We start from the raw sequence: 144,179 nt of genomic DNA, 5'->3' as shown, positions 1-144,179 counted from the left end.
ACAATAGCTAAAATAAATGTTATTAAATAGTATTAACAGTAAAATAGACACTGAAGAAGATAAGATCAATGAACTTGAAGATATAGCAAAAGAAACTATCCAAAATCAAGCACAGAGAGAAAAACACTGAAAAACAATGAGCAGAAGCCTACTGCACCAAGGGGCAACATCCAGTCATCTAACAGATGTGTAGTGAGAAGCCCAGCAAAAAGGTGGGGGTTGCAGGAAAATATTCTAGTTAGTGATATAATTTTCTAAATTTGATAAAATGTGGAAGCTACAGATCCAAAAACCTCAGTCACTCCCAATAAGAATGAATACAAAGAAAACACAAGACTTATAATGAAAATAATTAAAACCAGTGATAAGAAAAAATCTTAAAAGTAACAAAAAATAGCTACAGAAAGCATAATTTAAACACACACAAAAAAGTAAATTGGGCTTTACAATAAAAAATTCTGTACTTTGACAGACTCCATGAAGAAAATGAGAAGTGAGCCTCAGACTGAAAGAAAATATCCAATACAATATACCTGACAGTGGACTGGCACCTAGAATATACACAAACAACTTTTACAACTCAGTAATAGGACAACTCAATTTCTCTTAATGGGAAAAATATTTGGACAAATTTTATAAAATAAAATATGCACATTTCCAATAAGTACCAGAAAATATGCTTAACTTCGTGCTAATTATACACATGCAAATCAAAACAGCGAGATGCTACTATATGCCCTCTAAATGGCTTAAATTAAAATGGCTGACAATACCAAGCGTTGATGAGAATATGGAGTAAGTAGAAGCTAATATATTACTGGTATTAAGTGCACCAGGTGCTTTGGAAATCATTTGACAGTTTCGTATAAAGGTAAACATGTGAGACCAGAGGGGGAGCCAGAGCTGTCACAGCGTATCACCTTAGCTGCGCTGGCCTCTTATTCCTTAAAGACCCTTGTTTCTCTATAATTTCAAATTCGTCTGGAAGCTGCCTTCCAAAGAGAGCCTGTGAGGAAACTGGTTTTGGGAAAGCTGAAACCTGGAGGCAGTCCTTTGTTCAGGGCCCTTTGGGAACTGCATGCTTATTCTCTGGTGTGAATGAGAATACCCACTGCCCATGTCTGTAAACACCCGGAAGCATGTGAGTTTTCCCTGAATGGTGACTCAAGCCACGCCATGGGACACTCTCCCCGTTGTAGGGACAGCATCTCCAGCACCCCCCAGAGCCCTGCCTGAGACCCAGGGGCCAAGGAAGCCTGGTGGTTCTTGTTCCATGGAGTCCAGGACCTTGGCTTTTTCAGGCAGCACCTGGTGTGCCAGACATGAGTGTGGCCGTGTGGGCTCTTCCTGACACCCTTCCACCTCCATACAGCTTCTCCTGGTGTCTACTCTTCATTTTTACAATGAACATTTGTTACTGTTTTTTTACAGTGCTAAAATACCAGAAAATTTACCCTCTTCACCACTGTAAGTGTGTGGTTCAGTAGCATAAAGTACAGTCATCATTGTATAACCATCACCACCATCCAACCACAGAATTCTCTAGTCTTCTCAAACTCTGTCCCCATCATAAACACCAACTCCCTGCTGCCCCCTCCCTGACAACCACCATTCCACTTTCTATCCCTATCAGTTTGCTGGCCCAGAATATCTCATGTAGGGTGATCACACAGTATCTGTCCTTCTGTAACTGGCTTATTTGACTCCGCATAATGCCCTCCAAGTTCACCCACGCTGTAGCCTTTTTAAGGCTGTCCATTGTATGGATAGACCAGCTTGTTGCTTGTGTTTGTTTATCTGTGCCTCAATGGACACTTGAGCTGTGTTACTTTTTTAAAATTTAATCTTTTTTATTATTGTTCTATTACAGTTGTCCCCATTTCCCCACATTACTCTCTACTTTTTTAATAAATAAAATTATTTTTATTTTGAAAACAACATTACCTGAAGCTCGTCTCTCCGAGGCTCCTTTTGGACTGATCGTGATTCAGGTCAAGTGTTGGCTCTAAAATGCTCTGGATCCTCAGGCCAGTGCCAGGATGGTCAAGATGACACCACTATCCACCCCGGGAGAGCATGGAGAGTGAATCTGCGCCAGCAATATGCAACTCTGGAAAGTGAGCTTCGGCCCCTCTCTCATGTGCTCATGTATCTCCACCCCTGGACTGTGGGCTGTGCCTGTATCTCCATCCACCGACTCTCCATAATAGTGTCTTCCTCCAGGGTGAAAACACAGCCTTTTGTTCAAAGGCAGGAAAGCTGTGAAAGCTATGTTTAATGCTTTTCTTTTTTTCATCATTCTTTCTCAACTTGTCATATTTTTATTTGCTATTTACCATTGCTCTAAGAAAATCTAAATATTTCAATTATGAGCATGAATTTTACCATTCATCTTTATATTATGCAATGCAGTTTTTTAAAAAGATTTAATTTTTTTGCTTTTACAGAGAGGGGAAGAGAGGGAGAGAAACATCAATGTGATTGAGTCTCGGTCTCCCCCAACTGGACACCTGCCGCAACCCAGGCATGTACCTTGACTGGGAATAGAACCAGCAACCTCAAATCCAACCAGCAACCTCTCAGTTCGCAGGCCAGAACTCAACCCACTGAGCCACACCAGCCAGGGCACAATGCAGTTTTAAATGCAAATATCAGAGCATTTAATTTGTATACAGAATCACTGAAATGACACAATTGTTTGCTGGCTCCACCTGGATAATGCCTCTAGAAGGTGGGGAGGCGGGGGCGGGCAGAGGGGCAACCACATGCTGCACCGTCCCATCGGACTTTGCACACACAAATGGGGAGACAGATTTATTGAGGATGTGGAGATGACAGCTCCAGCTGGGGCCTTGCCGCTTGAGTCCAGGCTCAGTGATGCTGCCACTAGTGGGTGGCCAGGCCTCATGCAGACGGGTCCTCCTCTGCTGTACTGCTTGCCTGGTGGCCTCTGCCCAACAGCAGGGGTCTTGCCCTTGACCCAGACCTCTCTCCCAGAACTCATCCAGACCCCCTTTGGCATCCCAAGGGGAGCCTGGGTTCGGTCAGCTGAACCAGGTGGGGGTCACTACCTCTCCCAGCTCTGTGCTCCTCCATCTGCACATAAGGCTCCAGGGCCATTGGCCTGCATGGCTCCTTCCTCTGCCAAGCATTAGACCACAGGGAGCACCCTCGAGTCTTTGTGATCCACGGGGAAATGCAAGTGCCAAGCAAGATTGGTTGAGCCCTGGCTCTAGTCAGTCCAAGTTCCCTTTCATCCGTGACTGCCCTGTGTGTGTCCTATGCTTCCTATATTTATCCTCTGCCTCCTTCCAAAAAAGGAATTGAGGCAGCTGCTTGCCCTGAGTACCTGGAACCACCCCAGAACCGTCTTCTAACTCAAAGTTTTAACAGTAATCTCTCCAAAAATATTGCAAAAGGGAAATTGCTTTCTATACAATGTCAATACTGGTAAAAACCTCTCTGTTTGCATTGATAGGTATAGAAACTGCAGCTAACCATTTGGTAGGATCTACAGTGAAACTACCTTGGTAGCTTATAGAGCACCTCCGACCTCTAACATTTTTCCTATTTTTATATCCAGAAGTTCACTTTCACTTTAATTTGTTTTCTTTTTGTGTTTATATATTTTAAATTTTACATTGCGTTTGTTAGGTGGAGTGAGATAGTGAACAAACTCTGACCCGAGGGATTCCAGCGCTGCTGCTCCCTGGATGCCCCCCACCCCTCGCCCCAGCAATACTTGGGAGTGCCATGTCATCGCAGTGACCCGCCCCCTACCCCGCAGACAGCTGGACTCTGAAGGGACATGCTTAGCCCTCAAACGCTCACAGTGCCATCAAATAAACAGACGTTTCTCTGCGCTGCTGTGAGGGAGGGTGGGGCAGCCATCACGCCACCCCTCTTCTCCCCCGCCCCCTCCCGGGCGGGCACGGGGAGTGACGGCGCACACCTGCAGGGCTGTTTGAGGAGAGGCAGAGCAACTCAACACCCTGCCCGGGGGGTTTCACAGGGTCACAGGTGCACCTGGCTGTGTGGGGCGCTAACTGAATCGGGGGGCTTGGGTGCATGATGTGGAGCTTGCATTTTCTTTACCATTATGTAGTCACAATAACAAGAATACTGATTTTGCACAAAACTTCCAAATGAAACCTTTTCAAAAGATCTTACTGGGAAACTTACTTGAGAAAACGTAACCTCTGTATATCAGGATTTATCCTTGAAATGGCCACACGTCATTCATTCTCAAGGCTCTCTTACAATGCATTTTCAACTCTTTTTTTTTTTAAAGATTTTATTTATTTATTTTCAGAGAGGGGGAAGGGAGGAAGAAAGAGACATCAATGTGTGGTTGCCTCTCGTGCGCCCCCTACTGGAGACAATTGAACGGGTGGCTCTGGTTCGCAGGCCGGTACTCATCCACTGAGCCACATCAGCCAGGGCGCATTTTCAACTCTTGAAACCCTTTTGCAGTGAGAAAGTGCACCAAGAGAGACAAAAAGAATTTAGAGCCACTTTTACAACCATTTAAAAGTAAAAAGTTGGGATTTTTTCCTAAGGTTTTTGTACCTTCCTAACTTTTCCTGTAATGTGGACATTTATTTTTAATTTTTAAAAAATTGTATTGTAGTAAGAACACTTACCATGAGATCTATCCTCTCAACAGATTTGAAGTGCATGGTATAGTATTGTCATCTACATGCACGACATGTGGAGAAACTGGAGCCCTGTATACAGTTGGTAGAAATGCAAACTGTTGGCATTTCTTATGATCATTAGAATGGATTTGAAAACCAAACTTTTTCTCAGCATGGAAGGCATCATTTGCAATGTGCCTGTGCATTTTAAACAGCCGCTGGCTGGAGTACTCAAGGGGCCGTCGGCTGCAAAAGGAAGGGGTGGATGCGAAGGTACTACCTGGCCTCCTGCTCCTCCCACGGCTCACTGGGCACCTGGCCCAAGGGCTCCTGGACGCCCCGCGGCCCTTCTCCCACGCTCTGGCCAGGCGCCAGGTGAGCAGTAGCCCCTGGGCTGTGCTGCTCATAGGAGGACTGACAGAGCCACTGTCACTCAGCTACCCACTTCCGGCCAGGCCGGGTCCCCACCAGACCCACCTGCCAGGGCGCTGGCAGTCCTCATCGGGCACCTGTCCCTATACAAAGGCAGACAGACTCTGGGACCAGACACAGGGGGTGGTGATGGCTGAAGAGGCCCTAGACATGCACGTAAAATACCGTGATCCTAAGTGAGACAGCTGTCAGCATAAAACACCAGGTTTCCAGGACTTCGAATGAAAACGACATGAACTGTCTCATTGATAATTTTATGTTGATTCCACGTTGAAATGGTATCATAGCTGTGGTGTTTAAATAAAATATTTTATTAGAGTTAGTTTTACCTGTTTCTTTTTCCTCCCTAAGGCCACTAGGAAATTTAAAATTACCTGAGGGGTGCACGTTCTGTCTACATCCACTCACCTGGACAGCGAGGACAAGGGCTGATTGGCAGGCTGACTGTTGATTAAAGGCTGCAGCCACCTCAGGCGGCCCTGGGCAATACGCCAGGTGCACTCAGGTAACTGTGTCTGAGCCAGGTGACAGGGGAACATCCCCTGGAGCCCTTCAGGGTGGAAACTGAGGTGGTGTCAGATGGCTGAGGTTGACACAATATCAGAAAAGCTCCTTATGAGCTGAAGAGACTGCATGTGGAGAGATTTAACTCAAAGAGGTTGCAGGTAAGTTTCTGCACTGAGCTGCCCCCAACTGCACACACGTGGGTAAAAGAAGTGTGCCTCCTGCTGTCAGATAAGACGAGGGGGTTCTTACTCTGCAGGAGGAAGGTCATTCAGAATCCAGAGTCCACTAATCTTGGCAGTAACTGAAATTTAATTTTTGCTATCCATCCATTCACAAGAGCACTAATTGCAAAGTGCCCGCTGTGTGCCTGGGATTCAGGAGTGACTGCGCAGGGTCCTGGCACATGCACAGACACAGTAAATGGGAGAGGTAGGAAGGGGACCAAGAGGGGTGTGGGGTGCAGGGGCATTTTCAGGGGTGGTGCCTGAAGGCAGGGAAGAGTTGCGGGACCTGCTGGGGCCAGGGCTGTGCTGGGAGGACCGAGGGAGGAGCAGGACCACGGTCCGAGATGAGGTGGGGGAGGGGCCAGCGACCCGGGTACCAGGCTGTCAAGAACCTTCAAGACACCCTAAGAACTTTGGGTTCAGTCTAAGAGTTATAGAGTGATGTGGCTGATTCATATTCTGAAGAAAACAATCTCTCTGGCTGCCCTGGGGACGCGGGGAGTAGAGTGGCACAGTGAGAGGGGCTGGGTTCGGGCAGAGCTGCAGGAGGCGGGGACCACCTGTGCTGCTCCTGCCAGGTCAGCCCATGTCTGGGCATTGGCCCAGGGCATCCTGTGCAGAACACAGGGAGCTCGTCAGCATGCGGGTTTTGACCTGGTCTGTCTCTGACCTGGGCCGGTTTACCCCTCCTTAGGCACCCAGGAATGTCATTTGACCATGAAAAGGATGAAATCTTGCCATTTGCAACAGGGCTGGACCTAAAGGGTATTACACTACCTGAAATAAGTCAACACAAAAAGACAAATGCTATACGGTTTCACTTATATGAAGAATCTAAACAAATAAATAGATAAATGAACAAAAAAAATAAAACAGAAACAGACACACAGAAACAGAGACCAAAGGGATGGTTAACAGAAGAGAGGGCCTGGGGGATGGGTGAAAAGGGGAAGGGAAATATAGTCAATAATATTGTGATAAGTTTGCGCAGGGACAGGTAATTACTAGAATTAGTAAGGTGATCACATTGTAAGGTTTAAAAGTCAAATCACTACAGCGGACATCTGAAACTAATATAATATTGAATACCAACAATACTTTACAAAGGAAAGAAAGAAGTACGGAAATGGGGACAGTTCAAGGGCAGGAGACCAAACTGAGACGGTGGGAGGAACCAGGAGGCAGAGACGAGGCAGTGCTCAGGGAGAGGGGAAGTCCCAGCTCTGTGGTGTCCTCTGCCTTTGAGCTGCTCAAAAGTGGAAGGAGCAGCGGGGCGTGAGCTGAGAGGCCCAGGCTGGCCCCTAGGGACCCTTTTGGACCCTCAAAGTCAATATTTCTGAGAAGAGGGATCTGCTTGTGATGCCAGGGAGCACCTGGGAAGGCCAAGGGCGGCCGCAACCCATCCAGGTGCTTGTCACAGAACAAGTGGGAATTCAGCCCTGGCCAGCGTGCCTTAGTTGGTTGGAGCATCGTCTTGTAATCAAATGGTTGTGGGTTTGATTCCAGGTCAGGGCACAAATCGAGGTTGCAGGTTCAATCCCCAGTCAGAAGGCATACAGGAGGCAACCAGTCGATGCTTCTCTCTTTCATCAATGTGTCTCTTTCTCCCTTCCTCCCTCTCTAAAAGCAGTGGGGAAAAAATGTCCTCAGGTGAGGATGAAAAAAAAAAAAAAAAAAGGAGAAGGAATTTGAAAGCAGGACAGAAAGATTTAGCAAAGCATAATAAATTTATTAAAGCAATAGTGTGTACTCAAGAAGTGTGAGAGGGCAACCTTGGAGAACAAGACTGCCGATGGGGTCTGGGTGGAGGGTTTTTGTTAAATGTGGGCAATGGGGAGTAGAATAGAGTGGACCTTGGCTTCTGACACTGGTACAGTGACTACCAACATGGCTTGTCCTTGTCCTTCCTCTCCAGGTAGTGATTTCTCTATTTTGGGGGATCCTCTCAATTACAGGAAACCGGGGAGGGGGGAACAGGGGAACAGGTGGTCAGTGAAGGTCATGTCTGCGATGTCCAAATGAAGAGAGAAAGGTGAGCAGTACAGCTTGAGGCCTTTGTTCCCGATTCTAACTTTCCTGAGTCTCTTGGAAAAGTGTATGGGCCATCCATCCCCTAGTGACGAGCTGGCCTTCGCAGCCCCTCACATCCCAATCTCTGTGACTGCAGAAAGAGCTAGTCCCTTTTCAGGGGCCTAGGTAAGACAGGCCATCCAGATAATCTCCCTTGTGGTGAGTGACCTCACCCCGGAGTGAGTCCACCCCAGTCATGGCACTGCTCACACTCAGGTGCCAGTGAGGGGTCTGGTCATCCAAGGTTTGGGGCCCTAAGGGGCTTCCAGGGGGCAGGCAGTGGGAGCTCTTGAGATCTGAGCCCCGATCCTGTCCCAGTCCCCTTGGAACAGGTCACAGAAGAGCAACTTCCATCAGAGGAGGCTGAGACGAGGTGAGGAGGCCAGTCCTGTCCCTGGGGGCCAAGATGCACATCTGCAGAGAAGCTGGCCTTGGACCTAGGATGTCCACACTGGCTGGTGGCACCCAGGTTGGAAAGCACAAGGGAGTCTGCTGGGTGCACTCAGGAGAAAGGAATGATTCACAGAAGAAGCACCAGAGACTCTGTCATGACCTTCACTCATGACCTCTGCGCCCTCTGCCTCTGGCCACAGAGAGGCAGGAACCAGGGAGCACCTCTGGCATCCAGCTGGCTGTGGTTTGCGAAGGTTCCTTCAGTGGACAAAAGCCCATGTGCCATCCCTTTATTTAAGAAGATTGCTTTTTCCTCCAGGGCCAAATTATTCTTTGTCGAAAGTAGAACAGGGATTGCCTGATGGCATCAGCTTTTGAAATACCCAAGCACTGAAGACAGAAAAACAAAATGAATGGAACTGTCCCCAAGAAATAGAAGAGAAAATGTTACTATCCAAGTTGCTCCTGGTACAGAAGACAAGGGCAAGTGTGTGAGGAGAGCTGTTATGGGACGTGGGACGTGGGCTCTTTTACCTAAAATAGAAGGCAAAGCTCCAGGCTGTTCAAATTGTGAGAGATTGGGGGCGAGGGGGAGGAGGGAAGGGAGGAGGGGTAGAAAGGAAGGCGCGTGAGGAAAAGAGGCAGCCCCACCTACCGGCACTCCTTCACCTTCACTGTGTCACTGCACTTAGGAATCGCTTGCACACTTGGCCACACTGCAGATTCTTACCTGGTCATGTGTGGGGCCTGAGAGTCTGCATCTCTCACAGCTCCTGGGTGATAGAGACCCTGCAGAGCAGATCACACTGGGAGTGTTGAAGACTAGCATTGGCTCTGTGTCCTCTAGCTGCCATGAATGTTTATGAACAGCCAGGAGGCTAGAAATTCTGCATAATCTTTTAAGATTATTATTATTATTTCTCTCAGGATTCTTTGGTGCCCTGAGGCAGACTCCAGGCACCCACCCTAATTCTGGTTCAATAGGAGGTTTGGGTGGAGTTTATTGAGAAGGAAGTTCTTTCTGAAATGTTTGCTCCAAAATCGGATTTATCCCACAGCTTGGGAGGATGGCAGGAGTGGACCAAGGACGGATGAGGGCCACATTCCCGGCTGGCATCTCATTGCCTCACTTTCCCACATTGCTGAGACCAGTCCACAGCCAGGAAGAATTCTCTGTGTTTATTAAGTCAACAATAACAGCGCTGGCTGGTGTGGCTCAGTGGATTGAGTGCCATACTGCAAACTAAAGGGTCACTGGTTCGATTCCCAGTCAGAGCACACGCCTGGATTGCAGGCCAAGTCCCCAATGGGGGGTGTAGGAGAGGCAGCCACACATTGATGTTTCTCTCCCTCTCTTTCTCCCTCTTTTCCCTTTTCTCTAAAAATAAATAAATAAAAATTTTAAAAATAGAGTTGACAATAACAAACATGATTTACATTACAGTAAGTCTGTTGAACTTTCTCATTTTCATTTGCAAAAGAATTGATAGATATGAAGACATGAGCTTCACCCAGGAGGAGTGAAGTATCAACCTTAACTCAGAGACCAAGGCCAGAAGACCCTCGTGGTCGGTAATAAAATCTGCAGGCCCTACCTGCCCGGGTAGGGCCAGGCCATGGAGCTCTACCTCCCACACAAGTCCCAGCACCTGCGGTGTCTCTCATCCCATCGGGGAAAGCATTTGTTCTCCAATAAGTGACTTTAAAATACTTGTGCAAATCCCACAATTATGACTTCCATTCCAAAATCATAATAAAACACTCTACCAAAAGGTTCAGCTGGAGGATTTGCCAAGGAGATTACGATGGCCCATGTTGAAAAGTGCAGTAAAAAACGTTTTGCGGCATTTTCAGAGTCTCTGGATGCGTTTGCAATTCCAGGGCCCTCTGTCCATTGTTGGCCTCTAGTCGTGCAGCTTTCCATTAGATAGCAAGCAGAAATTAGGTGAGATCCTAATTTCTAAGTTGTCCTCTAAATTCAATTTCCCCAGTATCTGCTCTGGCCAACAGAGCCCGATGTGACATCAGATTCCACAGGAAACATGAAGGGAGGTTAGATCACATCGGGCAGAGCGCATGTGCCTTTAGGGGTGCTGTGGATACTAAACATTCATTTTCCTTCTTCTCCAGGAATTTATTGGCTTGGCAATCTCTCAAGCCTTACTCTCAACTGTGCATTCATCTACGCATTAGTTCAGCGGATATCTCGAGCGCCTTCAAGACAGCAGATGTGGGCAAGACTCTGGATGGCCACTGGTGTGTGGAACAGGTCCCACAGCCAACCTGGACAGGCAGTTAGTGCCTCATCTGCTCTGTGAGACACCCCCATCCCCAGTCCTTCCTGCCTGGTTATCCCAATGGGCTTTAGGGCTTAGGCTTTAGGAATTAAACCCATTCTCAGCCCTTAGGAGCCTGTGGGAGGTGAGGTGATGCTACAGGTACAGTTCTGGGGTGTGGGTGGGGTGGGGTGGGGCAAAGTCCACCTGTGAGTTCACCCCAAGAGCAGGGCTGGTGCTCAGGGCACATCTTTCCAGCTCTGCCCAGAAGTCCTAACTTCTGAACATGAACCCTGTCTTTGATTTTTGGCCTCTTCCTAAAGCAGCTCCTCTGGTTTAAAGGTGCCATGTGCACTTTGATTCTCAGAGGACATGCTGTGGTCCAAGCTCCAGGCGCCCTGGGCTGTTGTTCATCCACAGAGCCAGGCCTTCTGCAAGCGGCCTGGAAACCTGCATTTCAGTGAGCGCTGCATGGGAGTTGAATGTCCCATCCATGAGAAGGCCTGGCCGTGGCTCAGCGTTCTGCCGTCGACGTAATTCCAGGACAGCAGCTGCCAATCCCAGGCACAGGCCACAGGGCTCTTCCAGGTGTCCTGCAGCCAGAATGGTTTAGAGAGGGTCACCCTGTTCTCTGAGAAATCAAAGCTCACTGACCCTGCCAAGCTTTGCCTGAGTGCCTGGGCAAGGCCCATGGCAGGCCCCGCCTGGGAGAGACAGCTCAGTCCCTGGATTATTGATGAGTTAGGTGTGGCCCGACCCATCTCAGCCATCAGCAGTTGCTTTCCAGGCCTGGCGGGCAGCCAGGGATGCACTCAGAGCCCGTTCGGTCCACCGTCCAGGGCTGTCAGGAGGGCAGAGGCCAAGAAGCTCTTTCTTGCTGTGGAAGGTGGATGTCAGGCTGGGTGCTGTGTGTCCCCTGGAACCAGGCCACTGAGCACTCACCTGCAGACCTGTGGCATGCAGATGGTTCCAGTCACACAGTCTTCCTGCCAGTCACTGTCCCTCGACATCTGGCCCTTTTACTTACTCTCTTAGCGACCAGGTGCTGGCATTCCCCGAGCATCACCATCCCCGTGTGTCCTGCAGACTGCTGCAGTCACACCCTCTTGTTGTGGCCCAGACGAGGAAGGATACTGGTCTGACCTGAGACTGTTGAGACTGCTGAATGGCACAGACTGGACGCCTGTGGTTGCCTTGGTCGTGCCTGCCATAGCATCTCCCTCTGGTCACTCGAGATCAGGCCTGGGGCTGCAGGGGGTACCCCTGCATGGAGTTGTGGGTAATACCCAAGATGCCTCTCCCAAAGAACCCCAGACCTGCCCACACTGGCCAGCGCTGGACGAGGCTCCTGGGGTCCGTTGTCTCCCTCCCTGCCTCCTCTTGGACCGGCTATTCCAGGACCACCTTCCAAATCAACTACTTGCACTCCACGCTGACCTCAGCTCTTCTCACAGTGGAAGCCCCAGCCCATGTCCTGCCCCCTGGGGCTCCCAATAAAAGCAAGTTGTTTCAAGAGCTGAGGCTTTGCCCTGACGCTTTGGTTGAAGGCAGGGTGCCCTCTCTGCAGTATCGATGGAGAGGTTGCCCCCCCGCCGTGAAGGGCAGGACGCTCCACAGACCCCTGCGGCCAGTGGGGATGGCCCACCCTGCCTCGGGGAAGGTGAGCAAACGACTCCCTCCTGGGAGGCAGGACACTTGCCTACACTCAAGTACAGTCCGCAGTGGGGTTTCCTGCACTGGGAGAAGCCCAGATGTGTCCTTAGACTCCGAATTTAATCGAAGGACCTTTCCATTCTCCAGTGCACAGGAGGATGAGTCATTCCTTCCTCCACGGCAGAAACAAACCTACCAAATGCTTCCTAACCACTGAGTCAGTGCCCAGAAATGCCATTTTTAGCACCTCACTGAGAGCTTATTGCCAGTGAATCAGAAATGCTGCTACTGAAATCAATTCGCAGAAGCTTTATTTCCCAGGATGCAGAAAGGAAAGGAAGGTGCCCACCTGATGGGATGAGGCCACCACACAGGCCCTGTAGCCCACCCCTCAGAGAGCGGATCAGACCCTGTGGCCGGCAGCTGACCCAGGGGGGCTGCATGGGGCAGGCCCAGGTCTCCATGAATGGTCTGCACGACTGTCTCTGTCTCTCTGTCTCTACTTCTCTCTCTTTTTCTCTCTGCCTCTTTCTCTATCTCTGTCTCTCCCTGCTTCTCTCTCTGTCTCGATGCCTCCCCATCCCTCTCTATTCTGTCTCTGTCTCTGTCTCTGCCTCAGGTGACACATAATCACATCTCAGAGAAGAGGATGGTGTGTGGTGGACCAAAGGCATCTTTCCCTCGGAGAATCAGTCCTTGTGTGAGCTGGAGGGGCTGACACTCTTGGGTTAGGACTGACGTAGGAAGGACAGAGGAGCCTGGCTTGGGTACTCCTGGGGGGAAGTAAGCCTGTTTTGGCATTGAGCTCTTCACGCTGAGATGAGGGGGCCTTGTGGCCCCCACATATACACACTGGATGGGGGGGGCAAATGAATTGAGCTCTCTAGTCCTAGTCACTGCATTTTCATGCACAATTTCAGTCCTTGCCAAAGACCTGACAGGTAGGCTCAATTTTCCTAATTTGTCATCTGAGTAAACTGAGGCTCAGAGAGATCAGGAGACATGCCCAAGGTCACACAGCTATTAAATGGCAGAGCAAAACTCAGATCCCTAAAGCATCCCCTTGGCCTCCCACGGCCAGCCAGGAGCCTGACAGGATACCTGTGCCCCTGGCACCAGGCCATTGTCCAAGGCTTCTCCCCTTCACGAAGCCCACTCAGGCTGCTCCAGCGGGCGTCCGAGGGCTTCGTTCCCCACGGGCACAGAGGGAAAGCAGCTCCCCGGCACCGGGAGCCTCCTCGGCGCCTCAGGCTGTCCCAAAAGGAGCTGCCCAACTTCTCCCAAGCCTCAAGCCCAGGTCTGTGCATCACAGTCCGACATGACCACATGAACCAAGAGAACCACAGAGAACAAAGGGGTCTTCCTGCCCAGGTGGAGCAATGGGGAGCCTCAAATGTGAGGTACACGGGTGTTAGCAGTCACACTAGCATGCTCTCCCTCAAAGAAGCCTCACTCAATGCAATGCCTTTTCCCAAAAATGTTTTATTGGAGAAATAAATAGAAGCACTATAGATGTGAATTCCCTTCACATTTCATCTCTTTCTCTCTCATATGCCCACACACACAAACACACACACACAGACACAGACACTCACACATGCATACGCACGCACCCTTAAACACAGGCGCACATGTGTGTATACATATGTACATGTGTGCATACAGCATAAAACCTACATGTGCATACTCACAAACATGCACACATGTATATGCATACACATGTAGGCACACTGCTTTCCCTACAGAGAAAACTATTTCTGCCCTAAGCCACCTCTTGCCATGCAGTTGTTCTTTATTCCCTATTTGGGTATCTCTATGCAGTTTGGCATGATGCTGCCTCAGCCGCATTGGCAGTGGAGCCACACTTTGCATGGCAAGGGGACGCCTCGGTTAGCCTGGGGCCCATGCTTTTAAACAACCTTTGGACCTCTGAGAGCAACCTGGACCGCAGGGGCCCGGCCAAGACCTGCGCTGTAGGGAGAGGAGGCAGTCCCTGGCCCTGGGCTGCAGGCTCCTGAGGAAGTAAGAGGGGCTGCAGGCAAGACTGCAGGCTGGCTGGCTAAGGGGGTGTGGAGGGAAAGAACATAACAGATTGCGTTAATAATTTTTATTCTCAGTGTCTGGGATGTATTGGGTAAATAATAGATGCTAAAATTAGTATAAACTCTTTCATTTTACTTTTTCTAAATGGGGCTACTAGGAAATTTGAAACTATATCAGAGCTTCACACTGTATTTCCACGGGACAGCACTGGTCTAGCCTTTGGGCAGGTAAACTCAACTCGCCTCCACACAGCCTGGGTGCTGACAAGAGGGCGGCGCTGGCAGGAGCCTTTGTGCAGGAAGCGGACTGGGGCAGGGCAGCCGACACACTTTATGGCCCTCCCTGCCCATCCCCTGCACAGATCCACAGTGGGCATCAATCCACTGCCTTTAATATTCTCCTGGTGGCCGGCCCCACGCTGGGTGAGCCCATCCCTGATTCTCAGACTAGCATCGCAGTATTATTGTTGATGCTGGAGCCAGGCCAGTGGATCCCACCCCCTTTTACGCAGACACACTGGCAGGCTGGCGGAGGTGTCCCTGAGTAAGCAGAGCGGTGGTTGCTGCTGCCCTCACCACCCTTGAGAGCCAGCCCGTGATGCCTCCTCCACCACAGGGCGCCTGAGCAGAGCCCCGCGCGCACAGGTGTGTGTCACACCGAGGATGCTGTACCCAGCAGCAGACCGCCTCCTGGGCCAGATGCCTAGCGGAAGGAGCTGAATCATTCCAGCTCCCCGCCGACTTCCGTGGCTCAGCGTCACCCCCATTAGTCACTCATCCCCACAGCCCACGCTGCAGAGAAAGGGCTGGAGCACAGAGAAGCCAGAAGCAGCCACAGTGTCAGAAGCGCCTGCGCCTGTCTGCCACAGCTCCTGCAATGAGGGAGATTCAGCCTTCGTCTCCTCCCAGCACTGCGCCTCCTTCCGGTGTCCTAACAGGTTGATGACTGCGCGCTGCAGCTTCCGGAATCACAGGAGTACGCTTCTGGGCTTCAATCGCTAGTTACTGCTGCAGGGTGAGGGGTTGGGGGGAATCACTGGCATTTGGGCACAGCATCGTAGACAGTGTGTTTCTTTTAATCTTTTGGAAATCAGTCCTGAATCTTTTCCATTGCAATTGTTTGACTTAAAGAAGGAGGGTGTTTTCTTCCCCCAGAGCTCATACATGAACAGCAAAGAACCACTGGATTATAACAGGGCACCAAGGCAGTTTTATTTCTCAGTATTTCACTGTGGATCCCTTTTCTCCTCATTCTATATCATTTACTCAGATGATTAGCTTTAATGAGCCCCCAGAGAGTAACTGGCAAAACACTAGAGGAATTCATAGTCCAATAAATAGGAAAAAGCTACTGTTCATGCTTGAAAGCATTCCTCCAGGAAACACACCTGATGCTCTGAGCGCACAGCGCTCCTGATGAAACCGGCTGCAATGCGCACACCTGTCCTTCTAACGGCAGCGCGTTTCCTATCAGCTTCTGCTTTCTTCCAGTTACAGAAATCCATGAGGAAGCTGCCGCAGAGTGAGGCATTCATGTGCTCTCATTACTGTAGCACCTGTCTGGGTCATCATTTCTGCCACCTAAAGTGTCCTTGGGAGCCCCAGCCGGGTAGTTCGGTTGGTTAGAGCATTGTCCCAATACACCAAGGTTTTGGGTTTATTCTCTGTTCAGGGTACATGCAAGAATCAACCAATGAATGCATAAATAAGTGGAGCAGCAAATCGATGTTTCTCTCTCTTTCTCTTTCCTTCTCTCTTTCTCTCCCCCTTCCCCTGTCTAAAATCAATAACTAAAAAAAAAAAAAAATGTTAAAGTCTCCATCAGAGCCTAACTAAAGAATGTTTCTGTAAGTTCTCAAGAGCAAAATTTACAACAGCTTTCATAGCCTCAACCCCAGGCCCAGCCTAGCCACAGCACATTCCATATTGAGAGGCTGGAGTGTGGTCATTTCCGTCCCCTGGTCCTCTCTCCTTCCCCACATGAGCAACATTTCTCAGGGAGCTCTTGTGGTAAGGAAGCCAGAGCATACAAGTCTCTGATAAGCTGCAGACACAAAAGCCACCATGTGCTGTCAGGGCGGGCCCGGTGATGCTGAACTTCTCCCTCCTGCCTTCCCACATAAAATGAACCTGCATCTGCTGTCCTGCTCTCTGCTGAGACTGATCCAGGAACAACAGCGCTGGAGCAGGTGACCCGGCTGATAAGGATGTCCACCCTGCTTCCCCTGCACTGACCCCTCACCCCCGACACATGCATTTGAGTTTATGTGTGAGCTTTGAAATCTTAACAAATGGAGAACAAAAGGTAGATGGCAGAGAGCAGTGAGTACCCTGGGCCTCAGCACTTCCGTGGCTGGACTGTGGGTGTACGCTCTGGGAAATGTGGGTGTCGACCTGGGATGGCAGGTGCCAGGGAAAGAGCAAGAGGGGCAAGGAAGGGAGGTGGCTCTGCTAACTCAGCTGGCATATCCTGCTGCTCTGGGCAGCCCCCATGTGCCCTCCCCTATCCTTCTTCCCAAGGCCACATATATTCCCACGCGTGCCTACGCCCCCCCCACCACCACTGCAGGCACAGAACCAGCACACAGCTTCCTTGTTCCACTGTGGCTGAGGGCTGAGGACCCACAAACTGAGCCATGGGCCCTAGGGAGGAAGCCCCCAAGTCCGCTCTGAAGGGGTAAGAGGATGAGGAAGCCTGGACTGGTCTGACCCCTGCTGGTTATCAGAAAAGAAGCATTTGTTTTAGGACAGGAAAACGTTAAGGATAAAGGTTTAAACAAAAAACGTGTCCTCTGCATTTCCAGGCAAAGTCTGCAGGTCTAGAGAACTAAGGACATAGGAGGAGTCTGGATGTCTACAAGCCTGGCCTTCCAGGATGCCACCAGACCCAGCGCTGACCATAGCTGCTGCCCTGGGGCCACCTCAGGACCTGGGGTGGCCAAATCGGTCCTGGTTAGAAACCAGGTACATCCCAGAAGTTGGCCCCAAAACAAGACAAGGACCTGCTCTACTAGCCCCTGGGCCAGGACACAAAAGTGCTGAGGGCCCTTCCGTGCAGCGACCTGAGCCCTGACGGAGCATCCGCCCTGGGTACCTTAAGGACAAAGCTGAGACTTGATTTTATCTCCTTGGGAACAGTCTGCGGCATTCTTCGGAGTCTCTCTGCTGCCCTCTGGTGGCAGAACTACGGTGAGGACTGGGGGCAAACACTTCCCCTTTTAAGGAGTGAAGACTGACAGTCTTGACTGGGTCCCGCAGGTGCTGCCGTCACAAAAGGCCTAAGGGCAAGACGGACTGAGCCCAGGAGGACAAGTGTGGCCACCTTCCTTCGTCCAAGCCAGCACAGGAGTAAATTTATTAGTCCATGTGGTGGGAATGAATGTCAACTTGAGTCTAAAATCAGGGACTGTTTAGGTAAATCTGCCAAGAAGGCAGTGAGTCCTGCTGGCCCCTCTTTTATGGACTTCCCTCTCATCTATGTTCTCCATCCCTTTGCAGAGTAAATTGGGGCTTGCCGGCCCACCCTGCATCTCTCTCAGCCCCTCTCCCCAGCACACTGCTCAGTCCTCAAGAGACCATCGCAGGGGCCTCCAAGCCTCTTTCCTGCAGTCGCAGACGAAGCCACTGAAGGGACCCCACTCAGAGCCTGGGGCAGCTAGAGCCACAGGCTTTGAAAAATCCAAATGTTCTTAGACTGCCAGTATGGGTGTGTACCTTAAATATCGTTTAGAAGACTGAAACAGGAATAAATGGAAAATCTGAACAGACCAATTACTAGTAAGGAGATTGAAGCAGCCATCAAAAATCACCCAAAAAAAAAAATCCAGGACAAGATGGCTTCACTGGTAAATTCTACCAAACATTTAAAGAACTTTGTATAAAAACTATGGTTTCTTAAAAAAAAAAAAAACATTTAAAGAACAAATAACACCAATCCTTCTCAAAGTCCCCCCAAAAATAGAAGAGGGAACTTAAAAACTCATTTGACAAAGCCAGCATTACCCTGATACCCAAACCAGACAGGAGCACTACTAGAAAATTATAAGCCTATGTCCCTAATGATTATGTATGCAAGAATCCTCAAAAAAATATTAGCCAACTGAATTCAGCAACACACTAAAAAAATCATATACCATGATGAAGTGGGATTTATTTCTGGGATGCAAGAATGTTTCAACATATGCAAATCAATAAATGTGATACACTACATTAACAGGATGGAGGATTATAAGTCATATAATCATCTTGATAGATGCAGAAGAAGCACTTGACAAAATCCAGCATCCATTTGTGATAAAAATTCTCAGCAAAGTGTATATACTGGGAATGTACTCCAACATAATAAAGGCCATATATGACAAGCCCACAGCTAACATCATACTCAATAATGAAAAGCTGAAAGCTTTTCTTCTAAAATCTGGAAAAAGATGAGAATGTCCACTTTCACTGCTTTATGCAAACATAGTACTGGCAGTCCTAGCCACAGCAATCAGAGAAGAAAAAGAATGAAAATGCATCCAAATTGGAAAAAAAGGTAAAACTTTTTATTTACAGATAACATGATATATATATAATATATATATTATATATATATATATAATCTTAAAGACCCCACCAAAAAACTGTCAGAATAAATGAATTCAGTAAAGTTGCAGGACACAAAAGCAATACACAAATATCAGTTTTGCTTCTATACACTAAAGAAAAACTATCATAAATAGAAATTAAGAAAAGAATCTCATTTATAAATGCATCAAAAAGAATAAAATACCTGGGAACAAATTTAACCAAGGATGTGAAAGACCTGTACAACTGAAAATTATATGACATTGATGAAAAAAACTGAAGCTACAAATAAGTGAAGACATTTCATGCTCATTAGTTGGAATAATTAATATTATTTAAATATCCATACTACACAAAGGAATCTACAGATTCAATGCAATCCCTATCAAAATTCCAATGGAATTTGTCACAGAAATAAAACAATCCTAAAATTTGTATGGTACCACAAAGACCCCAAATAGCCAAAACAATGTTGAGAAAGAAGAACAAAACAGTGGGCACAATACTCCCTGATTTAAAACTTTATTATGAAGCTATAGTAATCAAAACAATATGGTATTGACATAAAACAGAAACACGGATCAATATACAACAGAAGAGGGAGCCCAGAGCCAAGCATATACTGAGTTGGCCAAAAAGTCCGTTTAGTTTTTTCCATAGAATAAAAGACAAAGTTTTCATTTTCACCAATGACTTTATTGACTTGGATATTTTGAGTATGTCAGCTGTCTCCCGCTATTGGCTTCTAGAGGGTCGAGGGCAGGGGTGCTGCTAAACACCTTCCAGTTTATGAGACAGCCCCACAGCAAAGAATTATTTGGCCAAAATGTCAATAGTACCAAGAAACTTCACAAACCACTTTTGACACATTTGATTAGTCACAGCACCTTCTCTATACGCTGCATAAATCTTCGTTTGCCCTTCAGTTGTGTTTTTACCTTTCTTGAAATAATAAAGCATAATACACCAAAAATGTTGCATATTTTCTTCCATCTTTGATATTAAAATGGCAGCACAAAAATTCACCAATTTTATAAGTTTTAAAAAAATGCACACTGATATGACAGCTGAAACAATACAATCTAACAAAATTGTTTTGAATGAGGTTAAAGACAACTAAGCACTACCAGAGCCATGTCATGGAAAAAACTAAATGAGCTTTTTGGCCAACCCAATGCAATGGGGAAAAACAGTGATTTCAATAAATGGTGTTGGGAAACGAGAGCCAAATGTACAAGAACGCGCCTGGACGATTATCTGACACCATATACAAAAATTAACTCAAAATGGATCAAGGACTTGAAAGTAAGATCTGAAACCAAAAACTCCTAAAAGAAAACATAAACAGTAAACTCATTGACGTTGATCTTGGCAATGATTTTTTGGATTTCACACGAGCAGCAAAAGCAACAATACCAAAAATAAACATGTGAGACTACATAAAACTAAAAAGTTTCTACACAGCAAACAAAACCACCAACAAAATGAAAAGGCAACCTATGGAATAGGAGAAAATATTTGAAAATTATATATCTGATAAGGACTTAATGTAAAAAATATAGAAAGAACTCATACAACTCAATAGCAAGAAAAAATTATTTAAAATGGGCAGACATTTTTTCCAAAGAGGAAGAAAAGTGATTAACAGGTACAAGAAAAGATGCTCAACATCACTAATCTACTCATCAGGGAAGTGGAAATTCACACCACAATGAGATATCACCTCACACTGTCAGAATGGCTATTATATAAAAAGACAAGAAATAACAAATGTTGGTGAGGATAGGGAGGAAAAAACCCTGGTGCACTGTTGGTGGAATTGCCAATTGCCACAGCCACTGTGAAAGACAGTAGGGAGGTTCTTCAAAAGGTTAAAATAGAACTGTCTTATGACCCAGCAATTCCACTTCTGCATATTTATCTGAAGAAATCCAAAACACTAATTTGAAGAGATATATGCATTCCTATGTTCATTGCAGCATTATTTACAACAGACAAGATATGGAAGTGATCTAGGTGTCTATCAATTGTATGAAGAATTTGTGATAAAAGTAAGAAAATATTATATAGCAGTAAAAAGAAGGAAATCTTGCCATTTGTGACATGAATGAACCTTGAGGGCATTATACTAAGTGAAATAAGTCAGACAGAGAAAGACAGATAACGTGTGATCTCACTTATATGAGGACTCTTAAAAGAAATAAAACTAAACTCATACAGACAGAGAACAGACTGGTCATTGCCAGAGGAAGGTGGGGTAGAGGGTGGGCAAAATGGGTGAAGGTGAAAAAAATTGGTCCTGGAGATGGAATGTCAAATGTGGTGACCATAGTTAACAATACTTTACAGCAGCCCCACCTTATCCATGTTCCTAGACCCTCAGGGGGTCTCTGAAACCACAACAGTACTAAACTCATACGTGCACATCCAAATTGCCAGCATCACTACTCTTGCGCTTTGGGGCCAGATCGGGGTGTCTTGAACACTAGCCCTGGGACACCATGGCAGTTGGTTTCATGACTAAGATGGCTACTGAGTGACTAAGCAGCAGGGAACATAGGAGGGAGGATCCCCCCAAAATGGAAATTATTTATTAAAAATTGTGTACTTATTCTTATATGTTTAAACTTCAGTCACCTTCCAAGTACTCTCTCCATTTGGTGCAATACACCTACGAAGATGTTTTTCCCACTGCTCAAAACAGTTTTTGAACTCAACAATCTTGATACCTTTTAGTGCTTCTGCAGTTTTTTGTTTCACCTCTTCCACACTGGCAAAACGTTTTCCTTTGAGGACATTTTTCATCCGAGAAAACAAAAAAAAAGTCGCTCGGGGTAAGATTGGAGGAATAGGGAAGGTGGAGCATGGGGGTTACGCAGTTTTGGGTCAAAAACTGCAGAACACTCAGTGCAGTGTGGGCAGGTGCGCTCATAAATCACCCATCATGAAATGGTTAAATGCCTTGAAAGAATCTTAAAAAAATATTCATTGGAGCTGAACGCAGCCTCTCACAATAACACCAGCTGTTACACAGATACAGATGGGTTCCTAGAACACTCACCTAGTGAGGGAAGCCTGTACTACAAGTGGCACACCCTCCAGAAGATAATTTCAGGGTTGATTTTTTTTAAGTTCCCCCTTGTATACAGGATGGACACACTGGACACATGGACGAGTCATGCCCTGTGGGGGATAGAGCAGGAAGGTGCAAAAATTCATCCTGCTGCTCGGGATGGTGCACAATTTAAAACTTATGAATTGGTTATTTCTAAAATTTTCCATTTAATATTTTTGGACTACAGTAAACCATGGGTAACTGAAACCACAGAAGCTGAAACCTTCCATGGGGGCGGGGGGCTGCTATTGTGTTGTATGCAGTAAGTCTTCACTTAACATTGTCAATAGGTTCTTGGAAACAGTGACTTTAAGTGAAACAATGTATAAGGGAACCAGTTTTACCCTAGGAGAATTGACATAAAAGTTAAGCTCCCACGGCCAATTTTTTAAAAATATGTATTTTATTGATTACATAATTACAGCTGTCCCATTTTTTTCCTCCCCTTTATTCCCCTCCACCCTGCACTGCCCCCCCCCCACATTGCCCCTCTCCCTTAGTTCATGTCCATATAACAAATATCATTGTTAATATCAATTATATCACAATTTGAAAAAAAGGAAGGAACCCTTTCGTTCCACCTCTTAGGAAACATAGTCTCAGGGGGACACTCTGATGGAGACAATCACACGGCCACCTCAAGTATGGTGCCAGCTAACTTTACTTCCCTCTGTAATTCTCTCCTTTTCAGGTTGACTCACTTCTGAGGGTCCTGGGCTGGGTCTCCCCGAGCTGCCCTTATCCCTAGGACTCCTGGGATCCTGCCACCCTGCACGCTTTGTCCCGGAGGCCAGGCCACCACCGGGGAGTACTCTATAACTGCAGTGGGCCAGCCAGGGTGCCATTCACCAAGTCCTCAGAAGTACCGTTTACCCAAAGATGGCCCCTTACCTGCTGGCAATGGCATCTGCATCTTCTGTCAGGGGACACGGCTCTGGCGGGCAGGGCACTGGGAGCCAGGATTCCAGGTCTCACAAGATGCATTTCTGGCCAGGCTCAGGAATTGTTCCTGACAGGGAGGCTGCTAGCCCCTGGTCCACCCGTCTGTGGGGGGCTGTTTATCTCGTTGACGGTTCCACCCAACAGGCCTGGGAGTGCCAAGCTCCTGGGGAGAGGGCCTGGGGCCCTGCCGTGAGAAGACTGGACCCGATGTGTGAGCCGTCATGCAGGGAAGGGAAGGGTGAAGAGCTCTGTCAGCAGAGGTGCAGGTGCAGAGCGGGGCAGCCTAGCCGAGGGGCCTCGGCAGGGCCCAGCTGCCCCAGGCTGAGTGCACCAGGCTCCTGGGCTGCCCAGTGTTACAGTGATCCCGGTGCTTCTGACAACATGGAGTTGCTCTGAATTAGGCCGTGCTGCTGAGGGAGGGCACAGGGATCCTGCGTGTGTGTGTGTGTGTGAATGTGTGCACGTGTGCACCTATGAAAGTGTGTGTATGTGTCTGTGTGTGTGCAGACACCATAGCCATCTTGAACAGGCGTGGTTGGGTCACATCTGCCATCAGTAACACTGCTGGACAATAAACCTGAATGCCTGACCTCCCCGGAACCAACTTCTCGTGTCAGAACCAGGTGAGGCCCAGGAACCTGGCCTCCCACAAGAGCTCCAGATGATTCCAATAAGGCTAAAGTTTAAGAGCACAGGGTAGAAACTTCTAACGATGACACCCAGCGCTGCACCCACAACCCTACTGAGAAAGTGGAAACACATGATCCTCGGGCCGGGCAGAAACGGGGCAATGGCTCCTTGGAAAGCAGCTGTGGCTGCGGCAACAGCAACTTCAGTTCATGGTCCCACCCACTGGCGTAAATATGAACAATAAAAGTATGTTTTAAATATTTAAACATTCATTTTCAAAAATTTAAAACCTCCCCAGCTGGTGTGGCTCAGTGGATTGTGCACTGGCCTGAGAACTTGAAAGGTCGTTCGTTCGATTCCCAGTCAGGGCACATGCCTGGGTTGCGGGCCAGGTCCCCAGGAGTGGGCGTGCGTGAGGCAACCGATCAATGTATCTCTTGCATATCAATGTTTCTCTCCCTCTCTTTCTCCCTTCCTTCCCCTCTCTCTAAAAATAAATAAAATCTTTTTAAGACAGTTAAAACCTCTTTGTGGATTTTTTAATGTTTATTGTTGAAGGCAGTTGCATCAAAGGCCCAAACTCCAGGTTGCTTGGTCAAGTTAAGTGATTGTAATCACAGGATGACAGCCTACGTTTCCAAGGATTTATGGTGTATCAAGCACTCCAGAGAAATACATAAACGGGAGGAGATGGAGCTGGAAGACAGGAGAGAAATAGTGTGACGCACAGTTAGAAATTGAGCTAAAATTACGGTTTTCTATCCAGTGTTTTTGCTTGGCCCCGCTAGCTTTCTATGGTTTCATTCTGTTAAAGTAAAAGAGTCTGATGGAAAAACCAGTGCCAAGCTATACTTTTCACACTTCAAACTGTGTTTGTGAACATTTTTAATATTTAAAGCTGAGAGGGAGGCTCCTGACGGAGGGGACGCACGGGATGACCAGGCAGCAACGCGTGCTGGGCTGCCAACGGCAGGGCAGGCAGCTCACGGCCAGGCAGTGTCACGAGCTCTCTGCCTGGACAACTTAATACAGCAACCTGTAGAGAGCTTTTCCATTTCCCATCAGGCTTATTTGATCCTGTAAAATGGGCAGGGCTGGCTGCTTATGTTCAGTTTAAAGGCAAATTCACAAAGGCTCCGTGAGGTTAGACTTGTCCGAGTGTTCGTCGGCAATGGGCCACAGTGAGTGGTGGGGCTGGAGCTGGAACCAGCGATGACGGCTCAAGCAACATAAGGTCAAGATACAGAAGCCAGTGGATTGCATTTCTATATGCTGTAATAAACAATACGAAACTGAAAAATGACACTGACAGTAGCACCAAAATATGAAGTATTTAGGGATAAATTTAGCAAAAGATGTGCAGGACCTGTGCATGAAAGCTACAAAACCTCATTGAGGGAAATTAAGACCTCAGGAAAGGCTCAGGAGGCTAAAACAATGCAGCTCACCCCCAGCGGCCAGGGGACCCCAGGGGACCGCAGGCATGCTGGGGCCTGGCCATAGGCCTCAAGCCCACAAGAGCACGGGCCTCGAGGAGCAGGTCTCCCTGATATCAGGTGAACCATATAAAACTGCTGACACTCGACCATTTTTCTTACCTCCAAAGTGTCCTTTCAGATGGTTTAAGTAAATACAATTTAAAGTAACATGTCTAAATAGTGAATAGGGTCTGAGCATGTGGACATGTCTGAGCTGGAAAGGGGAAGCTGTGGCTGTATTTATTCTGCGTAAGTAGCTGAGAAAAAGGAGGGAAGGTGAGAGCCATGAGGCTGATTACCTAAAACCAGCTTTAAGTAGCCCCATGATCAGTTCACCACAGCGTTTGCCATGAGACCTCAAGGAGAGGCAGGAGGCCACAGGAGCTTGGGTTAGTTCCAAACAAGCCCATTGATCTCTCTAAGCCAATTAAGATGTTTTCACATCAAGAACAAAACAAAACACCTTTTGGGTGAAATTGATGGGATTTTCACTAGAAGGGTAAGGGAGACTAAGAGTGCAGAAGCGCTGTTATTTAAGGCAGCAATCCTGAGGCAAAAACAAGTGCAAGAAGCTCGTAAAGGAGCTCGTAAAGCTCACTGGAGTCCAGCAGACCAGGCCCGTGGGGCAATCCCTGCTGATACCAGACCCCACCGGGAAGGGCCTGCAGAAGCATCCTCCACCCAGAAGCCCTGCTGCTGGGGAACTCAGCTTTGTCTGGCTGTTACCCAGCTGTTTTGTGTAAACGACAATGTGAGCTGCAGCAGAGCCCACGTCCTGCCCTGTGGCTACTTGAGTTGTGACAGCAGCAGATGGGGACTTGGAGACAAGCTGCAGGAACTGGGAGGAAAACAAAGCCACCATCCCATCAAGGGCCTGCCTCTGGCTGGGCTGTCTTCAATGGCTATTCAATCTTCCCCAAGGACACGGCTTGTCAGGCCTGAGTTTAAAAGGAAAGAGGAGATCAGAACAGTCCTGGGCAGTGAGGAGGCCCAGGAAAGGCCCCTCTGTCATGCCCTGGACACAGCAAACCCCCTTTTTTCAAGCTGAAACTTCATGACTTTACACACTAGGGTCTGGTGCCAGATTTCAGAAGACTGAGCTATAGCCAGAGACCTGCAAACCTCCTTTCTACACCTGATGACTTTTCTCTTGGGGAAAATACTGGGCATATCGAGAATTGATCTTCTTACCGGACAGGGGATCTGGCCCTGAGTAAGTCTGCCTAAGGCTTGCCGGTAGTGCATGGGTTCTCGACATTGTGTAAGAGTGATTTCACAAAAGGAGTCCAGGTGACTTTGAGGATATGTTTATTGAAGCTGGGGACAGTGAAACAAGGAGGGGCCCAGGGTGGAAAAGGCAACAGGAGAGCCTAGGCTGGGCTGCCTTAGCTCATTGGGAAGTCAGAGGGAAGAGGGCCTTAGGGGACAGGTTCAGAGGATTAGCCTGGGACAAGCTGACACTGCCCATTCTTCCCCTGGTTGCAAGTCTCCCGGAGACCCTTAGAGTTTAGGAGATGCGTGCCTAGGGGGAAGTGGGAGAAGGGAATGGCGCAGGCTGCTCCCCAGAGGGAGGGTGTGCGTGGGTGCACTGGGTCCTTTGTCTTGAGGCTCTTTCTCTCTCTCACAGGCAGGAATCTTAGGAGAGGTGTCAGGGGAAGATTTCAGCAGGATATTCATCAGTTTTCCACGTGTGCTCTTTCAGGGTCGTGGTCTCCACTGATTGGTGAGTGCCAGGGCAGGGGGTCATCATCAGTCACTGCTGCTGGTCCTGGCATCACCCTCCTGGTTTTGCTGCTTTTCTGGGCCTGGAGCTGAAATACAACTGAGGCCTAGATGTTATCTCTAGGGAGGTGACCTTTTGTATCTGACTATAAGTTGCTCGGTCAGTTTGTTCAGCTATCTATTTCCCTATTCCACTTGTCCTGGCTTACTGGCCTGCATCCTTATCAAGGACACCCTGACACTCCAGGCTGCTAAATCTGAGGGACACATGCTGCCCCAGCCTCTCGGGGCCTCAGCAGCCACATTGTTCCCTCCTGCTCCCCCACTGGCCTGGCCTGCTGGCCTTTCTCTGGATCTTCCCCGTCTGCACTCCTCCCTGCTCAGAGCTCCCGGCTAAGGTACTACTAGTCTGTTGGACTCTGTATTGCACTGTATGATTTCAGGGGTCTCGCAGAGTTAAAATGTCCAAAACAGTACTCGATTTCCCTTCTCCACAACCCGTTTCATCCTGTCTTCCTCATCTCAGGAATGCATCACCATGTAGCATCAAGGCGCTAAAGCCAGGCACTTGTGAACAAAAAAGGGGCTATGCAATACACCTGACAAGCTTGGGGGGGGGGGGCACAAGGCAGGCCTGGCCTCAGTGACCAAAAGTAGCCACACATGGTGGTCTGATCACAAATGACTAACTGGGCAGGTCATAGGGAGTAGTCATGTCACAGGCCTGTAACTTCCTTAGCAAAAGGTCATTCTTTGCCTTAAGGAGGCCTGTCCTTAAGGTAACATACTTTTGAAATGTCATAGTCATTTTCTTTTCAGCACCTGCGTGGGAGACTACAGAGCCCCTCACTGTTATCTTGTTGACTGCAGGCCATCTCTATGTTAATTATTCACTACACTGTACTCACCCATGTAAAAAGTCTGCGTCTCCTTTACTTTTTATCCAACTGTAGAGATTTCCGTGCCTTGCTTTCTCCCGCCTCCTTAATCTACCACCAGTGAGTGAATTTCATGAACTTTTTTAGGTTTTCTTCCTTGATTTTAAATACATAAAAGAAACTACAAAACTTCCATTCTCTGGAGCATTTTCTGAATCCATTGAGATTTCGCTTCCTGGCAACTGTCTCAGATAAACTCATAAACATTCTCTACAGGTTTGGACATTTCTTACATCGACAAACTGAATTCACCTTTGTTGACTTCCCTTCCTCTCGCCCCTAGATGCCTGTCACCAGAGGCTCTCCTTGAGTGACCCTGCACGTCTGGCCATGCGTCTCCACTCCTGACCTCTGCCTCCATTCCACTTCCCATGAAGCAGCAAATAGGGCCTTCTTAAAAAAACAAATCACTTCATTCAACATTTATTCAAAAAATATTTTTAAGGACTTTTTAAACATTTCCAGGCCTGTTAAAGAAACAGCTCTAAACGAAATATACACTCCTCCCCTCCCCAAATCCACTCTGCCCTAGTGAAGTGTGCATTTGACAGGGGGCCAGCAAACAGCAAGTAAGACACACAGAAACATTCTATTAGGTAGCAGTAGGGACAGTGAGGAATACAGAGCAGGAAGGGCAGGGCTGGGAGGCTGGACGCAAGTGAGCCTCAAGGATCACAGATAACCAGAAGCCAGTTCGAGGGGTGCAGGGCCCACTGAGCCTGAGGACTGGCCAGGCATCCAGGTCACGCCTGGGGGCGAGCCCTTGGGTGGTTCTGGGCAGGGCTGACACAGGATCTCTACGGTGCTATGTGAGCAAGGACCTGCGGGCCAAGCACAAAAGCCACAGTAACCACATTGATCCAGAGAGGCAGGTCTGTGTCCCGGAGAAGGACGTCGATGACAGCTTGGGGTAATGAGATTTCCTGATATGGGGCAGGAGAGAAAGCAGTCACTGGTGAGTCCCAGGTTTGGAGTCTGAGGATTGGACTGAGGAGGCTGTCACTGCCTGAAGGGAGCAGACGGTTAAGGCAGCGTCAGATATTCAACTGACAACAAGCTGAGTTTAAGGAAAAGTTCTGGGGCAGATGAAACCTTACTGGCCTTGAGCCTGCAGGTGTCAGTGTTTGGGACAACGCAGGGCTCATCATCAGGCTGCTGAACCAACAAAGGGATGGATTTAGGAGATATCTAATAGTGGGCTGGGCCGCTCTGTGGACACTGGGAAAATGGAATTTGGACCAAAAGCAAGTAACTAGATGAAATACAGATAAAATAAGATGGGAATGAGAGAGAGGTGACTTGGGATGGGCTCAGGGACAGGTTCTGTGAACTAGAACTCGAGTGACAGGAAGAGCCGTCAAGCAAAAGGAGGAAGAGAACCAAGCTGAGGAAACACTGAGGTGGAACACCTGGGTGTGATGAGCAGATGCGGGCAGAGGCTGTGGACCGAGGGCCAACCAGCGGCAGACACATTGGGCAGCTCCCCGGCGAGCGGCCTGGAGGCTATGGTGTGTCTGAATTTCATTCTGCATCCTGGGAACAATCTCCGGGCTTAGGCCCAGGAATGTCTCGAGGGTCCCTCCCTGTCGGTGTGAAGAGGACTGGGGTGTCGGGAGACTGGAGGCCAGGTGAGAGGTTTGTGAGAGATGACCGTGGCTCAGATGGGAGGCTCTTTAGAAAGCAGAGGTGACATGAGCGTTGATGTATTAGACATGGAGAACTGGGAATCAGTGATGCTCCAGCTGTTTTAAGTGGGTGGGTTTTGGTACCAGCTGAGATGGTGCTTTGTGCAAGAAACAAAGAATCTACCTTGAGTGTGGTGAGTCTGAGATGTTGACTAAATTCAGGTAGCCATGTAGGTGGGCAGTCAGATATACAAGCTAGGAGCCTGAGAGCCAGCCTGGGTAGGGACCTCCCCAGCATCCAGAGTAGGCAGGTACGGTGGCTGCCTCCCCTTCCCTTACAGTCCCAGCCAGTTTGGCGCCCCACCCTCCCTGGTCCTACCCCAGACCTAAATGGTCTGAAAGCAGTCACTGGTTGAATAAACACAGGTCCCCACTCTGACCAATGAGATGTGGAACTTACTGCCAGTTCAACATAATTCCTAAATGCCACAAAGAAACTCCCTTTCCTCTCCTGGATATTAACATGGTTCCTGTAACATCCTGCTCCCTAAGGACAAAGCTGACCCTGAGATGGCAGGACAGAATGACGGAATGGGAACAGGTCGTTGGGGGCATCTTGAGCTTCCTTTTTATTCAATGACATAATTTATTGGTGCTGATCTGCAGATGGGCTTGGATTTCAGGTTCTGTGGAATCACGTACATTTCGATGAAGTTATGGACCTGCAGGAGACCACCCAGTAAGGCGGCACAGATAGAGTCAAGACATGCCTGCCTGCTGGTCCAATGATGAGGGGCACAAGGTGATAAGCTGTGTGTGACCCCGACCCCTAAGCCCTCAAAAAGGCCCCGACCAGCCGACACACACATCTGTGAGCAAGTGCAGTCCAGGTGAATCTACATCAGCCTAATCCCCATGTATGACTGTCATTTCAAGCCTCCGAGTTTTCGGGTGGTTATGCAGAAATGGCAATTAATACATTACCCTATTCCTTCCCAAATTTCCTAGGCCGGTGCTGCACATGGAGAATACATACTCAATAAATATTTCATTAATTTGACAAATATTTATTGAGCATTTACTACATCACAGTGTACAAAGAACAGGGGATATAATGGTGATCCAGATGGGCTTAATTCCTACCTTCATGGAGCACATGGAGTTATCATCGTAATGAGTTTTACAAAGGAAATTCTTAGGAACACAGAATGATGGGTGAGTGGCATTTTGTGGTGTCAGCGAGGAGACAACTGTAGGTGGTTAAAAATGAGAGCCAAATAAAGCAGCATGCATATGTGGGAACTTTGTAACAAGAGTGGCATCACACACCAGTGGAGAGATAAGGAACTAATTAGTGGTACAGGAAAAACTTTCCACATGATGGAAAAGTTAGGTTGGGTTTTTTACCTCAGACCATAGACACATACACACAGACGAATGGACTAAAGACTCTCCCCGCCCCCCCACCAGGCTCATGGAGATGGGCAACACGGTGGCGACTGGCGGGGGCGGGGAGGAATACGGGGACTAAATGGTAATGGGAAAAACACAATAAAGATTAAAAAACAGTTAAGACAACTGGTAGATTGAGAAAATACAACACATATAACAAATTAATAGGCAGAACTGATCAAGAATTCCAGTCAATAAGAAAAAGATAACCTAATAGAAAAATAAAACAGGATATGAACAGGCAATTCATCAAAGAAAATTGGCCAAGTAACATATAATCGGACCATCTGTCTACTAAATTAATAGTATACTAAGAAGTCTCATCCACCTTCAGCCTTTTACTAGTGTTGGCATCACTGCTGTTTAAAGACAGATCAATTACTTGTTTTTGAGATTCTCTTATGATCTACAGATCACATGACCCCAACATCAGCCTCGAGTGACTTTATGGAGACATCTCAAGAGACATGGCCCTTTAACACAAGAAACAAAAGATCCTGACACAGGACTATTTACTTTTGTGGTAAATCTTGGGTTTAATGAACAGTTTCCTCATGAATACTTGATTTTAATGGTCTGAAAATCTTAAAACATTAAGCCAACTGGAGAGAACCCTCATGCTGTAGAAAACTCACACGTGTGCTAAGAAATCTTTATAATCCAAACACATGTTGGAGGAAGCGCATATTTCATTCTCATATACATTGATGGGAATACACAAAAAATTATTTTTAAAAAGGTACATTCCTAAAGAATATTTTAATTTAAAAAAATCAAAAGAAAAATTGAACAGTGCCTAAATCTTTATTTTTCATAACCTACATTTTTTTCAAATTAGACAGTTTTACACTGAATGACACAAAAGGAAACTTAAATTACCAATAGTTACACATAAGCTTGATTCCAGTCTTAATGAAAAGAATAGAACAAAAACAAAAACCCTCAAGAAAGCTTCCACATCACACTCCTGTTTTGTGAACTGGCAGCTGTTGGCTCTCCTTCAGTCTTCGATTGTCTGCTGCTTTCTGTGTAACCCCTACCGACAGCTCACACCCTCCTCACCTGCTGACATCGTGAGAGACGTAACCTGCTGCACTCCTGACTACAGCTAGTGACAGCCGGTGATGAGACTACAGGAGGGCCTGATAAGAAACATCATGACACTAACTCTTTAAGAAGCAACTACAATACTTGAAATTCATGTCTGGAGAAATAGGGCAGGATTCTTTTATTTCCAAAGTATCATCACACAATTGTACAAGTTAAAATGTCATTTGTGATTGCTGTATCTCTGATTCTATACCTCAAAATACTGCTGGGGAAAAACAAAGTTACGTTTTTAAAAATGTACAAAAGCTATATACTACTAGCTGTGTGTGACAGCTGCCATCTGCATCACAGCTTCCAGTTGTGCCAACTCCCATCCTTTTCTGTGAGTGGAACATCTCAAGAGTAGTATCAGAAAGGGAGGTTTTTTGGACATTATACGGCTATTTGGCATATCACTTTTGCTTAATTAAAAAGGATGCTATAAAAATCCATCAGAGCGAATGTTTCAACTCTGGATGCCACGGACTGTGGCTGTGGGAGCAGTCACTACAGCACACGCCTCGCCACCCCTGCCTGGCCTGCTGTGGCCACAGGGACCACCTTCATCCTGTAGGCAGCCACTGAGCTCTGCACTCTCACCAGCTCTAGTGGAGAGATCCAGCAGCCTCCAGCTGGCACTGCCTCAGAGAATAAAAGCTTTTTTGTTATGTTATTTGAGGATGATCATGACTACCTCTTCCAGCAAAGGCCCTAACACTACGGAAATCCTAGGTTTGGGGCTTGCCTTTTCAACTTCCTACAGGACTCACTAGTTGGGCGTTTTAAGAGGTCACTTATTTCTGTTTTTTTCCATCGGCTATCTGACAACCACAAAGAAATAATTTCCACGTTCCTTTTAGAAGCATTTGCAAAATACTAACACTTCTAGTGTGGTGTACTTCTAGGTGTATAAACGATGCTGGCTGCTCTGAGGAGGGTGCCTTCCTCTGGCAAGGTAAATCATGCTGGGCTATTTTTGATTTTCAGATTATTTTTCATTTCTCTTGAAGATACTGCCAATTTCCATTTTCTACATTACACTTCAAAACCCTTTCACACCAGCTATGATTAGCACATATTTACATACTTTTAGGAAGAGCATGGACACATCCCAAGGCTTTCGTGAGACTGCCCTCTTCCCTTTGCAGTTGCAAAGAGGCAGAATCAGCTTAACACACCAGTTTAAGAGGGAAAAAAAACCTCAACAAATTAAAATAATATTCAAACCACGACATTTAGTTTATCTACATCCAGCTCAATAGCAACATTTATAATATATCAATAATTTTTATCAGATTTTTCTCTTTAGGGTACCCTTTTAATATGTTCTGATTATTTACAACTGTACAAGCAAAGCACACACTCCCAAGTGCACATATTTAATACAGTATCGACTATTTGCATTTACAAGATTTTTCAACAATCTGAAAAAAGATCAACTGTGTAAGATCTTCAAGGTATATTACAAACACGACGGCTAGTTCTCGTACTCCAGTACGCTTACTCAGTAAAACTAGCGCCAGTAGATCCCACATCACTGAGTAACTGCAATCCACTCACGCCAACCCAGGGGCCGGTCTCCAGGAACTCTATGCTGTCTTATACAAAAGTTAAGGCAAAGTCATTTTCAAGTTTAAATAAAATTCAAGTCTTTAAATATTGGATGGAAATAATTTTTCTAAAAAAACCCTCAGTCTTGTTAAATAACATTTTGTGGAATAAACTTGTATGGTTACATTTAGCAGGAAATACTCTTATTTTAATGTCTGCTGCTTAGAATACTTAAAGAAAAAATTTAGGCATTTTAAAAGAAAATAATTTATATTTAACTTTATTATAAACTGCTAGCTTTAGTGCATGCAGGTTCAGAGTGCAGCACTTTCGGAAGGGAATCAGTGAGACCCTCATCTTGGAGGTAAAGAGAGAGAGAATTCTCATCCTCCGTCACCACAGGGCACCGCAAACACGTTCTCCCACGATTAAGTAACATTCGGTCCGTGTGCCATTGGGGAGGTACAAGGAGGCGCCCATAGAAGCCCACTAACGTGAGGGAGACTCAGCCTCCCGCCAGCTCATGGGAACAAAACAACACCAGGGTACAATGTCATGGTAACATATCAGTGGGCAACAAAGTTTATGTTTTCATTTAAGTTCTATTCACAATGTGCTTTGAATTTATCTTACATAATAGCCACTGAGACTGGAGTGAGGAGCTGGTTACTCGCTTCGCAGTGCATCAAAACACAAGTTTTTAGGCTCTGGGGCAGGGGGTGGTGCTATCTGCAGGCTCATTTTGCCCAGTAGATCAAAAACGGACTCTACTTTTTACAAAAAGCTAGGATCTAAATGAGAGTACACGGCCCAGGCCAGTGAGTGGCACCACCTGACCTATCCCTCCTCCAGGCTACACCCACAGCATTGCCTTGTGCCCCCAACCACTGTCTTCAGCTTTGCCCGTCGGTCTGACATCCTTAGCGATATGCACTTGCTAACCAGTTATTTTAAAAAATGAAGTAGCACAGTTCCACTTAATTTAGAAAAACTCACTATTTATAGCTTGCATTCATAGCCACATGGAGGCTTAATAAAAAATATCAATTTGTTAGGATAAATGCATTTTCTATCCTGAAAAAAATCAGACTTATGCATCACCTCCAGTTAAGCACCAACCTAAAATAAGGTTTATATTAATTAAATCCTGAAAAATAGATTTTTTTCAAGAGGGGAGAAAATCCGACTCATAGAAGAAAAATAACTTGCAGGCATCTCATGGGCCTCGTCTACACTGCAAGCTCCTAACCAGTGGCTCATTCTTGGTACCGAGTGCGACAGTGCTTAGTTGTGGCGACCTCAGCTCCTCACAGCCCTCCCTGACCCCAGCGCTCACTGAGGGGACCTGGGAGGGGTGCTCTGTTCTCTGTGTGGACGCTTCCCTGCAGCGGGAGGTGAGGGCTTGCGGCCCGGCGGCCTCCTCTGGTCCCTGGGTGGTCCTGGGTTGGACTTGGGGGCAGAGGGCTCTCTCTCTGTGAGCTTCTTTTCTTCCTTTCCACAACCAACAGTGTTTGGCTTTTGTTCTTTTGGGGGTGGCAATGGGGAGGACGAAGGCTCTCTACTCGTCCTCTGGCAAATCTCGGCATAGCTGGGTTTTCGCAGTTCCTGGGAAAAGACACAACTCTAACGATTACATGCACAACATGATGTCTGCTGGGGCAACAGATGAAAAAACTATTCTTAAGGTAAAAATGTTTTGAACTATAACCTAATTTCCATTCAAAAGTATTTCTATTTTTAAAGACTCCATAAATTTCAACAATGTAGTTTCTCCTGCGGTACAACTTTGCCTCCAAGCAACTCTAAAGTATCGTGTAAAAATGGGTAAAACTAGGAAAGGCGTTGATGTGTAGTGTTGACTGAACTCTTTCCAACTTGAAGTGTTCTTGAGCCACGTGAGGCCCAAAAGGAGGCCTAAGAAAACCAGATGCCCCAGGAAGACAGGCACCAGCTTTCTCTGCCCTCACTTCCTCCAAACATACTGCCATGCAGCATAGCACAGCCCAGCTTACAGACGAACTTTGAAATCGTCTTTAAAAGTTATGTCTTCATCTCTAACTACAGAGGGCTGGTAGCATGGGTTCAGGAAAGACAGTTAAAAACTTTGAAAAAAAGTCAGGAGGGTTTTCAGGTAAGTGGAAATATTAAGGCTAAGTGACATGAGAACAATTTTGTTTGACCTCCATAAATCATTTAACTTAAAAATAATTTTAACCTAAAAATTTTTTTTTCTTTAAAGAATCAACCGGGTGGATAGTAAGGGTTTAACTCCTCAATCTGAATGGCACGAGCTCACTCAAGATCAAACTGAGGACAACACAAATCAGAACAGCATGGGCTGGATCCACCTTGAAGGAAGGGAATGAGGGGTACACAGGACACACTGTCACAGTGCCAGTGAGCAACAGCCATGCTCAGATGAGCATGCATCCTATGGGAACCAGAAGCTGGAGTCTTGTGGCTACTCAAAAGGACAACTTCGCTCAGCTGACACTGAAATAGAGAGCCCATGGCAGTGGCGACAAGAAATAAGCAGTTAGCTGAAATCATTAGCACACATCCAAGGTATCCTGCACAGGAAGCACATCACACACAGCAATAAAAGTCCATCAAATCAGACTGTACTGACAATGAGCTGATTTGAGGAGAAGGCTGCCTTCCTCCCACCATGTGCCCCTGGCACCTACCGTGGTGGTGCCGTTCACCTGCACCGATTTACTGGCGGTAGTGGAAGTAAGTCTGTCTGCACTCAGGGCTTCCCTCGGCTTCTCCACCACCTTAGGGTCCCTGTGAAAAGGCCACCCAACAGGTGAGTCCCACATGACAACAATCCAAGTGGGTTAGGAGGAAGCAGCAGGATGGTACTTACTCGGGCAGGTGGGCAGGGGAAGGGGCGCGCTCGTGGGCCATGGACAGGGTGCAGGGGGCTGGACCTGGGGGCTCTCTGGGGGTCGCTGCGGGAAGAGTGCTCGTGCTTGCATCCGTGCTGTGACTCTGAAAACCGTTGGAGTCAGAGTTTACAGTAGGGTAGAGAAGCATGGGTCACATCTCTCAACAGTCTACAACATACCAACAGGGGTACCAGCCTGACTGACTCAGATGGCTGCCCGCCCTCCTCCTGGAGCACTGGGTAGGTGCCGTCATGCTGAGTGTGCACAATCAGAAAAGGAACCAGGGCCCAAATCTGTCTTCCTAACAACTCATTCATAGTCTCAGGGCCTTCTGTGCTTCCACCATATTATCTGCAAGCTTATTTTCCCAAATAAACAAATATCAAAAACACCTATTCATCTCCGACAACCCTGTTGCCTAGCACGGCCTGGTACATAGCAAACACAGGTATCTGTTAAATGTTGAATTCCTAGCACAATTAAATAAAACCAACAAAAACCAAAACCACCAACACCTCCATGTAATCTGGACTGTCTTGAGGTGAGTAGGTGCTGACAGCTGTCTCCACCTGAATTCACCAACAAGCCCAAGGGAGTGATGTGTTCACTTTCCCAATTTAACAGAGGAAGAAACTGAACTCATAACTTTTAAGTTAATCATTTACGGTCATGAGGGAAAGACTTGACATCAGAGGTTCTTCCTCCAGCCACTGACCACCCCCTGCCAACCCCGTGCAGTGACAGCTCATACAAGCACGGATCTTTGTCATGATGTACAATTAACAGGAGAGGCAGGGGAGCAAATAAATAATTGGAAGATTAACTGTAGAAAGGCAACATTTTCTTAAAATTTTACTTTTCAAAACAGACAAAAGGTTCAGAAGTAAACTGAAGAGAGAAGTGCTGAGGGAGATGAATGGAACTGCATCATCTATACCCCTCTGTCTCCAGCAGGGGTGACCAGAGACATGCAGCCTCCCTGAGAATCATCACGTTCTACAGCTTCGTGCTCAAAGTTGGTGGAAATGTGGGAAGTGAAAATGCCTCCTTAAGCTCAGTTACTCAGGATCTGTTCAATCCTGACATGCTGGAATGTGAGGAGTCAGGACATGAGCAGCACCTTAAATCTCTGAGGCCTCCTCCAAACCCTCCCTGCCAGCTCTGAAACTCGAGTGTCATGGGGACAGAAAACGTTATTGTAAGGTGCAATCCCAAGAAACAGGGACGCAGGCTCTCACTTGGCCATGGAATCAGGCTTTAAAAATTGCTGTTTTTAAAAGTAGCAATTCTTTCTTTCAAAGAAATTTTACATAGAAACTCAAAATGTAAGATACAGCAGTTGACATTTGTGAAGTGGGTGAAGGCCAGCTTGCTCTGCCCACCACTGGGGGGGAGTAAAGTCAGTCTGTAAACTAGAATTCATGATTTTTAAAATGTACTTCATTCTATTAGGCACTCAGGCACTTAGAAGTCAGAAATTGCTGTTTAAAAAGTTTAGAATAATACAGAAGACATGCCAAGCTTAATATATGATTGCTATTATAACCTCAAATGTTAAAAGCAGGAATGATAACCACATACCAGCATGAAAAGGACTAAAAACTGTCTATCAATCCCATGTAAGCCCTGGCTTGGTGACTGAGGGGCTTCATGTTGGCCCTGAGTGTTGACAATCTGGATGTAGCCTTTCCCCACCCAAAGGCCAAGGGGTTCTGATTCCTGACATTTGGGGGTGGTAGGGAGTGGGTTTCCATTGGAAAAAGACAAGGGAAGGGGCCCTGGCTGCTGTGGCTCAGGGGGGTGGGTGTTGCCCTGTGAATTCAAAGGTCAGGGCACACGCCTGGGTTCTGGGCCAGGTCCCTGGTTGGGGGCGCGTGAGAAGCAACTGATCCATGCTTCTCTCACATCAATGTTTCTCTCCCTCTGTCTAAAAATAAATAAAATTTAAAAAAGAAAAAGAAAAATACACTGGGGGATTATACCTGGCAGCAGCATAAACCTCCCTGTACCTTGTTAACTAACAGCAGACCCAGGAGTGCTGGAAATGAATACCCTGTGACTTCAGCAGCTCAAGCTGATCACTGTTGTCATAATCACAGAGGAGTGAAAGCAGCTAGTCTGGAGCCTAGAGAGTTCACCAAAGCCACTAGAATTAAGGTTATTCTGGGCTTCCTCTTATCCACATAGTTTATTAAAAATTGTATTATCTCTGGTATAATTCAGGTTTTTCTGTTTTATTCTTCTGACTCGTAAAATAAAGGAAGGTCCTGAATATCAACAATAAAAATGTTATTTGAGTTTCTGGGTGAACGAAAACATATGTACTGCACACCGTGGCAGATTTCTCCCTTGATCTTGGCAGACTGATAACTAAAAGGCTTCAGTCCTGGGTTCAACTTTGACCCTGCCACTGAAAATCTGTGTTGCCTCTGCAAATCATTTATTCTTCCTCAACTGACTCTGTCTACAAAAATGAGCTCAGCCAAGTACCTGACAGGAAAATCAGTGCACAATAAATGTTAGCAGCCATTAGACTTGTGACATGTATCTTACCCTTTCTTTTGATCCTAGTAACAAGCTAGACAGCCTGTTTTCAAACAAATCCTCAGGCTTGAAGTGGCCAGCCGCCCCAGGCAGTGGGGGGAAGTTAGACAGCCCCAATTCGAAGCTCGGGGATGGAGGTTTTGGTGGCGTTGGAGATTGGGTCTGACTCCTCTGAAAGAGAACACCACCACAAAGTCGCACAAGTGTAGACAGCACAGTGCTAAGAAACATAGCAAAAGAGTAAGGCAATAATCTGCTCTCTAATCTTCCAATTTCTGCCTCTGCCTGAAAAAACAAAGAGATAATCTGACCATAGCAGCACTTTGTCACCTAATCAAAGGTCACTTGGTAGGCAACTTCCCCACTGAGAGCAGAGCTGTAAAGCTGAACCCTCAAGGCTGCTGCTGGGCATGATTGCACATGCTGTATGGAGCAGCTTCCCTATGACCAAGACCCTTTGGTTCCTGGTACAGTCGGCTGACAGACTGTGCAGGACACGGGCAAGCAGCAAAGCGATAGCTAGGAACAAAGAACACACTGTAGAACAACTGGACCCCACTGTCAATCAGCCTGAGTCCAGACATTAACCTATTCACCTCCAGATAACTTTTATGTTATTACAAAATAGTGTGTAATCCAAGTCATTAAGAAGATAGTAAAAGAAAAAAAACCAAAAAAGGCCAGTCTTTCAACTCTCTACAACTTATGTAAGAAATTTTACAGATTACCACGGGAAGGGGAAAAAACAATTTAACAAAAAACGTGGGGAGCTTCCATTATCTGAAAGTTAACTTACAGAAACACTTTATATTTTTAAATCACCATCACTATGTAAAAACGTGGCATTAGATATTTTCACATTCCTGACTTCAAGAAAGTAAATTCAGCAGAATAATATCCAAGTGTAAAGCATAAGCCCAAGATCTCAGGAGAAAGCCAGTGATATAATTTTATTGAAAAACTATAATCAACCTGTTTTAATAAGCAAGAAATCATTTTGTAGGTGTCCAGGTCCTTGGCTGAAGGATACAAGGAACAGAAAGGGAATTGAGTTTCTATTTACATTGTATTTTCGCTAAATGTCAGCCACCCTGAGTGGACACAATGCTCTCATGGAGCTCATTTAACTTGGAAGGGCAGATACTTCCCAGAAATTTATACCAACAGGAAGACCATTCCCTCCAGAAGTAGAATCTAGAGAAAGTCTGTTAGAACTCAAGTGAGAGCAGGGGAAGGATGACATAGACCAGAGATGGCAGCAATTCCACATTTCCTCTGGGCAGCCTGCCAGCCTCTCTTCCTTCATTACAGGGTAGGTGCTGAGTCGAGCCTTGCTCTGTTCAGCCACAAGCCCTCAGAGCAAAGTTTGCACTTGCTAACTGCAGTCATGGTAGTCTCTGTAACTCAGCAAACCTAGAGGTTATGCATTGACATCATGATCTCAAAGCAATTTTCAGGTTTTATTTTATAAACATCTGCATGTTTTCTGAAGATAGCCAATTATAAGGAGAAAGACTTCACAAAAACTCACTAACTCTTGATCTTCAGAGACAAAAGAGGCAAGCAACAACTGCCCATACACAGGAGTTACAAAATGACAGCGTCTACAGATAAGGTTTGATCTTGAAGGCAGTGTTTCACATTATTTAGAATCTGATGGGCTTTAGGTGAGGTATGAATTCTATCCTGGTCCTATGGGCTTGGTTGGGCCAACACTCACACGTTTTGATGTCTCTAGGTTTCTGAAGTCATCAGAATGTCCCAGTGCAACAACAACAGGTGTACTCTCTGTAATAGGTATAACTGTGTCATGTGCCTGGGCTTCTAAATGGTTCCCAGGTATGAACACGTGAATCAGGTACATGAAACAAAAAGAAACAAAAATGGCTACGAGAGAAAATTTCACCACTTTAGGTGATGTAGAGAGTGAGCAGTGGGGGTAATTCATGTCACATAACTAGGCTCTGAAGAGATTCAGATGGTAGTCTTGTTGGTCCAAATATCACAGCAACTATTAATTCCAACTGGAACCAGCGGATATAAATTGCCTCACCAAGGGGTTCACCAAAAACTAGACTAAACTGGCCAATACTGTAGAGTTATGGGTGTTATGTCTAATCTGTACTTTCTAAATTCCAGATAAAGAAAATACATTCTCTGTAATGGGGAAAATGTATACTTGATAGCTTGGAGGGCTGGACCAAAAATTCCTTCCAAGTGTGGAGTTAATTTTACACCTGCAGGTCCTGGACACATCCTTCCTTTTTTCATATCTTCCTGTGTACTGCTAGGATGTTCTACACCACTTTGTGTGGAAATGCACCTTCTTAGTGCTCAGCAAAGCTCAGCGGTGTATTGGCTGAACTGTCATCACCTAAGACGACGGGACCCCATCTCATATGCCCACCACTCACATAAATCCACCACCGTAAGTTACAGCAGAAGTAACAATGCTTTCCGTATAGTGGGCACAGTGTTTCTGAAGGAAAAGGACTGATGAAGTATTTCCTTTATGGGAAAAGTTTATTTTGCTTGCCAAACCTAATGGGGCCAGTTATTTTAAATTATACTATATGCTTAACTACAAAGCAAGGACTCACGTGGACACCTGAAGATCAATTACATCATGTGTATAGTATGCTCCTGGCTGTACCTACTGCATAACACATGCACACGTGTGCACCATGTAGTAACTCAGAAAACTAGCCGCCACTTTTCCTCCCCATTAAAGAATAAAAAATATCAGCTATCACTTAATGGATATCACATTAAAAGATAACTTCTTTTGGAATGCTCCTTATTATGTCTTAACCTTTACTCATTTAATTACAATTACATCTCATGCTTGCTTAATGTAAATTAAGATTTAAATGTCTTGCAGAAATGACACAAGCTTGATATACTCACTGTAAACTTCTCCTCCCTTTTCTTCCGGTAACCAAAGGAATTCTTCCTAGAGGAGAGAAAGAAGCAAAAGACTTAATTTTTTCCCACTTGGAACATTTTTTGTTGGGCATATTTAAGAGCACACATATTCAATATTTATGACTTTGCAATCTTTCACAATGACTTCTGGACCTAAATCCCAGCTTACACTTAAGAAGTATAAATGGGGGGAAAAAAACCTCATAGAAAACATAAATTGTATAGTGAAGGACTAAAACTGATGTCTAGATAGGTAAATCAAAATATTGAAAGAATATTCCTAGTAACTACTTAGAATTTTTATTATGATACCAATACTTGAACATCCATTCAACTGGCATGACAGAATGTTTAAAATCTAACAGTGAACTACAACAGGTAAATTGTTAAAGAACAGTGATGAAATGTACCAGATTTATCCACTCCAATAGCCTGACCTCTTGCTGCCCCCCTCAGCCCTCAGACTGCCAAGTCAATGGCCTACCCTTCACCACCAAACACACAAGCATTTCTAAGCCTCACGCACTATCTCTACCCAGCTGCTGGTTGCATGCCGTGTTCTACTTGTCTACAGCTCAGACCCAGCCAGACCCCACAGGCAGCAGAACTGGGCCACGCACCACAGCGTATAACCTAATTGACCACAGCAGGCCTTGAGGATACTAAGACACTTTCATTACTGCTCTGTATGGGCTATGTGACCTAACAATTCACATACTATTCCAATGTATAATTGTATTTCTATTTACTTAACCCTTTGTCACTTCATGTAAATGAGAAGACTCTGTGGGGGCTTTTTATTATATAAACGGAAGAGAAGTTTAGAAATAGTCTTGACTAATTCCTTTATTTTACAGAAAATCTACAAGCAGCTTTGCCCAAAATAGCCTAACTAATTAAAATAATGAGCTTAGAGCCCTCGACTGTGCCAAGTAGGATATGTGCGGAGCCTCTGGTTTTACCCCTCCAGAAACACAGCGCAAACCCCTAGGATTCTGGAGCAAAACTATACTCTCTGCTGCAAAATCTATCCAAGAAATAGCACCTTGCTTTAAAATGACTCCTAGTATAGCCTAAATGCCTGACTGTGACCATGGACTTGAGCTGCCCATCATAAATGGGCACTAAGCCACAGAGACAGGCACAAACACTAGCATCCACCAGCAGCAGAAGCAGCACCACAGAGCCAGGGCTCCGGTCCCATATGTCACCCCCTTGCCCTCAGTCTACATCTACAGCTTTGTGGGAAGCCTCTCCACACAGGGACGAGGGAGTAGTTCCAGACCCAGGTTACTGATGGCCATGCAGTGTCAGACCGTCTTAGCTCACACCCCATTTAGGAGCACCTCCAAAAGCTAGTGTGCAGGGGGGGTCATCTCAGATGGCAGAACTTCAACCAACACATTTGTCATCACTGTGTCTGGAGGCAGAAATGGCTGAAAGTGGGGATTTACACTGGTTCTTAAGCAGGGGAGCTAAGGATCTGGCTGGATGAGAAACTTACAAAGACTAGGAATCAAAGTGTGGTGACAGAAGACCTTGAGAGTCTTGTGAAAGGAATAGTGTGAAGGCATCTGTGTTAGTCATTCACTTTAGAAGAGACCCTTGACAGCAAGGAGAAAAGATGTGATGACCAGTTAGCCTCTTCCTGGTCACCCCAGCTGCACAGTAGTCGCACTTGAGCCCCTAATGCCAAGCCCAGCCTGTTGATCGCCACCCTAGTGATGCCAGCCTTGTCCCATCCTGGAAGAGACAGAACTTCTGGTTGCCAGTGCCCCGTCAGCACCATTCAGCAGTCCTAAGGAGACGCCCCCATGGTGCCCGTGTAGCGAAGGTCAGACCCAGAGGCCCATCCCACAGCAGAAGTGGTGAGCAGACTGGCTGAGTGAAGACAGATGCAAGGCTAGGGACCAGCAGTACCCTCAAAGGATGGCCCTAATCCAGATGTCGCATACACTTTGCACATGACCAGAGCTTGGGCCATGGCAGTGCATAGGTCAAGGCACCAGGCAGCATAGGATATTGTGTGCTCCATAGTGCCAGTAGAATATTGGGGTACACCCAGTATTTTACTGGCACAATTTCTGCTTCCTGTGCCCACAACTTTGAATTCCAGTGATTTGGCTGTCTTGGTCCCTAGAGCAGAATGCACTCACCAGGTGACATAGCTGAGATAGCGCCTGCTCAGCTGAAGTTCCTCCTGCCATGAACCTGACTAGGTGACTGCTACGTAGGCTGCTGCTACAGAGGGGCTGGAGAACCATGTGTGGTCCAAGGGGATTCTCTGGTGTGCCTCATACTGCTCCTTATGCCCAACACACAAAGTTAATGGAAAACAAAACAAAACCCAGAAAGAAAAGGGAGTGCCGGCGGGGGGGTACAGCCACTGTGGCTCAGATCCTATGGGATCACTCTCCAGCTGAAGAGCCCTGAGAGCCCAATGCCTTGTCTGAAGACAAAGGAAATGTGAGGAAGAGGGAAGCAAGTGCCTAACAGTATCAACCAGGGCTGCCCGACTGGCCCTGTGTGTCATGTACACTGCTGCATGTCATCTCCACTCCTGCTAGGAGTGGTTGCAGTCCTCAGGGTAAGACTATTTATGTGGGAGACTCCATTTTTTGGGCAAAGGCATTAACTTGTCACTGCTGTAGTTTGGAAGTTCACGTGCTGTGGGAGGGCTGTTATCCATGTGTGCAGAGGTGGGCGGCGTTGGTCAACCAGATGCTTCTCAGCTTCATGTGGACCCTTTACCCTCCTGTGTGACACTGGGCAGGTGTTCCTCAGGCCCTGTCATTCCATGGCCACTGCACATCTTGTTGAGCTTTTCCCAACAGAAAATACTAGAAGGAGATGGAGAAGTGAGGGAAGGACACGGGAACCTGTCTTCCTGGTGGTGCTTTCACTGCATTGTCCCGCTAGCAGCATGGCAGGCATGCCCTTCCCTAAGGTCTGGTCTCAATTCCATAAGCCCGGCTCCAAACCTCCCATCCCAGTCTGACAAGCCCAAATGCTCTCAATGCCCTCCTTCCCCATCGGTAGCAGCTGATTCTTGAAATAACTGTCTCTCCATTTCCTCAGTGTCCCCTTTTGCCTTTCAGCCCTTCAACATATGTTGAACTAACTTTATATCAAATTTCTTAATATGCAGTCCCATGACAACTCACCTGCAGCATACTGTCTTCAGTCATTCTAACTCTGTCTTACAACGCCTCCAAGCCCTGGCCATGCAAATTAACCACCATGAGTACAATGGACGGCCTCTGGACCTCCACACCCCCAATCTGCACTGGAGGCACATACTGAGCCAGGAGGAAAGAGGAACCAATACTACCGGGGTCTCTGCATGTCAGACACTGTGCTGTACACTCTGTATGAAACACTCAGAAATATGTTCATCGAAAGTTTTCAAAGTAGGTTTAAAAAACAAACAAACAAAAAAGCTTATGCAGGTTGAGCTAGTTATCCATCAGAGAGGCTTCCTTCATGATAGCACATACTGAATGAGCCACAAAGAGAAAAAACTGAATACAGCCAGCTTCAATCTGTCAACCCCCAGGCAGGAGAGCAGTGACTAAATGCACAACTGGGACTCACTTCCACCTTCTTACTCTTACCTCTCTAATCAAGTATAAGTGACAGAAGGCAAGACAGCAAGCAGCAAGCTGCATCAAAGGAAAAGAGAGAGTGGATGCAGCCCACTGTTAGGAAATGGAAATGACCCAGGTAATGACCACAGGCATTGCAAGACCAATTTTATTAGACTGAAACATCCAGGGATGGAAATCTCCCCTAAATGTGACCAAGAGGCAACCTACTTAACCATAACAACTTTTGTTTATACATAAATTTAGCACTAATGGAATTTAAACTTTTCTCTGCCTGGCTACACAACTCAGTATCTGTCTGTTCTACAACCTGCTGGCTAGAAAAGCAGCAAAGCTGGGAACAGAAAATACTGGCTCTCCGTAGAGGCAGGAATGGGAGAAGACCAGAGGCTCACAGATTGTGGAGTCTGGTGTCTAATCTGCTTGAACATCTCCACAAATAATAACTGTGACCTAATATGGTTCCATTCCACCCACAGTTTAAAACAAAGATGAGACCAGTTAGGCTTCTGCTCTAAAAGTAACCCCTCTGTATAATTATAAAAAAGCTTTTGATGGTTGCAGCTTTCAAGTTGATGTTCTGTAATATATATGAAAATAATGATTATAAAAAATATCTCAGTTAATAGTATTTGAAAATATTAGTAGTTTATAAGTACACAGTAACCATCCAACAGCAGTTCTGAGTAACTCACCTGCCTCTACCTAAGCCAGGAGAAGATTCAAGACTGCTCTGCTCCACTCGCCCAGTCCCAGCATCTCTCTTGGCATAAGCTGGAGGATTCTGTATGCGGGTTCTAGGTTGGCCTGTCTGCCTTGCTTGTGGGCTCCGAACACCATTAATTAATCGATCCGCAGTGAAGTTAAATATCGATGGACTTTCTAACAGACCAGGTCCTCTCTCTGCACTAGGAATGGTATGGCGCAGATGAGATTTACTAGGATTCCTGCAAATAAAATGTAAAGGCTCAGTTATGAATGATCAAATGACGAAATGAGCATGCTTACACAGCAATGTCCAGGGCTGTCCAACCCACAGCCCACAGGCCACATGCGGCCCAATACAAAACCATAAATTTACTTAAAGTCTTTTTTTTGCTCATTAGTTTTCATTACTGTTTGTGTATTTAATGTGTGACCCAAGACAACTCTTCTTCTTCCAGTGTGGCCCAGAGACGCCAAAAGATTGGGCATCCCTGGAAGGTAAAATGTGCTCACAATTTAGAAAAAAAAAAAAAGGTAAGAATAGTTAATGCATATGTCTGACAGTGCTTACAGTGCAAACCTGTAACTACAGTATCAATTTTCAAATGAAAAGCAGGCACGCATGGCTGCAAGTTGCCCCTAGAAGATTTTTTCTGAAGAGAACACCCCTATATGTAGGCACTACAGCAGCATTTTGGGTAATTCTATGCTTCCAGTAGATTTATCTCAGATGAACATTACCAGTGGTCAACTATATCATTCGTGATCATCTGGAATACCCTCTTTACTTAGTAAGTAGGATTCAAGCATGGTGAGAACGACTGAGGTTTAGCACATTTTTTTTGCTTTGCTTTTAAAGCATACAATGTGGCAGTGACCTCTTATCACAAACCATGGAAAAACACCATTTTAGTCACTCATGGAACTTGCCTGCTTCTTGGAGGGTACTGTCTGAGTGAAGTCAGAGGAGATGCTGCGGGTTTGAAGGTTGGAGACGTAAACCCATTTATAAATCCAGTATTTGGAAATGGAGTTACCTAGATTCATTAAAAACAAAGACGTCAACAAACCATAACCAGATTTCAAGTTGGTTAACACTGCCTCTTATGGTAACCTGAGTCAATTCCATGGGTTTAGGAAGAGCATTGTATAAGATTACTGCTAATGGCCAAAAGTCAAGCTGTGGCTAAGACCTATTCCTGGGCTTTCAGATGATCCTCACAGCAAGCCCATGAGGACACGGATTCCCACATGTGGAAACTGACAAGAAGGAAGTGCCTCCCAAGACCCCATATGCTTGTCTGGAAGGTCCCAATGCTCAACCTAATGTACTCTAACACCACCTCCAGGCTGGCAATAAGTCAGCAATACCTCCTTATTCCTCATGACAGTACTGTAATTCCTCAAAACACTAAAGGAGAGAGATGTACTTGAAACTTTGTTAAAATCCCCAATGCACTAAAGAGAAATTCCACAATCTGAGAGAGTCAGACTATTTTAAAATGTCATTCGCCCCAAAACTAGATTCTGATGCTTGTTTCTCATGGGAAGACACATCAAGAGGCATCGTTTCATGTATGCACTTTTACATGTAGAACTCTGATATTTGACTAATTTTGTTCAAGAGTTTTAAAAAAAAATTGGTCGCTAACATAATAATATACTATAACTTGCTGAGAATTAATAGGCACCATCTCTTCACTTCTCCTCAAAAATGCAGTGTATTTTAGAGCAAGCAAAGAGCCTCACGTACCAGACCAGGAACCATCCCTAATGGCCATAAAACTGAGTCAGAGTCTCAAAGCACCCCATTCTGGACAGGTATATGTATGATTAGAGAAATGAAAAAAGCAAACTAATTCAAGGACAGCACAAACATGGAGGTGGCCTCCTTTGGAGGAATTATTCAACACAGGAGTTTATGGCCTCTCTTTCCTTTTACATTTCTCCTGTGATATATTAACTATACAGCTATAAGTACACTTGTACAGAATACAGTAAGTATCTCCAAATGAAGTACATTTTCCTACCATTAGGATTCACTCAAAAGTGAGACACAACTCTGCATGTGAGCACTTGTCTGCTACCATCTTCCACTGAGTGTGGTTCTGGACTTGAGAGGCTCTGTGGCCATGAGGACCTCTCCTCACATGTCTCTCTTGCCCCATCTATCCTTCTCATGTCCCATGCACCAAAGATGCAGTCCACACACCTCAAGACACACTTAACGACCTGTACAGTTCCCACCTCAGCTGTGCCTTTGCTCATAAACACCTGCCACACAACAACCACTCCAGGTGCCTCTGCGCATGCCACTCTCAGGCAGCTTCCTTCCCTTCCAGCACTTCTGAGACACTCCACTTAGATGATGACATAATTCCCGATAAATCCTAATTATAAGTAATTCTATGTCCCATTTTTGCAATAACCACCTCCTTGTCACACTTGTTTTTTTCCACCATTCTTTCATGGACATCTTTACAGTCTAGTAGGTAATAGGCACCCATCATCTAGCTAAGGCAACGCTCCTTCTCTACGGTTCACCCTCTTCAGTCAGCATCCTCTCCACACCTAATCAGTGGTACCAAGAGCCTCAGGTGACATTCCCTAATGATGGGGGTCAGCTCACTTTTCTCATTTCCCACACAGTGATGGACCATCCCAATTTTCCCTGATGTGTTCCACACCCATATATCCTCAAAATTTCGAACTTGAACCCTCTTTTCTGACCACAGCCTTCCATATACTCTATCTACTCTGCCACTGAACCCTGTGGGAGCCCAATATAAATCTCCCATCCAGATCAACCTACCCCATTTCCCAGGCAGGGGCCGAATAACCCCCTCTTTTCCTGCCATTGATTAGCCCTGATACATCCACTGCATTAAACTCCTGCCCAGGGCCTACCCAGTCTTTCTAACATCCGCAACAGCAGAGCTGAAGAAAAAGGACTGGATCCACTACAAATCTATAGATTCCAACCACAGGCCTTAACAGAGGCCTATATATGTAAAAATTAATCATGCCAACCAACTACAGGACTGGTGTGAGAAATAAAGCGTTTAAGACGGCATGCCTTCTACTTGTTCTTGACTGTTAGAAGCCCATTAGAACACTGTTTTCCTTAAAGGCACTGCCCCACCCTACCCTATACTCACAATTCCCCTACTACTTACCCCAGAGCTTGCATCACACTTTATTTTACTAGGGATACATATCCTTACATTTTGAAAAGGAAATGCTAGACAGGAAGGCAGGCAAACTAGGCAAAGGACTGAGAGTACAGTGCTTGAAAGTTTTTTAATGAACGTGGCTCCTTATTTATCTCCCAATTAAATTAAAAACCTACCACAGAACTTCCTACCACAGGAAGGTCTGTTTTTCTGTAGTACTTTAGACCTATCTGGTTCACTTATCAAATGAAGATCTCTATCCTTTAAAGCATCTAGTGCAGTGTCCATAACACAACTTTCTGTAACAAAAGCAACAAGACAAGACAGGACTCACCAAGGGCGGATCGAGATAGCCGTGTGTTGCTGACCATGTCTGGGGAGCAATCAGGCTGTACAGAGGGAACTGCTGCTGGGGGCTATAGATGGGAGGTAAGTAAAAGGATGCCGTATAACGGTGCTGTGTGTAAAGGCTCATGTCCAGGGGCCTAAATCCATTCTTTGGCAAAAATGTGTTTATAGCTATTGCCTTTGCTTTTATCCGTGCCTGTGTGAAAATATAGTTAAGTATCTATTAGAATACTTTAGAATACTGATATACAAATAAAGCATTACCTGTGGTCTTGCTTACCTTAATTGGTTTTCCTTGAAAAGTTTTTACTTCTTCTCGCAGGTATTTGTAAGCCTGAGGATAAAAATCATCCAAAGTACCATTATGTCAATCTTATAAATAAGATGAACTGACAGTTAATACCTCAAATAAGGAATTATGTAGTGGAAATACAGTGGACAAGACCTGGAACTATGATTCTTAACCTTCTCTGAGTTACAGATCCCTTTAAAAAAAAAAACAACACAAAAAAACACCTGCTAGGAGCTATGGACTCTCTACCCAAAATTCTCAGACAACATCTGTATATATTTTGTAAGTATTATTAGATAACCATGAAAGCCCACCAGAAACCACAGGCTAAGAATTTTGACATAGGAAAAAAAAAACAAAAAAACAAAACAACAAAACAGGTGCTGAGTTCCTAGTGATAACCCTAATTTGAAACTCAGATTAGTTTGGGAAAGAACATGACTAGGATCCCAACGTTCCAAAATCCTTATTTTTCTCCACACTCCCCTCCATAACACCAAGGGCTCTGACCACCTAACTACCTGCTCCTCCTACTTGTCCCCCCCATCCTATTAAAACCCATCTTTTAGATTTTCTTTTTCCTCTGCTGAACACCCTGCATCCACGCCATTTAACACTGAACAATCTGTGGGCTTCCTTTACAACACGATACTGTTTCTCCGGAGAAAAAGCTTTCTTTAAGGGTAGGGAGACCATCCTAACTCCTGTGTCTCCTCCCAGAGTACTGGTGCCCTTTCAAATATCTTGTAACACATGTGATGCCAAGTGAAAGATAAAGTCAGGTTAGAATTTCCCAAAATACTTTCCAAATTTTAAAACCTTTCTCTGCACAGATACAAGAACAGAAATAATTGTTCTAGGCTGCTTGTCTTACATGTCCTTAGACTATCATGTCAAATGCTTTTCATATTGCTAGAAAAACTGTCTACAAACACACACACCTATTTAAGCTTTTACAACTGGATTTCCTCTGCATCTTATGTTCAAACTTAACCCTGCAATGTAATAGTAATCTCAATGCCCAAATTTAGTCTCGCTATATACTAACTGTTAAGTACTGGTAAACTCTGAACTTCTTGGAGGAGAGGAGCTCACCTGTTGTGCATCAGCTTCTGTTTCAAATGTAATAAACCAATTATCATTATAGGCAAATTCACAGTTTATAAATTTTGGTAAATTATCTCCTTTAAATAGTGCTTCTACTTCCTACGGGAAACAGAAAGGTTAGAAGTTAATTCTCAACCATGCCATCCCTTGTCCTCATCAAATAAAAATGATGCATGCTCTCAAGATAGTCTTCGACAGAGTCTAATATACTGATACCCAGTAAATCTCTCCTTCAAAATGGCTGTGTGGCTTCCAGAATTAGGGTCCCTTCCCTTACAAAAATAAGTCCACAACTTACTAACAGCTTTCTCTACTACCAAGATACCATTAAGATAAATTAATGTGAAAATACCATTTCATTTCACCAGTAGGCTGAAAGCAGGGGGATGGGACGGGTGGTTGTAATTTAAGAAATTTAAAAATTAACTGGACTTTTGCTTCTGGCCAAGATTAACAAGATTTATCTTCCAACATGAAACAATTAAAAACAAAAGACAAAATACATGGTATAAGAGTTTTCAAACAGTGGTCCTCAGGCTGTGCAGCACAGGTGAGCTTCGGAGAACAGAGCTCACGGGTGGAGTTTCTAGGCTGCAGGGCAAGCAGAGCTGAAACCAGCTCATCTCAGCCCAGCCTAGCTCCTCCAGGGCCTTTTGCAGGGCAGGCAGAAGGCACCACCTCAGTTTGCATAGAGAAATCAACTCTAGAGGAAAAGCAGCTTTGCTCCCAGCTAACAAACACCTCTAAGGATCAAACTGCTTACAAGTCTGTCAACCAAACCTCAGAAAAAAGCTCAAGAATATTCAGAGGACTACAAAACATTCAGCACCCAAAAAAGTCCAAAATGTCCAGTAATCCATTCGAAGTTTACCAGCTATGCGTGTGCGCGCAAGCACACAAGTGCCCTATAATGAGAAAACTCAAACAATCAAATAAAAAAGAATTCTTACAATGTTCTATAGCCTTTTCTTCATTCTCTCAAGGCACAACCATCACTGTGTTTTACTACAAAATGCAACTCAGTTTAAACAACTGGACAAGTCACAGATTTTACAACAATTCTGAATAGTAGGTTACTTTTCATGACTTAAACTATCAAATATTGTGGTTTCCTAAAATTACTGCCTAAGTTAATAGTTCTCAAATTATGATCTCCAGGCTCCATTTACATAAAAAAGATGTTTTTGCCTTTTTACTGTGACAACATCTGCACTGATGTGGTCCCGCCAGCTTGAATGAAGCGCAAGCTACTCTACTTTTCACTGCACTCTTTTTAGTGTTCCTCTTGTCATGAAAATATTTGTTTTGAAAAGTTATGTTCTCTATCTTAACTTATGGGTTTATTATTATTCTTTTAAAATTAATAAATATTTAAATCTTTTCTCTTTTATTTTTAAATACTAAAATCACCATTAACTATTTTTTAAAATGTATATAAAGTGTATAGTGAAGTGAAGTCCTGAGACAAAGAAGTTTGAGAACCACTCTCACATATGAATCACATTGTAACTATCAGTGTGTTAATCCTGGAAAAAAAAGTGTTACTGCACACATGTATTCTTTAAAATACACTCTCCAAAAAACACAGAGGTAAACAAAAAACCCACAATAAAAATCCAAGTAACCATCTGAGAAAAAATGACTTACTTCTACAGGGGTGGATTCAGAGATTTCACGTAATATTACTATGCAACGATTTTGATTTGGCCTTACTTTTTCTCCCTTCTCATCCACTTGGACTAAAGGTAAAGCTATAAAGAGAAGAAAAGTGAATAGTAAAAAAATTAAAACAAGCCAATTTACATTCTATTATAATACAGATACTCCAATGAGATGTTATACTATGTAACTAAACATATTAAAGAAACCTGTATACAACTGTAAACTAGCAAAAGGGTTTAAACTAATCTTGCATGTTACATTTCTCAAAACTACAGAACATGGGGATTTTAAAAGTCATACAAGGTTCTAAAGAGCCCAAGTAACTAACAATTACAATTTTACAATTCAGAGTTCATGACTTTTCCTTTCTACAAGTCCCCAAAATAATTTTTTGTCTTATTATGACTTTTCAATTCACAAGAAGTGGTTTTAGATTAAGAAAACTGCTGGCCTTTACAAGTAGGTAAGATAGAACTAAACTCAACTGATACATAAACTAGGTTTCTAAGTGACACGCACCCCCTCCCCCCAAAAAACACTGGAAAGCACAAGACTATCTCAAGAAATAGTGGGAGCTTTCAGAATTCAAACTTTGTGAATTATGTTTGCCAGTTTCTTCATTGTGTGTTTAAGTAATTTAATGACCTAGGTATTTGCCTAGGAACAGAAAATAAGAGGAAAACTTTCAACTTGTGAATAGAAAATCCAACTCTGTTTGCAGGGTAAGATGCTCATCTTTTTCTACTACTGTTAGGTCAAACAGACACAAGGAAAAAAATCTTCACTGACTGTTCTCAGTACAACTAAGCCAGGGAGACTAAGAAAACATTGTTGCATAAGAGTCAGATGAAAAGTCATGGCAGTAACTTAAGAGAAATGGGCACAGTGACGTCCTGTCATTTAGAAATATTTCAGTGGGGCAGTGGGCACACACCACACTGTGTTGTTTGCGAAGAACAGCTATTGGAGCTGCTCAGTAGAGCAGTCCTGAGGAAGGAGACTACGGAAATTATTCACCTCGTACTTGTAAACAATATTATAAAAAGTAAATTTTTATAACTAAAAATAATCCCATTTAAAAAATCTAACATGTGCATTTAATAAAACTTTATCAATAACTTTAATACATTAATTTATTAACACATTAATAACTTTATTAACTAAAAACTTTATTAATAAATAAAACTCATTCCCATTGAAGCCATGTTGGGTAGGAGGGGAGGGACAAAAATGTTACAAAGGATGCAAGGAAACTTTGAATGGTGGTGGGTGTGTTTGTAATCTTGACCACAGTGAATGTTTCACGGATGCATACGTATGTCCAAACTGATCCAACTGCACACTTTAAATGTGCACAGTTCACTGTCAATTATACTACAGTAAAAATGGTTTTTCAAAAATAAATAAAATGGTTAAGTTGTATAAGACTCAATCTGCAAAGCAAACCAGGGTACCAGCAAACTACACTTGTGACACGGCAGGTAACTCCTTAAATATCTACATTTCCTGAATTGTTGTGGGTCTCTGATGTACCCATTTAACCTTTGATGTTGCCAAATGTCTAGGTAACCACCTCATTCACAAAACCCTTTTAAGAAAAAAACACGATTTCAACAAAACTTAAGCAGGAAGGTAAAATTTGAAAGTAACTACTTTAGTGGTATTCATTTACCCTAAATACCACTATTTATTTTACTTTTTATTCATATCAGTTTCTTTCATCTCTCCACTGGCCTTTTTCACACCCCGGACCTATGAGTAGTTACAGAGCCCAGTAACACTCAGCGCCATAGGCATTTCATCAAACACAGGGGCTGGTCAAAAAGGCCCAGATGGCAGGGAAGATTTCACTTGCCATGAAAGGCCTTAGCACTGAATGGCTGTAGATCTAACAGCCACGCCAATGAGAAAAATATGTGAAGACCAGGTACAGTGCAGCCTAGCCCTGTTGTTTACTTACATCTCAGCACTTCGACAATCAAGTCCAAGTCAGTGCTGAGCTTCTTGATGTGGTCCAGATTAGCCACTGTGGTGATTGGCACGTACTGATCACTGTCCATCTGTGATATAAGGTACATGTCACTAGCAAGGTTCTCCCTGCAGAAAGAAGACAATTTCTCTTAATTAACACTTCTTTAAGTGGAAGCCTTGCAAGAATATGAATGTGGCATGATGTTGCTTAAGAGCTAATTAAATCTGAGTTCTAAGCCCACCTTTTATTTGCCTTGAGTCAGAGATATTTGTGGAAGCAGAGAGAGCAAAATTAAAAGTATACTGCACTTTATACAATCAAACTATGTGAAAGAAAATCTTTACAAAAAGTATTCATAGCTTATCTGTTCTAAAAAGTGTTTAAGTAGCTTATTAAAAACACAATTTTGTAAAGTAAAGAAATCTATCTGAAGGGACAATAAAATAAGAAAAATATAAAAAGACCAGGAAAGGTGGGAGCCTGAAATGTTTGCTGTTCAGTCTAGAATACTTGCCAGAAAAGCAGCAGATCTGACTCTGGCTTCCCAGCACTTCCTAGGAACCATGATTAAAAAGAAGGAAACTTAATCATAACGTGACCTACAGGTCACAAGGTAAGTCACAGATAACCAGTAGGACTGGGTAAAGATGAGCTACTTCCTGGTATTTTAGCCTATGATGAACATTTTCAAGTATTAAGGCAGGCCCAGAGAAAAACCTGAAAAATCACCAATACTGATAAAAAATTTTACATGTGCCAATTGGTTATCTTCTCACTCAAAAAAAAAAAAAAAAAAAATTTACATTTAACTCAATCCCATCTTCTTGTTTGTCCAGTTCTTCCATTTGAACTTTAAAGGTTCTCTTCTCCTTTCCAATAGAAAGGTATTATCCAGGGGAGGAAAAAAAGAAACACCTAAAAATATGAGTGGTGTATAAATAAAACAATCTACTATAGCAATGTTTAGCATAGTTTGAGAACTGGTACAGGAAATCTGTTCTCAAATTTCAGTGTGCTGAAAACCTAAGGCATGGGGTGGGGCCCAGGAATCTAATTTCAAAAAGCAACTCAGATACTGATCATTGAGATGAATTTGTGCACAACTATGGGGAACTCTGACCTAGAGGATTATGTTCAGTTCTCCAACAGATCAAAGATTACTTACACACTATTCTTGATTTCCTATTACATAGACATAGTAACAGATATATACTTCTTCTATGTAAAGTGTCACATCTGAATATAACAACCAATACACAACACTGCAAGTATTAGGTACTAGAAAAACCACCACCACCCTTACCTGGATAAGCAGAATTCCAATGTTTTTTTAAGTACTTCTCGGGGGTCTTCCTGGCTTTCTGGTTGAGACTCATTTCCTCCTACATAAAAGTAATAATCGACTCAGGAAAAATGACTTAAAATGTACCAGGTAGATGATTCAGTATAGCAATATTAATGTTTTCAATATATACATTAATTCATCTAGTGTACAGAACATAAGAAAAATGCTATTCTACCTACAAAAAAAAAAAAAGGAAATCAGAAGTATTTAAAAATAAAATAAAATAAAAGCCTTTCCCCCCAAAAGAAACACAGTTTTGAAGAATAATCTGAGTATAAGATTTATTAGCAGGTGCTTTTTATCATATAACATGTGCAAGTTTATTTAATGCTTTGTCTCAATTCTAAAAAGAATTTCAGGTAGCCTACTAGAAGACAGATACTAAAGCAATGATAAAATGTAAAGGAAAGAATCAAAATAAGGACAAAATAAATACAGGCCAAAAGATCAAGGAAGGGGATAAAAAAACACACAACCTATAAGGACCACAGTTTGTACACAAGAGCCTTATAAACAAATCTTTAAAGCTCCAGATAGTCAAAGTCACAGGTAAGAAATTGCAGAGTCACAGGGATGCTACTGAGAATACTAAATAAACAGATCCTCAAGAGGACACTTTAGCTCTGGCTGGTGTAGCTCAGTGGACTGCATGCCGGCCTGAGAACCAAAGGGTCACCAGTTCGACTCCAAGTCAGGGCACATGTCTAGGTTGTGGACGAGGTCCCCAGTGGGGGACACACAAAAGGCAACCACACATTGATGTTTCTATCTCTTTTTCTCCTTCCCTTCCCCTCTCCCTAAAAATAAATAAATCTTTTTTTCTTTTTTAAGATTGTATTTATTTTATTTTTAGAGGGTAAAAGGGAGGAGAAAGAGAGGGAGAGAAACAGCAATCAGTTGCCTCTCTCACGCCTCGATCTGGGGACCTGGCCCGCAACCCAGGCATGTGCCCTGACAGGGAATTGAACCAGTGACCCTTTGGTTCACAGGTCAGCACTCAATACACTGAGCCACACCAACCAGGGCAATAAAAAAATCTTATTAAAAAAAAAAGAGGAAACTACAGTCGGAATCTAAAAAACCTACTTCCGCCAGGTGGTCATGGTCAATATCACAATGATAAATCATGCTGATACTATATATCCTTAACATGATGGGATAAAATAGCACTTGACCTCTGTGGTCTTCCTGCCCCCAAACCTGTATGACTGGTATGATAATGAAAAAACATTAAACAAATTCCAACTGAAACAGAAGAGTAGCATACAAAATAATTGACCAGTCCTCTTCTAGACTATCAAGACCATCAAAACCAAGCAAAGTCTAAGAAATTGTTACAGCCAAGAGGAACCTAAGAAGACATGACAACTAAATGTAATGTGGTATCCTGGAATATGTAATATGTACCAATACTGTAGCAAATGTATCATATTAATAATGTCAGATATTAAGAATAGATGGAACTGGGTGTCTGGTCTATGGGAACTCTCTGTACTCAATCTTCTCAATTTTTCTATAAGTTTAAAACTGTTCTAAAACAAATAACAAGATGAGAAACTCAAACCTAACCATATCAATTACCACAGTAAATGTTAATGTTCTAAACATTGGAATTAAAGGCAGAGATAAGAACATTTGACTTTATATTAAAAAGAAAAACACAAGATCAGCTGTTACATGATCTATAAGAAATGCGCTTTATTAAATATAAATACCCAAATAGGTTAAAAGTAAAAGGATGGAAGATATACCATTTCTATGGATGAAGAAGTTTGTTTCATAATGATAGAGGAGTCAATCTATCAAGAGGCCACAGCAATCTAAACAGGGCTCAAAATACATGAAGCAAAAACTGGGAGAACTAAAAGGAAAAACAGACAAATCTAAGAACTGACAGAATACCTACCTCTCTTAATAACTAATACAACAAGTAGGCAGACACCAGAAATATAGGAGACTTGAACTATACTATCACCTAACTAGACCTGACTGATATTTATAGAACACCTCCATAAAAACAGCAAAATACATTCTTCTTTAGTGCAAAAGGAACATTTAGATTGCCTATACTATGGGCCATGGTATGTCTAAATACAAAGAGATTCAAGTCATACAGAGTATGTCCTTTAACCACAATGAGATTAAATTAGAAATCAATAAAAGAAAATTCACTGGAAAATCCCCAAATATTTAGAAACTAAATAAAATACTTCTAAATTACCTGCAGACTGGAAAAAAAAAATTTAGGAAGGAAATCAGAAGGAATTTGGAACTGAATTTTAAAAGAAAGACATATCACAATCTGTAAGATTGTGCTAAAGCAGTACTGAGGAGGAAATTTATAGAACTAGATGGCTATATTATTAAAGAAGAAATGGCTTCTGTCTTATCAGACACTAAAAAAAGAACAAATTAAACCCAAAGTAACCAGAAGAATGTATATTATAAAGAATGGGTGGGGGAAATCAATGAAATTAAGGAAAAAACAGTTGAGGAAAATCAATGAAACCAAACACTGATTTTTGAGAAGATCAATAAAACTGACAAACCTCTACAAGTTTGATTAGGGGGAAAAAAAGAGAAGACACAAATTACCAATAACAGAAATGAGTGATGTGAAAGATTCTACAGATTAAAAAGATAAACAGAATATTATGAGCAGCTTTTATATAATGACTTTGACAATTAAATGAATTGGTCCAAATCTTTGGAAAATACAAGTAACCAAAGCTCCCTGAGAAAGAAACAGATAACCTGAGAAGCCCTATATAAAAAAAACAAAAAGACCCTATAGCTGAAAACTTTCCCACCTACAAAACTGTAGGTTCACATGGCTTCACTTTTTAATTTAAGAAAGAAATAATAAACTCATCCAAAAATTGAACAGGAAAGAGTATTTCAAAAAGAAAACTACAGATCAATATTACTCATGAACACAGATGTAAAAATTCTAAGCATAATCCAATCCAACAATCTATCAAGCGTATTTCATCATGATCTAGTAATTTGTTTGGTTAAACATTTGAAAAACCAATCAATGTAATTCACCTTTAACACACTAGAAAAGAAAAAATACATGACCATTGCCACAGATGGAGGAAAATCAAGACATATTCCACGAACCATTCTTCATAAAAGCTCCCAGCAAATCATAAAAGATAGCTTATTAACATGTATGTAAAAATAACATTACACTCAATAAGAAGACTGTTGTCCCCCTAAGATCAGTCAGATATTTGCACTCACCACATCTGTTCCCCTTTTAATGGAGTATCTATCCAGTGTATCAGGCAAGATAAATAAATAAAAGATTCCAGGCTGGCTAGGGAATAACCCTGAATTTATTCACAGATAAATTCACATCTATTTAGAAAATCCAATGCAATCTACAAAAAGTTCCTAAAACTAATAAGTCAGCATAGCAACTTTGCAGGGTATAATATCAATTTATAAAAATTAATTATATTTCTATCTACTGATGACAAACAACTGTACATTAAATTTTTAAAAATCACTTACAACAGTACCAAAAAATAGAAATATTTAAGGATAAGCTGGACAAAAGATGTGAAAGACAAGTACACTGAAAACTAAAAAAAAACAAACAAAAAACAAACAAAAAGAAAAACTCCATCAAAGAAGACCTAAACAAGTGGAAACATATACCTTGCTCATGATTGTTATGTTAAGAAGTTGATTTTCTGTAATTGTGCTACAAATTTAATGCAATCCCAATAAAAATCTCAGCATTTTAAAAGACAGTTACCATCTTATTCTAATTTGTATGAAAATGCGAACAAACTAGAAAAGCCAAAATAACTCTGAAAATGAACAAAATGAGAAGGCTAACACTACTTGTTTTTAAGAGTTACTTACAGTAATCAAAACACTGTGGCACTGCTGTCAAAACAGACTAACAGATCAATGGAACAGAAGAGAAAGCCTAGAGATAAACCCCCACACATATGGACAGATGGCTCTGTCAATGGTACAAAGGCAGTGCAGCGGAGAAAGGAGAGCCTTTCTGGCAAATAGTGCATTTTCACATGTGGGGGGAAAAAAGAACTTTGTTCCATACTTTACAATATATACAAAAATTAACTTAAAATTGTCCACAGGCCTAAAAATATATAAAACTTAAAAGTCATAAAACTTCTAGGAGAAAACCTTTATGACTAGCATTTAGCAAAGATTTCTTAGGCACGACGCCAAAAGCAAGTTCCATTAAATTAAAAAACTGATAAACTGGACTATACAAAAAAAAATTTAAGCTGCTTTTCAAAAGCTGAAACTATTAGGAGAACAAAAAGACAAGCAACAGTCTATGAGATTATATTTGCAAATCATATTATCTGATAAGGACTTATGTTCAAAACATATATGGAACTCTTAAAATGGAATAATAAAGCAGCTCAATAAAAGAATGGGCAAAAGACTTGAACAGGCCCTTCAACTGTTAGATGTATATGAAAGTATACACCAATGGGCATTAGGAAAATACAAACTAAGAACACAGTAAGACTCTATTACCTACCTTTTAGAATGGCTAAAATAAAAAGGTTGACCATGTCAGTGTTGGTGAGGGTGTAGGGCAGCTGGATCTCTGATCCATTGCTGGTGGGAAAACAAAGGGAACCACTATGGGACACAGGTTCACCACTTCTTTTGCAGGGGTCCCCAACCTCCAGGCTGTGGACCAGTATCAGTCTGTGGCCTGTTAGGAACTGGGCCGCACAGCAGGAGGTGAGCTTGAATGTAATGCACCTGAATCACCCCAAAATCATCCTGCCCCTCCCCAAACCAGTCCATGGAAAAGTTGTTTTCCATGCAACCGGTCCCTGGTGACAAAAAGGTGGGGGACCATTGGTATAAGGGATGATGCCCCAACTGACTGAGCCACCTGGCCAGGGCAGCTTCACCATTTCTTAAGCAGATAAATATATACCAGATAGATGATCATCTATTCCATATCTACATATTTACCCAAGAGAAACAGAAACTTGTGTCCATACAAAGTTTTGTTTATAAATGTGCATGGTAGTTTTATTTGCAATAGCTACGCCTGGAAACAATACAAATATTCATCAACAGATAAATCGAAAAACATATTGTTTTATAGTGGAATACTCTTCAACAACAAAAAAGGAACAATTTGTGAGTATTACAATGTGAATGAACCTTAAAATCAGTAAGCCAAGTAAAAGAAGCACTGATCTTGATTGTGGTGATTGTTTTACAGGTATATATACAACATATCAAATTTGACAGAGAAATCAATGAGGAATGGAAGAGTTAGCAAATCAGTTTTATAATGCAATGAATATTTTGCTTTAATCTAGGGAAAATAAAACATGTAAAAGCTGGGATACACTTTAAATATGTGATGTTTATTGTATATCTATTATGTTTCAAGAGGCTCTATACCCAAGAATAATGAAGAGAGCACTGCGTCTGGGGTAAGACCAGAAGTTGTGAATCAGTTGTCCAGGGGGGTGACTTCCCTGGGCCACTGCGGGCCATGCTAAGGGCCCAGTGGAAGTCTGTCATCATAACTTAAAGCGAGACCACTGCATACTACTATGTAGTTTTGTTTAGCCACACATATCTATCCACTCAGGAATAGGCACATAGTAAAGAATCATATTTAAACAAGTTTGAAGTATTTGCTAAACAACTATGAAGGAAGTAATGAAATTATCATTTGGGTGATCAGGGAAATGACAAGGGAAATGAGCAAAGCAGGCCATGGGAGATTACAGAGGTCAGTGGAGGCATTCAACCAACCAATGCTAGCCAAGGTAGCAACAGTGCAGACAAAGTCTTCATGAACGTCACACTTTAAGGGGAAAAATAAACCAACATGTGACGCCAAACACTTATACGGTGCTTACTATGTACCTCTCATACGTAACATAATATTTGGTAGTGGGAACATAACACACAGAAAGGCAGGGTGCTTTCTATTCACATACCTTCTCTAAATCACATGTATCTTTAGACAGAATCACCTGCAAGGCTGAGCACACTTCACCTGCATCAGTTCTTGCTAGACAATTTAGGGGAGTCATTGCTTCCACTCAAGCTGCCCCATTCAACTGTCAACGAGAATGCAGCCTACCTCCTAGGTCTGTGGGGGTTTTAGATTATGTCAGAGACAAACCTGGAGGTGAGCTTCAGTGTCCCATAACCTATAGGCATTTCTATACCTGCCGACATCCAGGCCCCTAAAAAAGAATTGCTCTCTTGTCCTTGTTCTTTTCTTCTTCTGAAAATAGCTTTAAACACCCATTTAAAAAGAAATAACTTCTTTTGGGCTTGACTCTCAATTTCACATTAACAGTTCCCTGTCTTTGCTCTCACACTTTGCCCCATGGTAGATCATCTGCTTCTCTCAGTCCAATGGGACTCGCTTTACAGGAAGTGCTCAGGTCTCACTCTTTCTGTGATGCCTTCCCCAACCAAAACGCCTCACCTCTGTCCACGCAGGAATGAGTTTAAAGTAATTAAAGGAAGTAATGACAGGCACATCATATAGGGAAAGATTTAACAAGCTGAATTTTTAAAAGGAACATAAGTCCTGGCTGGTGGCTTAGTTGGCTGGAGTACTGTCTTGTAGACCAAAAGGTCATGGGTTCGACCCCCCAGTTGGGGCGTGTGCAAGAAGGCAGCTAATCAATGTTTCTTATTCACACTGATGTTTTTTTCTCTCCCCCTTTCTCTCTAAAAAAGCAATGGAAAAAAAAAAAAGGCCTTGGGTGAGGACTAAGGAAAAAAAAGCAACATAAAAAAACCTTCACTATATATGACAATGAATTCATAAAGCACCTTCACCTGTTTCGCTGTTTTCAGGCAGAGATTCATATTCTGAGTGATCCAAAGCCAAAGTGTTCATGGCTGTTTGATCCGGCTCCTGTAACTCTGACAGTGCTGCATTTTCATGACTTTTGTCACCATCACCATTGACATCCAATTCTGTAATTAGGAATTTTACCCCAAAAGGTAGGGTTAGAATAGTAACTTTCTCTTGAAACAAAAGTTTATATGTGCAGTTACTTTAATTTTTTAAGTTGATGTTGAAAGATCGCATGGCTCTCAAATAGTGTCACAAACCAGAATACAAATTTTAATTAACAATTTCTTAAAAGACAGATTAAAAGGAAAACAAAGACCAAGCCTGGAGAGCAAAGCTGCTTCTCATGGCATTGGCTCACCACTCACCGTCCTGGCCATAGCTGGGGCACTGGTCAGGCGTGTCCTCCCAGGCTGCACTCACACCACCATCTGCTGAACTACCTGCCTCCAAATGTAACACAGGCGTCCCCCATACTTTTGCATTGGGGTTTAGTTCAGAAACCTTGGTTGTTGGTACCTAAGAAAAAATTTAATATATACATTTCTATCCAAATTCCAATCAAATGCAATTGTACTTATTCCGAGTTAAAACGCATCTATGTAGAGAATTTATGCTGAAAAGGCTGAGCCTATCTACACATACTCTGGGGATGAAATCAGGGGTAACAGTAACAAAAGTGAGTGCATTCAGAATTCAACTTGATTTATCATTACAATCTAAGTTCCTACTGAGTGCAAGTCTCTCTAGAGACATTTAATAAATAACTGCTTATCCAGTTATCTTCTCTGCTCTAGAATTGCAAATCTGAATGGAACATAGATGGGTAATATTTGAAAATAAAACTCACATAAACAAATTATGTAGAAAATGAAAGTTTCTCCAGGAACAAAGGTCTTTCAGAGGGGTGTCTGATGGGTCACCTCTGGGACCTTGCTCATTTCCAGGATCACTGTCTTCCTGCTGTCCAGACACACTAGTCACTCCTGGTCCATTCAGAACACTTCCTGATGCTCATGTGGCTCCCACCTTCACCTCCTTTAGGGACTGGTAAGACCTTTTCCAGTGCATCTATAACCACCCCAATTTTTCTTCTGCTCACAAACCTTGAGTGGCTCCACAAGTCTAATGAAAAGTTAATGTCATCCCAAGGACAGCCATTCCCCAAACTAACTCCAGTTCTGCTGCCACAGTCATTCAGCAATTCCAGCCAAATTATTTACCTTTTCCCAGCTACCAGAGCTGACCCCACTTTATAAAGGTCAGAGCTTCTGAAAGGAGGGACCAGAGTCCTGGTCCTAGGATCCCTCAAGCAGTGCCCAGCAGGAGCTCTGAGCTGGGCGTAACCTCACTGCACAACCCCAGAGAGGTGCACATATTACCCATGAGGTCTCCAGGTGTGTACAAGGTCAAGATAAGTCATCAAAGAAACCACATGTGAATTAACGATCTTAAAAAGATGTAATAAATTTACTCTGGCTAGAGTAATTAAAGTTAGCAGTGAAAAACAACTATTTCTCAAACAGACAGCATAGGCTGATGTAGTTAAAACTACGATATCTACTTTATTCCTAGGAGGCAAGGGCAATAAACATCATGCCCACAAAACCAGATGCCTCAGTGAGTGCCTACCTGGAATTCTTTTTACTTTTTAGGTATTGATGAAAGGGCAAAGAACAGGGTTCCCCCCTTTCCTTTAAGAATGCTATACTCAAAAATCACTGTCCTTAATCTCCTTTCTTACATGACACTATACCTTCCAGTTCATTTTGGCCTCTGCTTCTGCACAGGGTGTTTCTCTATTTTTCTCTCTCATCCCCCCATGTCTCCAATAAACACTCCCAAATGCTCAGTAAGTGCCAGGCATAGCACTAAGCCAACAGAGTAGAACAAAGTAGACACAATCTTCAAGAGTAAAGAGCACTGTAGCAGGTATTCTGTATCTAAGATCACTACTATCTGCCTCAGCATTAACACCTTTACCATTTGCTGTTTTCTTAACTCATTCCTCTATTCTCTTTCCTTTTGTAACATTTGTGTAAACCACTATTTCTAATTATAACTGGTCTCTTTCCACCATGCAACAACAGACACCAAGCTCCCTTAGGTTAGTGTTATTCCACCCAAGGAACTGACTCCCCTGATCTTGTGTACGTACTATACATTCTCTTAACTCCTAATACCAACCAACAGCAGTCTTCTCTATTTTTAGCACCTTTGCAGCTGACTGTACTATATCACCAATGTACATTTTGTAGTTCCCTAGTACAGATCACACTCTATCCTAGGGGTGAACAACACTCTAAGAACCTTGGGCCCACAGCAGGCTTGTCTCCCACAGAGCTCGCACTGCTAGAACGTGCCTGGTCTGTCTTTCCCACAAGCCCACGACCTCTTGGATGTCCATTTGGTTCACTAGAGCATTGCTAATGTCCAGCTGTTCAGAACTCAGTATACAGAGGTGCTTGAGAAATATGTCCAATGTTTAATAAACTAATAATGTAGAAAATTTTATTTTCCACTATTTGACAATCTGTGCAAGGTTTTTTGCCACATCCAAATAGAACCATATGCCCTCGTGTACTGACTGCTTCATAAGTAGCAGATACTCAAATCCAAATCATCTATTAGGGGCTTCACAACTTTAAGCAATTAATCAGTATTCAAAAGATACTGTGAGATGTGAAAAAGAATGAAAAGAGGGAGACTTATATTTAAGACCTAATGACATGATAACTAACACTGGAGAGTGTGCTAGATGCCAAGATATTCTATGTACTTAACTATATTTAATCACGACAACCCTATCAAGTAATAGTGCCCACTGCCTCCATTTCACAAATAAGAAAACCAAGGCAGAGACAAGATAAGTAACTTGTCCCCCGCCCAATGATGGTAATTGGAAAACAGCGGTCTAATATTAGCCAAAAAAAAAAAAAAAAAAAAAAAAAGGCCTCTATCAAGAGTTCACTAACTTTTTGTAATTCACATAAGAAATAACTTCTTTGAGATGTGGTTATTCTCTTACGATTATATGGAATGCCAACTGATTATCAACAACTCAAGTTTCACCTGCTTGGACAACTAAATCTTAGCCACCTAAGTCTTACTTTTCCACTGAAAATCATGGCTAAGCAATGACCATTAGAACCAGAAGTAAGGTGACCTTTAAAACCACTTTTTGAAGCAATTTCACATAAGTGACCAATGTTACTCCTTGGAGTACAGCATCCCCAAATTCTGACACTCTAAAAAAAATTCTTCTACCCCCTAAACACAATGTTCCACTAAAAAAATAGCCTAGCAGTTCATAAATTTGTTTTTTTTCTCAACATGAGACAGAATGACCCTACTGACAAGTTACCAAATATAAACTAGAGTAACCAGTATCAGAGGAGGGGGAAGGCAGGTGGAGAATATAAAATAGGTAAGAAAATAGTAGCAAAGAAAAACACGCACATTTATTTTCAATTAGCTCAGATTTCCTGGATTTGCCACTTAAGTAAGCTTAATAATTCAGAGCAATTCACTGGCTTTAGAGTCATGAAGTCTCTGTACTTTTGGTTTCTGATTTGTAAAATGGAGTAACAGCTGCTATATATAAGATTACTATTAAAAAGATGTCCATACAAACACTATGAAAACTGTAAGTCTGAAAAGCAAAACACTATTCTTAAATGTAGTATGCTACATTAGAATGCTATTTGGGTGTTATCTCATAATGGAAAAGCTAATTCCGAACAGTACACAGATACTGTTTAGAGGTAGAAGAGCAGGAGAGCAAGAGGACCCATGTGCACTCTAAGTTAATGTACCAAACATTGAAATTAGCAGCCAATTGTTAATTATATCCATTTATGTAAATGATTACATGTATATGATTTAAAGGCCTAGTTTTATAGTGTTTGCCTCTACAATTATGTAAGAAACAAAACTAATTAACTGGAACATAACTCTAGTAGAACTCCCAAATGTGGGCATGGAAAGGAAAAGAAAAAAGAGGTTAATGGGTAATTACCTAAATTATAGGACTTAAATTCTGCTTGTTTATTTCCATATAATAGACATTATTTAACATTATATCACCTTACTATTACCGAACATTTTTACTGCCTAATCCAACAAAAATCACTTGTTCACATAAGTAAGATTTTGCTATTTATTACAAGTATGCCCTTTCAATCATGCATGTCCAAAAGGATTGCTTTAAGAGCAAGACTAACTTCCCATTTATTGAATGTTTGCATTTATTACAGAATTTCTAGAGAGATGCCCAAATTAGCTACCCATTGCAGAATCATCTGCGAAGGAAGGTTCTTCCAAATGAGCAGAGCCTGAGCACCATGGTCTGATGAGCTCTGCAGGTGTTTCTGACAGAAAGGAGATAGAGCAAGATTCCAGAGCAAGTTAAAAGCAGCAAATTTTACCTGACTTAAACAGTTACCCTACAAAGTAGCAGAAAGCACAGATTTAAGTTGGTTTACACAATGCAAGTGTAACCTTTTAGAAACAACTTTAAATATCCAATGGGTCAAATGCCTGTTGCTCCAGCAAGAGGCTGGCAATGTGGAAGGACAGGACTGGGCAGGTCAGCCTTCACAAATACATAAACACAAAGTCCACAAATAAAAGATGATCTGCACAAGGCTGCATCTGACCATCAGCAGTACAGGTTTAGTGCTAACAAACCTGTACAAAGTCTGACTATAACACATCAAACAGTGAACTGAATTCAGAGTCTCCAATATAAAAATGTAACTCACAGCTTTACATAAAGATTCAAACAACTACCATTGTTTAGAATAAATCTTTGTTAAGTTAAAAGCAACCTAAATGAAAGATTAGTATATCACAGCACAATAATAAAAACCAATAAATCATACTTACTAACTGTGTACCTCTATTTTGCCATCCCCAAATAACACCATCTTCTGCCATTGGTAGCTGATAAGGGAGCTTTTCCATCCAAACGGAAGAGATCTTGAAGTCCTGTGGCTGACTGTGGAGATCCCCACTAAGTATTTGTTCATCTTCTAGTGCACCTTTCACAACTGTGTTAGTCCACAGACAGCCCACCGGATATCTACAACCATCGGCCAAGCTTTCAGAAAACATGTGACTTGCCAACCCGGCTATAGGGTAATAGGAAAGTTCATTCAAAAACTGGGAGTACAACTCCTCTGGGAAGCTATGCAAATCCCCCTTTATGGGATCTTCAGATATATCTACAGTGCCTTCGGAGAATGATAAAACACAGTTCTCACTACTTGGTACTACTATTTCTTTGCTGTCACCTGGGATGATGGGAACTGCCTGCAGCACCTCATGAGAAACGCCTGTCTGTTTGTCCACTTGGGCAGGATCCACACCAGCCAAGCAAGAATACCCAGCAAGAGTGTCACATAACTCCATTTCTCCAAAATTCGCCCTTGAACTTTCCACAAAAATGACTTCACCATTTAATGTAGGTCTATTAACTGCAGCTGTGGCATTTCTTTGTGCGAAGTGGTGTGCACACCTGCTTATCCCACATGGACCTCTGCAGTGGCGGCTGCTGCTGGAGTCACTATTGTCTTTCTCCCTATAAAGTCCCTCTTCCACCTCTTCCACTATGAGTTCTGGTCTGTGCCCTGTCACTGCACCAGTTCCTAAGGCATCAGAGACTTCAGTGGATGTGCAGGAAACCTGCTCTTGTCCTGGACCTTCACCGCAGTTACAAGAGCTGGTCTCTTCTGCTCCTGACATCTGTGCACCTGAACTTGCAGGTGGTACAAGATGAAGATCTTTATGTTTGCAGTCATTCGTTCTGCAGGTTTCTCGTTTTTCTATTTGATTTGTTTCAAAATTATGGGGTTTTGTTATACTAGAGCTAACACAAGCCAGTACATCCTGACCAGGCAATACCTTGCATTTCAGTGTATTTGTTTTCCAGTGAAAGATTGTTTTAGCATCTATCTTGACATTTTCTATGTCATTTTTACTCGTCTCTATGTGATTAGCCTTTAGTGGTTGTTTTTCACCATCTTCTAGTTTGTGAGGGCCACTCCCCGAACTCTTCATACACAGTTCATCTTCTGTTTTATGATTCAGGCTTGTTTCACTCTCTTCCTCTTCAGTGCAGGTGAAAATAAATGCAGAGGACATGAAGTTACTCTGAACACACCTGGGGCCATCAGGCGTCTCCCTGTTTGGGGGCCCTTCCTGCAAACTCCTGAGGTCTGGAGTGTCTGTTCTTTGACATAAGCCCTCCACATTTGTTGTTTGCACTGTACAGGTTAAATCGCAGATCTGGGCCTGGGCTATGCTGGCCCCAGTATCTGAGCACAGTTCTTCTGGACTCAAAGGTCTCCTTTCAAAAGCCCTCTTTCCATGATCCTCATCTTGATAAGATGAACTATTTTCAGGTTGCAAAGCCAATTCTCCTTTACTCACAAGCTGGGTGCTCCCAGTTCCCGAGCTGCAATCACCACTATCCTGTCCCTCCACCATTGCTGGCCCCAAGTGTTCAGGTCTGGGATCATCACATCTGTTAGGAGCTGCTTCTTGGAAATTAGGGTGAACAGGAAGACACTCATTTCCAAAGCTCACTGAAGTGGTAAGTCTTGAGTTGTCTGATCTGTTAACATCTAAATTGGAACAATCACTGTCTTTCACAGATTTTATAGAGTTCTTTTCTTCTTCCTTTTCAAAGCTTAAACTCTGATCTACACTAGCTTTTACAGGCCCAGATTCACCATTTTGTTCAACACTGGAAGTGTCATTAATTAAAGTAACATGTGAGTCACCCATCGGACTGACTAGTGCTGAGCTATGGCTCTCTCCTTTGGGGACAGCATACACACTCTCTACTGAGTCAGTGTCTATGTTAGTATTTGGTTCAGGTAGTCTGCCAACATTAAGTGATGCAACATTTTCTGTGTAATCTTTACAAAGCCCAGTGTAAAAGTTTGCCCTTAAAGACTCAGCCTGCATGTCACCAGTGTTTCCTTTACGTGATGGGTCACTGTCAGTCAAAAGTTCAGAATCAGACTTATTAGTTTTCTCATTAGAGACTTCCATCACTTCAGTAGGGCCTGGCAGGCCATGAGGGGATAGCTCCTCCTGGGGTGCCTCTAAGTCCCCTAGACCTCGGGCAGCATTATCTGGTGGGCAGGCCCAATTGCAACCCCCCTCAAAAGCGACAGCTGAGCAGTTCTTTTCTGTTGCAGCTGCTCCACACCTGCGTGCACACGGCTTATCGTTACTGTCCAGGCTGCCAGGATCTACGACAGAGATACTGTAAAACTCATTCTCTCTTGAATTCCGGCATCGTTTGTGATCCACACAAATGGACTTTGTACCCTTCATCTCCATATCAGACACACCTAAAGCACTATTCTCACCATCACAACTGATGTGAACATTTACTGCAATTTCTTTCTCTCTAACAGAACTTTTACAAGTGAAGTGATGGCACAGACAGTTATTTACAAGGGCTCCTTCCTGAACGCCCTGGTCAGAAGGCCCCAGGACATGTGAAAGACACTCGTCCTTTTCAGAGCCAGCACCTGCAGAGAAACCCTGTGCGCTGTGCGTGCCCATACTCACAGTCTCGCAGTCACTCTCAGAGGCCTGCTCAATAGGAGCAGTACCTGAATTCTTGTCAGTCTCCTCCAAATTTTCATACCTAGCTAGAACAGAGTTGAACAACTTTCTCGGCCTGGGAGCCCGTTTGTGACCAGACCTCATAAACACTCTTGGCCACATATTAGTCCCAGCAGCTGCCCTGCTGGCTCCATGTTCGACATTGTACAGCTCTTCACCTTCCAACGTATCAAATAATGCAGATAAAGTTTTACTTATCTTGTTCTCCGGTTCCTTCTCCTCCACAGATTTTTGTAACAGGCCAGTTTTTTCACTGTCATTGTCACCACTTAATTCTTTGCTGAAACAACAGCCCATGTTCAAAAGTTCAAACACTCACATCACAATGCCTGTCGCTGTCTAAGCTCCACAAGTGTGCCTCATACTAACTCTCCATGGTTTCTGATGAGAAGCCAACACCCAGACACCAAAAATAGCCCCTTGCACAGCAGTCACATGTTCCTGCCACTCAAATCCAAAATCATAATTACAACAGCCCCTACCTAACATCATCCTACTTACTCCACACACTAAAACGCAACAACCCATGGAACCCAAAGACTCATAATAGCAACAAAAATTTTCATATTATTCTTCTTACTCTCATAAACTCAATTAAAAAATAACTGAATTATTATCCCAGCCTGAAGAAGGAAGTTCAGACCTCTGTTTTCTCTAGTGTTTCAGCATTCTCTGAACTGCATTTCATGAGATGATGGCAACACTCCAGAAGGTAGCTTGTATAGTCCCCAAGGAAAACAAATACTAAAATTTGCTCTTTAAAATTTATAGGTACTTATAACTAATTTTCTGCAAGAAATAACAGCTGTAAGTATTCAGGAATAAAAGTGCTAGGCACAAAACTGTAATGGTGTCAGTTAGAGATGGATATTGAAATGTTTATGGTGAATGGCAAGTTGTCTAAAATTTGCTTTATTTAGAGAAGTAAATACAGGGAAGGACTGAGGGTGGGAGGTGGGGGGAGGTGGATGTAGGTGGGGCAGGAGAAAGTGGTGGTGGGAAAATGGAGACCAATATAGTTGAACAGTTAAAAAAAAAAAGAGGAAAAAATAAGTAAATACATAACTGTCTTTTAAGTTTATTAGCAGAGGGGAAAGACAAAACAAAGTAGCAAAACATATCTAATAGTTTTAATAGTCTTTTCTACATAAAAAATATAGTGGAACATCTATTTATTTCAAATTTATACCTCAGGCTCCAACTTCTCTACTGCAATCCAGCTGGCCACTTCATTGTTTGCTTGAATTTCTGCCAGGTAGGTTTTCCCTCCACATATCATTACTTCTCCAGTTTTTTCCATCTTAAAATAACTGAAGCTATCATCCATCAAATTGCTCAACTATCCTTGATTTATCTTTCGCTCACCCCAACATCTCCAACATCTAATCACAAACTGGTGTGGTTTTATCTACCTCCGAAATAAATTTGAAGTCCATTCATTCCTACCCTAAGCCACCATCACTTCTCACCATTACATAATAGTTTTTAAATTTGGTTTCTTTGCTTCCATTCTTAACTCACTATAATCCATTCTCTTAATATAATGAGGTCAAAATAATCTTCCTTATTCCCCACCTAAAATCCTCCAGCTTTATCCCAAATTAATGTCAAACACTCAGACAATACAAATAGTTGCCCAATGTCTGACAAGAGCTGGGTTTTGTTTTTGGTATTATTTTCTACTTGTTTCTGCTTTTAAATGAAATACCAGATGCCAAAGAGGAAGTATCTCATCTTAAGTTTTGGACTCTGAAGCTAGGCTGCCTGGATCTGCCATGTTCCAGCTGAGTAATCTTGGGGAAATTACTTAAGCATCTCCAGGTCTCAGTTCCTCTAGTTAGGATCACTTTTTGGTGCTCACTAATTGGCTAGGATTGCAGTTACTACTCAAAAAAAAATTTGGTGGGGAGGGAGAACAGAGGGCTGTGTGATAAATATGATTGATATTACCACCATATAAATACGAATCTACTCCTGAATCACTCATTTATTTGGCCATCACTATGTTGATTCTCCTCTGACTCACATTACGTCCAACTCTGTGGGAAAGACTAAATCTTAAAAAGACTAGTTCCTAAACCAGGACTTCCGGTCAAGATGGAGGCATAAGTAGATAACCTCTGCCTCATCGCACAACCAAAAGAAAGACGACAAATTTAAAAACAAAAAATAATCAGACTGCCAGAAAATCAAACTGTATGAAAGTCCGACAACCAAGGAACTAAAGAAGAAACATTCATCCAGACCAGTAGGAGGGATGGAGGTGGGCAGCCAGTGTGGACAGGATGTGCGGCACGATGGCGGTTGGAGGACCAGGGGGACAAGGGGGCAGCTGGTGGTCTGGGAGGTCCCACATTTGTGTGTGGATTAAATGTAAGGAACACTTGGGGAGCGAGACAAACTGCACAATCCAGGGTTCCAGGGAGGTAAAGGCCGCAAAACCTCTGGTTAAAAAAAAAACCTGTGGGGGTTACAATGGTGAGAGAAACTCCCAGCCTCACAGGAGAGTTCACTGGAGAGACCCTCAGGGTCCTAGAAAGTATACAAACCCACCCACTTGGGAATCAGCACCAGAAGGGCCCAATTTGCTTGTGGGTAGCCGCAGAAGTGACTGAAAGCCGGTCGGGAGCCAAGCAAGCAGCATTGCCCACTCTTGGACCCCTCTCTCACATACAGCGTCGCAACACTGAGACCAGGATTGCCCCACCCTAGTGAATACCTAAAGCTCCACCCCTTCCAACGGAACAGGCATGCACAGATAAAGGAATATGGCACAAATGAAAGAACAGATCAAAGCTCCAAAAATAGAACTAAGCAATGAACACATAGCCAACCTATGAGATGCAGAGTTCAAAACACTGGTAATCAGGATGTTCACAGAATTGGCTGAGTAAGGTTGCAAAATGGAGGAAAAAGTGAAGGCTATGCAAATTGAATTAAAGGAAATATACAGGGAACCAACAGTAAGGGGAAGGAAACCAGGACTCAAATCAATGATTTGGAGCAGAACGAAGAAATAAACATTCAACCAGAGCAGAATGAAGAAACAAGAATTTTTTAAAAAAGGGGAGAGCCTTAGGAACCTCTGGGACAACTTTAAATGTTCCAACATCTGAATCATAGGGGTGCCAGAGGGAGAAAAGGAAGAGCAAGAAATTGAAAAGTTATCTGAAAAAATAATGAAGGAGAACTTCCCCAATCTGGCCAAGGAAATAGACTTCCAGGAGATCCAGGAAGCTCAGAGTCCCAAAGAAATTGGACCCAAGGAGGAACACACCAAGGCACATCAAAATTCAGTTACCCAAGATTAAAGAAAAGGAGAGAAACTTAAAAGCAGTAAGAGAAAAGGAGACAGTTACCTACAAAGGAGTTCCCATAAGACTGTCAGCTGATTTCTCAAAAGAAATCTTGCAGGCAAAAAGGGGCTGGAAAGAAGTATTCAAAGTCATGAAAGACAAGGACCAACACCCAAGATTACTCTCTAGCAAAGCTATCATTTAGAATGGAAGGGCAGATAAAGTGCTTCCCAGAGAAGGGAAAGTTAAAGGAGTTCATCATCACCAAGCCCTTATTATATGAAATGTTAAAGGGACTTCTCTAAGAAAAAGATGAAGATCAGAAACTATGAACAGTAAAATGATAACAAACTCACAACTATCAACTGAACCTAAAAAAAACAAAAACAAAAACAAACTAAGCAAACAACTAGAACAGGAACAGAATCAGAAATGGAGATCAGAGAAGAGCGGAAAATGGGGGAAAAGGCACAGGGAATAAGCAGCGTAATTGGTAGGTACAAAACAGGCAGGGGGAGGTTAAGAATAGTATATGAAATGGAAAAGCAGAAGAACTTATATATATGACCCATGGACATGAACTAAGCTGGCGGTGTTGGGGGGGCTGTGGGGCACAGCAGAGTGGGGATGCTGGTGGGACAGGGGTGCAGGGCAGAGGGGAATAAAGGGGAGAAAGAAATGGGACAACTGTAATAGCATAATCAATAAAATATATATTAAAAAAAAAAAAGACTAGTTCCTAAATCAGACTGCTAGACACATTCACTGCCAATTATAACTGCAGACTACTGAGCATCAGTACTCAGAGACATGCCACAAAATAAGATGCCTACACATTTAGTGTGCCATAAGTAATGCCAGCCAGAAAATGGTCAGAGCAATGCCACTGATAATAGCAAGAAAAAAATAAACGATGTAAATGCCCCAAAAATCAAATGGTGGCTTATCGACATAAAGAAAACACTGCAGGCCAAGTACAAGGGAATATATTAATGAAATGCTATGTGGGGGAAAAAATGAGGTGAAATATGTATCTACTGATTATAACTCTTTAAAAATGGGTTTACTCTTTAATAAGACTTTTATTCCCTGTAAAGATGCTTAAGTTTGTTAAAAATAATGCTTAAAGGACACACAAGTTGTGAGCCAAGAAGGTCTCTTACGGAACCTTCCAACTCAAGTATTTAGCAACCCTATGAAAATCTAAAGTGTGTGCCACACTGCAAAATTGATTCGGTAAATAGTTTATGCTCAATTTACAAAATTTGGTGTCAGAGATGTGATCTATACTAGGAATGCCAGGGGTACTGAGTAACAGGGATGGACAAAAAACTCACCACATGATATTCTGTCATGACCATTAACTCTTAGAAGTAACAAAGAAAGCATGTGTAGGTAGTACTAGTTGCAAACTATTTCTTCACAGAAATTAAATATTGAATTTCTTTTCTAGATTAAGTCTTATTTCACAATTCTCACCCACAAAGTAATTTAAAGAAAGAAAACAAGCAAACAACAAAAAACCAAAACCCGACAGAATCCCAAAATCTAGTTTTACGTCCAGCAACAGGTTATAAAGACCTCTGAATATTATGTCAGACTGCAAATCAATCATGGGGAGGAAGATGATTTGTTCTTAAAGAAAAAACAACTTAAAAAAAAAAAAATCTATCAATGATTTCTGTATAATTTCCCTCTTACACAACCAAAAGACTTGCATCTGGGCTTTTAATTACTTTAAATATTATGAAATTCATTTTTTTAAAAATCAACATGAAATACAACATGCAAAAAAATCCTACACACATAACAACAACAATGAAATACGACAGTTTGGATGGGGGGAGGGTCTTCTATTTTTTTAAGTTTTCCTTATTAAATGAAGATAAACAATCTAATCCCCTCTAACTTCCTCATGAATTGCTTATAATCTGGGGAAACAGAGGAGGTTTACTATAAATTTTGTGAGGTTACTTTTAAATTTTTTACTTTTAAAAAAAGATTTACTCATTCAATTCTTTGTAAGATGTATTAAGATCACTTACAAGATTACTAAGCTAAATCTAGAATGGCTCCAAATGTACCTGATATATGCAGATGCAAATGGTGTTTAAAAAGCAGGATTTAAAAACCAACAGATGTCCATTTCCATACTCTTTCATTAATCATAGCTAAAATGTGAATGAATTTTCTTATAGTAAAACCTTACTATGACTTGTATGCTTTAGAAAAACACAGGATATCAATATGTAAAGCTAATCATATCTACACAATAGATTATCAGTGAACCATTAAAAACATTGTAATGAATATCATGACACCAAATTAATACACAAGGCACAGTAGAACTATACACATAACACACATAGAAACCAGAAGAGGGCACACAGTATTGACATTTACTGTACCCGGCTGGGTCCTCCCTATCCCTTTTGGGAAACATCAACATTTTCCAGTTATTCTGCAATAAATATTTGTTATAGGGAAATATCTGTGAGTCTCCACTGTGATACATGAAGGGGAACCCCCCAAAAATGGAATTATCTTCTGGAGAGCTGACCCCTTGTAATACAGACTTCCCTCACTAGGTAAGTATTTTAGAAACCCACCTGTATCAGTGTTCCAGCTGTCACTGTTGTGAGAGGCTGCATTCGACTTCAGTGAATTTTTTTTTCTGAAGATTCTTTCAGTAGCACTTGCCCATTTCATAATGGGTGATTTACAAGCACACCTACCCACATCACACTGAGTGTTCAGCAGTTGTTGACCAAAAATGGCATGACCCCATGCACCACCCTCCCTATTAATCGGATCTTGCCCTGAGTGACTCCCTTTTTTGTTTCCCTGATGGAAAAAGTGCTCAAAGGGAAACATTTTTCCAATGTGGAAGAGGTGAAACAAAAAAAACCGGCAGCACTAAAAGTCATCAAAATCAAAGAGTTCAAAAACTCTTTTGAGCAGTGTAAAAGAACATATTGATAGGTGTATTGTATCAAATGAAGAGTACTTTGAAGGTGACTGAAGTTTAAACATGTAAGAATGAATACACAATTTTTCATAAATAAATCCCGGGGTTTTTTTGGTCCCCCTCATATCCCAGGACTGAATTTACCTGATTCAAAGCTGGGATGGAGCTTGTCTGAGAAGTGGTTTGAGATATGGGACCATTCATCTGTAAAATTGAAAACATCAAACATACCATCACTACAATGTAAAAAAACATATTTATCAAACCACAGTAACTGAGCAAAACAAAACCCACTGAGAAAAGCACATTTTTATATAACAAAGGAAATTCAGTGAGATATTCAGAGCAATGTAGGAGCCTGGAAATTTAAAATATGTTGAAATTCTGACTGAACACAGTAAGTAAAATTCCTTGTAGTTTCAATGGGGAAAAATTTTTAAATGCTACTTTTCCCAAAGCCATTTAGAAACTTTAAATATTACTGCTTGACATGATAAAATTTTACAATAAATGAAAGCAAAGTAAAAAAATTATATTACAATCCTAATTAATTCTTTAACTACATATCACTGCAATGTCTATTTTATAAAACTATTTCTAAATCACTGTATTTTCTTGGTGATTTAAAATTCAATGCTTTGCCCTGGCCAGGTAGCTCATTTGTTCAGAACATCATCCCAATATGCCAAGATTACGGGTTCGATACTTGTTAAAGGCACATAGAAGAAGCAATCAATAAATGCATAAATAGGTGCCCACATCACATTGAGTGTTCAGAAGTTTTTGACCAAAAATGGCATGACCCCATGCCCCACCCTCCCTATTCATGCGATCTTGCCCTGAGTGCATTTTTTCTGTTTCCCCAATGGAAAGAGTCCCCAAAGGGAAAGGAATAAGTGGATGTTTCTCTTTCTCTCTTTCACTCCCTTCCTCTCTCTCTTTCTAAAATCAATAAATAAAATTTTAAAAATCCAAGGCTTTAAGTGTCTAGAGCTATTAATTGCCATTTGTTTTCTCTACGTCCCAGTGCTCAAGTTTCCTCTACTTAGCTACTCATAAATTTATTCAAAATGTAACACCTATATTTAGGTCATAATACATGCCACTGTTACTATTTTGATTTACGTATTAAATCAATGTAAAATTTGTTATAAGAAAAAAAAGAAATGCATAGGCCCATCTTGGCCTGGGGTGTGCACTCACCAGATGATCGCTGTCTTTCCCTTCCTGGACTCGCTGGCCCTGCGGTTCAGCCACAACCTTAGCGTCCTGATCAGAAGTCATGAGCTGTTTACTTTGTGGTTCCACTGGGAGAAGTGTAACGTTAACTGTAGGACGCTGTAAGATGACAAAGACAGTAAACTATAACCTGAAGTACAGAGCAGAATTGATTCTTAAACTGAAATTACTAGAAGTCTTAAAATCCTCAAGTTTTCCAGGACATATGTTTATGCCTTTTGTAAGTAGTTTGGAGAAATCTGCCCATTAATTGCACCTTACTTACCAAAGAAATACTTGGGCTTTTTAAAAAAAGTTTCTTCTTCACAATGATTTGGTGGCCATGATAATGTTCTAAGACTTAGAAACGATGTGCTAATACACATATAACCACTCATGCCTGTAACTCATATTTTAAAAACAGAAAATTACAAAATTAATAGAACTCCAACTTGTAATTTGTAGAATCCCTAAATATATACAGATAAAGATATGCAGATAGATATATAGATATCGATAGTGTTTCTGAACAGCCTCATTAACTTCCTTTGTTCCAAGACAAGTTGTTAGAAGAAATAAACAATAGTAAGTTAAAAGGAACACCTTCATAATTCTTAACCACTAGATTGCAAAGGGGCCTTTGCTACAAAGCCTCACTTAACTTCACACATAAAACCTCCTCTGATTCCCACATGGCTTACAAAACAACTCTGGTTCCAAAGGGATAATGGTTCTCATGACCTCCTGTTATGAGAGTCAGAACCAAGGCTCCTGGACAACCAGGTCTGACTTTAGGCAACACTGCTTCACAAGACAAAGACCTTGATTTAATACACATATTTTTTAGGCTCTTCTGAGTGTTTAAAAAAAGAAATTTAAAAGCTAACTATTGATTCCTGGTTAACCATGAAGCTTTTTGTTTCTATGATGATGCTCCTTATTCTCAATAACTTGCTCAAGATTAATGCTCAAAACCCTTGTTAACGAAATAATCTGAGGATCAAAGACAATCTCATCCAGTTGTCATGAGTATTACCAATCACACACACAAAAATTCCCTTAAATGCTATAAGACAAATTTGGAATTGTAAACCACTCACACAGAAGAAATGCTTGAAACATATTAAATCAGTTTCAAGAGGTCAGTGTTTTCCAAAACATAGGATAAAAGACCAATACGTTAAATTGTAATAGAAACCGACATCAATTCTCATAAATAAAGACGTAGATTGGCACCCAGACTGAAAAGTCACAGAGGTGGTCCTGTAGATGCTTTTACCACTATTGACTTCTAGACTTCAAAGATCCTCAAAGGAAAGAAAAATATTTGGTTGAAAACAAAATACAATAGCTGAAAGGGAAAAAAAGAACTAGAAGCGTTCTTGCAAAGTGGGCAATTACTGGGCAAGCAGCCTGGCTTTTTCCACACAAAAGGAGACAAGATGCACATTGGCCAAACTATGGCTTTATTCGATTAAAACAAAACATAATTGGGATGGGAAGTTCTGGTCAAGATGGAGGTGTCAGTAGATACACATCACCGCCTCACACAACCAAAAGGAGGAAACAACCAATTTAGAAACAAAAAACAACCGGAACTGCCAGGAAATCGAACTGTATGAAAGTCCACCAACCAAGGAGTTAGAGAAGGAACAATCCTCCAGACTGATAGGAGGGGTGGAGATGGGCAGCTGGGGCGGAGAGGACACGCAGCAAGGCTGTGACTGGCAACTGGGTGGCCCTACATTCCCATGCAGATAAACCAGGGAAAAAAACTGGGGAGTGAGACAGACCATGCAACCCAGGGTTCCAGCTCAGACAAAATAAAATCTCAGAACCTCTGGCTATAAAAATCTGTGGGGGTTCTGGCTGCAGGAGAACCTGATAGTGTTTGAAAAGGGGGGTTGGGAACAGCGCAACCTGCATGGTTCCCGCTCTGACCCTGCCCCGACATTCAGCACCACAACACAGCAAAGTGGGCTGCCCCGCCCTAGCAAATACCTAAGGCTCTGCCCCTTACAACATAACAGGCGCACCAAGACAAAGAAATACAGCTGAAATGGAAGAACAGATCAAAACTCCAGAAAGAGAACTAAGAGATGAGGAGAAAGCCAAACCTACCTGATGCAGAGTTCAAAACACTGGTAATCAAGATGCTCACAGAATTGGTTGAGTATGGTTGCAAAATGGAGGAAAAAGTGAAGGCTATGCAAATCGAAATAAATAAAAACATACAGTGAACCAACAATGAAGAGAAGGAAACTGGGACTCAAATCAATGATTTGGAACAGGGGAAGAAATAAACATTGAGCTGAAACAGAATGAAGAAACAAGAATTCAAAAAAAAAAAAAAAAAAATGAGGAGAGGCTTAGGAATGCCCAGGACAACTTTAAATGTTCCAACACCTGAATCATAGGGGTGCCAGAGGGAGAAGAGGAAAAGCAAGAAATTGAAAAGTTATCTGAAAAAATAATGAAGGAGAACTTCCCCAATCTGGCCAGGGAAATAAGACTTCCAGGAGATCCAGGGAGCTCAGAGTCCCAAAGAAATTGGACCCAAGGAGGAACACACCAAGGCACATCAAAATTCAGTTACCCAAGATTAAAGATAAGGAAAGAATCTAAAAAGCAGCAAGAGAAAAAGAGACAGTTACCTACAAGGGATTTCCCATAAGACTGTCAGCTGATTTTTCAAAAGAAACTTTGCAGGCAAGAAGGGCTGGAAAGAAGTATTCAAAGTCATGAAAGACAAGGACCTACATCCAAGATTACTCTGTCCAGCAAAGCTATCATTTAGAATGGAAAGGCAGATAAAGTGCTTCCCAGGGAAGGAAAAGTTAAAGTTCATTCATTCATCACCAAGCCCTTATTATATGAATTGTTAAAGGGACTTATCTAAGAAAAAGAAGAGGATCACAGCTATGAAAAGTAAAATGATAACAAACTCACAACTACCAACAACTGAATCTAAAACAAACACAAAAATAAAAACAAACTAAGCAAACAACTAGAAGAACAGAATCCCAAAAATGGAGATCATATGGAGGGTTATCAGCGGGACGGAGGGGAGAACGGGGAAAAGGCACAGGGAATAAGAGGCATTATTGGTATGTACAAAATAGACGGGGAGGTTAAGAATAGTATAGGAAATGGGGAAGCAGAAGAACTTATATATATGACCAATGGACATGAACTAAGCCGATGGGGGGTGAGGGGGGCAGGGGTAGTGTGGCGGAGTGGGGATGCTGGTGGGACAGGGGTGCAGGGCAGAGGGGAATAAAGGGGAGAAAGAAATGGGACAACTGTAATAGCATAATCAATAAAACATACTTAAAAAAACAATCAGGTAAGTAATACTGAAGGGACACTTTATGGTATTACAAGAATTACTCTATTTTCTTAGATGTGATCATGATATTATGATTATGTTTAATAAAAGACACTCTGTTCTGGCCCGTGAGCACCAGCCTGTGAACTGAAAGGTCGTTGGTTCAATTCCCAGTCATGGTACATGCCTGGGTTGTGGGCCAGGTTCCCAGCTAGATGTATCTCTTGCATGTTTTTCTCACATGTTAAAGGGACTTATCTAAGAAAAAGAAGAGGATCACAACTATGAACAGTAAAACAACTGAATACTTTCCCACTTTCTTTCTCAATCCCTTCCCCTCTCTCTAAAAGTTAATAAATCTAAAAAATTTTTGAAAAAAAAAAGGAGACCCTGCCTTTTAGAGCTCTACATGTTGAAATATTTATAGCGGAAATAACACAATGTCTAGAATTTTCCTCAAAATAGTACATGGGGCAGAGATGGGGGGGCTTCACCATTGCTTCTCCTGGAGAAGGGTATGGGATTCATGATACAGTCCTGTCTACTTTGGTATGTTTGAATGTCCTTTAATACAAAGTTGCAAAGGTAACAAGGATAGCATCTCAGTTCAACAAAAGTAGTGGTCCTAACCTGATCTGTGTATGCTATCCATAAACAAGTAATCTTCACATCATGCCTCTATGGCTCTTAATTACTGACTTGACATGCATATGGGTTTTCAAAAAAAGTCCAACTACTACAGTACCAAGTTTGCCAATAAAAGGGGTTATTAATAGACACCCCTTTGTAAGCAGTACAACAGATACAAAGCATTAAAATTAGACTTTATAATTGTCTGAATCTAGAATAAGATTTAAAGTATGACGATGATACAAGTACTGACAACCCTTCCAATAAGTAACAACTTTTTCATTACTTGTTCAAGAGACCAAAACTATTTTGAGACAAACTATAAACTACTGCTTCCTGGCATGCCCAAAAAGCAGGTCTCTAGATTATAAAGAGAAATACGCAAGAGGGAAAACCTACCACCAAGGCGAAGTACTTTCTGGCCTAAGAGCCAGTACTCTGGGAACAGAAGACTTCAGAGACATCCTCAACAGCCTTAATGAATTGAAGAGGAAGAGTTACTTGTCTGATTTTATTTCATCGCTCTTTACAAGAAAAAGCCAAGACAAAGCAAAGGGCCCTCCACCTGTTTGGTGGACTCTATCCTAACAGTGTATTTTTCATCCATGTCAAAGCTACACTGAAAAAGTTTTATCAATTTTATTAAATTCTTGGAAGAGTATAGTTCTTTTAGCTCTGTTCCTAAATAATTCCTTTCACATATACCAGAAATGTCTGTTTCCTAAAACATTCAAAGCAATAAATCAATCTCAAATTAACCATATATCAAGTTAATCATAAATCAGAAAATTATTCTAAGTGATTTTATGACAGTATTTGCACAGTGGCCCAGGAAACATCCACCTGAGTCAGTGGTGCGAGCCCTGGATACTTGCTATGGAGAGGTCTAGGGAATCACTGTGGGAAGCTAAGACCAAGGTCACCAACCAGCTTCTAGATATTCAATGGAAATGGGTATGGCTGTGAAGGTAGACAGCTGCAGATCACGTAAGTACCCTTATTTTGCAGTGATGCTAAAAGTGGCAGATCATTCAGGCCCCATAAAGAACAATCCTTTTGAAATGACAATTTCACAGTTTCAGAATTTCCACAGTTTGAGGAAATTGCTCTAATTACTGAAACTGTGTAAAAACTGATTATTTGGTTGATAAATTGCTACCATCTTTCTAAAATCATGAACTCTACTTTCTGTAACAAAATTAGTTTTGCTTTTCGATTTTTTTAATTATAAAAAACTCAAACAGGAATTAAATAAGTGGTGATTGATGCACAAGTTTGTGAATATACTAAAAGCCAATGAATTGACACTTTAAAAGGTGAACTAAGTGGCATGTGAATTAAATAATTAAATAATTAAATAAGTGGCATGTGAATTAATAAAAACATAAATCAAACAGCTGGAAAAAAAAGATGATATTTGAACACAAGAGCCTAAAAATTCACCAAGAAATCTTAAAAAGCAATAACTGGCTTGTTCCTTGGGATAAATGTTGGTATTATCTTGAAACTAATTTATTTTATATATTATACATAGTATGATAGGATAAAGAATAAATTACATTAATTTTAGATACTCAGATTTTCAGCATAAAAGAGATACAAACTTAAAATCAAATAAAGTGAGTAGAATACATGTAATCGGTTTTGTTTTTTTTTTGTTTTGGGGTTTTGGGTTTTGTTTTGTTTTGTCTGCAACAGGATATATAACTTTTCGACTAAGCTACAGATTTTCTTTGGCTTTCACCATTTTTCCTACTAATGTCCTTTTTGTATTCCAGGTTCCAATTTAGGCTCCCACAATGCATTAAACTGTCACTTCTCTTTCATTTCCTTCAAATTGTGACAGCTCCTCCATCTTCCCTCATCTTTCATCTATATTTTACAAGAGTTCTGGTTAACTATTTTGTAGACTATTGCTCGATTTGAGGTGAACACTTGGGACACCTTACCATGAAAGCAATGAAGCTATTACAGAAAGACTCCTGTGGTCAAGTCACAGGGACAATAAAGGAAGGAAGGCTCCTGATGATAACAGATGGACAAGGTGGGGATCAGGAAAAATCGATGGACACGAACATAAAAATTCATCATGGTTCAAAGTACCACCACCACACCGGTCACCTCTGGAGGCTGTTATGACACCAAATCACTTTTCTGAAGATTACTAAAGAGAAACAGTGATTAGCCTGCCTTTCCTGGATGACTATTTGAGCATAACCAAAATCAGGACAAGTTGCTCCCTATGCAGGAACCGCAATTAATAAGTGGAGAGTGAATGACAGAATTAGAAAATCAAAACACTGTGAAATCTAATGAATCATGAAGGCAGCAATCAGTGACATCCCCTAAAATTAAGTGAGGGTATGACAAGAAACTTTATAATGGTTGGATCAGATGGATGTTGACTAAAGCTAGTTTTCAATCTTATCACTAAAAGTCGAATGAAGTATTATTCTTCTTGGTGTTGTTAAAGAGCACCATCTATGAAGTATTACGCGCGCGCGCACATCTTATTTCATCAAACCTCTACATCTGACTCCCAACTTAAAGGAAATTCTGGGACAACACATGTTAAATAATACCAACAGGAAGACATTAGCTAAATCCAAAATGTAGGGCATGCTACAAGTCAGATGACCTCATTTCTATAGCAAATGTAAAACATGAAAAAATGGGAGATTTGTATTGCTGCAAAATACAAAAGCTTTAATCAAAATAACCTTATGTAATATGAGAACTGTATCTGCATTCAAAATCAAATAAATTAAGCTTAAAATGACATCTTTGACTGGAAAAATTGAATGTTGCCTAGGTAATAAAGGATATTATGGAATGATTATCAATTTCATTGAGTGCAATCAAGGTGCTGTGACTGTTTGTTTTAAAGAGTCTTTCCTGTAAGAGATATAAACGAAGAGTACAGATAAAGTCATACATCTGGAATTTGCTTTAAAATATGCTAATAATTTTTTATAAATTTATGGAAAGAGAAAAAACAAAAATACAAGAATGCAGCAAGTTGATAGTAGCTGAAACTAAATGATGGGTACAATGAGAATTACTGTACTAGTTTCTCTACTTTTTTTGTTAAAATCTTCCATAATAAAAAATAAAATCTCACTAGAATATAGTATCAATATACATCTAAAACTTCATATATTTACTTCTATTTAAAATCTGTACTAATGAGCCCTGGCTAGTGTGGCTCAGTGGACTGAGGACTGGCCTGTGGACCAAAAGATCGCTGGTTTGCATCCCAGTCAGGGCATGGTGCCTGGGTTGCGGGCCAGGTTCCCAGTAGGGGGCATGCGAGAAGCAACCACACATTGATGTTTCCTTTTTCTCCCTCCCTTCCCCTCTGTCTAATAAATAAATAAATAAATAAAATCTTTAAAAGTAAAAATATAAAATCTGTACTAATGAAGTAATACAACACTTTGCAAACCATTTTATAAACAATGTTCATGGCAGCTCTACCACACAAAAAGAACTACAGAAAAGCAGAAACCAATGCATTTATATTATTTATAATACAAAAATAATACAAAATTAAAAACTCAGGATATAAAATGGTAGGCAACATAATTACAACTATGTTTAAAAAATTCGCATATCTAAAACTTAATCTTTAAAAACAAAGCAAATGAAACTAAAAGAAAATACAATAAATAAATAACAACATGTAAGTGTGAAAACTCAAAAAGAGTGTTTTACTTGGTTTCATTCTGGCAGTCTCAATTTTTTAAAATAACTTATTATTTTTATAATCACAAATACTTAATAAAACTCATTTACCTTTTAGGTCTAGTGGTGTCTTTCCTAGAAAAAAGCAAGTACTAACCCAGCAGGAAATGCATCCAAATCCTTTCCCAGTTGTTTGTCAATACAGATAATAACACTGTCATTCAGTCATCATGCCATTTTATTGTGAAACTGGACTATTCAGTTTTGTTCTTTAAGATGGTGGATCTCAAAGTGTGGCTTGGGCTATCAGGGATCCCAGAGACCCTTTCTGTGGTCCCACAAGGTTAAAATGATTTTCATTGGCCTATTTCACTCTCATTCTCTCCTCACAAAAGTGCACTAGAGTTTTGGTGTAGTATCAAACAACATTCAAAGTTATATAAAAGGACACTTACAATTCTCCTCACTTTCCCAACTATGCATTTGAGTGAAGCCAGATTTCCTTCTCATATTTCAATCAAAATAACACATTGGTAAGAGAACAAATACAGAGGCAGAGGAGAATCTAGCTGAGATTCTATTAAATCAGACATTAAGGAGATTTACAAAAATATAAGACAATGCCACTCTCCCCATTAAATTACTGTTCGTTTTGGAAAGGACTGCTATCTTTTTATAACCAATGCCACATATGTAATGGATTTGTCATTATTATAAAAGAAAATGGTATTTTTAAAATCTGTTAGCCTTAATTTTTAGAGATAGGGATCTTCAATATTTAAGAGAGTAAGAGGTCCTGACATCAAAATATTTGAGACCCACCACCATAAGAAAGTGGTTCTGATGGACAGAAATCTGGTGTTCATGGACGGAAGACATCTCATCTTCACATATGGGGAAACGTGCTATTCTTACAATGGCAACACTACCCAAAGTGATCTACAGAGTCAATACAATTCCTAGCAAAATCCTACCTGCCCGTTTTGCAAAATTGATGGAAATTAATTCAAAAGACCTATGGAAGCACAGGGTACCCAGAATAGCCAAAACAATCTTGAAAAGAATAAAGTTGGAAGAGTCACATTTCTAATTTGAAAACTACCGCAAAACTACAGCACTCAATAGTGTGTGGTAATGGCATAAACACACAGATCAATGGAATAGAACTGAAAATCCAGAAATAAACTCTTACCTTAATGGTCAATTAATTTTCAAAAGGCTACCAAGAATATTCAATGAAGAAAGAATATTCTTTTCAACAAATGGTGCTGGGACAACTTGATACTCACATGCAAAAGAATGAAGCTGGATCCCTATCTCTGTATCTCTCTATAAAAATTAACACAAAATCGACCAAACACCAAAATATAACAGCTCTTCCAGTCAAGGTGGCGGCATAAGGTAAACACGACTTGCCTCCTCGCACAACCACATCAAAATTATAACTAAAACACAGAACCATCACCACTTGTCAAAAATCGAGTTGAACGCAAGTCAGACAACTATAAAACTAAAGAAACCACATCCATCCAGACTGGTAGTAAGAGTTAAGATGCGGGATGGACTGGTTCTATATCCACATGTGGTGGATAAAAATTCAGGAGGGATATCTTAGGAGCAAGGAGTCCCAGCCCCACACCAGGCCCCCCAGCACAGGGTTTCAGTGCCAGGAAGACTAAGTCCCCACAATCTCTGGCTGCAAAAACCAACGGGGTATTGAGTTGGTGGAAGAAAAATGCTGTAGCCCCCAGCAGCTCCACTTAAAGAACCTGCACACAGACTTACTCAAATTAACTCCCTCTGAGCTCCAGCACAGGATAGCAGCTTGAAAGGCGCCAGTGGTATACGGGGAGGAACTAAAGTGTCTGGAATCAAGGCAAGAGCTGGCTGACAGTTTTCTCTCAGACAGAAAAGACAAGCAGAGGCCATTGTCCCTTTCTGAGCCCTCTCCCCACAGAGCCACAGAGCTCGCCAGTGCCATATCTGAGATTCCATCAATCTGGCTAATTTTGTTTGTCCCACCATGAAGATCCCCTGAGATTCTGTCCCATCCAACTTATGGGCCCACCCAAACTGTTAACTTGTCCATATGAATGACCCGTATTGGCTCATGCATCACAACTTCCTAAATCCTATCAAATAAGCCACACCCTTCCTCTGTGAGCCCCCAACACCTCTTGCTAAGTGGCACTGCAGCAGCCAGCCTAGATTCACAGTTTTGCTTTGCCTGGGAATCTCCAAGCCCAGCACAAGGAGCAACCATCTCAGGTTGCTTCGTAGCTCATGTGCAGTGGCCCTGGGTAGAACACAAGTAGGGGGTGACGTTGGCCTGCACCACCCAGGGTATCGCAGAGCCTGCACACCCAGTGTATAACTACAGACCACATCAGACTACCACCATTCTGACCCTGCACAGCTCATCCTCCACAGAGGGCAGAGACTGGTGGGCAGTGGTCACAACCAGTCTTAACAGCTCAGTGGCCTGGGTAAACCCCTCTCATTGATCTGCCTAAAGTAATCAAGGCTCAGCTACAAAAGGAGGGTGTACTCAGACCACACGAAGGGCACACCTCAAGTACCCAGCTTGGGTGATAGGGGAGGTTGTGTCACTGGACCCTACAGGACACCTACTACATTAGATTATGTTACCAAGACAAGGAGTCATATCAGCTCTACCTAGTACATAGAGACAAACATAGAGAGGCTGCCAAAACAAGGAGACAAAGAAACATGGCCCAAATAAAAGAACAGATCAAAACTCCAGGAAAAAAAACTAAACAAAATGGAGGCAAGCAATCTATCAGATGCAGAGTTCAAAACACTGTCTATAAGGATGCTCAAGGAAGTTCGTAAGGACCTCAACAGCATTAAAAAGATCCAGCCAGAAACAAAGGATTCACTAATTGAAATTTTTAAAAAAATTTATAGGGAAACAACAGTAGAATGTATAAAGCTGAGAATCAAAACAATGATTTGGAACATAAGGAAGTAAAACAACAACAACAAAAAAACCCAACCAATCAGAATAAAAGAAGAAAAAAGAATCCAAAAAAATGAGGATAGTATAAGCAGCCTCTGAAACAACTCCAAGAGGTCCAACATTTGCATCATAGCGGTGCCAGAAGAAGAGAAAGAGCAAGAAATTGGAAATCTGTTTGAGAAAATAATGAAAGAAAATGTCCCTATTTTGGTGAAGGAAACAGACATGAAAGTCCAGAAAGCACAGAGAGTCCCAAACAAGATAGACCCACTCTTAAAGACACATCATATTTAAAATGCCAAAGGTAACATAGAGAATTTTAAATGCAGCAAGAGAGAAGCAGTTGGTTACCTACAAGGGAATTCCCCTAAGACTGTCAACTGATTTCTCAAAAGAAACTTTGCAGGCTAGGAGAGATTGACAAGAAATATTCAAAGTCATGAAAAGCAGAGACCTTTAGCTAAGATTGCTCTACCCAGCAAAGCTACCATTTAGAGTCGAAGGGCAGATAAAGTGCTTCCCAGACAAGAAAAATACTAAAGGAGTATTCATCATCACAAACCATTATTATATGAAACGTTAAAGGGACTTAAGAAAAAGGAGGTTAAAACTATGAACAATAAAATGGCAATACATACGTATCTATCAACAAGTGAATCTAAAAAACAAACTAAGCAAACAAGAACAACAGAGACAGAATTATGGATATGGAGAGAGTTTTGAGGGTTGCCAGATGGGAGGGTGTTGTTGGGAAATGGGTGAAGAGGTAAGGGGATTAAATACAAATAGGTAGTTAGAGAATAGCCATGGGGATGTAAAGTACAGCATAGTAAATGGAGTAGCCAAAGAACTTATATCCATGACCCATGGACATGAACAATGGTGTGGGGATGGCCTGAGGGTGTGGGGGTACTGGGTGGACAGGGGCAAAGGGGGAAATATTGGGACAACTGTAATAGCAAAATCAATAAAAAATAATTTTAAAAATATATAAAAGAGCTGAAACTACAAAACTTAGAAGAAAACATTGGAGTAAATCTTCATAAGCTTGAATCAAGCAATGGCTTCTTAGGACACCAAATATGCAAGCAGCAAAAAAAAAAAAAAAAAATTGGCCTTCATCCAAATTAACAACTTTTGTGCTGTAAAGTACATCATCAAGAAAGTGAAAAAATAACCAACAGAATGAGAAAAAATATCTACAAATTATATATCTGATAAGGAGCATACAGGCTCCAGCAAAAGTAAGGTCTGCTTGACTGTTCTTGGTAGGGTAATAATATGGATATAATAATTTATAGTTTTAATTTGAACATTTCATCTAAAATGTCATATGGTGTGCTTGAGTGTGATATTGTTATGTCACAGAATTACCTGCTTATGATTTTGCATTAAAAAGGGGTGTTATTTGTGCCAGACCCTCTATATCTAGAATAAAGAATTCCTCAAACTCAGTATTAGAGACAAGTTAAAAATGGCAGATAAGCACATGAAAAGATGCTCATCATCACAGAGGAAATGTAAATCAAAACACAAGATATCACTTCCCATTCACTGAGATGGCTACAATAAAAAACAATGTGTTGGCAACAATGTAGAGAAACTGGAACCTTCCTACATTGCCGGTGTGACTGTAAAATGTCACAGCCACTTTGGTAAACAGTTTCAAAATGTCTGTCTAGACAAGGAAGCTCAGCATACTACCCACTCATCCTGTGTCCACGCACTGGCTGGAGTCCAGAGGTGTCAGGGAGTGAGGGGAGAGGACTAGGGAGAAGAGAGCCTGCCCACGCCTGCTCCTGAACACACACTGGTGCGCACACACTCACCTCCCTTCCCTCAGTTATTCTTTCTCTTTCCTCCCAGTCCAACTCTCCCCCTCTCCCTCAAACATACTATCTACCTCTCTCCCTCTCCTTTTTATTATTTCTCATCCCAAGCTCTATCTCTGTGTCTCTTCAGAGCTCTGAGCTCCTTTTTTCTCCCCTTCTCTTCCCTCCCTCACTCCACCTGACATCTACTCTCCCTCCAAGAGTGCTCATCTCCAAAGCCCTGTCCTTCTAACTCAAACACACACACACACACACTCTCACTCTCTCTCTCCCCCCTCCTCTTATTTTTTATGCTGTATTTTCACTGAACCTTTTCTATGTTTAAATACACATACTTACCATTGTGTTACAACTGCCTACAGTATTCAGTGTAGTATAATAGATTATGCCATACAGCCTAGGTATGTAGTAGGCTATACCTTGTATTCTATGATGTTTGCACAACAAAATCACTGCACTTCTCAGAACAATGTATTCCTGTCTTACAGGACTATAAACTACTAGAGGTTATTAGAATTTAGAAGCTTTATTTTCATATATGTGCCTGGTGTACTTCAGTGGATTTTCAAATAACAATGATATTCATAGTTTGAGAACTGAATGATTTCTAAAACAAAAAGATATCATTCTCCTAAAGAGCATGAAATTCTTTCTCTTGCTACAAAAGGGTGATATGGAAACATGATTTGTCTCTGGATCAGAAGAGATCAGAGTTAGATCTCTGAGTTGCAGAGCAAAGGAGATGAAGGAGTTGGATAGTATAAGATGCTACTACACAGTATAAGAACCTCAGCATAATTACTAGGATCATTTTACAAAAAAGAAAAATAAACAAAAAACCCAGTAAATGAACAGTCAACTAGATAAGTAAACACAATTTGACTAAAGATGGAAAATGAGCTTAGGAACTTCAGAGACTGTCCTAATTAAGTACTGCATGACCCCTTTGAGGATCGATTAGAAAAGTCAAAATTAGTTACTTTCAATGCCTAAACATAACTTTGTAAAAAGTCAGTTTACCTTCCAAACCTCTGAAACTAAATAAACCCATTAGAAAAAAACAAAAATGATCAAAGAAGCAAAATCAAATGATTAAAGGACAATCACAGCATTTTGGGATTGGAAGGACATTTGTTGATATTTGTTGATAGTAACTTTCTTTAATGAACACAATATGCCCATCACTAGAGGGGCATAAAAAAATAAAATACCATAATAGGAATTATAATTCCTTGTTCATCTGCCTTGTGCTGCTGGTTGGATTATACTGTATCTCACAGCTGTTGGCATTAGTATAAAATATCTAAATTGTATGTTCCTGTCTTACAACAGAGTAATTTGTATCTTAGGTGCTATACCTTCCACAGATTACACAAGTTGACCCTTGAACAATGCCGGTTTTAGGAGCACAGACCCTTAGGCTCTTAAACCCAAGTGTAATCCTTGACTCTACAGTCAGCCCTTCACACCTGCAAATTCCACTGCACATCAAAAACAGTATTTCCCATCCGTGGTTGGGGCAGTTGGGAATGTGAAAATGCTGTTTTTGATCCGAGGATGTTTAAACCTGCGGATATAAAGGGCTAACTGTACTTATTGAAAAATTCTGCACATAAGTAGACCCATATAGCTCAAACTTTGTTCAAGAATCACCTGTATACTCAACTTAATTTGTAAGCTACAGTAGGGGGGATATTTACACAGAAACAGATAGCTGTTTCCAGAAGATATTATTATGGCTCTTTGTCTTCTTTTTTAAGATTCAATATCTCCATGATAGTCTATTCTTTCTATTGAGTCGTAATGTGTCACTCAAAGACACTGACAAATAAAAGAAAGGAATCCCATCTCAGTAGAATAATTGTTTAATTACACATTTAACTGGCAACCAGTATGGAAATACTCCTAAGCAGATGTTGCCAATAAATTTCAAGATTAACTTTTTAAATTGCATTTTATATATGTTCACCTGCACTTCTATTTATAAAGGTAGTAGTGGGAAAAGGGGATTTATTTTTATATATTGATCTGGTTCTGCTCCTAGGGAGGGTATAAATCAGACACAAGATGAAAAACTTTCTTCTTGGCCAAATATAATTTCCCACTAATTGCTTTTAATTTGGAACTTACCTAGTAATCCAACAATGAAGAAGAAAGAGGAAGAAGAGGAAGAGGAAGAGGGAGGAGGAGGGAGGAAGGAGGAAAAGGGAAAGAAAAAAGGAAAGGAAAGAAAAAGGTCCTTTCCAGCTTTAAGCCTTACAATTGGCTTATGACAAATTATCTTGCCTTGGAGAGGATAATTATTTAGAATGATCATTAGGATTCTAAACAAAACTAAAGAGTTTAGATCATCTCATTAACCCTCTGCTAAGAAGAAGTATTTCATCTATTAAATCTCTGACAAACTCCAAACCACCACTCCAGTACTTGGTTATAAAGAAGCCTAAACAAAATGCTATGTGAAACAATATGAAGATTAAAAATCCTATCTCTTACTTTGCTTGTGGTCTTAATGGTTATTTTGTAAAACTAAGTGTAAAGTTGATGTAGGGAATCACATCCTTAGAGACACAGCCTTTCTGCCCTCAAAGTATAATTTCTGGCTCTTTATCAGAGATACAATGCAGCATGCCTACTTCATTTAACCTAAAATGGAAGGAGTAAAATATAAGAAATATTTTAAACAAAAATGTTCAATTCCATAGGGGAAAAGCTGTGCCCTCTGTCAAGTCTGTTTACGACACATTCTAACCTCCATTTTTCTAAGAACATTCTGTTCATTTAAAACTACTTCACATTAGAAAATGGTAATGCCTGCCATGCCAGATTTGCAGCATCTGACCTGGCAGCATACTGCACTGAGAGCCCCATTTTTCTTGCCTTATTCAGGTCCCCTCAATCTCACCCCCAAGTCTTTTCATTTGCTGGAGACACTTTCCACTACACTTCTGTTTCTCTTGTCTTAGCCACACACACTAACCTCCCTCAATGGCAAACACAATGTATCTAGAGTCCATAACAGGGGAAAGAAACAACTTGCTGCTGATATTTCAGATGTAGTATTACCTTTTAGACAAAGAGCAGAACTGCCTGGTTCAGTATCTTGACTTTCTGTCATTCAGGTTTGAAAAGAAAAAAACACTGATGGTCAAATCTAGCATTAGTATTCACCTGTATCAAGGAAAAGTCAGAATCAGTACCACAAAAGTCTTAAGAGATCTCGAAGTCTTCTTCAAAAATGAACTCTGGCCCTAAACCACAGTGTGGCTCAGTTGGTTGGAGTGTTGTCCTGTATGTAGGCCGAAAGGTTATAGGTTCAATCCCTATTTGGGGCACATATGAGAAGACAACTAATCGATGCTTCTCTCTTTCTCCCCCACCCTTTCTCTCTAAGAGCAGTGAAAAAAAACATCCTCAAATGAGGATTTAAAAAAAAAAAAAAAGAAGTCCAGATAGTACCTTGTTCAGCTCTTCAATGGAAAGTCTCAGACTCATTCACCTCAAACTTCTAATGAATTCTGCTTTTTTCCAAGGGTTGCTGATCACATTCTACTACACCTTACAATTTATTACCACATAACTACAGTTTTTCAATTGTAAGTACATAATACTTAAAGAGCAAGATGGGGCAGTGTCAAGCCAACTTAAAACTCAACATTTTAAAGAACAATGTCAGAGCTGGAAAGCAACTTAGAGGTACTTGAACCTTGTGCTGCTGAGATAGGGACATGCTGATCCCTAAAAGGGCACTGAAAAACCTGAAGTAGGGGTGGTAGAACTGTGAAGTCCCACAACTATACATAAATTGACTTAGTAAAAAAATAAAACAACAACAAAACCACCCTGACTGGTATGGCTGAGCTGGTTGGGCATTGTCCCACAAAATGAAAGGTCAGTGGTTCAATTTTCTGTCAAGGCTCATGCCTGGGTTGTGGGTTCATTTCCCAGTTGGAGCACATAAGAGAAGCAACCAATTGATGTTTCTTTCACACATCAACATTTCTCCCCCTCTCTATCTCCCTCCAAATACACAGATAAATGAATAGACAGGCAGGCAGATAACTGTATATACCTGATACTGATAGAGTATTTCACTTCATCCTGTAACAAAGCAATTTCTTTAAGTATTACCAAGATACAGTTTTCAAGTATACTGAAGTAAAAACTTTGCTGTGGGGCAAAGGTACCTCTATGTTAATAAAACAGCAAGAACACCTCAAACGTGTAACATTTCCTCAAATGAAGGACAATGAAATTCAGCAAGTCATGGAGAAAATTGCAAAGATTCTGCAGAGTTCCAACACAGTAAACTGCTGTTTGAAGCAACAGATGGTTGTGAAATGCACAACCTGTCTTCCTCCTGTCCTGACTAAAGCCCACAGAGCTCCTAAGATCTTGTTAATCAACATGTAAACCACTTTCCTTAAAAATTCAAAGCCACTGAACAACTTTATAAGTGATGATAAAATATGCCTCATACCCCGTCTGGTGTGGCTCAGTAAACTGAGTGCCGGCCTGCAGACCAAAAGGTTGCTGGTTCAATTCCCAGCCAGGGCACTGCCTGGGCTGCGGGCCAGGTCCCCAGTTTGAGGCGTGAGAGAGGCAACCGATTGCTGTTTCTCTCCCTCTCTTTCTTCCTCCTTTCCCCCTCTCTAAAAATAAAAAATAAGTAAAATCTTTTTTAAAAGGTCTCATTTAAAGAGCTACATGAATGTACATCATTCCTTTCTTGAATTTAGTATCCATAATGCATACACATTTCTCAGCACTCCAGAGAAAAAAAGAAACATTCCATAACAATTATATTCCCATGTAGCTCTGGAAAATCAGACCTCAGAAGTCAATGCAAGAGACCCAAATACAGCCTAAATGTATATATGACTTCAAAAAATTACATAAAAGTGAATGACTTTTCTCAGGAGTTTCTAAATCAAAGGAGTTCTGGAGAAAAAGAAGAAAAAAACAACTGTTAACTAAATGAGCACTAGTCCTTTATCTGTGGTATGGATCCCATTCCCTCCTCTTATCCATTATCGCCAACCTCTTCCTCCCTGTCACTGTCTACCAGGGTGTCCAGCCTGCAGCCTGCAGCCCGCAGCCCGCAGCCCGCAGCCCGCAGCCCACAGGCAGCCCAGGATAGCTGTGAATGTGGTCCAACACAAAATTGTAAATTTAAGACATTATGAGTTTTTTTGTGATTACATGTCACAATGTATTTAATGTGTGGCACAAGATAATTCTTCTTCCAGTGTGGCGCAGACACTGAAAGGTTGGACACCCCACTCTAAACATTTCCAGCCTTTGTCTTCCAAAACAAAGCCACAGGGAAAGAGAGTGGAGGTGCAGAAAGCAGGGACAGGAGAAGACAAACCAAGAGGCTGGGGACCTCCTTGCTGCTAGACCTAGGGGGTGGGCAGGACTCTCTCTTCTTCAAATGCGGATTTGGGATTTGCCTGATGCTTACTCTTCCCTGCCTGCTTTCGTCCTCCTTCTTTTTCATGACCCCCTACCCTGATGCTCTCCCTCTGCCCTATGTGACTGGCAGTAACTATAAAGTAAATTACAATAAACAATTCTACAAACTGACAGGCAAATCCTTTCCCATTTAACTGTATGTGCTCCTTCACTTGGGCTTTCTTTGTAGATGAAGTCGGTCTATTATTACATGTTCTCATTTCCTTTTCATGTAAGATTTTCAATTTCTTCTTTAAAGTACAAGTTAGCCCTGGTTGGCGTGGCACAGTGGATTGAGTGCTGGCCTTTGAACCAAAGGGTCACCAGTTCAATTTACAGTCAGGGCACATGCCTGGGCTGTGGGCCACGTCCCCAGTAGGGGGCACATGAGAGGCAACCACACATTGATTTCTCTCCCTCTCCTTCTCCCTTCCTTCCTCCCCCTAAAAATAAATAAAAACATTTAAAATACAAGTGAGATACTTAAAGAATAATCTGAATATCAAAATGCTTCTAGAATGATTATTCCCCAATTCTTAAAGTTGGAATAATATATTATTCAAAACAAAAGTGCAAAATGTAGAAAATCAGTCTATTTGAATCATTTCAGAGAGTAAAGTTTCACACTAGCAAATTTCAGTTTTTAGCATCTTTCAAAAAAAAAATACTCAAGAGTTAAGACAAATGGCCATACAGGGTCTGACCTATGGTAAACAACTCCTCTAACTAAGGGTGCACGGTTCCTAGAACAATGTAGTCATTTGGGTTTTTTCCTCTATAGTTGAGCATGCCACACACAAAAAAACACACTTAAACTTCTGGCCAAGAGGAAGGCATAGGTAGATATGCTTCGCTTCCTCGCACAACCAAAAGAAGGAAACAACCAATTTAAAAACAAAAAACAACCAGAACTCCCAGAAAATCAAATTGTATGAGTCCAACAACCATGGAGTTAAAGAAGAAACATTCATCCAGACTGGTAGGAGGGGTGGAGACAGGCAGCTGGGGTGGAGAGGATGTGTAGCAAGGTGGCTGATGGACCTGGTAGTCCCACATTCACATGCAGATAACCAGGAGGAACAGGGGAGCAAGACAAACTGCGCAACCCAGGGTTCCAGCACAGGAAAATAAAGCCTCAGAACCTCTCGCTGTAAGAACCCATGGAGATTGCAGCAGTGGGAGAAACTGCCAGTCTCACAGGAGAGTCTCTTGGAGGGGCCCACAGGGTCCTAGAACTTACACAAACCCCCCTACCCAGGAATCAGCACCAGAAGGGTGCAACTCACTAGTGGGTAGTGGGGGAAGTGAATGAAAGCAGGTTGAGAGCCGCGCAACCAGCATGGTTCCCGCTCTGACACTGCCCCCACATACAGCACCACAACACAGCAAAGTGGGCTGCCCCGCCCTGGCAAATACCTAAGGCTCTGTCCCTTACAACATAACAGTTGCACCAAGACAAAAAAATATGGCCCAAATGGAAGAACAGATCAAAACTTCAGAAAAAGAACTAAGAGATGAAGAGATAGCCAACCTACCTGATGCAGAGTTCAAAAACACTGGTAATCAAGATGCTCACAGAAATGATTGAGTATGGCCACACGATAAAGGAAGAAGTGAAGGCTATCCAAAATGAAATAAAGAAAAACAGCGAACCAACAATGAAGAGAAGGAAACGGGCTCAAATCAACAATTTGGAACAGAAAGGAGGAATAAACTTTCAGCCAGAACAGAATGAAGACACAAGAATTCAAAACAATGAGGAGAGGCTTAGGACCTTCCAAGACAACTTTAAACATTCCAACATCTGAATCATAGGGATGCCAGAGGGAGCAGAGGAAGAGCAAGAAATTGAAAAGTTATCTGAAAAAATAATGAAGGAAAACTTCCCCAATCTGGCAAAGGAAATAGACTTCCAGGAGATCCAGGAAGCTCAGAGAGTCCCAAAGAAGTTGGACCCAAGGAGGAACACACCGAAACACATCACAATTAAATTATCCGAGGTTAAAGATAAGGAGAGAATCTTACAGTTACCTACAAAGGAGTTCCCACGAGACTATCAGCTGCTTTCTCAAATGCAACCTTGCAGGCAAGAAGGGGCTGGAAAGAAGTATTCAAAGTTATGAAGAGCAAGGACCTATGTCCAAGATTACTCTATACAGCAAAGCTATCATTTAGAATGGAAGGGCAGATAAGGTAAAGCTAAAGGAGTTCATCATCACCAAGCCCTTATTATATGAAATGTTAAAGGGCCATATTTTAAGAAAAAGAATATCACAACTACGAACAGTGAAATGACAACAAACTCACAAGTATCAACTACGGAACCTAAAAATCAAACTAAGCAAACTAGAACAGGAACAGAATCACAGAAATGGAGATCGCATGGAGGGATTTCAGCTGGGAGGAGGAGGGAGAACGGGGGAAAAGATACAGGAAATAAGAAACATAATTGGTATATACAAAATAAGATAGGAGGCTGTTAAGAATAGTATAGGAAATAGAGAAGCCAAAGCACTTGTATGTACGACCCATGGACATGAACTAAGGGGGAATACTGGAGAGAAGGGGCTGCAGAGTAGAGGGATATAAAAGGCAGAAAAAAAAAATAGGACAACTGTGATAGCATAATCAATAAAATATACTAAGAAAAACATACACTTAAAAAGAATGAGAAAGGTATTCACTGAATTCACACCTGGTTGCTTGAAGGTGGAAGAGAAATGTGGTAGCTTGAAGGTGGAAGAGAAATGTGACAAAAAGAGAAAGATGACAGGCTGTACAAAGAAGTCACATGGCCAGGCCACAGGAACTGCAGTGGTCTTGCTCCCCATTAGCAGAGTTGTCCCAGAAGAAGCACTTGTGGGGTGTAATCCCACTCCATGCTTCTGCATAACTACAAAGGTCAATGTATTTCAAGGTTTTTCCCATCTTGGTGAGTTGGCCTAAAGTTGGTTCTACTGCATTTGGTATTCATGGCAATTTCTGAACACTGATTCATGTTGCTCTGCTGACAAGGTATTACCACTATTTGCAGTATCTGTGGCCACTTTTACAGTGTGATCGATTCATCAACCACAAAAGCAGTCTCTTGGGCAGCCTGGTAGCCTTCCATCTTTCCTCCTTCACGTTGCCTCTGCCACCTTCATCCCCCAATTTTTCATAGCCATCTTATTCATATACCTAGTTTAATAGCAATCTTCCTAGTGATTTTCCTGTTATTGACACTCTCCAAGGTTGTCAAATTACTTTTCCTATGAGTAACTGTTTTTGCACTATTTTTATCAGTTTATATTAGTTAAATCATGAAATTGCACTAATTGAGTACAGCAGCCCTAAAGAAGTTTAGGGACAAGCAGAACTGGCTCTAATAAGCACAATTCAACTGGTAGAGAGAAAGAGACAAAGTAGAGAGTGGCCCGCCAGCCCCAGCACTTGACTACCCACAGGTAAATAGTCTCACCAGAAAAGCATCACACCTGAAGCTCCTATCTTCCTCTTTGTGCCTCAGTTCAGCTCTTCTACTCTCAGGTTTTCAGGGCTTCAGTTAATAGCATATGCTGAATATCAGTGCAAATAAGCTAATTTCTTGCAAAAATTTTTTTGACCTACAGACTCCAGAAATTCACCTCCCCCACCCATTTAAAACAAATAAACAAGCAAAAACTGATTACTGATCCCTTGATCTCAAAGAAAGACAGTACATCGTCTACCTGCCTGCCTAAAACAGAAACCTACAAATACATTTCTAACATCTTCCTCTCAAATAAGCTTGCATCTCCCCATCTGTATTGTCTAAATAGTTCAGATAACCATCACCTCAGAATTACTACCCCAATTGTTCAAGCCTTCCCTAACCCCAGTTCTTCCACAGATCAACACTCCTGGAACATAAGGCTCCTCTCTCCCACCTCTCAGCTTACACTGAAAACAAGCAAGGACAGCTGAGATGTCACTCACCATCCTCCCCACAGAGCCTGAGTCTAAAACCCCTTATACTCAGTGATACAGCATGTCAAATGAGTCCTGTTGCTCCAGTACAGGACAACAGGACTATATCTACCTTCGCAACTACTGTATTCCTGACATGTACATAAAAGAACAGAATCTCAAGAAATACATGTTTAGTAGTTTTGTCTTTTGTGCAATACACATGTGGGAAGAAATTCCTAGGATTTAAAATATAAAGCTCAGAAAATGAGATAAATCCAAGTGAAAGACTGTGTTGTTACATATCCCAAATGATGTGGTAATAGGGGAAAAGGAAGTATTTTTAGGTTAGGGTAAAATTAAAATTACTTTGAATTCATTTTCATCCTATTTTAGATATTCTCTAGATCTTATACATGTATACATGTGTGCATATGTGTAACTGTGCACTTGGGATCTAAATATAGAACAGTTAAATACAAAGTAAGGGTTACTGTAACAAATTACATTATCAAAATAACAAATCATTGAAGAAGTTCCTAAGTGGCAAACATACTGAAACTGTTATTTGTATTGAAGGAAGAGGTCAGAGATCCTTTTGAAATCTGCTGAAAGCTATGAGCCCTTCCACTAGAAAAACAGATATATACTAAAATGTTAAACACAAACTCAGAAGCCCAAGGACATTCCCCCTCTCAAATTATGATCAACAGGCTGAGAGTCTGAGAAGGAAATTAACCCAAACTCCCCACTGTCTAGGTGGTGTGCTAGTTATGCCCATTTTGCCTACTGTGAGCATTTTTAGGGTATGTATAGCACAGACCACATGCTTTTTAAAAATGCATTCACATCCTGACCAGGTAGTTCAGTTGGTTGGCACATCATCCCATACACCACAAGGCTGAGGGTTCGATTCCCAATCGGGGCATGTACAAGAGGCAACCGACTGATGTTTCTCTCTCACATCAATGTTTCTCTTTCCCTCTCTCTAAAATCAATTAAAAAAATATATATAAAAATAAAATTTAAAATGTAGTCATTACTGTTACTACAGTAACTAGAGAGCCAGAGGTCAGACCTAGCCAGCTATGAAATACCACACTGTACTCAGGAAGCCACTGTGTCCAAGCAAAGAATCCAATCCCAATCCTTAAATATTAAAAGTGACAACTGAACATGCTTTCACTTGTTCACTATAACAGTTCAAAACAGTTACTGTTAAAATACAATGAACACCCCCTAACATGAATTGTTCCTTACTAAAGGGATACATTTAAAAAAAGAATTTAAGTTCTAGAATAATAAATTCAAAAATATATACAAGTTTTGAAAATCTCTGTTTGATATTCTAAAGGCATAATATATCTCTACTTTATAAATAACTGGATCATAACTCCTATGCCAATTAGGATTATAGTTCAACAAACAATGTACGTAACATCACAATAACAGTTCTAAGCAAACTATCAGAATCGGGTCCAATAACGCTAAATTACTGTTCAGCCTTAAGATGTGGGATACCCCTGATCTCAACAATCATCACTATAAAAACTATTACAACTTCTAGCCCTGGCCTGTGTGGCTCAGTGAATGGAACGCCAGCCTGAGAACCAAAAGATCACCAATTCGATTCCTAGTCAGAACACATGCTAGGGTTGCAGGCCAGGTCCCTAGTTGGGGGTTTGCAAGAGACAACCAATCATGTTTCTCTTGCATGTCAATGTTTCTCTCCCTCTATCTTCCTCTCTTCCCTTTCTCTAAAAAATAAATAAAATCTGCCCTGGCTGGTGTGGCTCAGTGAATGGAACGCCAGCCTGCGAACCAAAGGGTTGCTGGTTCAATTCCCAGTCAGGGCACATGCCTGGGTTGTGGGCCATGTCCCCAGTGGGGGGTGCACGAGAGGCAACGACACATTGATGTTTCCCTCTCTTCCTCTCTCCCTTCCTCTCTATCTAAAAATAAATAAAATAAAAATTAAAAAAATAAAAATAAAATCTTAAGAAAAAAACTTTCTAGTCAAAGCCAGCATATCTGATGCTTAGCTATGCTATGTGGCTAGCCCTCACCTCTATCAGGTTACTTAGACCTAAAGTACTATTCAGGACACATACGTGTTTTCAGTGGTGCAACCTGCAGTGGACCTAGAAGCAAGAAGCTAAGCATATTGCATTTTCTGCTATTTCCTCATTTGAAGAACTGTCTCCAGGTCTATTTCCCAAATAGCAAAATAAATGTTCTGAAAAACAAATGGGAAAAAAACAAAAACAAAACCAAGGGCTTTGGTCCTGGCCAGGTGGCTCAGTTGATTGGAGCATTGTTCCATACACAAAATGGTTGCTGCAGAAACAAGGAGCAGACTGAAAGTGACCAGAGGGGAGGAGGAAAGAGGACTATGGTAGAAAGAAGGGGAAGGGACTAGACAAAAAACATTTATGAATGAACCATGGACATGGACAACAGAGTGGGAACTGACTGTGGGAGCGGGGGATGGGGGTGGGTTGGTGGAGGGGGGTAAAGGGGCAAAAAATTGAGACAACTGTAATAGAATTAACATGACTGATAAATAAAAAACAAAACAAAACAAAACAAAAATCGTTGCTGGTTTGATTCCCAGTCAGGGCACATACCTAGGTTGCAGGTTCGATTCTGGTCAGGATGCGTGCAGGAGGCAACTGATGGACCTTTCTCTCACAGCGATGTTTCTCTCTTTCTTCCTTCCTTTCTTCCTTCCTCCCTCCCTCCCCCTTCCTCTCTCTCTAAAATCAATAAAAACATATCCTTGGGTGAGAATTTTAAAAAAGCAAGGGCTTTGGGTCCTCTGATTTATCACCAAATATAGTTTTGGGGGAAAACTATGGCAATCTTTTTTCATTCCTCAATTCTGTAGGAGAGCTGCAGGCTGTTAAATCTGAAATCAGCAGGTATTAAATAACAACAATTGTTGAAGATAATAAGTTTTACCAAGAGAGGTGGCACAGTGCTCACAGCAAGCCACTTCTCTCCTTTCAGGAAGGTGATGGGTATGGTAAGGATAGAGGTACTAACATGGCCAAGGCCTGAACACGGAGCCCTGAGCCAGCAGCATGGACATGAAGGTTTACAACTATCAGAATACTTCAGGACAGGAACCACTGAATTTATATAAATGCCTCTTAGGCTATTTCTCAAAGAAAACACATAAACTGCAGTCTCACTATACGAGACAAACTGGAAGACCTATTTAGAGCCTTCCTAAATGGATTAAAGCTAATAGGTTATCTAAAATGACAAAAAAAAAAAAAAAAAAAAAAAAACCATTAATTTTCCTGAACTAAATACTTTATTTCAATGTTTTAAAAAACAGTTTAATAGCTGCTTTAAGAATTTGCTTTAAAAAAATGTTGACCTAAAATCTATAGCATATATATAAAGTTAACACTTTCTCCAATTTCAATTTTTCTTTTGAAATACCATTGTTAAGACTATACCTGGAGAAGTATCTAATGTGAGTTCCATAATTATAGTGCAATAGAAAACTTAACTTAGAGAAGACATCAATGTTATAGTCTTCACTCTACCACCAACTAACGAGCCATATTTCTAATTAATTTTACTTCTGTGGGCTTCAGTTTCTGAGTCTTCAGAGCTCTAAAATCCTAAAACTGCTACTGCAGTGTTACAGTAACTTCTGGCTGTTATTTTAAGAAACTAGTTATCAAAACCTCAGTTATAAAATGATATAGACCAAAACTCCAAAGTCTCAGAAAATGACTGCCATACTTCAACATGTTGTTTTATTCACACTGAACACTACATGACTAGTCAAAAAGAATTAAGGTTTTCCCTCTCAGTACTATAATTCCAGAAAGATGACAATGGCACTGTTAAAAACAAAATACTCCACATCACTAGATTAAAACTGATTAAAAGTATTGTTAATTATTATTACTAAACATTTGGTAAGTATTCTTTACAGATTATCAATAAACTCCCTAATCTCACCTCCACTCAGCAAACTGTAAACTGGGAGTTAATAATCTAACTTTTATTCACCTGTTCATAAAATTATCTAGTAATAAATACAATTTGTAGCAATATAATGACTTTGAGAAAACACCTATGTTTTTATCTTGAGCTGTAATATTATGCTCTCATAAAAACTTATCCTGAGTTACAAATTAAAAACTTCCATAATGACAATCAAATGCACTCTCAAAATTCTGAAACTGAAAGGAACAGTATGCCCAGAGTGCTGTGGGCTTGACTTCAACACTAAAACTCATGGTCATTTAAGATTTCAAAGCACTCTCTTCCAGAAAGCATTTCACTCTGTAACTGGTGTTCCACAAGTTACAGAGCCTTAAATGCTACATGCCTGAATGTTCTGTAGTTTTACTTAGCAACTCTATTCTCTCCTTCCAGAGCATAAAAGAAACAGGAGGAGCCATGAAAAACACAGGTAGAGAGAGCAACTTCTGTCAACTGCCTTATTCACTTCGCCCTTTGGTCTTCACTGATCACTCTTCCCCTCCCTATATATCTAAGGTGCAAAGAAGAAAACATTACTGATTCATCAGTTACTCATTTGTACAATGTTCTGTACTCCAAATGACCCACTGAAGGGAAACCAGAATCAGATTCTAGTCTGATAACAAGTATCATTAAAAATTCAGATATTAATAAAAAAGGAACATGGACCTTACAATAATGACAGGGAAAATTTCACCCAAAAAGGTTTTCAAGTTAAGCTTCCACACTAAATGACAGTTAGCATATACCATCAATTGTTTGAATGTTTTTATTTTTATGTACCTGCTAAAAACACGAGAAAATGCTGTTGACTTCCAAATGTCTAGATTTTTAAAAGGTAACTTTCCACTGGGACTTCAAGTCTACTTTTAAAGGTTCCTGGTATTCTCTGACTACACAAAGTTGTGATAAACTAGGCAGTAATGGATTACACTACTATATACAGTTTGTGTGGAGATCATGTGTATATGATAAAGCAGAAATTAAACAGATGATAAAATCTCAACAATGAAACATAGAAATACTATAATATAATCAACAAAGAGAAAGAACACAATTGTGTCCAGGAAGTATAGAGTCTTTAAAGAAAAGATTTTAAAAGACTTGATATTTTCTGGAAAAAAAAATACTTGAAAAGGAAATATTTAACACAACTTGTAAACTTGTATCAAATTGGTCAGTGTTTTTTATCCCCTTATCTTGAGTTTTGACAATAAAACAAAGCTTTCTGAATTCTAAAAACAGAATGTTCTCATTTTACAAAGATGTTTCCAAAAAAGGAATCTTGTTAATTAGTCTGCCTTAATAAAAGCTGAAATAACAATATACTTTAAAAAACTGAAAAATGCTAGCCAATTTAAGGCATAATCTAAAACTATTTTTTTTAGACATGCACTATTACGCGTAATAGAAATGAAAGGGGTTCTGAGCAAGCTACTCCTCAAATCAAGCAGGGCTTGGCCTTTTCCACTGTGATAATAAACACAGTGGAAACAAGAGGGCTCTCCACCTTGGGGCCACGTAATACTCGTCTGTGTGTGCCCATTCCTCCCCCTCCATGCCACTCTCCACAAAGCAGAATGGTCACTTTAAAAAGGCAAGGCTGGTTTAAAACCTCCAGCTGTTCCCGATATATCGAGAGAGAGAGAGAGAGAGAGAGAGAGAGAGAGAGAGAGAGAGAGAGAGAGAGAGAGAAAGCAAAATTCTCACATATGCCAGGACCTTTCAGGCCCAGTATGATGTAGCTGCCACCTCTTCCGGTCCTTCCCCCTGACTCAGTCTCATTCAAATTAGTTCCTCCAAATCATTCTGGCTCTCCCCAGCTCTGTCTGCACACTTATCCTCTGCCTAGAAGGCTCTCTCTTCTTCCCCATCCTACTGTTCCTTTGGGAAGAAAGGCTCCAGATCCCTTAAGGCCTTACTGGGTGATCTCAGCAAAGCCTACCATCATATCCAATTATTTGACTATCTACCTGCCTCAGTGGACAGCAAGCTCCAAAAAGGTGGGCAATATATCCCTTTTGTTCATCATTATAACCCTGACGTTTACTCATAAGTTATTTAGTTCATACCATATACCACTTTAAGATCCGGTTTACTATCAATAAATAAGACAGAAACTCTCTACCTCAAAAGTTTACAACGAAGTACAAGAAGACAGATTATACATAAAATATGGGAATTACATGGCATATTATAATGTAAGAAGTGCTACACAGAAAAATAAAGCAGGGAAATGAGGGGTGTCTGCCACAGGATATGCTACAATAAATGGCCTGTCATAATAGCACTGGGTCAAGGAAGTGAGGAGTTGAGAGTGATCAAGAAGTTTAATGTACAGAAGCTTTGAGAGTCCAAATGCCAGTTTACGTTCCTTTAAATAAAACAATTCATTTTACTAATTTCTTCTAGACCACAGCCTTAGAAAAAAAGTCCTGGTACCATTTGTCACTGTATTGCTAGTGTTTGATCAAAAATAGCTGCTCAAGTAAGGAATCCTTTTTTTTCTCAGTGGCCCTCCTCCTATCAGGACCTGTAACAATGATTCTTAAGGGGGGATCCACTTACGTTTAAAACTACATTTTCATTATTATAATTGCTTTGTTTTTGGTTAATAAAACTTGTTTTAATCTTAAAGTAAAATAAAGGTAAGAAATATTTGTTATTAAAAGGAGGAACATTTTTAAAGACAGAAAAAGTATAATAATCTAGGTCACATAAATTACTCCACCTGAAACAGTACTGTAATGCACTACATGCAACTATCAAGTCAGTTACATTTTATAAATATAATTTTTATGCACTTTCTGTTGCACCCTTTTCTAGTGAATATCTTCCTGTTTTTTTATTAAAAGTATGCAAATGCATGATCTACAAATAATTTCTCTAAAGCTAAGATGGGAGGTGTCTTTAGGTGCCTTTATCCCTCTAGTTGAACAAAATTTACTAAACATCTATAGTGTACTTGGCCCTGGACTGAGCAAAGAGATTGCACACATAAAAGGATCTCACCCACAAGGAACTTCCATTAATTAATTAGGTGCCATGCCTAGGATACTATGGAAACAGGAAAGCACTCAGCACCACCTCAGAAATGAAGGAAAGGGTTCCTAAAGGACTCCTGAAATACCTTTATAAGGATAGATTAAAGGAAGACAATGAATTTCAGGCATAGAAACTATGGAGAGCAAAGGCAACACCATGGTTCTAGGAGGGGCAAGAGGCTGTGGTCTGCATATGTTGACCAAAGGTGGCCCTGGCAGCAAGGAGAAGGCAGAGATGAAAGGCCCCATGGGGCCAGGTCCTCTGTCCTAAGGGGCCTGGGCATTCTAATTTAGGCAGGGGACAGTCACTAAGGAGTTTTTTAAAAGGTCCTAACAATCAGGATATACCTTTAAAGCAACCTCTGACTGTAGTTAAGTAACACAGTGTAAATAAAAGAGAGTATTTTATCTTTATCATGCAAATAAATACCATGGTAATTTATCAGTTTATAATCCAAAACTTTCACATATCAGATTTCATAAAGAACATTTTCAGTGAAGATTGACTGTCTTGATGATTATCAAATCTCCCCCGCCCAACAAATTAAATAGCATGCTTTCAAATTCAAGTAAATATCAAATGTCCTCCATGTTACACAATGCACTCTGTGGCCCAGGTCTCACTACCAGGGATTAGGGCTGACACTAAAGAAGGAACCAGACCCTGACAGAGAAGCAAAAGTAGTGGCTTCATTCACCTGTAACCCTTCATGATTAAACAGGAGTCACAGCAGCTTCACCATAAAAATTATGAAAAGATAGTGTTTATAAAGACATTGAAGGGATAAAAGGTATAGGGGCTTGAGGAGTTGAAGTGGGAAGGAAATATAAGCTAAGTTAATTTTCCCTGTTCCTAAGGAAGACATGTTACACTCAGAAAAATAAATCATTAGAACCCTAGGAAAAAAACATGTCCATGTTGGAATTATGATCCTTCTTTTAATGAGAGAGCCTAATGGCTTCCTACTTTACAATTTCAGATACCAATAAAGAAATTCACTTTCTAATCATCAGCCAGTAGAACAACTAGAAGTAAAAAGTTTAAACTAAACTAACATCATCTCTGTTGAGTTTAACCCTTTCAGAAAGCAGTGCCTCATTCACTGCGTATTCTAAAATTAGCTTTTACAGAAAAAGAACTCTTTACAGTAATAGTTTTACAAAAGAGCATAAACAACAAAACCCCTACAGTGGTGTGTTTTTTAACAATATATTTTTCATAAACGCAACATCACTGTTTTCTTCTCTACATTAGTAAAAGGTTAAGTAAATAGTCTTACAGGAAAAATTACAGGAATACACTCAGAGATTTTCTTGCAATTACCAATCTGAAAAAAAGAAGTCCTTAAACATGAGAACTCTGCAAGAGTACAAGCGTGTGTTGATGAAAGCATATTTAAAACTTGTGCCTTTAACATTAGAACAGCAAGTGGATTTAAACTAGCATGTCTATACAGCTTTTTGCTATCTCAAGGGAGTATCATAAAGATAACACATTACTAAAATTAGACCCAGATTATAATCCTAGTTATACAGAAAGTATGAACTCCAGCATGACACTCAAGAAAGAGTGAAAGGAGTTTCCCCTGCCACTTCTTGATTTGTAACATGGCCACTTCTTGATTAGTAACATCGCCACTTCTTGATTAGTAACATCAACCAAGGGGTGTATTGCTACAAAAACTTGTAAATATTGTTGCAAATCCATGTAGAGTAGCAGGGCAGACAATGTTACTTACTACCATTAGCAACTTGATGTTGCAAACTTGTAGTTAAATATTTTAGAATTTCTTTGATTGCTTTATAAAAACAAATTACTAAGTAACATTTATTTCCATAGAGTTTATGTATTGGTCAAACTTTGTGCTTATTTATGAAAACCAAATTAAGTTCAATAAAAATCTCCAAATCTCAATTTACATTAAAAAACTCAGTCCCTAGTAACAATAAATAATATCAAATTTTTCCCTGAATGTGCTACCATTTAATTTCAGATACTCTTCCATAAAACATGTTAAAGTGAGTGCTAGAAACTTTTGTGCCCATATTATCATCTTTTTTCTCTGTGGTGCCTACTCAAACATAGTATGATTCCTTTCTCCAAACATACATTCTGTCCTCAGAACCTGATTTCTCTGCCCAGACACATGTGATGAAGGGAAAACAAAACAAAACAAAAAATCTCTCTTAATAATTTAAAATTGAAGATCACAAAAAGAATATTGAAAATAGTAATATGGTAAGCACCATTTTAAAAATTCTTAATAAGAATCTCAGTAATTAAAAAAATAGTAAAAACAGCCAACGTCAACATGTTACAACAGCCTTGTGAGGCTGATATTATCCATCTCCCTCTTAGAGATGAAGTGAAGCACCAAGAGGATAATTTCTAATCAATAAGAAGCTATGCCATTATTTCACATAAGTAAGTCATCTCACATTAACTTTTCAAAATACAGGATGAAATTTATTCCTAACCAAACACAAGTTTCAAAAGAAGTACACAAATCAAATTTATGGTTGAATAAACTTCCTAATCTGATGACTTTCAGAAATTATTTCACTTTAAACTCAGGCAAACTTCAGTCAAGCAATGTCTTATAGCTTGATCATAAAACTGCCTTTCAGTATATTAAACACAGAGAGAAGTTGAAGAGTCACAACCATTTCAACTTCTGTAAATTACCCGGACTGTAAATTAGAGGGAGCCAGGCAGGTGGGGAAGCATGGAAATTGCACATTGCACATACTATCTGACCACCACAGAGAAGTGAACATCACCCTTACTCCACCCCTCCCCTTGGTCTTTGCAAAATACAACTTAGCACCTATTTCAAGTGCGTTTTAAATACTTAATACAACTTAAGAGACCAGCTAAATATCGAAAGAGAAAAAACTTTTAAAAAGGAAAATAACTTGTAAGTTTACTTAACCATATTCGTCTTCAAGTTGCCATTATCTTTCCTAAAATCCCTCACATTTAAAAGCCAAATTCCCTACACGGCCCAGGGAAATCCTTCCGTTCCTTCAGTTACGTGAAACTTCAAACTTCACTTAAGATTAGGACATTGCAGGGAGGGGCTTTCTAAAGCATAAGACCCACCCTACAGATAATTTCCTCAAGTTTCAGGTCAGCCAAAATTAAACACCATTTTACAGGGGGGGAAAAAGAGAGAGGGGGGGAAGTAATACTAAGTGCACGAAGAATTGCAATACGAAGTTATACTTAAGTCTTAACTCTTAACTTTACGTTCCCACTGGACACGACCGAGAAGCAGGTGGTAAGAGATTCCTCACCTGTCTCCTTCTCTCGACCGTGTCCCCTGGCCCTATATTCCACACGGGACTTACTCAGATTTGATTTTTTTTTTATTTTTTATTTTTTTGGTTAATTCTTTCAGAATCTGCCTCTGCTCAGGCCTGTCGAGAGAACGGAAGCTTCCCAAACACATACCAAGCAACAGGATCCCCACTTCCTGGTCCGAATGACCCTGTCCCCTCCCCGCGCCGCCGGCCGGCGGCCCCGGACTCCGGGGCGGAGGGCAGGGCGAGGCCGTCGCAGTGCGGGCCAGACCCACGGCGGGGCCCGGACCCTACCCTGTCCTGCTCGGACTCCAGACCCCACTCCTGCTGGGACCCCAGCCTTGCCCGGACCCAGGGTTGCGACTCCAGCCCTACCCGGCCGCCGAGCTGCGACCCCGGCCGTGCCCCTGCCCAGCAGCAGCCCCGCCAGCCCCCCGGCCCGGTCCTACCCTGACCCCGGCCCTACCCGGACCCCTGCCCTGCCCGGACCCCGCACAAACCCCGGCCTCAGCCTGTACTCTGACCCTGCAAGCCGCCGCCGCCCTGCCCGCCACCCAGCTCTGTCCGGCCCGGTCCTGCCCGCCGCCCTGCCGGCCGCGTCCTCGGGGAAGATGGCGGCCCGTGACAGGCGGGCGCGGCGCGGGTCCGAGGCAGGCGGGCGCGGAGAGGTGGAGGGGAGGGAGAGAGATAGGGCCTGAGACCTGCACGGTGGCCGCGCTCACCTGTCAGCGCCGCCGCCGCCCGGCCGCCGACCGCCGCAGCCCCGGTGCCCGGTGACCGCGCCACACGCGGACGGGCCGTGAGGGAGGGGCGGGAGCAGGGGCGCGGCCGGCCCGGGCGAGCGGCGGGGGACGACGCGGCGCGGGCTGGCGGCGGGCGGCGGCAGCTACTTCCCGTTTCGGGCCCGAAAATGTCTCAACCTCGCGACTCCGGCGCCCCAACGCTCCTTCCCGTTCGCATGAGAACACACAGCTCCCGCTTCCGGGACTCGGCGGAAATCCCGCCCCGCGCGCCCGCGCCCCCGCGCCCCCGCGCGCTCGCGCACTCTCCCGCCGGGCCGCCGACTGGCGCTCGGAATACGGGAGCGCCCTACGTAATGGAGGCGCGCCGGCTCTAATTGGCCGCGCGCGACGTTCAACCCGCCCCCTTCACCCGGCCTCTCCGCGCACGCGCGCCCGTTCCTCCGGCACCTGTGATTGGCGCGGGCGCGCACGCAGCCGGGCCCCGCCCCAGGCACGCTGCCCCGCCCCTTGCACGTTTCCCAACTTCGCCCCGCGGTCCCGTGCCTCGGAAGCGAGCTAGTCGAGGAGAGTACGACCCTTGATCTTCTCACCCGTGGACCGCACCCCTGCGCTCCTGCTATTCCAGCCCTATCCTGGCGGTCGGAAAACCCGGTGGAGGTCTGGTAATCGCACGAGCACGCTGAGAAGAAGGCAGTCGGGTCGCAGGTGCCTTCAGTCTCTCCTCACTCCTCGGCCGGTCAGCAACTTTCTCAGAGATTTCAGGGGGAGTGCTGAAAATTCGGGTATCTTCCCAGATACGACAATATGTCACCCACCTTTGACCCATTATATGGGGAGAAAGAAAGAAAAGAAAAGCATGTACACCTCCCTTGAGCTCGCTGCCCGACTTCCTGCATACCTGTCCTAACTGGTTATTGATGGTATAGATTCTATATATATATATATGTAAAATTATAATATATATTATATATACGAATTAAACCAAATTGCAGGATTTAACCCCTATTACAAAGGTTTTCTGGGTCACTCTGTCCAGACTTGTGGTGCACCCATGCTTCTTAATTGTTCCTGCTGAAGTATTCTGCCTTGTGGACTTACATGTATCTATCGGGAGGGTCACAGTGTTGCCATCAGTGTAGGTGCTTCCTGCTTTGTGACATGTTGTCACATCCTAGTTCTAAGACTTAATTTGTAAGTTAGATAATGATATTCATAATACTGTCTTTAAGGAGAATAATCATGTAAGACAAGTTTTCTCCTAGCACTGAAATCATGTACATATTTTAGGGGGGCAGGGAATCCCAGCATTGAAAGCTCACTTTCCAAGAGAACCTTGGATATGTTGCAGAGCCCTTCTCAGGTGCCTCTTGTACTTACGTCCACTTGTAACCTTTCAAACCAACGCCTTTACTCTGGATCCTTGACATTAGCCCTGGACCCAGTGATGTGGTCTACCTATGAACGATTGAGAATTCTCCAAAGTTGGTAAATTAGACTTTCGTGTTTTTGCTATACAAACAAGTTCCTCAATTGTAAAAAAGACTAAAAACCTAAATGTTAGGAGAATATATTTTAATGGTATCTCTTACTTTCTGTCCATGTCATGTGATCCTTCCTGAACACTTGACACTGGGCTTTTTGTTCCCCTATGATTTTTTTTTCACCTGTTTCAAATGAAACACTCATTTTCACCTTGGTATGTGAGGTTATAACATAAAACAGATTTTTATGGCATTTCTACTTAAAAGATAAGATCAAGTCTGAAAAAAAACATTTTAACATAAACTTATCAAACCTGCATCAAGCAGTTACAACTCCTACCTATCTATCCTACCTAAAAACTCTTTCCTTCTCCCCCTAAGCATGGTTTTGCAGTGCTCCTTTCCCAATGTTTCATAGCATGGAGACTGGTCTCTTCTTCCTGGTCTCACCCCATCATTCATCATGCCAGCAGAGGTTTCGTTTAAGAGCCTCCACACAATCCACCTGTGAGTCAAGACCTGTTGTCCTCCCCAAAGGGTGAAGTCCACATTATGTTCCATGGACTAGAAGACCCTAGTCTGCTTCAGCCTGTCCTGTCCATCTCTTTTTCAGTCCTAGGGTTAGATACCCTAGCCTTTCAATCACACTTGAGTAAGAAGCATTTCAAAGTCTGTTGTAGTTATTGAGTGCAGATAGGAATAACACACAGGCTTTACACTGTAGGACCTTACCGGTTACTGAAAGGCACATCAACTGACAATAACCAGAGTGAATGGTGAGACCTGTTAAAGGCCAGAACAAAACAGGATTGTGTGTTCCCGGAGGTTTGCTATTCCCGAAGTTGAGCATGGGGTTTCTTTTCATTCCTGAGGACTGTGGTCCTTCAGTGTCCTTCATCAGCACTTTTCCCTCTGCTGGAAGCATCCTTTCTCTGCTTCCACTTCTGGTAAAATCTAGATGATTTCTCAAGCTTCAGCTCAAATGTCAACCATAAATCTTTTCCTTTTACATAGACCATTTCCCTTCTGGGTGCTCTTAGCAGTCTGTTCATAGCTCTGTTAAAACTGTTAAAATGATGTTTACATGACTATGCAGAACAAGGCAAGAAACCAGTAAGTATGATATCTAGCACCATGTGGAGAGTGGACACACAGGACCTCCGAAAAATGTCTGTTGAATTAACCAATGAAAAAAGCAAAACATTCTCTTAGTAAAAGCCTAAATTTCAGCTAATATATGAGAACATTCTTTTATTTCCTGTGAAAAATAAACCTTTTCTCCATGGTGTGTATCATCATTGGAAATTACCTATATGTTAGCAAACTCATTTGCAGTGCTCAAACTTTATTCCAAATGATCTGGAACTATCCATTTACCCATGAATTAAACACTTAGCAAGTCCCTACTTTACTTTGCCCCAGGGAGCTGAGCTAAGTGCTGGGGAGATGCACAGCAGCATAGACCAAAAGGAAGATGAGCAGTGAGGGATAATGAAGAGTAAGAATGACTATGGAGTGGGCACAGAGTGTCCAGGTAGCAAACATATGGCAGGCGCTGAAGCCAGCTTGGGAAGGAATCAGGAAGTGATAACTAAGCCAAAGTTAGAGAGACAGGAGCAGAGGGCAGGCCAGCAAACCTCTCAGCAGGGAGGGAGAGGCTAGTCCTGGGCAGAGAAGAGAAGGGTTTGAACATGCCATAGCATAAAGTGAAGTTGATAAGGAGGAAGGGTGGGCACAAGAGCTCAAAGGGATAAGCAAGGCAAGAACCCCAAGGGTCTTGTGGGCCCCTTAAAATGTTTCAATTTAAGAGTGAGTCAGGACTTTATGATGAGGTAAGAGGAGACTCGTCAGAAGTTTTAAGCTCTGGAGGATCTCTGGCCCTCAAAAGCCACCCAGATAGAAATACAATAAGGAACTGGCTTAGTCAAAGTTAGGTGAAAATATCAAAATGGATAATGACAGTAATATATTAGAACCCATTTTTTTTAAAAGAGCACATGAGTCCATACTAAGAAATATAAATAAAAGGGTAAATAACATGTATAAGTTACCTTCATTTCCATTTTATTGATTAGGAAAGTGAACCTCAGAGATATAAAACAATCTGCCCAAGATTCCCATGATAGTCAGTAGAAAGCCAGACTAGACCTCCAGATAGGGTGTGTTTCCCACTATACCATAATGTTTTGCATTTTCTGTCAGCAGAATGGAAGTCCCTTTGTGGAAACCTCCAATTTCACTCAGTGGAAATTTTTTTGCTATACGTTGCTTAACATAGCAAAATGGGAAAAAATAGCTTTCTATATAAAGACTTAACAAGACTTAATCTATTGTTCTCTGATAAAACCCAGTCAGGCTGACATTTGTGCTCAGAAAAGAACAGCTTCAATTATCCCTGAAGACATTAGTGTGTTCTAGGGGTTCAGCTCTGGTTATATAACATTTGTGAATGAAGATGGGAGTTATTTTAAGTCTACTTGAAATTAGAATTCTTTCAGAATTGAGGCCTTGGTCCTATTACCATATCCTAATGTGTTTGCTGAAATGCAGGTGCATGTGGCTGTTCTTGGTATGCTCCTCTAAACATCCCCCAAAACAGGACTGTTCAGCGAACGCCTGTAAAGCCCCTGTTTTGATCTTGAGCATGATGTTATTTGTTAAGGGGTATACAACAAAAACTTGTTTTTGTAAGTATACAAAAGAAATGCTACATATGATGTAGGCTGTGCTCTCAAAGATATTACAGTGTTTGGCGGGGGAGATGAGATACTATGACCAAGACAATGTATAACAAAAATAATAAATCAAAAGACAAATTGTGTTACTCTAAAAGTAAGTTATACGGACACCGGGGTAGGGAGAGGACTTAGCTTGCATTGTTGGGACTTCAAGGACTGATGAGTTTCTGGACTGGGAAGATAGCATGAGCTTGGCTTATATGGAGAACAGTGAGAAAACTGGAGTATGTATCACAGTGCATGATGGGGAGGCAGCGAGAGGTGATACGCAAAACAAGACATGCAGGTGAGTCCCAGGTTGTGACGGTCAACACCAAAACAAGGAGATTTGACTGCATCCTGACGGCAATTAGAAAACTTTGAAAAGATAGTTTCACTTAGAAGTTGAGTTTAGGTGACAACTAGATGTTGGTCTAAATACTACAAAGTATTGAATGTTGGGTGGAAAGTAGGGCCTTAAGATCTTGACTAGACAAAATCTTGACTAGGCTTAGGTGGTGAGCAGAGAAGCAGAACTCTATGCTCTAAGGTGAAGGGAGCTCAGACCCTGGACTTTCAGGTCAGGTCGTTTGCCGAAAATGAGGTTGACTAGCAGGTTGGAGAAGTGGTGAGGTCTATAAAAGTGGTTTGTGAGGACTGTGCTTGGGAGAAAATGAATACTGGAGATATCCTCTTTACTACTAAGTCACTTTTACAGATTTTAGGGACTCAGCCTGCTTTTCTAATCTAAGGTTGCCACATATCTTACTGATGGAAGTCCTTCCCCTGCTCCCATCAGAAAATAGATGAATATGAAGAGTCCCAATTCCCCATGACATTGCTATTCCTTTTAGGTGTTTGCTATTCCAGTTGGTGTTAGAGTAATCCACTATTGCATAATATTTATTTTGCCTTAATTTATATTATGTTAATTAGTGTATTTGAGCACATTCTCATATATTTGTTAGTCATGTCTATTTTCTCTTGGCCAGTTTAGATCCAGATTTATTATGAGAAGTATCTGATGGAGACAGCTTAGAAATGGAATGGAGGACATAATTATGTTAAGGAAAATAGGAGAGTATAGTAGGGGATACAGAAAGATAAAGGTACAGAAGGGGAAGGAACTTCTCAGATTAAACTCCTAGCCCCTCTTAGAAGCCTGACCCCCTCATTTTTTCCAGAACCAGATTTCGATATGCTTCTCCCTATGCCATTTCTTCTCTCTGGACCAGATCCATTTTCCTAGCTCCCAGTTCCCCCCAAATAATTTATTTTAAAAAAATCTTTCCTAAACATCATATTTGCACACACTCAAGCCAAAGGTCAAAAGAGACTGTTCTGGAGGTTGGTTCTCTTTCAGGTGGAACAGCCTCTGCAAAGTGTAGAAGGTTGTTGGTTACTATATCTAAGAGTGGGAGTATTACTAATATTCAGCTTTGGATGGATAGGGAACCCCTATAGATCATCACAAATATAGGAGGTTCTTTTAATTTCATGGTCTAATGACATTTTTGGAACCATGGTCCCCTCTCTTGGGTTATCACATTGAGGGAGCCTGCTAACATGTCATACGGACACTCCAGCCGCTCTAGACAGGTCCCGGCTCCCGCCAAAGTCATGGAGGCCCCTAGGAAGTGGGTCCTCCAGCTGTAGCGCGACCTTCTGGTGAGATCACATGCAGCCCAAGCTGCTTCTCAACTGAGCCTTGTGTGACACCCTGCGTGAGAACTAACCAGCTGAGCCATTCCAAGTTCCTGATTCTTTTTTCAAATGGTAAACTGGACCTTTGCCTGTTATGTATTATTTTGAGGCTTGGGCTCAGCCAGCCTCCCGCGTCCTGTAAGTCTTGTCCAATGGTGAGACATACATCGGTGCCTTTCCCAGGAGAGCATTTTGAACATACACAAGAGTGTGTATCAGAAGCCAGTTTTTAGCCTTCATTCTGAATGGGAGTGATTTCTGTCAGGTTTTCTTTTTAATGAGAGTTGATTGGTTGAGCTAAGATTGACATTATAAAGTCTCTCTCTTTTTTTTTTTTTTTATTTTACTAACAAAGCTGTGCAGGAGAAGTGGGCAGTGAAGGTGATGGATGTTGAGAACTGATACGTAAGATGCTGCAGGAGATCGGGAGAGCAATGCCATTTTAGCAGCAATGTTGTTTCTGATCTTCTTGCCTACCTGTAAGCCCCGTGATACCAGGGGCACTGTTATCCCTAGCACCTGCAAATGCCTGGCACCCAGTATCATAGGGCTGTGTGTGGCTGGGGTGTTAGAAAAAGTTGGCTCCTCAATATTCCTGGTGAAGGAAGAGGGCATCCTGAGTGGGAGAATGGAGCATGGAGAGGAGAGAGGAAGTGTGGGGTGAGGGGGAGGACATAAACTCAGCTGACTCCAAGGCCTCCAAAAACAAGGAAGAATATTAATAGAATGACCAAAACACAGTCTTTCTGGTATGTAACAAATGTGAATTAGGAAAAAAATGAACCAAAAGACAGGAAGTCTAAAGTCTGACTTGTCCACCAACACTGTTGCCTTACTTTAGGATTCTCAGTGAGCCTCTGCACATTGGAAGCTGTAATTATTTACTCCCCTAACACCATGTCACTAGAGACTAAAACTTCCAAATTTACCTGAAGATGAGCATATGTGGATATCGAAGGTTGCCTCACTCTAAGTAGGGAAATCTAAATAATCTAATTAATACAGTTATATCAGTTTGTCCCATCACACTTCTTTGGTAGGTAGTTGGTTAGTTTTCACAACAAGGAGAAGGTAGAAATCTTCAGCATCATGGACTTAAGTTTAAGGCCCTTAGAAAACGTGCGGAGGGGAGCATGGGTCTTAGAGTGAGCAGATTTGGATTCAAACCTCAGCTTCCGTACTGGCCCCTTCCCAGTTTGATGGATGGGTGCCTGTCTTTTGTATTCAAAGGAAAATGAGTTTCCCTTCCTCCTAAGCCTTGTGCTTTGGATTTTTATTCCTGGCCCCTGGAGCAGTGCTGCCCCTGCCCTGTGCTGCCTCTGCAGTCAGCTTGCTGGACGTGGCTCACCTGCACCTGACTCGGTCCTTGCGTCTTATCTCAAAGTGCTTCATTCTATTCCAGTTTCTGCTGCTGATGCTCATCTTTATATTCTTTTTAAAATCAGTCCATAAACAGTTTCTTAAAAGCTAGTGTCTGAAAGTGGATTCTCTGATGCTTTTAAGCCTTAGGGGATACATAATAGTCCTAGTTGTATGCATGATTAGTGGACAGCAAATTGTTGATAATATTGAACAAAATTTGAAACTCAGTAAATATTTGTTGATTCATATGTTTATGGGTTTTTAAATGCTCCCAATTTTATATGTTATATTAGTAAACATATATTATAAATTTTGATTATAATTTATATTTTATATTGTTATATTTTTAACATGATTTAAAGAAATTTTAGCATTACTGTCTGTTATGAACTGAATGTTTATATCCACCCCAAATTTATATATTGAAGCCCTAATACCCAATGTGGCTGTATTTATAATTGTTATTTTTGTAAATAAATACACATTTGTCCAAGAGGATGTACTAAGGTAAGCAAATTACTTTTCTGATAATTTTAAAGACAATTAGTGTGGTAGTTTCTTCAGTTATTAAAACAATCTTAAAAGGTTAGGAAAATAAACACTTCTTTTAACATTTGTCCTCTAATTCATCGTGATAGCTGATGCGAGGCCGTACAAGGGTCTAGGACCTGGGGAGCTCATTTCTCTCTCTAACTCTTCGCAAGTTGTTCCCAGTTCTTTGAGTCTCATTTCCTCAATCTGGGGGTATTTTTTCCTCTTAATAAAGGCTTTCATTAGCTTTTGTTCTCTCTGTACTTGAGTTTCTATATTTTGTGTTGCCTTGTCATAAAGTTCACTGATCTTTTGCTTAATAAAATAGGTTAAAGCACTGTTCATACTATTTTAGTCTTTTTTCCTCCCTGAGTTTCATTTTCGATTGTTTCTACTGGCGTGTCTTTAATTTCACTTATCTTTCTTTCTGCAATGTCTGATCTGCCATTAATCCCATCCAGTGTATGTTTTATCTCAGAGATTGAAGTTTTTATTTCTAGAAATTTGACTTGGGCTTTTCTTTTTCTTTTTCATACCTCTATTAACATGCTTTACTTTTAACCTATTTGTGACTTTATATTTAAAGTGGGTTTCTAGTAGGCACCATTTAGTTGGGCCTTTTTATTGTATTTAGTTCATTTATATTTAATGTGAGAATTAACATGGTTAGGTTTAAATTAATAACATGTAATATCCTATTTATCCTTTTTGTTCTTTGCTCCCTTTTTCTACCTTCTTTTGGAGTAACTGGGTATGTTTTATGATATGTATCTCCTTTGTTGGCTTATTGGCTGTAAATTTGTTATTTAAGTGGTTCCCTTGAGTTTAGCATGCATCATTAGCTTATCAGCATAAGTTCAAGTGTTATTATGCCTCTTCATGCATAGTAACAATCTACAATGGTATATACTTCCCTCTTCTGTGGCAAGATCAGCCCATATTATTAAATTTACCTTATTCAAAATTACATTTCTTCTAACATGATCCCACAAATGTTCCCCAGATTTCTACTGAACACATAAGCAATATATAAAAAAGATAAATACTGCATGACTACATTGGACTTATCCAAAGAATGCGAAATAGGTTAAAACATGTGTCTAATTTTCTAAGTAATGTAATTTACCAGTATATCTGGCTACCATAACTGATACCACAGGAAGGATAGTTTAAATAACAGAATTATTTTCTTGCAGTTCCAGAGGCTAGAAGTCTAATATCAAGGTTCCAGCAGATTCAGTTTCTAGTAAAATCCTGTTTTATGGCTCCGACAGCTGCCTTCTCACTTTGTCATCACATGGCCTTTTCTTAGTTTGTATCTTAATGACTTCACCCACTTAGCTTCTCTCTAGCCTTTGGCTCAAATACTTTAACATGCGGGACCATCTCTGCCCATACCGAGGGGAGATCTGGCTGCCTTGAGCTTCTGAGTAGCTAAGCAGTTTGTGTAGCACCCCTGGCGAATGTTGCACAGTTGTGTGTCAGTGGTTCAACTGGCCTGGGACTGCGATGACACAGGTCATTTTTAGTAGCTTCTCGCAATCTTGAGCCTCCTGGGGAAAAGTAGGGAGAGGTAGATTACTCCTGTGATAAAGCAGTAGGTTGGGAATGGCTGCTTGGGGTAAAATCTCCTCAATTTGTTCAACCAAACAATTGAACTAGAAACTATACTATGACCAAATGGAGCAGACATATTAGACCAAAAATTAAAAAAAAAGAAACTCAAAAATATACTTTTTTCTTTTTTAAAAAACATTCAGGGATGAGGACTTGGGTGAAAGCTAACTGAAAGTAAGAACTGCTATAATTTTGACTCCAATACTTTTATCTTTTGGGCTCCAGAAGTAAACCTACTCCAGGGTGAAAAGGATAAAAGAATCAGCATTTCACCACGAAACCAGTCGATCTTGCCAACAAACACACACACAGGCAAACATTTTGTTCTGTTTCTTTCAGGCATGGAAAAAATATGATTCAGTTGTGTCCAGTAGTATGAATGGCAGGGGTGCTGTGGGTTTTCTGGGCAGTGAGTGACCCACACATTCCAGCCCAGAGGATATCAGGCCTCTGCCACAGTCAGGGATGTACAGTGTGACAGTGGAACGAGGGAAAGAAGTTCTAAACTTGTTAGAACCCAGAAGGAGATATTCTCTGGCTCTGGAAGAGGAGATTAAGAAGTCTCAGATTTCTTGATTGACTGATGAATAGTGGTTTCTTTTTTACGTTTTAAAAGCTCCCCTGATCATGAAGTTAATTGCACGACTTCTAAAAATTAATAAACCAAACCAAGATGTTCAAAAGTTGACATGGTTAAGCTTCTGGCAGTGTGACAGTGGACTGGAGTAGGACAAGGAGATATCACAGGGGCAGGGGCCATCCCTCATGTGGTTTTAACAGGCAGTTTTCTCCTCTGCACATACTGTGCAAAATAACAGTGTGGAAAACACAACTCCAAGTACAGAAGGCAAACTGCCGTGTTTTTAAATTAAACTTTTAATTTTGTTAATTATAGCTTCATGCGCATTTATGAGAAGTAAAACAGAGGGTCACAGGTTTTGTCTCTCCTGTTTTCCACAGCGGCAGCATAGTGCACAATGGTAGTGCAACATCACAACCAGGACTCTGACACAGATAATCCACTGAAGATATAGAACGCCCACTTCTGCCTTAATCCTGGCAACCATAATCTGTTCACCGTTTCTAGAAGTTTGTCATTTCAGGAATGTTCTATAACAAAATCATAGAGTATGTGACCTTTTGGTGTCTTTCCTTCAGCATAATTCTCTTGAGAGTCACTCAGGTTTTGCGTGTGTATCGATAGTTTGTTCCTTGTTATTGCAGAGTGGTGTTCCATGGTGTGGATGGACCACAGCTTAACCATTCACTGGTAGGGACACCTGGATTGTTTCCAGTTTGGGAAAACTGGACAAATAAAGCTGCTAGGAGCATTTGTGTACAGGTTTTTGTGTGAACATAAGTCTTCAAAGAAGTGCACTCCAAGGCCTCCAAAAACATGTCACAGGGTTGTATGACAATGACACATTTAGTTTGTTTGAAAAAACACCCCTCCCAAACAGCTTTCCAGAGTGACTGGCCCATTTTACATCCCCACAAGCAGTATGTGAGTGATAGGGTTCTGCCCACCCCCGCCAGCACTGGGTGTTGTACTGTTTGTTTTTAGCCATACTGAGAGGTATATAGGAATATCTCATTGCTGTTTAATTTGCATTTCCCTGATGGCTCATCACATGGAGTATCATTATGTTGAACATCTTTTCATGTACTTATTTGCTACCTGTATATCCTCTTTGGTGAAATGTCTTTTCATATCTTTTATCCATTTTCAACTTGGGTTCTTTTATTACTGTTGAGTTGAATTTTGAAAGTTCTTCATATAGTTGAGATACTAGCCCTTTGTTGGAAATATGTTTTGTGAACATTTTCTTCCATTTTGTAGTTTGTCTTTCCATCTTCCAAACATGGTTTTTTGTAAAACCATGCAAAAAGTTTTATTTTGATGAAAACCAATTTACTAGTTTATTCTTTTATGTGCCATGTTGATGTGATATCTAAGAAATCTTTGTTTAGCCATAGATCTCAAATATTTTCTTTTTTCCTGAAAGTTTTATAGTTTTGTATTTTACATTTAAGATCCATCTTGAAATGGGGCAAACTGATTTCTTCATTGTATTCTTCTTTTTTAAAATTGATTTAGTCATTCTAGTTCCTTTGTCTTTCTGGCATTATGACAAGAATTACATTGAATCTGTATATTTGTATTATATCTATGTGGGGGAAATTGGATCTTTACAATGATTAGTCTTCCAATCCATGCACCCGCTACATTTCTCCATTTATTTAGATCCTTTTGCTATTTCTCATTACCATTTTATAATTTTCACACAAATTTTATATATGCTTTATTATATTTACACCTAAGTGTTTATTTCAGTGATTATAAATTACATTGTATTTTTAATTTTGATGTCTATATTCAGATACTATAAAGTTAATTTTGTATGTTTACTGTGTATCTTGTAATCCTGCGGAGCTCATTGTAGGAGTTTTTTGGTTGATTACTTGGGATTTTCTGTGTAGAGAATTATGTCATCTGCAAATGACAATTTCCTTTCTTTCCTTCATATAGGTAGGCCTTTTATTCCTTTTCTTTGCTTACTGCACTGGCTAGGACTTCCAGCACTATGTTGGAAAGAATGGTAAGAGCAGACCTCCTTGCCTTGTTTCTGGTCTAAGACGGAAAGCACTGTCTTTACCAGTAAATTTACTGTTAACTATAGGTCCGTGTGTTTAATTATGTTGAGGAAGATCTGCTTCAGTTCTATTTTTCTGAGAGTTCTCTGTTTTCTTTTTATTACGAATGTGTGTTAATTTTATTAAATGCTTTTCCTGCATCAGTTGATACACTTTTTCTTCTTTAACATGTTAATGTGGCAGATTACATTGATTGATAGTTGAATAGTGAGCCAGCCTTCTACCACTAGAATAAACTTGTCCATGGTATAGAATTCTTTTTATATATGCTGAATTCTATTTGCTGTTTAGTTACAAAGTTGTATATCTATATTTATGAGGATGTTGGTCTGTAAGTTTCTTTTTTAGTACTATCTTTGTCGGGCTTTGGTATAAGAGTCATACTAGCTTCATGAAATAAATTAAGAAGTGTTTCCTGGAAGAGATTCTGGGAAATTGTAGTTAATTCTTTGAATGTTGGATAGCATGCTGCAGTGACATTATCTGGGCCTGGAGATTTTAATATTGTGGGCAAAGTTCTTGCTTTCTACACATGGTTTGATGGTATGTCAGTGAACGGAACTCAAAGAAGAGTTATCATGTAAGTTGGTGCATATTAACATGCTGAAACTTTAATAATTTTTTGTATTTCATAAGAATAATTTTTTGTGTTTTGAGTTAGTGTTTATTCATACATATTTCCTTTGATTATCACATCAATGACATAAAATCAATGGTGCAGGAGTAGTCTCATCTTTTAACTTTATTTTTGTTAAAGAAATGGGCTCAAAGGTTGAATGACTCAGCTAAGTTCACTTAATAATCTAGGAAGGAACAAAAACAAGCTTGGCACTCATATTTCCTGATTCACTTTTTTTTTTTTTTTTTTTTTACATGATGGGAAATGTAAGATCATATTAGCTTTGAGTTAAAAAAAAATTAAGCTATCCTCGAAAAGGCAGGTGAACATAAGAAAGTGTGATTGTAAAAACTAATTGCCCCTAGTTGTTTCTTCATAGAAACACATGTTCTCAAGGCACTTATGACTTCAACAAGCATTTTAAAAATATATTGTGAAAGGAGTTCTGGAGGATTTTCAAAGCCCAGTAGCAGAGATATTTTTAAAGGCACTGGTCTGTACTCTGGACTTAACAGTTTTGTTTACATACCACCTTTTTGCGGCCAGAGGTCCAGAGCAGTCTACTCCTCAAGAAGTATTTTATTAGGTTAACTCTGCCTGTAACCATGGCATCCTACCATGTCTAACAAGCAGAGAGGGCAGTTGCAGGTGGGCAGGAAGGAAGAGGGCAGAGCAGCGAGCTTTCCATTTGTTCTTCCACAGACAGCCTTTCTTCACTGTCATATCTGCCTCCCTTGCCAATGCTCAGAGATGAGATAATTAAGAAGAAAGGCAAATAGTCAGTAGTTCTACTTAGGCTTCACAAAGTGACCACACACACATACTCATGTACACGTACTCAAAAAGCTCTACTTTCTCCTTTCAGGTTATCCAAATCTTACACATCCTTCGCAGTACTGCTTACATATCTCTTCATGAAGGGCCTTGTACATATGGGGTTCCTCCTGCCATTATTAGCATTTTTTTTACATGCGTCTTTGCGGTGTTGTGTGCGCGTTCACTCTCTGAGTAGACAATAAGCTCTTGGTTTCTGGGATCTGATTCTGTATGAGTTTATTCACTGCCCAACCCAGTGTATTGGATGCAGGCGGTGCTTGGGCTACCATTAGGCCAGCTGATCCGCTTGCCATACCCTGGGCATGCCTAATGCTTTCCCCATTCATTCCTAACCGGGCTCTGCCCACTGACTAGCATGTTCTTCTCCCTAGTTCCACCAATATTGTCTCTGAGTTTTTCTAATAAGGATAAATCCGTTAGGGAGAAGGAATGGTTGTGCTTAAAAAGGGGGACAGGATTTGTTGCCTTCCCACCACTTCATGTGAACATTTCAAACAAACTGAAATACTGAAAGAATCCTATCAGTGATATCCATATAGCAACCGCTCACATTCAACTGTTTTTCTTGCATGTAATTTTGAATGGTTTATACTTACTGTACCTTACAATTCTTTTTTAAATGAATTAAGTAGCACAAATGAAAGTACTTATAGAAAAAGTCATTAGGTCCAGGGTCCGGGCCTAAGACTAGTAGCTTTGGGTAGCTGGGTGGAGGGCTCCAGGGGTGCAGCCTTCCACCCCTGCATGTTGGCTCGCCTTTGGACCAGCTTCTTCCTTTGCTTCCTGCTAATACCAGTCTTGCCCAGAAACCTAGACTATTTGGCTAAAGTCTTGACACCCTTTGCCAGTCTCCCTTTCCTTCTTCCTAGTCCTTCCTCTCCTTTCCTTCTGTTCCTGGAATAATGCTTGTGCCTCCCTGCAGCTCTGAGTATCATGCACTGTTTATTTTTGCTGCCATGACCCATCGTACTGCATTCTTTCAGGAAGTGAATTTCTGTCCAGGTCAAATCTGAATACTGCATATTAGAAGGCCAGGCCAGCCTGATCCTCTGGGTCAGCACCCTCCTTCTCGACCCTGGTTTCCTTCCCCGTCCTATTTTCCCCAGGACCTATGACCCTGTGGTTTTAGTATGGGTTGTGGTGCATGAAAGTCGCCTGATTCCTCTAAGTGTATGTCAACATCATTAATATGCTCATGCTCTGTCTCCTTGAATTGTAGTTATCCAAAAACATCTGATTTTCCTTACCAAATTTTAATTTCTAAGTGGCATAAACAATTTCTTACATGTTTTATACCACCCATAGTGCCCCCATATAAAAAAGTGTTCATGTATTTCCTAAATTTATTGAATGAATTTCCTGATATGAGGAAAGAAAGGAAGAATTGTCATCAAGTGAACTTAGAAACGTTTGAAGGCTGCTTGGTGATCTGAATTTAAAGTGAGGGATCGGCCTAATGACGAAGTGGACGGTGGGAAGCTCCCAGCCGAAGCACTAGGAGAGAGGCACCTCCTGCAGACAGAGGAATGCACACATCTATACACATGCAGGGACGAGGGCACTGCCTGATGAAGCAGAGGGTTGGCGAGGAAAGGTAAAAGTGATAGGACAGGTAAGGGAGTATGTGAACGTGGCAGATGAGGGGTCATTTCAGGCAGGGCTTTGAGCTGCAGGCGAGCACAGCATGAGGACTACTTCTCTAGATAGCAACATGCAGAATGTAGGTAAGGAGACTGAGGTAAGGAAGGACAAGGACTTATAACAAATAGTATTTTATGTTGGACTCTTTTTGTTCCTTTGGGCAAAGGGGACATCCTCTCCTCACATTGGCTTGGAAGATGGCAAATTTCAACTTTGAGTTTTGCAAAGAGAAGCCAACTCTTTAAATCAGAAGTTTGGTATGCAGTAAATGTTTTCACAAACCCTTCTAAAGGTAATTGGGAAAGAAGTAAAAACAGGACATCTGATTAGGAAGGTTTATTATGAGATTTCTTCCTGGAAGTGAAATTGTTCCAGCAAGATAGATGAATGGGCTGGTGTCACCGTTCTTTCCACATTCCAGAAAGTTTAACAGGGTTTTAATCAGAAAATCGCTGGGAAATGTGACAGCAAATACATGGCCTGAATAATTTCCAAGGTTTTTATTAGTGTGTGCTTTTTGCAGGAGTACAGAGTAAAGCCTCCTCCCCTGTTCTGCTATTCTGGATACTGAGGGAAATAAGAACTTATTTCTTGTCACTCCCTTCTTAAAACCCCTTATGTTTCTTGACTTGAAAACATCTCTCTTCCTATACTATTGCTTGAAGCCTGGAATAATATTCATTTTAATATTCTCTAACTTTTATAACCTTCAGAGAAAATACTTTAATTCAGTTCTTCTGGTGACTTCATATGTGGATTTTCAGAAACTATAGGGTGTAAGCTCCACAGTTACCCCAGGGCCTGAGACAACATTGTCTGGGCTCTGTGACTGTGACCTCCATGGTCTGCTGCCTTGGGGGGCACATGAATGCCACGGGTAGTTCTTCGGTCTGTTGGGTTGCAGTTTCAGTAAGTATGAACCTGCAGAACACGCTTCAACCCAGAGGGACCTCATCTTCCTGTCATGTGAGCAGCATTTAGAGGACAGATAATATTCTTCATGATAATGGATGTGCCTGCCTCGGTGGGTCTCGGCATGACCATGGGGGCTCAGACTTCTTTTAGGATCTGAGGGAAGCGGTGGACACTTTCCTTTCAAAGATGCCCATGAGTTTTTGTCATTTGGAGCTGCACAGACCACAGGTCCTTCCATGGAACTATATTGTGAATCCCACCTTAAGGCTTAGACTGTGGCCTCCTTTAATCCCACCACAAAGGCACCCATGACACAGTGAACGTTCGGCACCCACTCAGCAAAAGTAAAACAGACAAGGAGATTTAGTCATTGTCTTGTCCTGGCAATATTTCCCTTATTCCCATTTATGTGTTGTATTTTGATTTTTAGTTCAAGGGGACAGGTTTTGTTTTCCACACCAGAGCAGGGGAACATGGGGCCCCTTGGTTCAGTTTGGGGAGATGATTGGTTCTGACATGGATTCTGAGTCTTTGCACACAACAGAGCCTGAACTTCCCCTCCCTCCATCTGTGTCCTCACTGACTCCTTGCTCCCCACAGACCTCCTCTGCCCCTCAGGGCTTCTGTGTAGGTTGTCATCTCTTCTGAAATATACTTTCCTATCATTTTTCACCCAGGGAAACCCAGGGATCTGGGGCTTGCCCGGATGGAGGAAATAAACAGGGATCGACGGAGAATAACAACAGGGTGCAGGTTGGGTGGCCAGGGATGGACTTCCCTGAGGTGGAGAAATTTATGCTGAGATTGGAGGGTTCCAGGCAGAGGATGCAGCATTCTCAAAGGCCCTGAGTGGTAAAGGGCTGGGTGGGGTCCCAAGAGAGAAGAAGGCTACACTAGTGGTCTTAGTCAGCCCAAGCTACCCAACAATACACAAACTAGGGGTTAGACAACAGACATTCATTTCTCAGTCTGGAGGTGAAAGTCCAGGGTCAAGGCAATAGCAGATTTGGTATCTGGTTAGAACCCACTTCCTGGTTCACAGATGGCATCTTCTCTCTGTGCCCTCACATGGAGGGAGGGGCAATGGAGCTCTCTGGAGTCTCTTTTATAAGGCCACTAATTTCATTATGAGGGCTCTACCCTCGTGAACTAGTTACCTCCCCAAAGCCGCACTCCCTAATACCATTACCTTGGGGGTTAGGATTCAGCACATGAATTTCAGGGAAACAGACATTCATCCCATGGCATGAGCTGAAGGTATGAGTGAAGGGAGAGATTGGGGCTGTAGGGGTGTCTGGTCATACAAGACATTCAACATCTCATGGTAAAGATTTTGGAGTTTATTCCAATATGGGATCATTTAGCATTTTATATCAAGACTGTGAAATTACCTGGTTAGTATTTAAAAATATCATAGCTTCATATTTCTTCTGGGAAGAAAATGGATTTGAAGAGAGCATTGGTTCTCAACCTGTGAAGATTTGGACCCCAGGAGATATCTGTCCTGGAAATGTTTTGGACATAGCGATTGGTAAGGGGCATGTGGAGGGGGAACTGCAGGCATTGAATGGGTGGAGGCCAGGAATGCTGCTCAACACCCTACAATGCACAGGGCAGCTCTCCCCACACCCCGCCCCCACGACAAAGTGTCATCCAGCCCCAAATGTCAACAGTGTTGCTGCCGAGAACCGGAGTTAGGTGGCAGCTGGCCAAGGGGACTTGAGCCAAGCTGGCGGCCACAGAGCCAGAGTGGTGGACGGCTTCAAATATATCACAAAGGTGGAGAGCAGGACTTGCTGATGGATTGCAAGTATGGGGACAGTAGGTAGAAATCGAGCAGGAGTCCCAGGTTTCTGAACAACCATGCTGACACTAGTTTTACTCAGCTAGAGGAAACTAGGAGACTATGGGGGTTGGGAGAAGCAAAGCCAAGATTTCTGTTTGGACGTAATTGCTTGGAGATAAGTATGAGACATCTAAGTGCAGATGTCAAGTCAGTTGCCTGAAGGTCAAAAGAAACGTGCAGACTGATGTAAAACTGTTGGAGTTTTCAATATATGGGTCTTGGAACCTTTGAAAATGACGTGATTGCTTAGAGACAAGAGAGAACCAGAGGCGCAGGGTAAAGCCCTGGGGTTCACTAATGACCACTAGATGTTACTATGAATTTTTCCTAACCAGAATAACTCTCCACACTCTGAAATCCTCAAAGTTGAAAAAAGCTGGTATTTACTACATTACGATGTAAATTTCATTTTTATTTTAAAATATCACCCTCCTTTGAAAGCTGTACTATAATCTTCTCCACCAAATTTCTAATCTTTGAAATGCTGACATTTGTTTATTATCAGAATAACCAGGGACACTCGCTCCAATAGCCTGTAGGATACGTGGCCCCGGTGGAATGTGGACAAGGCTGAGGTGGGGTTGGCAGGGTTGGTGGAAAGTTTCTGAGTCAACACACGGGCTGGAGTCAGGCTCTGATGCTCCAGGGCCTTAGCAGAGCTGCTGCGGTCACAAAGGGTTTTGCTGCTGCTGCGGCAGCCATTGACACCATCTGTATGCATACAGCACTCAGCAGAATCTGGTACACAGTGGGCTTACTGCTGCCATGTATTGAGACACATAGGCCTTCATTCTGAATAATCATGTATGCAAACATCACATGTGAATGTGTCGTTTTACTTTGTTGGTCTGAATATCCTAGCTCTGAAATACCTCAAACTCTGACTTTATGCCTAAAAGGCACATAGAGATTTTCATGGTAATGAAAGCAAACTGTTCTGCCACAGCACAATGTACCCACTAAGAGATAAATAGCATCTACAGAGATGAGAGTAGATGATGATAAAGAAGAAATAGCATCAGGTGGAGCCAAGATCCCTAAGTAGAAAGTGGAGACATTTGCCTTGAATTGGGATGCTCACAACATCTCACAGCTTGGGTTAGAAATTCTGGGGTCTCTACGTACTGCATCATTTCACTAGATTCTGAGAGGAATCAGTGTCCTCCAAGGTGACCCTGTTGGTCCAACTCCTGGACAGGGCAGGATTCAGTTTCTTCTATGATCCCTGATGGGCAGCCCCTGGCCTGTGAGCCAGCCTAAAGAGTGGGGCCTGCACTGCTTCAGATCCAGCCACCATCGTGGACCAATGTGGAATGTTAAAAGGACCTGTAGTTTCTGAGAAAACACAAGTAAAATAACTCAGAGGAACTCTTCCTCCTCTGTTACCTGTTCCACTTCACCTGAGTACACTGGCAGCAATTGTAAAGGTTCAGAGACCTGATTAACACGTGACCACACCTCTAGGAAGGTTTAGTCCACTCCTGCTGGGGGAAGGAGACAGTTATTGAGAGGGAAACAGAGCATTCTGGGTTGGGGACAAGTGTGGCCAATGTGGAAGGGGGTTGGCACAATGGCCATGATGTGTCCCATGAAAGGCATGCATAGAAGGGTCAGGGTCAGGGCCTGTGACCAAGCCCAGCTCTACCCGAAGGGGGACAGGAAGTTCTATTCCACAGCCCCTCCTGTTTCTGGAGCTGTACATCCCCCTCTGCAGGACCCCATGCCAGGCTGGGACTCGCCACAGAGTATCAGATGCAGCAGAGTGGCAAGGCCTGTTTTGGCAGTCACACTGTCCTGCCTTGGTCACTTACCTCTACTGTGACCTCAACTGAGTTGCTTATCCTTTTCAAACCTCGGTTTACTTGTCTGTCACATGGGAATCATGACATCTACCTCATGGGGCTGCTCAGAGTTAGGTCACTCAGTAAAGAGGAGCTCTTGTTTATTCACTCAGAAAGCCATTATTATTATCAAATTCACCAGTCCTAATTCATTATCACTATATGTTAGGTGCTTGGTGTGATTTATGCATATGTGATGCTTTGAAAAGACATAAGATTCACCTTCCATTGTATTTGGTGAGTCAGCTGGGAATCAAAATACCATCGGTGACTTTATTCCAAATGTCATACATGGATTAGCTTTGGGACTATGACTTATTTGTAACCTGGGGACCCCCTGAGCCGCCTTCAGAGGTAGAAAGCCTGAAAGAATAATGTATGCCCCTCATGTTTATCAGAGACTGCATTCAGTACCACTGAAAAGCGCTCTATGTGAAATGACGGAGCTGTCTTTCACCTTGGGCTGTGTTTATTTCTGGAGAATAATGACTCACCAAATGCTGAAAATATTGCTACTGGGAATTTTGTGACGGCTACGCTAGGTTTTCCTTTCTACAGTGCCATTTCACTTAATTATAGCATGATAGTAAAGTGCAGCATTTCAGCATATTCACACTGAGAAGATACATTTATGTTTCTGTTGTCAGTGCGAACTTCTTGAAGAAAACACATGGTATTTGCTTCTAGTGTTCTTGCAGCCATAGACAAACAACACTGCTATTTCAAGGCCCCAGTGTTAGCTCCTTTGGGACAACCTCCTGTCTTTCCTCTGCCAAGTACTCCAGTTAGCACATTCCCATCTCCGCAGGACACAAGTGTGCCCAGTTCGCAGTGCAGGCAGACAGGCTACATAGATTGTGATTAAGAGCCTCTTCCTTCATACTTAACAGTCTACAAGCTATGACTGTTGTTGGGTTTGTTTGTTTGTTTATTTTTTATAGCTTTCCAACTAAAGAGAGATGGAGTTAGCCCAGAGAGAAAGAATATAGAACTGAAACATAAACACTGACTCAACAATGATCCAGAAACACTTACTTCATTAGTATACTGAACTCTCAATTTATCTTTGGACTTTTTTTTGTCTACTTATGGTTTTCTTCTCTGCATTTTGTTGATTTGAAGGATCAATAGAAAGTGACCCTTTAGAATGAAGATGAGACTACACTTTGAGACTGTAATGAGGAAAAATGGAGAGAGCAGATGCGACAGGGCCACACAACTGAGGAAGTGCCAGCTCCAAATACTCACAAACTTTGTTCTTCACTTGCAAACCTGGACAGACCTTCAGATACCTCTGGGGCTCCCCAGACAGGTCAGGACAGAAGAACCACAGGTAGAATTAGAACAGTCAGCCCAGATGTGACGATGCTAATTCAGAAACAGGCAAGAACTTTAAGAAATGTGAAACCAACAGAGCCTTCAGAGACATTCAGGACAATATCATACCTATGAAATAAGACTAGACTGCCAGTGGGAACACCAGTACAAGAAAAGGTTATAGGGAGCTTAAAATGCGATTTTTTTTCTAAAATGAATTACAAAATTCAAAGGATCAGCTGAGTAACAGGATGGACTCCAGCATATAATCCACAGGATGTATACGAGGAAATCTGAACATACAGTAACACCACAGGGGCATGACGAGTGGTTTCTGTTTTTATAGTGCTGGACAGGGTTATTCTGACCAGAAACGCCTAAAGAGGCAGGATATTAAAAGCTCCCAGAAAACATGCAAGGACTGAACAAGATCTAGAGAAGGATAGGAATCTGCTTCAGCTCAGAGGTGTTTGCAGATGAGGAAAAGGGGCTGAGAACGTGGAGCGGGCTTTGACCAAGGAGCCTGCAAGGGAAAGCTGCTCATTAACCATTGCTGACCCCCAAAGTCCTGGTGAGTCAGGGGCAAGAGACTGCACCCTGGTTGTGTGGCCTTGGGGGGCCCAGAGGCTAAATGACTGGTTTCGGGTGCTGTTGCCCCCAGAACACAGACACCTCGTTTGATGTGTGTCACCTGTGGTCGCTTTGCATATTGAGAAATAGTCCCTTACAATATTTTTTACTTTTGTTTTTTCCTACATTTGGAGACTATTCATGAAGGACTGGTTACACCTGTTCAAAGTAAAAGAAGAGCAAAGATGAAAAATTCAGCTGCTAAAGAAACTTCTCCCAGAATACTTTGGTGGGATATGAGCAAGTTCACTATTGATTGTCACGGTGGTTTTAGTCCTATCACAGTGAATTAAATATTTATTTTGCACCAGAAATTTAAAGGGTGGCAAATAACGGCTAACCCTACAGCCAGTTGTCATCTACATGTCAGAAGCTGAAGAAGAACGTCCCATTCCAGTCCAGCAGAGCCCTGCTGAGCCTGCCCGCCCCATCCTAACTCACGCCTTTTTGTTCAAATAAAAATTATACACATATGTATTAGGGTGTACAATATGATGGTTTGATATACGTACATACTGCAAAATGATCACATATCAATCTAATTAATACATCCATTGCCTCACATAATTACCATTTTGTGTGTGTTGAAAGCACTTAAAATTTACCCTTTGGGCAAATTTCAAGTACACAATACAGTATCATTAACTATAGTTACATTATAGTATATTGGCTCTCCAGGACTAATTCATCCTGCATAATTGGAACTTTGTACCCTTTAAACAACATCTCCCCATTTTCCCTTCCCTCTAGCTGCTGGCAACCACCATTCTATTCTCTGATACTATAACATAGTTCAACTTTTTTAGATTCTCTATGTAAGTGAGATCATGCTGTATGAGTCTTTCTCTGTCTGACTAATTTCACTTAGCATAATCTCTTCCAGGTCCATCATGTTGTTGCAAATGGCAGGATTCCTTCTTTTTTAAGTCTGAATAATATTCTATCATATGTATATACCATACTACATTTTCTTGACCCATTTGTCAAAGGACATTTAGGTTATTTCTATATCTTGGCTATTGTGAATAAAGCTACAAATGAACATGAGAGTGTGGATATCTCTTTAACATACTGATTTTCTTTCCATTTGATATATACCCAGAAGTGGGATTGCTGGATCATAATGTATTTTTAAATGTTTTTTAGGAAACTCCATACTGTTTTCCATAATGGTTGTACCAATTTACATTCCCACCAACAGTGCACAAGGGTTCCCCTTTCTTCATATCCTCACCAACACTTGTTCTCTTTTGTCTTTTTGATAAAAACCATCCTAACTGCTGTGAGGTGATATCTCACTATGATGTGGATTTTCATTTCCCTCATGATTAATGATATTGAACATTTTTTCATATACCTGTTGGCATTTGTTTATCAACTTTTGTGAAATGTCTACTCAGATCCTTTGCCCATTTTTAAAATCAGATTATTTGCAGGGTTTGTTAATTTTGTATCCTGTAACTTTACTAAATTTGTTTATTGGTTCTAACAATTTTTTAGTGAAGTCTAAGGGTTTTCTTTCTATATTATCATGTCATCTATAAATAGACCATTTTACTTCTTTTTCATTGGGATGCCTTTTACTTTTCTTGTCTGATTGCTTTGGCTAAAACTGTCAGTACTGTGTTGAATAGAAGTAGCGAGAGTGGTCATCCTTGTTTTTTTGTATCAAATCTTAGAATAAAAGCTTTGTTGTTGTTGTTTTTCATTGATTATGATGTTAGCTGTGGTGTGGGCTCTAGTTGTCTCTGACAGCTGGAGTTTATATCAGCCAAGACTGTGAGGGTCCTTGGCAGTGCAAAAGTTGCAGGGTCCTCAGTGATAAAGGATGCTGTGACCCTCCTCCTCATTTTCCCTGCAGGGGAACTTGCACTGGAGGGTTTCCTTTTGGCACTGAGATGTGTCAGTATGGGGGTTGGTGACATAGGTAAAATGATTCTGTGCCTTTTCTTCCTTTTTTAATAATTTTTAAAAGATTTTTTTTTTTTAAAGAGAAGAAAATGGAGGGAGAAAGATAGGGAGAGAAACATCTATCAGGAAGGGAGGGAGAAAGAGAAGGAGAGAAACATCTATCAGTTGCATCTCGTACCCTCCCGTCACCAACTGGGCCCACAAACTTTTGGTTTGCAGGCTGGTACACAGTGCACTGAGCCATAGCAGCCAGGGCGATTCTGCGTCTTTTCTATGTGCAGTTTTGCTGCAGCTTCTTAATTGTACACCAGAGTGTTCTCAGAGTTAATATCATCTGTGGGTAGTTGTTAAGTTGTTGGGGTTTTTTGGGGGGGGGCAGCGGACAACAAGGGGTGAGACCACCTAGTCAACCATCTTGCCGGCATCACCTACATCCCTACTCTTAGGTCAACCTGCCAGTAGCGTAGCCAGCTGGGAAGTCCCACACCACAGGCTACGTGATAAAAGATTAGGCAGGTGCTGAGCATACCACTCTTATGATTAAATAAGAGCTTTGGCTTAGGTCATTGCCTTTTCAATAAAATATTTTACTGCCTAAGCAGCATAGGTCTTTACCTGTTACCTAGGAAATGGAGCTTATGTTTCCTACTCAATGGATTTAAGAGAGCTTTTCTAGCCTGCCTGACGTACTGCAAAACCTGAAGAGCTTAACAGTCTTTCTGCTTTAAGTTGTAGCAGGAAATAAGCAAAGTAAACACTATCTTAACTGGAATAACTGAAACTGCACTGTTATTTTTTAAAAAAACATAATCCTTTGAAAATCCTGGCAAGAAAGAAAATATGTGAGGGTGTCTGGAACCTCGGCTCTTAATTTCTCCCTCTTAATCCTGCCTGACGCAGTGTTTCTGGCCGGCTGAGAAATCTCTCCCTCCACACTCTGGTCCCCACAGTATGCCTCTCAGTCTTCACATACACATGGTGCCTGCTAGCAGCCCTGCAGAGGAGGGTATCACACACACTGCTCTGCAGGAGAAGAGGCCCAAGTTGTGTTTCTGGTCTACCCACCAGGCCGGGTCCTTTTTGGCACAGCTGCCCTCGTGACTGAGACCTACTGTCTTCTCCCAAACTTCTGACCCCATGAATCCTGAGAGATGAATGAAATTGAAAATGCACCAGCATTTTCAATGCAGCCAGTTCCTGCAACAAAGGGCAATGGCGGCTAGGAACTTGATTTGCATCACAAACTACAAACTATGTAGTTACATTAACAGATAGTATTGATGGGTCTCCTGTCTACATGCGCAAGGCTACACCTACATCTAGGAGGCACTAAGGAGCCTAGGCTAATGCAGAAAATCCTTAACTTACCATTTTGTTCAGAACTAAAATGACAAGAATCAATCAGGTTCCAAGTGGACTGCTTTCCCATTGACGGTGAGCTGTGGGCTCCAGACAGCCGTGCTGCCTTCCAGAGCTGCTGGTAGAACCGTGTCCTCTTGTAACCAACAGGAAAGTTCCTCCCAGGCCTGGGGTGTGTGTCTTGGTGCTAGACATGGAGAGTAAATAGAAAACTTTAAGATGCTCTTCATTGAGGAAAAGGATCAAGGAAGGTGATGGAATTAGACTACCATGTAGACAAATACTGAAAGAAGAGCCTGACATTTTCAAGATCCTGGTATTTACTTCTGCTTCAACAGCAGCCTGAACTGTTTTCCACATTTTGCTTCTTTAGTTTCATGTAGTGAAGAGAATAAACTGCAAATCAAAACACAATTAAGCCTAAAATCTCCAGTACGACAACCCTTCAGACTGTTTGTAAACATTCTGATAATGGAAGAGTAAAAGTTGGTCCATCTGGTGACTCTAAAAATGTTTCTCTTCCCAACTGTCATGTAGCCCTGTCCTCTGTCCTCTCTCGGCCACAAATCAGTCCTCTCAATCCAGGGCATAGATCAATACATTTCCTCTCTTTTCTTGAAATGATTTTTATTGGATTTTTCTTATTACAAAAGCAGCACATTTATTACCATTCATACGGAAACTATAGAAAATCCAACACCAGAAATAAAAACTTCCTATATCCCCACCAGCAAACATGAAGCACTCTTTAGTCATAGATATAAGCCATTTTAATGATGTGTGTGTTTATAAAAGTGGCACTTGCTGTGTGTATGTATAATGTTTGTAAAGTGGCTTTTCCACTGTTATAACCAAAGGTACAAAAATGGGACAAGTTCTGTGGCAGTTTCCAGAGCTTTTTTAGAAGCCTACCTTGGACCAGGAAGATGAAGCCCCCCCATAGGGATGGAAGGGCCATCAAGGGAACCTGAGTCCCTGAAGATTTCCTGGAACAGCAGCACCAGTAGCATGAACTGCCTACCTTCCTGCTTCTCCCGGAAAGAGAAACACTCTCCATAATTCAGATCATTGTTCTGTATTTCTTGTGTCATACCTAATCTTTACTATGCTATACTTACACTTAGGAACTCCTGTCCCCAGCTCCTCAAATTTCTGTTAGCCTCTTCTTGTTTTCATTTATCCAGGAGAAGTTTATTGAGCACCCACTTTTGTTCATTGCTATTCAAGGCCCCAGGGACACTGCAGTGTGGTCCTCATCCTCACAGATTTACATCCAGAGCAGGGGACACAATACAGGTGAATAAATAAGATTATTTGATAGTGGTAAGTGCTGTGAAGTAACCAAAGTGTGGTGTGCGTTATTTTCCTATTACTGCTGTCACAAATTATTACAAACTTAGGGGTTTAGACAACACAAATTTATTCTCTCACAATTCTGGAGGTCAGAAGTCCAAAGTGTGTCTCATTGGACTAAAGTCAAGGTGCCCTTTCTGGGGGATCCTAGCAGACAATTCTTTTCCTTGCTTTTTCCTGCTAGTAGAGGCCACTGTGTCACATTCATTGACTCATGACCCCTTCCTCCTTATTCACAACCAGTAGTGACAGGTTTATTCTTTCTCATGTTTCAGTCCTCTAAGACTGACTCTGTTGCCTCCCTCTTCCATTTTCAGGGACACTTGGGATCACATTTGGACCACCCAGGTAATGCACAATAATCTATTTTAGCATCAGCTGGTTCGCAACGTTAATCCATTTGCTCCCTAAATTACACTTTGCAATAATGTACAATAACATATTCAGAAGTTGCAGGAGGTAAGAGGTAGACATCTTTGGGGATAATTATTCTGCTTACCATAAGTGATGAAGAGACGTGGCATATCCATGCCTCCTGTATAATGAAGAGAGGACTGTCTGAGGAGCGGAGCTGCATCCTACTTGATAAGAGTGAGCAGGAGGCAGAGTATTCTAGATATAGGGAACAAAAAAACAAAAAATAAACCAGAGGCCCTGAGGATGGAATGATATCTCCTGTGTTGAAGAACAGAGTAGAGCTTGTGGGTCCAGGGAGCATCCAGGGTGAGGTGGGAGATGGGCAGAGGGGTCCAGGGAGCTCATTCTTATTCTCTGTGGAGTGGGAACTTATTAGACATTTTGAACAGCAAAGTGATGTCATTTGATGTGCTGTGTAAAGATCTCTTTGTTGCTGTGTAGAGAATGATGTGTAGATGGCAATAGAGTAAGTCAGGACAGTCATTAGGAGGCCATTGCAGTAACTTGGTTAAATTAATTTAGGGTGGTACCATTGGATTTTTTGTAATGAGAGTGGATTCAGGATATATTTTGAAGGTAGAGGCCACCAAATTTGCTAATGGGTTCACTGTAGGGTAAAAGGAAAGAAGAGAATCAAGGATGAAGCTTGGAATTTTGGCTTGAGAAACTGTTTGGCTGATGACAGCATTTACTGAAAAGCAGAAAAGTAGGTGAAAAAATGGATTTGAAGTAGAAATAAAGAATTCTGCTTTGGTTGTGTAAAGTGTGTAGTGTCCAGCACAGTTCTCACTGAGGTTATGAGATCTGTGTGTTTGGTCTGTGTAAGTCTGCTTGTGCTGCCATAAGATACCACAGAATGGCAGCTTAAACAACAGGAATGTATTTCTCAGCTCTGGAAGCTGGAAGTCCATGATCAAGCTTCCAGCGCTGGTTTCTGGTCCCTCGCCTCTCTTCTGGCTTGTAGACATCACCTTCTCATTATGTCCTCACATGGTGCTTCCTCTGTGTGAGTGGACAGAGAGATCTCTGGTGTCTCTAGGACCCCATGCTTATGACCTCCTTTAACCTTAAGTACCTCTTCTAGATGCCCGATTTCCAGATAAAATTACATTAGGAGTTAGGACTTCAACAGATGAATTTGAGGAGACACATTTCAGCCCATAATGAGCCCAGTGAGAGGTCAGAACTTGAGATATAAATCTGGACTTCCTTTGCACATAGATGACTTCACCCTCCTCCTGTATAATCCTCTCCCACTGAATGTAGGGGGAACCTGTGAATATAATGTGATATATGCTATATCACCATGTGGTAAAATGAATTTTATAGATATGATCAAGACCCCAAATCAGTTGCCTTTGAGTTAATCAAAAGGAAGTTTACCTTGGGTGGTCCTGACCTAGTTGGGTGAGCTCTTTAAGAGTAGAGGGGTTTTTCCTGGCTGGCCTCAGAGAAAGAACGCACAAACCTATGGAAAGAGGTGTCTGCCTGTGGAAAGAGGTTTATCCTAGGAGCTGAGCGTGATCCAACAGCCAGCAAAACCCAGGGACCTCAGTCATACAACCTGAATGAGCTCAGAAGAGGATCCTGAGCTCGAGGTGAGACCACAGACTCTGCCGACAGCTTGATTGCAGTTTTGTGAAATTCTGAGGAAAGGACTCAGCTAAGCCATACTTAGAACTCTGACCTACCAAAGCTGAGATAATGAATGGATTTTGTTTTCAACACTAAGTTAGAGGTAAATTGCTATGCAGTGATAGAAAATTAATACATGCCCTCTCTACCACAGCCATATAACAAGCTACATTACTTTAGCTTGTCTTATAGAATCTCCTACTCCCTTGCCCCTGTATCCCTGTATCACCCCTGCTTGGAGAGAACTCAGCCCAGGACTAAACCCAATATATCCTGCCCCTGTCCTGCTCCAGGGCTCTGGGGGTTTGCTGATGGAAGCCAGTGACCTCAGAGACTCTAGAGCCCACTCAGACACGCTCTGCGCCTGTCACTCCCCCTGCTGCCCCATTCTCCATGATGCTGGTTCAGGCTATCCCCCCTCCTCCTCAAACCACTAAGCTTCCCCCACTCCACCACCCTTCAATTTCACAGAGAAAATAAAAACCACCACACAACAACTCCCTTTGTTCCCTGATACAGACTCTACTACACCTGTGCCTCCTGTTTCCTGGGAATAAGCAAGGTCTTCCTGGGTCAGGCTGATCACAGTCTGGAAAGAGTTTTCTACACTGGTCATTCCCATCTTCCCTCTTCCTAGTCGTCCTCTTAGCCCACCACCAGTTGGCCTATGCCTCCCTCTGTCTATACAGGCTGCACCTACTTAGTCCCAAAGAACAGCCTTAAGTGCTTGACCTTTTGCCTAAGTGGGCCACAGCCTCCTTTCTGAGCAGTGTCTTCCCTTGGCTTCTGGTCTCTCTCTCTCTCTGGAGTCCTTGTTTGTTGCTTTTGTAGGGGCCTGTTCCTCCCTTTTCAAACTCCTGGCACCTCTTGGGTTTCTGCTGTGCATCCTCACTCTTCGCACTCTCACTGGGTGACTTTGCAACATCATCTCTGTTTCAATTACTTCCAAACCAGCCTTCGTGTATATATGCCCTGAACTTAAATTTTGTGTTCTCAGCTGCCTACCGAACACATCCCAGACTGGCTGAAGAAAAGCTCATGTTCAAGTTAACAGAACTGATTTCTGCCTCTCCCTACTACCTCTTACCTCTCCCCTCCTGCCTTGTGCCCAAACCATTTGCCCCTTTTTTGTAACCAGTCTCCATGAGAGACGCTAGTGACCAGTTCTGCTCCTGATGACCACTCAATCCCACCATATGTCTCTACTGGACACTGTACTAGTTACTAGTCCACTTTTCTCCCCTACCTGGTCACTCAGCATTCATTCTTGCCACACCCCAGTGCAGTATCCCTCAGCAGAGAGGAACAATATTAACACACAAATCTGCTTACAACTTCTGCTCTGTTATGGGCAGTGTCCAACTCCTGCCAGGGCACCCAAAGCCCTCTTATTTGGCTCCTGCTCCTTCTGACACTCACCCCTTCCCACTTCCGTCCTCTAGTGTTACACTCCATCCATGCTGGACGTTAACCATTTCCTAAGTGATCACACCATAGCTCAACTTCATACTCCCGCAAGTGTTTTCCTTCACCAATAATGTGTTTTTTGCACCTGGAGCTCAGGCAGGAGCCAAGAAGGACCAGTCAGAGCCTCCCAGGCCTGACCCAGTGGATGGGGTAGAGAGGAAAGAACAGAGTTGGCAGAGCTGAGGGCTTCTGGGAAGGCATAAGGCTGCTCAGAAAAGAACAAGAACAGTGTTATGGACAAATTGGATGATGCCATTCATGTTAAGAATCAGTCTTGACAGGTGTGCATTAGAAAGAAGGGCATTCATTTGCTAGCAGGGATGTAAAGAGGAGAGGTTGGCAAATATGAAAGAGAGCAGAGACAACACCAGGAAACTGCTCGATCACTCTGGCTAGAAGGTAGACTCCTTCCAAGAAGCAGTGAGAGATGTCTGGCAAGCAGTCATCCTTCCTGTTGAACCTGCCTCCACTTTGTCTCTGTGCCTGTGCCATAAATGATACTGACTGCTTTTTTCCACACTAATTTTTCTCCTGTAGAAAACAGCACTTGTGCTCCAAACCAGAAAATACAGCCCTAATTTATATTCTTGGTTCTCTGATTCTTCTATATACGTTAACGTTAACCTCAAACTTCAGTCATTCAGAAAGTACTTTTTGAGCATCTACAGTGTGCCAAATATTATGGCTGGCGGTGTTCAATAAAGAATGTATGGTCCGAGGTGTTGTGTGTGAGTCAGCGAGGCAGACAGAGACAGGAAACACGCTCTGAATTTAGCAACCAGTGATTCTTGATATGCTGTTGATTGATTGGTGGGAGTGATGTCAGATAAGTGATGCATAAAAAAACCCAAACTGTGAGTTTGATAAAAATGCACATTCCCTAGGACTGCCTCAGACATACAGACAGAATTATCTGCAAAGGAGTCTGGGGGTTGCTTGTTTTATAGGTTCTCCAGATAACTCTTGGATGTATGAGAATTCACTGGTTCTCTGGCATCTGAACAAAGTGTAGGAAACATAAAAATGATGAATCATGGTCTCCATCCCTCAGCAACATGGGAAAGACACAGGATGTATCCCATAAAAGGAGCTCTAAGGAAACAAAAATGTAGGTGCCCACATTTCATAAACTTGTCCACAGGCCAAGAGGGACTTGGTTAGCTTACTAAAATACAATTTCAGTAACATTCATGAAATGCTGTGTTTTTGTCATGGGTTAAGGCACAAGCCTCGAAAATCTGTGGATTAATGCCAAGGACTGTGAAATAACCAGAAAACAGGATGTCAAATATTTTTGCAGCAAATCATTGATTTGAGCTAAATAAAAACTGACCATCACTGAAGTGAGCCAGAGGCCTGGCTCAGCAGACAGGACAGAAGTCAAAAGTCAAATCAAGATTAAAAGTCACAGGTCACAAAATGCAAGAATCAAGGTCCAAGCACAGGTGACTCCCAGTATCCAGGCCCCGCTGAGGCAGCACTGGGTAATGATAGTGTTTCCATGCATATGTGATATTGGTCACGCTCACCGAGGCTTGACAACTGGGGAGAGAGCAGCTTCTCTGAGCCTGGGGCTGAGCAAGAGTAAGAGCTCAGAAAGTTCAGATCTTGAAGAAGAATGAAAAGGATGAATGACTGGGGTGGGAGGGGGAGCATTGGAAGCTCTGGAAATGGGGGTTGTGAAAGACCAACGCGCACTTGGTATGGATGTCCTGACCAGAAAAGGACACCAAGCTGGCTCTCCACCCCGGTCCCTGCCTTCTGCACTGAGCATTTGACACAGCCACTGCTGGGAGGGTCAGAAGTGAGGAGGGCGCCAGGCATGTTGAGTGGACTTTTGCGTGCTGTGTATCACCCATTGCCCTTTTCCTACACCCCTTGGCTTCCTAGGAAGAACCATCCCCTCCTTGGTTTTGTCTTGGTAGGAATGCCAGGGCTGTGCAGGCACTGTGACCAAGGAGCATGGGAGAGCCAAGCTTACTGTCTCTCTGACCCAGTGGGAGTCTTTAGGGACAAAAGATTGAGATGCCAAGTGATGTCTGTGGCAAGTCAAAGGCCAGGTCTCATCTTGACTCTGAGCCTGGCAGTCTGGGCTGTTTTCTCTCTGACTTCCTTTCCCCCTGCCTCCATATTCTTCATGTGACTCATCCCACATGGCCCTCAAGGATCACCTCAAAGATGCTCTACGTGCTCCTCCCTTTTCAGGTTCTATAATTCTGAGATAGCCCATACCTCTCTCTAGGTGGTAATCCAACCAGAGAGACCAAAAAGTGCAGCAGGCGATAAGAAACTTAAAAATACAGGTATTTGTATATAAGCAAAGCAACTATAGAAGAAAAAGGAAGATATGTGTCATATTGAGTCATATCTACACAAATCAATTATTTAATAGTCAAATAATCAATAAGGTCATTGTGTAGTCACCAAGCAGGCATTTGTCAAGCACCCACGAGAGGCTGAATCTTAAAGATAAAAAGGAAATACAGAAATGTTACTGTGTTTTAGGGATGACTGTCTTGGAAGAGACAGTTATGTCCACTATTAATGTAATAAAAGTGTTATAGGAGTGGAACAGGTGAAATTTTCACTCAGTCTTTCAGAACTGCCCATTGATTTATACCAAATAACCAACAAAAGGAATTAATGCAAACACTCTAGCCCCTCCCATCTGTAGAGAAGAAAGTCTTCATGGTGGATCCATTTGTTATTTTCATTTGTCCTGAGTTTGGGGCGTGATGTTGATTAAAAAGTAGAAAGGAGCTTGGGGACCTTAGTGAACTGAATGCCAGGTTTTCCTTTGCTCCCATCTGAAATCTCTCTGAAATGCTGTAGAGGCAGAGAAGGAAGAAAAGAAAAAAAAGAGGAAAGTGCAGGGGGCAGGAAGGGGAGGGGGGACTATGGGAGCTGGAAAGTGGGTGAGTCATCACTCTGAGGACAGCCCAGCCCAGAGGGAAGCAAACAGGTGCACTGTGTGCCTGGAGCACACTGGGGTCACAGAGATAAGAAGTAGTAGCCGAACCTGTGAATGGGGAGAAGGTGAGCCTGAAAATGCAAGGCTTATAGGAAACTTGAAAAGAATCCCCTCCCTCCACCACTCACTATAAGGCAACTGCAGCCTGGAAAAGGCTTGGATCCTCCTGGGGCCAGAGAGAAGGTCTCTGCTGAATGGGTTAAGTGAGCGACCACACATTGAGAGGTGAGGCCACCGCAGGAACACTCCTTTTCTTTCCTCATATGAGTTTTGTAACACTGGAGGCTGCAGGACAGCACCTCCTAGACAAGATGTGGACACACTTTTTTTAGAGTCTCATTAATCCTTGAGAGAAGCCCCATAGGTTCTAACAGGAACACCCCAGTGACACCCTCCTGTCACACCGCTCCGTGTGGGCACATACACAATGACCATCGCCCCATCACTCCTACGTGTGGGCAGCCCCAACCCACCCAGCTCTGGAGAAAAGTGGCCGGTGTTGAATTCACACCGGAACAAACAGAAGGCCATCC

General features: G+C 42.1%; 1 protein-coding gene and 1 pseudogene across 7 annotated transcripts; one reads left to right on the top strand and one right to left on the bottom strand.

Annotated features, from left to right (window-relative positions):
• Positions 1-31,213: 31,213 nt before the first annotated feature.
• LARP4B (La ribonucleoprotein 4B) lies at positions 31,214-111,076 on the bottom strand. Of its 7 annotated transcripts, none has more exons than XM_054591595.1 (18): positions 110,800-111,076; positions 77,873-78,007; positions 76,814-76,873; positions 63,130-63,280; positions 62,737-62,883; positions 55,870-55,948; positions 54,555-54,691; positions 52,580-52,683; positions 50,921-51,031; positions 49,814-49,867; positions 49,520-49,729; positions 46,943-47,049; positions 46,003-46,254; positions 41,685-41,730; positions 38,787-38,948; positions 36,212-36,336; positions 36,030-36,129; positions 31,214-34,947 (listed from the first exon to the last, which is right to left on the bottom strand). In XM_054591595.1, the coding sequence occupies exons 2-18, from the start codon at positions 77,951-77,953 to the stop codon at positions 34,675-34,677; spliced, it is 2,199 nt and encodes a 732-aa protein (XP_054447570.1). In that variant the 5' UTR covers positions 77,954-78,007; positions 110,800-111,076; the 3' UTR covers positions 31,214-34,674. The 7 variants fall into 7 exon arrangements, with proteins under 7 accessions (XP_054447570.1, XP_054447572.1, XP_054447571.1 ...); XM_054591597.1 differs by having other exon boundaries at positions 62,743-62,883; XM_054591596.1 differs by lacking the exon at positions 110,800-111,076 and adding an exon at positions 93,408-93,536.
• Positions 82,722-82,974, top strand: LOC129085278 (COMM domain-containing protein 6-like; annotated as a pseudogene).
• Positions 111,077-144,179: the final 33,103 nt, after the last annotated feature.

This window comes from Pteronotus mesoamericanus, unplaced genomic scaffold (genome assembly GCF_021234165.1).
Source record: "Pteronotus mesoamericanus isolate MK-2021 breed Mesoamerican mustached bat unplaced genomic scaffold, CSHL_Meso_final scaffold_232, whole genome shotgun sequence".
Classification (NCBI taxonomy): domain Eukaryota; kingdom Metazoa; phylum Chordata; class Mammalia; order Chiroptera; family Mormoopidae; genus Pteronotus; species Pteronotus mesoamericanus.
This window is presented reverse-complemented; position numbering and strand designations above follow the sequence as displayed.

Bases quoted from the DNA above. Each gene is read 5' to 3' on its own strand.
- LARP4B (XM_054591591.1), bottom strand. From the start codon at position 70,702: ATGGGCTGTTGTTTCAGCAAAGAATTAAGTGGTGACAATGACAGTGAA. The intron at 51,032-52,579 runs GTAAGTCATTTT...TGTTTCCCGTAG, and splicing joins CTGAATCCACCCCTGTAGAA to GAAGTAGAAGCACTATTTAA. The intron at 38,949-41,684 runs GTGAGTATATCA...GTTCTCTTTCAG, and splicing joins AAAGGGAGGAGAAGTTTACA to AGGAGTCAGACCCAATCTCC.